The following is a 114,022-nucleotide window of genomic DNA, read 5'->3' as shown; positions in this document are numbered from 1 at the left end:
AGACAAGCCTTTTAAACAAAAAAAATTCTGCTATCTGTCTGAACCGTTCTCAAGCTTTGAACTTTTCCATCCTTTCTATTGATTATGGCCAAGTGACCCATATTTAAAAAGCATTTACAATAAAATTATAGCACTTTCTTTTGTGCTGCCGGCTTTCCCAGTGAAAAGCTAAAATGTTTTAAAATTGTCACTTTTTGACAGAGGTAATGGCTGTAATATATTTAGTCTCTTCCCCCTTGTTGTGCTTAAAATGGCTATGCTAATAAAGGGCACAGCTGTCGATACTTTATGGCCTGCTGGGGGGAAGAGGGGGAACGAAGGCAAAAAACAGATTGACTGTGTGTCAACAAATGCAGCTGGGAAAGAAAAAAAGAAGCCCCTTGAAGGCCCCTGCAACTTAAAGTCCAAGATAAATGATGTCCCTATGCTTAAAAAAAAAAAAAAAATGGAGGTTGGAATTCAATAAAGGGGAACTGAAAAGGAAACTGCTTAAAACTGAAAGCCTTTTCTCTGCCTCTAGACAGCTTACAAGAGAAATGAGCAAAACTGACCACAGAAAGAGGGTGAGCGGCCAAGAAAGAAAACAAAAGCCTATCCTGGAAAATATATTGCATCAACGAATTATCTGAAGTGCATTATCGCCGGCGGGCGGAGAGCATACAGTTTAATGGAGATGCGACAACTAACTTTTACATGCCGCTGCCTTTTGGGGAGCGGGCTGCTTTGTGCCCGGGGGAGGGGAAAGGGGAGCTGTAATTATTCATAACAAATAACTAAGGCCAGGACAAAATGGCCAGCGGGGTGCTGGTGAAAGCTGCTCCCTGGGGAGGAGGGGCATGCTGCTCCACAGCTCCTGCCCAGCACAGCAGCACCCGGCAGCCCCGCTCCCGGCGTGCCCCGCTTTTAGGATGTTTTTCCCCAGGGCAGCTCTGGTACCAGCCTCTCTGGTCTTTGGGAGGAAAGGAAAAATATTATGTTTCTTCCCCTCCTGCAGACAGAAGCCATAGAGGGAAACGCCATTTTGTGTCCTGGCAGCCCCATGAGGCCTCCCGCTGTTAACTGCAGCAAGCCGGGCCCCGGCGGCCGACACAACATGGCGGATGTGGGCCTCCATGCCCACCTGTACAAGCAAGAAATAAGGCTGGCAGAGACCAGCGGCTCTGCCCAAGGCCTGGGGTGGGGGTGGGGAAAGCCTGTGGGAGCTGGGCCCAGCAGGCAGGGGATGGCAGAGGGAAAAGGGCCGTTGCCATCAGGCAGCCCTGCGGGTAATGGCTGGCCTGCCCTTGCCACCCTGGCAGTGCAGCAGATGAGCTGACAGCAAGGCTCATCCTCTCCAGAGACAGTGTACCCCAAGGCTGTCAGCAGATGTTTTAACTGTGGTGGTTTTATTATTTGTTAACTAACGGCCCCTCTTTTTTTATTCATAGCAATGCCTGTTAGGACCTAGCCTTACGGTTCAGATAGAAATGACCCCTCAAGCGCGTGGCTGGGAGGTGGGAAACCCCCGGGCTGTCCCCACGAGGGGCTGCAGCAGGTCCTGCCCAGCTGGCCAGGGAGGACCCGGGCACACCATGGGAAGGCTTGGAGCCCTTCCTGAGGCACAGCGCGAGGAGCAACAGGGTTGTAAGAGGTGTAGGGATGGGCAGCTTGAACTACTGCAATGAGGAAAGGGCAATATTGGCTGCAAACCTGCAAGAATCAGGCAGGTTTCCTTCCCTAGGTCATGATGCAGCTTGTTTGCATGGAGGCAAATCCAGAATAAAATGGGTGACAGGGAGCTGTTTTTTCATTGTCATTTCTTGGACAATTATGGAAAATGGGGACAGTTTTTCCCAGCCTAAGGCAAAATGCCTTTGTAAGTATGCCTTGTGTTTTCCAGAGGCATGCCAAGAGTATGGGTAAGTCAGCACCACCATACTTCCTGTATCCACCTGGTGAGAATCAGGATTCAGACATTTCTGCTACCTGTTTTGGCTTTGGAAAGAAGTTTTCTTGGGAATTAAGGGCTTGGCAGCAACTGAGGCCAGGAGAGCCAGTCAGCCTGCAAATAACCTCTGCTTCTGCAGTTGGAGAGTGAGGAGATGCAGTCTGGCATGGGATGTCCCACTTTTAGGAACCGTCTGCTCTTCTGTCTCACGTCCCCACTTCTGTCATTCCCCACCTCCACCATTTTTTTTTTATTTTTCATTCAAGGCCTTTTTTGCCCGATTGGTTGCTCCCATTCAAAAATATCTGGGAAAGGTAGCCAGATGCAAAAAAAAGGGTTATCTACTTTTTCAGTTGCCCCATTTGTGTGTGTGTGTGTGTTCTTTTTAACCTCTGAAAATTCTCTAAGAATGCAAAGAAAAATAAGTAACCGAAGACAAGGTGAAATCAGGAAATCAGCAAGAATCCTGAAATGAAATAAAAGTCATTGTCAAATTTTTACTAAAACAGCGGGACATTAAAATGGCACAGAAAGTTCTCATTTCCTTCTGTAATTGTTTGGAAGAGTTTAAAAAGGCCATAATTTTTACTGTTCCTGCTAGACTTCACTTGGTAAAGCCCTTGCACCAGTAGAGGTCAATACCTCCCAGAATTTCTGTGTCTGTGGGATGAGCGGTCTGGCTTTGCTTTTCCTTAGAGAAGAGTGGAGTTTGGTGTGGCTGATATGCAAGAGGAAAAACTGAAAGGTAGCTGTGCCCAAGGACAGAAGATGTAAGAGATCCCCTGTCCACATGGGTTTCTCTGACGCTGCCCTGTTTTGACTTTGGGAAGCAAACTTCCTTGCCTGTGATTGTGACTCCCTGTGTGAGTCCCACTGCCTCTTGGTAGCTGATAGTTGGGGAAAAAATGGAGAAAAACAAGAGAAAAATATCTGAACTCCGAGTGTGTGATACAACCAAGATGTTCACTGATATGGGTTGATATGATTTTACAGACAAAGGTTCTCCTGAAGCTGGGTTAAAGGTGGAAATGCATGGGCCCTACTTAAATAAAAAGTAAAATTATGAGAAAAAGGACTGCTAAAGTTGGTGCAGTGCATATAGCATGACCGTAAGTAGCTCAGCAGTGTCTGAGCTGTAACTGCTGCTGGGGAACGTTGTCCAAAGAAAAAATGTCCAACAGGTTCCTGGAAGACCTGCGGCCCTGGGGGACTCAATGTCTGTATCTGTGATTTGGAAAACAACTGGAAAGTGCTGGAGGTAACACAGAAATGGTGTGTAATGGTCAAAGCCAGTGAGTTATGCAGGGGCTCCATAATCCCTGCACAGGGAATGTGTGGAAGTGCTGGTGAGACCATGACTGCGACCAGCCTCAGTGCCCATAACCCATGCATCTGCAGAGGCCTGAAATACCCAGTGAGATGATTTATGATCATGCTGCTCAGCACGCTCAGGGGAAGACTAAGAGGAGGCTGTGTGGGAGCCAGAGCAGATGTTTTTTTGTAATTTTTGCTTTGCAGACCACCACAATTTTCCAGGGGAGGTACAAACCCAGGATAGCGGCTGTTGAGCTCATAGACTTGCTTTGTTTAATTATCATTCACAAACTGTTTAATAGGGGCCTAGAGACCCTAGGAACCACCAAGAGCCAGAGGTTGATAACCACCAAATATCTCTGTAGGGAGAAGGTATGTAAACCTTTTATTTATTTAATGGAGCTGAAAAAAAAACCAAAAATAATATTTTATGTGTGTAATTAAGCATTGAAGTGGGATCTGGTGGGCTTACTGTCACTTGAAGCCCTTTGGTTGGCCAATTTGCCTTCAAATCTGGACAGCCAACCTTGCTGCTGCCATTGGTGTTTCATGTGCTACTGGGGGGATTGCAAGCCCTCAAAACATCTGTGCTTTTTAGCAGTTAACTTGTAATGCTGGTCTTCATGTCAAAGCCTTTTAGCTATAGTGTCTCTCATAGTCCTTTTAAACAAAAGATTACCAGCAAGTCACAAGTTAAATTTGAAAACCTCTTGTTTTTCATATTTTTAAAAAATTCTAGGCACCTTTGCATGTTGTCCACATTGCTTGTTCTATCAGTTTTAATGGTTAATGTCTTAAATATCTTGTGTCTCAGCCACAGACTGGTCTTTGGAACTGCTGTTAACTATCTTATTTTCAAGCCTCCTGGTGTGTGGGTCCCTCTGGCTCCCTCCTAGGTTCTTGTGGTCTTTGCTGGTCTCCTACCGAGTGTGGGTGATGGGTAGATTTCTCAGAGGTATCAAGTCACCCAGATTTTAACTATAGGAGGCATGGAGAGGGAAGGGAAGTGTTCAAGTGTGCAATTAGCCTTTATAAAACACCAGAGGATCCACATGAAAAATAAACTAATAAATACTTTACTGCAGGCAGGGGTTTGGGCCAAGCTGGCACCCAGTGCCATCAGCAACTGGCCATAGATCTGTAGCATATGGGGTTTGCAGGTTCTTGTGTGCATAAGCAGAGAGTCTTTCTGAACAATTTCTTTGATAATTGTTTCATCCTTCTAATAATCTGCTTTCTGATCGTATCGACACTGTGCATAGGTACACATGTGTTTCTCTCCTTTCCCTGTGTCTCCTCTGGTAGCTTTTAAACCTGCTGGCCAGTATCTGTCAGTAATAGTCAAAAGATACGACGCTCCCACATGCTTAATGAAAATCCATGCCCTAGAAGAAAAGAGAGGTACAAAACGGGGCCCCTCAATGGGCTGCAGTACAGGCTTGCAGTTTGCTAGAGTTTCCCATGTAAATACCCCAGCTCAGCCAGCCCCCAGGTCCCCATCACACACACATGTGCAGAAGGCCAGATGTTAACCCTTCCAACATGCCACAGCGGTTTTGCAGTACCTCCCTGCTCCTTTTCCTCTCCCTCCACCTTCTCCCTCACAAAGACAGGCCCTGGCTTTCCCTTGCCAGCTGAAGTTTAGAGGTGAGTTTAGGGATGCTAAGGGGGCATTTAGGAGATGTGCTGGAGCTCAGGGATGCAACTAAGGTAGGTGTCTCCTTGCTTCTCTGCTCCAGAGAGCAGCTCATCCCACCCATGAGATCCATCTTGTTGATCTCCAGGGATGTCCATCTCTCCACTGAGTACAGAGCAACCTGCAGTGGATCAGACACCTATTTTTCAGACAATTAAATCCTTGAGTTTAATTTTAATACTGCCTTTAATTCAGACGGTTAAATCCTGAGACCCACTCTCAGCCGATGTGCTTTTCCAGGGGAGCAAGGAGGGAGGGCTCTTTTGCCTCCCTGCCACCCCTGAGCTGTCTGGTGAGGTTCAAGATGTACCGTGACTGTGCCACCCTTGCCCACACCGTGACCATGGCCATCCCATGTTTCTGACTGGCAAGTGGGCTCCCATGCAGCATGGCAACTCGCTGGCTGGGTGACACACACACACACACCCCGCCATGTGGGTGCCCAGGTGTATTTTTAGCTCTGCTGCGAACACTCCAGAGTGAGTTATGAGTTGGCTGAGAGATGGATTTGATCGAGGCTTGTGTCTCTACCACAAAACCGGGCTGTGGTTCAGTACCGGGCAGGCTTTTCAGCCCTTGGCTTGCCCTTAGGTGGGGACACAGCAGCTGTTGGAGCAATTTGCAGTGCAAATAACCGCAGAGTGCATCTCCAAATTCTTTTCTGCTTGTGGACCCCTGTATTCCTCCAGATAAATCTGAGCAGATTTGCAGGGGAGGACGTTACAGTGCAGGATCCCAGCACTGTGAAAAGATTTAATCCAAACATTTGAGACAGTCAGAAAGCCAGTTGGATCCTGACAAGGAAGGACATTGGTGCAAAGCCCTTGCTGGGTATCTGATGCTCAGAAATCTTCCTAGCAATCCCCATGGGATGAGTGCTTTGGTGACGAACTACATAAAAATACTGAAAGTATAAGTTATGCAATAAGGTGTTTGGGATCACAATGGAGATCTTGCAAATCTAGCCGTAAGGCATTTGCACATAAATAAATAAATAAAATAAAATAGAAATGCAGCTTCTTTCAGTTGCAACCTAAACTTTGTGCTGAGTTAAATCTCCCCAGCCCTGGGCTGATCCCTGTAGCCCCTCCAGGGTTTTCAATGCATCCAACAATGAAAGTGAAATCCAATCCCATCCAATTAGAGGAAAATGAATGGCTCATCTACAATAAATGGGCTCTGAATAACAATAAGCCAACAAGAGAGCAATGAACTGGAGACAGAGTACAATCTTCCTGAATGTTAATCGGCAACTAACTCCACAAGCTTCTTAGAGGTGGAAAGAATTGGAGGAAAATAGATTAGGGAAGCTTTAGAGCACATTGCCTTTTAACTGCTTAGGCTTCACATTTTTACCTAAATACAAGAAAGTTTCTAATGCTGCCTTTTGCAGGGTGAAGGAGGGGTGTGCATGTGATGGGGGTGTTTGTTCTCAAAGTTAAATGTTTTCAGTTTATTTATAATTTTACATGTATGTCCACTAGTATTATTTCATGGGTTTATTTATTTTAACATCTCTTTTTACAAGTACAAAGTAAAAGGAAAGAAGCCTTGGAAAACGTTTTCTGTAGATCTGAGGATTTGGGGAATGAGGCTGAATGAATCCAGAAGTCAGCCTGAGACTGAAGAGAAGGCTGGAGAGGCAAAAGAGAAAGGATAAGGAAAACGGCCGTTCAGCAGCTGAAGTGCTGTCTGTACCCAGCAGGCTTCCCTGATGCTGCCCATTCTCTGGTCCCCTGTAGACACCTTTTCACACTCTCAAAGCTGACGATACCTGAAACACCTGCAGAGCAGCCCAGCTGCTGCTTTCCACTGCCTTTAGCCCCACAGGTAATTTTCGTAAAACCAGGGAAGATGCAGGACTCCTGACCCATCACTAAAAGAAGCCCCCGCAGCCATGCAAGCTCCATATTCAAGGCAACCAGGTCTTAACAAACTGAGCTGGGTTTCCCATCCTCTCTAGTCACTCTATTCCACTCCAGACAGGCAGAGAGGTTATTCAGCTGGACCAGCACTGCCATCCCCTCCTGCCTATCTTCATCCACAGGAGTCCAACTCAAAGGCCATGGAGTCCCACTGGCCAGCGTGGGCATCTGGCCAGGCCCTGTTAGGTGAGAGCAGGTTAACCTCACTGCAGCCTGCGCACTCACCTCAGCTGTGGTGGGGGGGGATGAAGAAGGGCACTGGTCCTCTGGGAACAGAAGTGCTCCTGCGCTGGTGCCATGGCAAAAGAGAGTGCACAGCAAGGTCTAGCAGCTCACTGCTCCTTGCTGTGGAGAGCCTGCTCCTTCCTGGTTTGAGGTGAAAATGTTAGTTTTGACAATCCTAATAGCTGTAACATATGTAATATACATATATATACACACACGCACACAAAAGCTATCCCTGCTCACTCCTGAAGAAATCTGTCAAGATACTTCTTGCAGAAATCATGGAAGTAAAAGGTCTTCAAAAAGTGTAGTGATGTGAGGTGAGGGGAAGGTGCCATTGCTGGCTTTGAAAAAGCCTTGGAAATGTGATGCACGGTAATGCATGCTGGCTCAGGGGATGTGTTCCCATCCGTGCCAGGGGTCTGAGGCTCATTAGGGTGCTCTCTTCTGCTCCTTCAGTGCCTGCCTATGCACACTCTTCACAATGGCACGCCAAGAAAAGGGCCCTAATAGCACCTGGCAGGGCTGCAGAGATGGCACAGTGGCTTTTCTTTTCTCTGTTGGAGCTGATCACTCAGCTTTCACACTCAGCTTGTGCTGCCAGGGCTGCTTTTTACCCACAGGACGGAGGGCAGGTCCCTGGGCAAACCTGAAGCCCTGGCGGAGGGCAGTGGGGTGCAGTGTGGTAGAAGGAGGTAATGGCAGCTCCCAGCTTGTAAAATAGGTGGTCCTGAGCGAACCATCTTCTACAGCTCTCCTACGCAGCCACTCAGGTGTGCAAAGGCTGCAGCGCAAAGTGGCCTTTAGAGAGTTAACCAACCCCCATCAACATGAATCCCAAACACATAGAATAAGCAAAAAAAGGAATGGGTGGCTTTTAAGTGCAACGGTACAACATATCTTTGTAATTTATTCTATCAGCAGGAGTCATTGAAGTAAAAGTTTCCTGTGTTGCATTCCTTATCCCAAATGTCCTCCCAGAAGCAGCTCCAGATCTGGTATCTCATGGCAAAAAAAGCTGGCAAACAAGTCCCTGGAAAACCAAAATACATTCTTTCTCCGTATGGGGTGAAGAGAGGAGCCATACCCCTCTTTCCCTCTCCTAATCTGCTGTACAAGCAAAGGGTTGCTCGTTGTATTCTTCTAGAGAAGCAAGAATTTGATAGGTGTATAGATAAGCTATTACGTAATATACATGCAGAGCTAAAGGGGATTTGGAAGGAAGAATTATTCATTTGTTAAATTAAATAACAATTTGGTCTCGGCAGCATTAAAATAAATTTCCAAAGGCCATTGTTTGTTTGAACAAAGAGGGGAAAGGAGCTGTTAGAAGCAGTTTACACAGTTCAAATATGAGGGGTTGTGTGTGTTAATAAGACCAGCGTTGGTGCTCAGCATGCAACACAGAAAACACATTTGCCATAGTGTGCTGGACATGCTCTGGCCAGCACTTGGAAACAGCATCATGCCCTGCCAAAACTTAGTGGTGAGAGCAAGAAATTCCAAGGGGAATTTCAAATTCCACAAATATATTTTTTCTAAAAACTGATTTAGACTATTGGACAAGGCAGTGGCCAGCAGAAACCCCTGGCTTTGATAATTTGGGGCCAAAATACTGTTTCTTTCCATTCCAGCAGCCTCGAAGTACCATCATCCTTTTCCTATCTTCCCCTCATCCCCTCAGCAGTGAACGTGGAGCATTTTCTGGAGCCTCCCACTTGTTTGGTGTCTTAGTTTTGGTTGTCACTAACTGCAACGGTGATTCTTTGGTTAGTTGGGGATTTTCTATGCAAGAGATTTGCTCTGCAATTCCTGGGAAGAGTTAGGAGTGCTTTGCTCCCCAGATAAAGTGCAGTGTCACATTTAGCCTGCACCAAAGCATCTCAAAAATATTAAAAATCATAGCAGTCTAGCCTTACTATGCAAGAACTGCATGGTTTATGCTCATTGTATGACAAAAAGGGCATGAAGCTAACCTGTTAAATTGTCGGTTTATAAAACAAGATCCTGGTAACACAATTTAGCCAAAACAGCACCATCTGTTCCTCAAGGTTATGCTTGTGCAGACAGTGGTACTGCTTATGTAGCAAGTTGCTACTCATCACAGGGGGTCACAGGAAAAGTACTTCGTAGGATAATGTGAACAACTTTGATGAAAAAACAATTTTCTGTGAGAGTTTCAGCATGGGCATTTTCATTAGACCAGCGATACCCTGTGAAAACAGATTCTCTTTTTATCGGTGTTCATCACGTCATTTTTTGCCAGAAGGGAGAACCATCTCCACATGCCCCTGTGACCATAGCACCTCTGAAGAACCGTGGTCCAAGGGCTGATGTCCCATTTTCTTTTGGTGCTGGACAATCTCTCCCATGAGGACTCACACCAGGTGCTCCTAGGTGGCTCCCGACCCTGCTTCACACAGTGGGCAACCAAGATGGCTGATGGATGGGTGACCTTCTCCCAGCCAGGAGAGCTTCCTCACTCGGGACCTCAACAACAGTGCTCACACATCAGCCCTGAGGTAAGGTGGCTGCGGTCTGGAGACTTAGGGCTGCCCTCATCCCAGCTCCTGATCCCTGTGCCCTCCAAGCAGCAGCCTGGCCTGCAGCAAGCTAGCTGCAACATTGGCAGAAAAACACTTCAAGAATTTGCTTGTGGCATAAAGCTAAGCCTTACCAGGCTACAGGGAGGGCTGGCTGCTGAAATCTTTGCTCATGGCAAAAATCTCAGTGCCCTGGACAAAGTCTGATGTCCCTGCTGCAGTGGCCATGATGGGCTCCCCTAGATCCAAAGCATTTTGGCTTGGGGATCTTGCAGCTCCCCTCAGGTCACTTACCAAGCTGAGGAGCCCTGTGTCCATGTGTGACGCAACCCTGGCTGCCCTCACCACATCTGCATAAAATGCTTGAGAAGTGTCTTTCAGATGCCTCCATCAGCTACATCTCTATTTGGAAACTAAGGGCCGAAACCCTGTGCCTTTAAATTTGTCTGGTCTTAGCCCCTTACTTTGATCTTCTTTACCAGGGATAGGTTTGCCTTGTCATATTTTGTATTCCCAGCCTGCTGAAGAGGCCGATCCCTGGAGCAGAGAGCAAGGCCAGCCCTGCCCTGGCACTCTTACAGGGCTGCTCCTGCTGGAGCTGCCTGAACAAAGCACTGTTTGAGACTGGCTTTGGCGGCCCATGGCTCCCTACAGGGATCTTTTCCATTTCTGAGAAAAATCTGGCAAATTTTTGCTTTTTCTGTCTTGACGTTTGTGACTGTTCCCACACGAGAAGGCGTGAGTTGGGGACTGAACGAGTTGGGTCCTGCAGGCTCTCAGCAGAGCGCTAAAGACTAGACACCTTTCCCTCAAGAAGTTTTATGGATGTTGCATAATTTGTGGGTTGATAGTTAATAACTAACTCCTGCTACGTTAATCTACTTTTGCCCTCCTCTCCATGCGTCTACTGTCTGGGAAATCAAGCTGGGGGAAAAAGCGTTATAAATAAGGTAAAAATTGTGCCTAGGTAGTTCTTGGAGGGGAAGGTTGCTCTTCTTCATTAGAGTCTGATGATGAGTAATTAAAGAAGAAGATGACTTCTCTAATTACTGATATAAGCATCTTTACTGACTCCAGGAGTCAGGAGTATCAGTTGTTTGAAAGGGAGTGCTTACTAAGAAGTGTTTTGTTTTTTAAATAATATTTTGAAAGAAAAGCACCTGGTTTAGGAGAATATCTGACTGGACGGAGACTTGTTCTGGCAGTGCTGAACTGCATCATGCGCGTGGGGACAAAAGTGACCTCAGGAGGATGGGTAATATTGCTCTGTCATGAGACGAGTTGTACTTGTCATGGCAACTATGCCGAGGAGAGGGCAGGATTTAACACAACTTTCTCGCTTCAGTTATCCCACTGAAAAATGTATGCAGATCCCCGTTTTTTGTGAGTCCCAGAGACTTTACAAAAGGAGTCAAGGCTCTGGCCAGAGCTGCAGGGGCACTTTGGGTTGAGGTGTCCAGCAGTCACTGAAGTATGCAACTCCTTTTCTGTCTTTGGGCACTCACCATCTCCCACACTGATCTGATAAACCCATGTTGTTTAGGTTCAGATTTACTCCTGATACTGCTTTTCAAAGCCTCTTGATAAACCTTTCTGCAGTCAGCTTGCTTTTGAGTGACTGACTCTATCGTCAGCTGCAGATACTTTCTTCCCTTGGATCTCAGATGGGAGCTCAGCTCTCTGGCCCAGCATCTACCTCCAGTGTGTCCATCCCCACCTCAAAATTCAGGAACTACCATAACGCTGTAGCACTCCTACAGCACCGCCAGCAGCAGGAAGCCCAAACTCAGACCCGCCTTTCCTAGCACACAGCCCTCTGCCACACCTTTATTAGCTGTAGTGCTGCAGAAAGGACCGTCTCAGGTCTTCATGCGTGCCTTCGCTCTGCTCAGCTTGCCTGAAAAAAGAGATTTTAGACCGTTTGCTCTGAGGCAGCCAGCTGCAGACTACAAGCACCTGCTTCACCCTCCACATTCTGAGGGCTTGCAGGCCTGCCACAGCCTTAGAGGCTGCCAGAGCGTAGCACAGTTCATTTAAATTTGAACAAAGTATTGAACTTTATTTTGAGCCCTAAAATTCAAATCAGAGTGCGAAGAACGCACACCTGGAGGATGTGAATTTAAAAAAGAGTAACTGAGCTCTTTTTTAGAGCTGCCCATGTTTCCCATCTCTCTGGTTTTATTATCTGGAGAGCAAACACTAAAAAAACAAATCCTTTGCATTGAAACATCTCCAAAACATGGACCTCACTGAAAGATTTTAACTGACATTTTTCTGAGAGGGAAAAAGTTACTCCTTAGGTGATACACCTTTGTTTCTTTTTCATCAGAATAAAATTTTGGTTAACACAGAGGGACTACCCTAACTGTGTTAAGTTAAAAAAAAAAAAAGGGGGGGGGTGGTGGGGAATTAACTAAACCACTAAGGCTTAATCCCAGCTTAGATTTTGGCAATTTGGGCAGAGTGATGCTTTGGAAACACGGTCAAAACTGAAAGTTACCTCAAAGTTTTCTATAGGAAAATGGCTGCCACTTTTAGTGGGTCTAGCAAAAAATCCTCAATAGTTTGTTAGAGAGAGAGAAAAACAGCTAGCCTGTCCCTGGAGTTATACAGGGCTGAAAATTGGCAAGACTCACCAGGTAATCCTTTTTCAGCAGAGACTTGCAAAGAAACTATCAAGCCAATCCAAGAATAATAAAATTATATTTGCCTAATTATAGGCTTTCTCTCCCTACAGAACACATGGATTTTAATGCCTGTTTCAGGTACTTATCATACATGAGAATGTAGTATATTTTTTACTGCTCCTTCCTTCTCTTTTACTCGTGAAATACCGGAGTTTTCTAAACACGATGCTGAACTCTCAGACTAAATCCTTAGCTGGTAGAAAATGGGATAATGCAGCTATACTGATTTGCACCAGCCCTGTTATATCACCTAGATGCAGAGTGGAGCTGCTTTAATTCTTTATTCTCATTTGATTTAATTTTCAAAAACAATACTGTCTTACAAAGTACATGTTTACAAATGAGTCAAAACTCATTACACAAACAATTTAATTGTAAGCAGGTTAGATCAGCTTTCTTGTGATAAGAGCTTCTGATATTGGTGTCTCTTTCTTGTGCAGGCTTAAAACTTTACTTGCAAAATCTCCTTGTATTCCTTTGAACTCTCTTGGGAGATTAAAAAAAAAAAATAAATACTCCAGTTAACACTCCCTCATTTCATTTTTAAAGGTCATGCTTAGAGCTGGCAGTTGTTATAGGAGCTGTCCTCTGTAAAGAAAAGTCTTAACTAGCCAGGCACAGACTTAACCTCACCATCGAAAAACTAACATTGTCACTAGGATATGGAGAAACCATGGTGAAGAACTAGCAACAGCGAGACCACGGCAGAATGAGCAGTCGGCATCTGCTCGGTGGGCCTTTATCATGCAGTGTTGTATGTACGATTCAAAATGCACAGGACGATTGTTGAAATGATGTAGACAAATTGACTCAAATTAGTTTAGCATGGGCCATGCAAAGTTTAAGCTTGTTTAGCCCAGACACATAGCAACAGCCGCCGTGCTTTGGAAGACCATGTGTTCAAAGTGCTAGCGAAAAAGTGGTATTCCAGTCCACGTTTGCAGGGTTTGCTTTTGTGCCTGCTTGCCTCTTTTCTTAATTTTGCCTGGCTCTAGAAAGTCCTGGCAGAAGCAATCCCTGCTGAATACTACACTAGCACTGATAATTTTATAGAAGTACTTGTGAGCTTTAATGTCATTTTATACTTCCTTAATCTTTTGACTGTTACTTAATGACAAACAAATCCCCAAAGAACTGGGAAGGGGGGGAAGATTAAAAGGATTTTGAGATTGTGTTCTCTGCTTTCAGTCAAACTGTCCCAAATCCTGCCAACACAATTCTCCAGTGCCCTATGACACCCCTTCCCAGACCACCAGGAGTGAGTTTCTTATTGTATTTACAGTAATCTAATTACAACAGTTCTTCAATTCACAGCCAGCTTTGGTATACAGGCTTTAGCAAGAACCCTCCTCTCAGTGCAGATTGTGAACTTTAATCTTTTAAACTAACACACTCACAGAACCCCCCAAAAAATTTTTGGAATGCTTGTGTAAGCTACTAAGATGTGTTCCCCCCCACGCCCACCAATGCTTCTGTCATCTTTTTGTTTTCTTATGTGCCAATTTACTGCCTAAGAGTTACTAGAGATAATATTCTGTAAAGTTATAAAATGATGGTAAAACCAGGTTGCCTGCCAGAAAATTTCTTTTAAAAAAGATATTTTTCTAAATATGTGTAGTTCCCTTAATTTTTTTTAACGTCTCTGCATTTCTGTAGTTGAAGAAGCAGCTACGTAGAAGAAATAGAATAAACACTTTACTTAAACATGAAATACAGTCTCAGCTTAAAATTGTCATTGCCCAAAATCGTTTGATGCAAATCTTAAAGCTGATTATTTAGAAGAATCAGATGACAAAAGTAGACAAAGTTTGTACATAATAAAAATATCAAGAAAATGAAGACAGAAAAGATTGTTTTGTATGAAGCAAAATATAAAACAAAAGTAGAATCTCCAATGAATTAGCAAATCTGGACATTCTTAGTGTGTCATTGCAGCCATCTAGCTATATGCACAAGTATTGCACTATTTTCATTTCCATCACAGGTTTTGCACTTCAAGCTTTTACAGTAATACTGGGTTTACCAATACACATCTTCTGGAAGTCTAAGGGAGCTTTTCTCTTCTGCCAGTTTGGCATTTGATTCTGAGAGCAACGCTCACATAAAGTCTAATTCACTGAAGTTAATAAAATCTTCACTCCCAAACACATCAGGAATAATTAATTTCCAATATTATTATAAAACTTAGTCTCCCCCATTACCATGTCCTTTAGCAGATGCACAGAAGGCAGAAATACATGTATGCTCGTATTTAATTTACTAGTGTTTCAAATCCTCAGTTTGGCCTTTGGTATCTCTTTGGTTGGTTTATGTGAGGCTTATCAATCATTTTGCTTTCTAGTATGTATCAGCATTCCTTGTCACGTCAGAGTTGGTTTAATACTTAATTCCTCCTGTTGAGATTCATTGCTATGCAAGCTGAAATGAGCTGGACAGTCAAACCTCAGCTATTTCCTACCGTTTTCTGTGAACCTTGAAAAACTGGGAACGTAGCAGTGTCTTTTCTGGTCTCACATTCACTCTTGAAAAACTACTTCTAATGCACCTTTGTGCTATTTTCCTCTGAGCAAACTAGCCATGGAATTAGTCAGTAAGTGAAGCAATTATTTAATGTGTAAAATCTTTAGTTTTCTAGATAATGCATATGCTCTGCTCAATACAAAGAACTCAGAATAATGAAATGGCTTTGAAGGGGTCATATGAAAGAGTAAGAGACAGCAGCTGCTTGGAAACCTCCCAGCTTTCATCAAAATGTTTTGGAAATGACAGATTGTATGTTGTACTTTATTTCTGTGAGATCTAATTTAAATTTTAATCTCTGGGATAATATATCCAATCTTCACAGTCCAGTAATTTATCAGGTTGGACAATGTACAGGAAATACTCCTTCCCTTATAAAAACAAAGTTATTTACCAGTTCGGGAGACATTCTCATGTGAGGTTCTTGGGCTCCTCTAACAGAGGGAAAACATACTGCGTTGCTGCAAAAGGTGTGGAGCAGGGAAGCCCGAAGTGTACGAATGCCATCTGCTGGCTTGATTAAAAAATAGGACCCTCCTGCAACACTGCTGGTATCTTTGAAGACGAATGTGGAGGACCAGATCTCATGAGCCAGTCACATTATTCCGTATCACTCATGTCAATAGAAGAAGAATCAAGCTGAGACTATATAAGCCAAATCTGACTTAATGTGTATGTCTGTGTTTGAGCATTAGGTTTGTTTAATGTTTTATGTCATCAGGGCTTAGTGAGATTAGGAATAAAAGGCATCTGTGCTTGCAGTTTTGCTGAATATCACGTTTAGATGTACTAATCCTCATGTAAGTTTATACCCATTGGACTATTGTTTTGTATGCAGCGCTGCACGGAAAGGGTTCTGCACAGCAAAGCCAGCTTTATCTTAGGTGTTTTCATCTCTCTGGGTTTGTAACCAGCTTTCCTTTTCAGGGCAACAATCTGGCTTGCTCCAGCAGGGAGTCTGGAGAGAATGCGCTGCCCAGGAGGGCCTGGGGGTGAAACACAGAGCAACCCAACTGGGCACAGAGGAACCCCCACCTGACAGGAACTTGTAGCCTCTGGGAATTTCTCCTTAGGGTTCAAAGTGTAAACAGCAGCAAAAGCCATGTATTTTTTAATTAAACCACAGACTAGAGTCCAATCATTTGCACGGGGCAAAATATTATGAATTTTAGAAGTATTTGATGAGTACTCGAGGATCTTTCTTCTTAGCACACTCCTACAGAAACTGGTAAGCCAGCCTGAAGTATGATGCTAAAAGACAGTCTCTTTCTGAATATGGTCAAGTTTGTGCCTTGCGTAAGTGCTGGCAGACAGTCATAACCCATCTGCCCTTATCATGATGGTCCAAAGAATCAGGAAGTAAAAATTAAGTATGAATCCTCACCATGGCTTGTCCTTCTCTTCTGGACTGAACTCAAAGTCCAGGTGTGGAGGAGGATGGTTCCTTGCTAGGCTCATCCCTAGTTTCAGCAGAGCCAGCTGGCTGTGGGTCATGCATTTCCTGAGCAGCTCACATCTGGCAGAAAGGCTGGCAAGTGACAGACCCAACCTGTCTACTAGTTTCTTTTTTTTGTGAGACTAAACCAGAGAAGCAGCTGCTGCTTAGGGACTTTCCAGCTCACTCACACACCAAATTCTTTGAGGAAACACCAGACCAGAGCTGGAGACAGTGCCCTTTATGGCAGCAGTGCAAGGCACAACTTTTCTAAATTTGACACAGACCTCCAAATTCACAAGACTTAAAACATATCAAATGCTGAGTGGGTTTAACTCGTCCTTACTTGCCTTCTGGCTCCTGAGCCATTCAGATTTACAGGCAACTAATTCGCTCTCCACAGCATTGCTCCAGGCACTGTAGGATGTCAGCATGGACGGTTTGGTGTGTGATTTTATCTGTATAGAGATGGGACGGGTTTGGGTGATTTTGCTTAGAAATATTAGGATATTTTTAGATACTATGTTTGCAGTTTGTAATCAAAACTATCATATTGTCATTTTATAATTAACGAGTAGTCAGAACATTCTCTTTCTAGATGTTTGGTTAATTCTCTTGGGTCTATGTATTAACAAATGTCACCATGCCCCTCATACTCCACATAATGCCCAGTGAATATGATGCACTATATTTTTCCAAGGACAATCCATTCTTGTGCAGTTTTACTTATTGCACGGATAGAAAAAAAAATCTTCTTTTTTTTATTGTTTATTCTATGTACTTCATGTTGTTCAGAAATGACCCACAGTCAAGCAAGCTGAGAAGGCTGTCATTATTTAGTGCCTGAACTCTAAAACAGAGTCAGAGCCAACAGTGTAGGTAATGATGGGAAGTGGTTAATGACAGGTCAATGATGGGATATGACTAATAAAGGGAAAAGCATTATGGAACTGCAAAGACACTGAGTGCACTGCATGGCAGATGAAAACTCCATAAATCCTTGTAACCCCAAGCCTACAGCCATCTATTTGCCTTCCCACCACCCCTCCTGGTAGCACAGCAAGAATTTCCAAATCACCTATGGCAGGCCCTTGCAAAGCTGCAGCTCCCACCATGGGAGCTCAGGCTGGCCACACATACCACCTCCAACGCCCAGCCTGGGTCTGCTTCACAGGATGTCAGAGAGTTGTACTGGGATGTTCCCTAAGGAGAGCAATCCCATCACTTAGCTCCAAAAAAGTTCTGTGCCTTCTACAGACTGTTCACTGCATTACAGGAGTAAGTCAGTGCTATAAAATGCAAGTAATGAATTATATCATCATCCTCATCATCACTGATAATATTTTTATCCTTTTCCTGAAAAGAAAAAGGAATTAAAGGATGTATAGGGTTTGATTAGAAAAATGGGGAGAAGGAAGGAAACTATAACCCTTACAGAGAAGAAGGGTACAAAACTAGAATTTAGATCTAGTTGTGTACGGAATTGTGTTTGACAGTGTTCAGAGAAGGTTGGGTCCAGGGTTTGTAAAACCACGTGGCTTAGTTTACTTTTGAATGTTTCTTTCATCCCTCAGTATATGCCAGTTTATAGGTATGGAGTGATCAGGCAGACATCAAGCAGCATTAGAAAGCCATAAGGTCATGAAATACTCACTTCTTAGCAGTGTCAATATTATTTTCTTATTTGAAGTTAGGTGATTTGTAGTTCAAAACTGAGATGAAGGTACTTTTCTGAGTAATTCACTACCTGTTTTACAACTCCTTGTTTCTTATTTGTCTTTTCGTTTGTAGGGATAAACTCAGTAACAGCAAAAAAGAGTCCCTGGCATGTCGCAACTGTGATACGCACACCTTCAGGACCAGTGGCAACCTGTTGGCTCTCCTGATTAACAGCTAGCAATGATCAGACCATCTATAGACCTTAAGACAGATCGTGGAATGTTTTATTGTTATGCTGCTACCTCTGGAAGGTACCAAGAGTACCTGAAAGCACTTGCTTATCTATAACCTCGCAATAAAATAGCTGTAACAAAGTATGGAGCTACCTGCCTGATTTTCCAAATGCTTGGATGTCTCATCAGTCCGCTGGGAAGAATAAGGAAGCAGAGCAGGGAGCTGAATGTCTAATTAACTTGATGCAAGGCACGTACTCAGCTCTGCAGACCCCATGGGAGACAAAAGCAAGGGAAGAGGTGCTCAGTGCCCTTACAGGCCTGGGTTTTAGCTTCGCTTTGTTTGTAACCTCAAAACCATAGAAGGACTTCTTGCTGTGTAGATCTATAAATCTGGTAATGTTTTAATTCATAACAAAAATGGAGGCATAGTAGAGATAGACTTGACAAGCGACTTCATGCTTAGCACAGCTTGTTATTTTAAATGTCAGTCTCCTGGGGGAGGTTCCCGTGCCAACAATTTTCTGCAGAGGTTAGACGCTATGGAAGTGGGTGAACAAACCCCCAACCTGTAAATCAGGCAACCTTCCACCTTAATAAAACAGAACAAAAAACTTACAGAAATGCACTAATATGTAGAGCACATAGCTGGGAAACAGCAAAAAGGACATTTTATTTAAAACAGGATAAAAATAACAAACTGTCACAAAAGAGTTGCTCCACTTCTATGCAGCATGCCACACCTAGGAGATAGCAGTATTATCATCTATACCTATTTATTCAAGGCAGGGTTCTGACCTTTCCAGGCTCATTTGTTTCAGCAAACTTTGCTCATGCGACTCATAACTGCTCACAATTGTAAGACCTACAAGACTGGAACATCAAATAATTGCTAATAATATAAAGAAAGGAGGAACAATACTGTTTCTTATCATGTGACTTTTTTTTTCTTTAAGAGTCTGAGAAATCACTTCAATTATTTTGATAATTTTCCTGTCAAAGGTACAATTGGTGAATGCACTTCCACAGATATGAAGCTTTTCTGTGATTTTTGCAACAAATCTTAATGAATACATTAAACCCGGTACTATAGTTCTACCAAATAATATTACTGTAATTATTTTGTTCCAGGTTTGTTAATGTCCACCCAATAATTCCCACAGCTGCATGAAGGAAATGCAAATCTGTTCCTGCAGGTTGAGCAACAGATCCAGACTGCTTCAGGGGTTTGGTGGCTTCAGTCTTGTCACTTGACCCCAAAATGACACTGTGTCCTGACCTATAAAATGAGAACAATAAAATCTATTCATCTTTGTAAACATTAGTGTAACATATGGTTGAATAGCAGTATGTAAATTTAAAATCTTAATTAAACTGAGGCAGAATGCCAAGTAATCACAAAGCACATGCTACTTAAGCTCATTAATAGTTCTGCTGCTGGAACCAGTTTTTTAATGCCTCAGTAATGAGCTGACTACAATCTGCAAAACCACAGGTTTTGATAATTTTTTAAAGTATATAATTACATTGTGATAATGGCTTGAAGTTGTGTGTACACACATAACAAAAAAGATACCTCCAAAGAGTTAACAGCCTAAGATTTTAAATCTGTTCTCACTTATTCCCAATCTGTATTGGTATAACCCTGCAGTCAGCTGTGTCCTAAAAAGGGATGAGGATACTCTGGCTTTTCTGTTGGTACCCAGCACTGCAGCGGTGCTTCAGTAGGATGTTTGATCTGTTACTTTCTGAGCCATCAACTGAAAATACTGTCCAACCAACCCACGTCTCTGACTTTCTTCCCTTGCGTACTACAGTCACCCAGTACTCCTAGCAAACAGACAGTTTCATTTTCTGCGAGACGAGATGCATCTGCAGGTAAGGCATCACACTTAATTAAGCATGTCTCTTCATGTGCAAAGAAGACATTATATATGTTTGAGTGGGGTATGTCACTCTTTCATTTCAACCTAGCTTTTTTAGTAAGCTGGCATTGGCCAGTGGCCTCACTACCAACAACTGCTGGATATTAATCTTCCTCCCTTCCCTTCTTCCTTCCAGCACACTATTAACCTAGGTTATCTACTCAGAGAACCCATTTTTAAGCCCCAAGGTAATTTATATTTCTAATTTGCAAAAGCGCAGTTCTTGCCTGCTCTCTCTTCACTACACCACAGGCACGGATCTGTGGTGGGGATGTATTCATATCCATGGCATACAAGTTAGGAGATGGCACCTGGTAAGGCCCATCCCTGGCCTTCATCCTTGGCTGCTCCACTTCATTATCTCTAGAAACCAACCAAATAAAACAGCACATGCAGTATCTTGCTTGCTTTCTTGTTGCACTCCTCATTCAGGTCTCCTGTTGAGCTAATGATTCAGTCAGAGTTTGCTGTCCAGTAACATGCCTGTAGACTTCCCCAGACTTAAGAGCCTGATGCTCTCCCCACAGCTTTGACTTTTCACAACAGCTACCTATGCAAGGAAAAGTGAAGCTGCAAGGCCTAGGAGTCCAGGAGACACATGTCACATTTTAAATTAAGCTCTGCACTGAAAAAGGACAACTCCTTTCAGGGCTGTTTCCTAGGTCTACATTGAATCCAATACAGGGAAACGCCAACCTTGGCTGCAGTAGAAGTAACCACAATCATCATAATGGAATACAAAATGTATATATTTTGATCTTACTTCAATTATTTTCTGCATCTGTAATCATGGTGCATTCACAGAAAAGATCTAAAAACCTATAATCTAAATGAAGGAACCACTCCCCCAGAGGGGAAGACGGAATGTTGTTTTTTTTCTATTTTAAAATTGTTAAGAAGGTGCTTATATGCTATTTCCAGTGAAAGAAGGTTATTTATTTCTCATAAGGATTGAATAATACTGAACAAGTCTTTATACCAACAGCAGACCATCTTTGATACTATTTATGAAGGAAACATTCAATGCATGAAAAATGAAATGAGACCAAAAATAATCACAATGACGACGTCTCTGCAACAAAAACCTTTTCCTCTGCTTCGTGAACTTAGCAACATGAACAACTTGGCTTAGCAAAGTAACAGGGGCACTGCTCATTTGTCTCTGTTGTTTGCAGAGATGTCAGCCTGAAGTTATTTCAGTTATTACGCCTGCCAGTGAGACTCCACCACCAATGGCTGTGGTTTTACGAGGAAGTTGGCTCTTTCCAGTTGCTCAGCGAAACACTTCACCAACCCAAGTCCTCCTGTGCCATCCTAAGTCTTTCAGCGTTTGAAAAAGAAGATTTGAACCTTGGCAATGCCTTTAATTTTCGATTACTAGGAGGCAAAATATTCTTTGATGCCTCGTGCTGTACAGTTTATGGGTGACTGATTAGCTCTATTACAGCGAAAATATTCAAGCAGCAACTTTTTCTGCTGCCACCAGAAGCGTGAAGCTACAGGCGGTGCATTTGAAGCAGAGCACTGCATGTGAAGAAAGCACTGTGTACACCTGGTCCTCAGGGCAAGGGATAAGGAGCAGCTATAGGAAAATCCCCTTATCTCAAAGACTGGAAAGATGGTAACAGTGGCAGGCACCCTCTGTTAGTACCAGGGAGGTAAACACTGTAGCAGTTCAGAGAGTCGTTGACCTGTCCTCCCAGGTGGAAATTAAGATCCCAGAGTAGGACTCCTGTGTGTCTGTGTAGTTTTTCCAAAGACCATGACTAATTCACGCACCCTGTGTGCCTCCCATGTCCTGAAAGATCCCAAGGCATGCTCCAGACCAGGCACTGCCCTCTGTTTTTCACTTGGATTCTCCTGCATCCATGCTTTCACCCGTTCAGTGCCAAACTAAAGAATATGGCTGGTATTTGTTCGGTGGGTCAGGAATGCCGAGCTCCTGTTATCAGCAAACCCCTCTGAGGCCCGTACAGCATCACATCAATGCTCCTGCAACTGTCTGTGATGTCTGACTGGATCTGCACGTTCTGAGGAGGACGTATCTCTTTCACCTTCATCTCACACCTGTGTTATGTCCCTCTGCACTAAACTGCTGTGGCTGGGGCTGATAAACAGCCTTCAAAAGGCCTCTTTAGACAGACCTCTGTGGAACCAGGGTGCTGCTTTGTATTTTCCATGTCGGAGGTAGGAGCTGCGTGCACACTTTAGACCATAACTAATGATTTTGGAGGAGCCTGGGTAAGACTGTCCCCATACATACCCCTTCGTAGACAGGAGGGTGCAGCAGAAGGGCGGCAGTCAAGCTTGAAGCTGGGTGGAGGAAGCGGAGGTGGTATTTTGCCTATGCAAGTTTTTTTAATCTTGTAAAGCGTTTCATGAGGTATTTAGTACTGTTCTGCTGCTGAGCGTTCTGTTTCTAAACTCACATTCAAAGCACCTGGGACTCCCCTCGCTCCCTTGGCCAACCAACACTTTGTCTAAGGATCTTGAAAGTCACCGTCCAACCCCAAAGACCCTTAGAGATGCACAGGGAGAGGCCCCAAAGAAGGGGACGAGTGCCAGAAAACCTGCCTTTCCCCAAGCATCCTCAGCAGTCTAGTTACCTAGAAAGTCGTGCCCTTTAACCACCACGACTACAACTGTATTCCCAACAGGTTGCATGTGAGTAGCTCCACTGACTCAGATAATAGCAGGGTAAACACCGTTTAACGTAAACCCAGATCCTTTGGGTGAGCGTAGCGGCTTCACATCGCGGTGCTCCCGGCAGGTCAGTGCAGCTCCTTGCTGCACGGAGCTTCTGCGGCCGCCCCTGCCCGAGCCAGCACGGCCAGGGCGCCCCAAGGGCCCACCTACCCACCCCCGCCCCCGTCCGAGGCGCTCCCAGCCCAGCCGCGCCACAGGCCAACTCCCGCACCCCGCCGCATCCCGGCCAGCAACGGCCACGCTGTCACCCCCCTCCTCTGCCCCGCTCAGCGCAGGGCCCGCCGGGCTCTCCGGGTGGCCGGGCTCTGCGTGCCCGGGCCTGCCCCCTTCCCCGGGGCAGCGGGGTGGCCGCGGGCCGGTGGGGGCCACGAGGGTCGGGCTGGGGCCTGCGCGGGCCCGGAGGGGCGGCCGGTCCCTCCGAGGGCGGCCCGCAGGGCCGCGTGTGGCCAGCGGGGGAGCCCGGGGCGGGGGGCGCGCCGCGGGGCGGGAAGGGGGCGGCAGCGGCGGCGCCTGCGCGCCCCCGGGCCGCCGAGGGGGCCGCGCCGCGCCGGGCGCTGGGGCGGGGTCTGCGGGCGCCGACGGGGCGGGCGGCGGCGGGCGCCACGTCGGCAGCGGGGAAAGGCGGAGGAGTAAAGTCTGCGGCGGAGCCGAGCCCGGCGTGTGCGCCGCGCGGTGAGTGAGGGCTGCGCGGCGGCCGCCGCCGCCCTGGCCCCGCTCCGCCGTTAGCCGGGAGCCCGGCGGGCGTGCGGCCGCCTGCGCGTCCTTCCCGCCTGCCCCTGCTCTCTCGCGGCAGCAGGGAAACTTCTGGGGGATGAGGCGGGAGGGGACCCGGCGCGCCCCGGCGGAGCCGCCGGTGGGAGAGGCGGGCCCGGGGAAGCGGGGCCGCCGCCACCTGCCCCCGGCGCTCCGGCCGCCCGCCCGCCCGCCCGCCTTTGTGCTTCCTGCCGCGGCACCGGGGGGCGGGAGGCAGGCGGGCAGCGGGGAGGACCGCGCCGGCTGTAGCGGCTTCGCCGCGGCCTGGGCTGCCACGTCAGTGCCGCCGCCCTGCGCTGAGGTGCCCGGCGGCGCCCGCGGCCGGGGGTCGCTGCCGGGAGGCGGGTAGCTGCCGGGGGCGGACGTGGCGGGGGCTGCGGGGACGTGGGCCGCCCTGCGAGCGGGGTGCGGGGCCTCGACAGGCCGGGACCGGCGCCTCCTCGGGACCGGGGCCGGAGCCGGGGTGGCCGCCGCGTCCTGCCCCGCTGCCCCCCCCCCGCCCCCCTCCGGCCGGGCGCCCCCTCGTACCTGGGCGGGCAGCGGGGCAGCCGCGCTCCTGCCTGCTCTGCTCTCCCCCGTGAACTTCTCTGTGCCGGGAGCAGCTTTGTTCCGGGTTTTTCTTTCCTTCTTTTTAAACTTCGCTGTGTACTGTTGTTTCCTGTAGCACCCTGCTCTTTATTTCATCCTCTTAAGTCCAGCTTGATGGAGTAGGATCTGAAGAGGCTTTTTTGTAATTTCTCGGGAGCAGCTTAGCTTTCTGCATTCTCCTAGCCTAGGCATTTACGTGGTGTGGCCTGAAAATAAATGCAAGTTAATTTAGCCATACAGCTTGTTCTGGTCATTGGGGAAGCTCATGGGCAGCCTTTGTGGATGCAATTAAATGCTTCCTTCTGCTCGTTTAACCAGGATGTCGCCCTGTAAGGAAGATAAATACCAAGCGCGCATAGCCTGCTTCAGTGTGTCCAGAGCGTTGCTTCAGGCAGCGTGTCTCTGTATAACTGGAAAGGTACATACGAGATAGCCTAATTTAGTGTACCAGTACCGTTTTGTATGCGCATCAATTTTAAGACTGCTCAGTAAATGCTCTCCAGGCTTTTTCTTGTTCAAAGCTTTGTGTTTTGCTGTGGTTAAACATTCAGTAAAGTTGGTGTTGCCTCCTCAGGATAGAAACGGACTGTGTCACAAAAGCGCAAACCGAAAGGTGGTCCTTGTCCAGCAGGTGAACGGGTCTAAATGTTGGGCAGGAGGCAGCAAACAGGTGGTGGATGCCACAGAGGAAGTTGTTTATTTCGTTAGCAGGGGTGGCAAGGGCATTCAGCAGCTGCTTTATCGTGCTGGCTGTTAGGCATTGCAAGTTTTGTCTTTGTAGGTCTCCTGGGAAAGGAGAGCTGAGGTGAGTGTAGAGCTTGGGCATTGGGAAGGCATTACAAGGAATGGGGACGTCTCTGCCTTAGAAAGCTGAGCTAGCAGGAGACAGAGGATGACCAGACTGGTAAAATGGAGCTTCCGTGGCCTTTCTGAAGCTGTGCCCTGTGCCCTGCTGGAATTTACCATTTAATTTCCAGAAACCGGTTTTGGAGGACTAGAAAAGGGGAATCTGGGTTCCTCTGTCTTTGATTTGGTATCTTGTGAATCCTTGCTTCGGAGAAGACTTGAGTGACAACATCAGGTGTTCCCTAGAGCCTCTTCTGGAGCCTGATCCATACTTTAGTTGAGGGTAATGGAGATACGGTGGATTCCCTTGTAGGCAGATAATGATGTTGTAATGTCCTGGACAGAGTTAAGGGTTTTCTTTTTGCAGGAAATATGCTTCCTTTTTTGTTTTAATACAGATATATCGTATTACCTTCCCAGCTGTGTGCTGAACCCTGCATGCTGTGAGATTGTTTATGTTTCTTAGGTCAGACTTGGCATCTTTTTTTTGGCAGGGGCTTGTAGCCCATCTTGCTATAGGTTTACAAGTGAGCTGTGGTTCACGCTTGGAAACTTCTGATCAACTTTTTGTAGTCTTCCTCTGAAACCTGTGTCTTTTTTTCCCTGTGAAAAAGGCATGTTTGCTTCCAAGGCAGTCTTGCTTTGTATATAAGTCTGAATTTTCAAACTTGGCTTTTAAACAGAAGGCTTGTTGAAATGTCAGCTATGCTTTTGGTTTTTAGCTACATGCTTTCTACGTGCCTGGATTTGTTTTTTTAACGCTGTTAGCATTGACTCTTTCTTCTTGCTGAAGCTCGGTTATGTCTAAGAGAACTAACAGCACTGAGCACTCTTGCCCGTAACATGTTACCAGCCCTAATCCAAGGCATAAAGCAGGGAGCTAATAGTCAGGAGTCGTTTGTGCAGCTTGAAGCACTACCCTGAAGAGCAGCCATGGGTGGGATTACCTTTTTGGCTCCATATTTTTTTCCTTATTTAATTTGGAGAGTAAAAGCACTGTTACTCTTCCCAAAACTTATTTCTTAAAGTATCATCCATAAAAATATTTTTTTGTGTACGTGAAAGATGTCAGGTTCACTTTGAAACCTGCTGCAGCCACTGAAAGAGGGGAAGGAGAGCTGTGCATGTGGCAAGAGCTGTTTTGTTTTCAGTCAGCTCTGTAGCCAAGCTTTCTAACAGCTTAGCTAGCGGGCAGAAGGAAGATAATTTTTTCATGGTGGACTAAGATGAGGTGACTGGTTTGTTTGCACTTCTGTCAGGTGAATAGTTCCAGCACTGTCTGCTGCTGCAGCAGTCTTCTGGAGCAGTGTTATGCTGCCAACTGAAATTGGCCCCATCCTTGGGTAGTTTCATTGCTGCCTGCAAATATCTGAGTAGTGGCATTGAAACTCGCCAGTTTTTACTGGCTGCTGCTTGGGCCAGGTTTGCTGTGCTGAAACAGTAGGGCTTTTTGTCTGTGAAGTCAGGAAGAAATCAAGAGCATCATCTGAAGCTTGGGAAGTTGCACATGCATCTGTAATGGTTAGAGCCCACTTCTCAATGGAAAGCTAGAATTTTACACAAATTGTTGTCTAAGAACTACAGACTTGTTAAGGAAAGGCCATGTCTAAATATGGATTACCACACTTTGTAGTAATCCTCGTGACAGTGTATGGAGCAATTAAAATTACTTCGTTGCCCAAGAATACAGAAGAAATCAGTGTTTTGGTGAGATAAATATCATAAAATGTCGATGTCTTAAGGCCATGCTGACTGTGCTTTTCCTCTGTTGTAGGGTTTTTTATTTATGATTCTCTCTATACACCCATGGCAGGTATGTGACGGCAGCGCTGTTCCATAAGATGTCACTAACCTACTTTTCTTGTAGGTGTATGCAGAATACTTTTGTGGAAACAACTAACTGAAGCCTTCACAAAGGAATATATTTGGTGAGAAAGTTTTCTTCTTATCAGTTCTGTTATGAATGTATGTGTGGCTGTACCGTTACCTCCAGAGCTTTCTAGCGCTTTCATTGAGGGTCCTATAACGGTGTTAGTGTTTCATAAATGGCTCTTGAATTAAAAATCCTCTTCTAAACCACTTCTTTCTTTATAATGATATGAAACTTTGAAGCTTCTTACATATTTCATATTCTGACAGTATGGAAGTGTGTTTTCTTCTTTAAAACCAATTGAAATTGACATTTTTTTAGTATGAAGGTTGATACGTATTTTAATGCATTCTTAAAAAAGATGAGAAGTTACCCCTTATTTCTTGAATGACTAGCACCCTTGTAAGCACATAAGGAAAAAAAAACCCAAAGTAGTTTACATGTGTCCCTGTTTGAAATATCCTTTAAGATCTGGGTTTGCTTCCACTCCTTAAACAAAACACAAAACTTGCATATTCATCTGCAGAGATGAAGAAGGAAACGGGAGAGTGCCACTGATGGGCTAGATGTCTGCTTTGTGAATATCTGTATGCGTTCTGCCCAGGACTCATAGAGATCCTACCTCATTTCATGTGATCTTTTACTGCAGGTGTTGAAGCTGGAAGCTTTTCCCCAGTGACACAAGACACTGTGAATTTGGCATCACAGGATGAAAATGCCAAAGGAAGACTATTTGTTTGCTTGCTTCTTCCCTTTTCTTTAGCCAGTCAAGCATACTTTGAAGAAAACTCTGAAAAACCTATCAGAAAAGTCCCAAAGTTCAGGCTTCTGATAAATCTTTGCCTTGTTGCATGTGCTTGCAGTACCAGCAATAATTGTGACTAATGGGTCAGTGCATAAGGGACTTTGAATCTGCTGATTCCAACTTAAGTTTCTAAAGTTCCTTAATCAGTACTATGCCTGAATGACCTAATTCTCTGCACAAAAGTCTCATCCTTGCACCTCCAGATTGGTGCCTTAGGTGTTAGCAGAGTTTTAATCTCTGTTGGGTCTCATGATTTTTGCTTTCTTCTTCTTTGTGGGGACACACCTTTAGCAAGGAGCGTGAAGACAAACCTTCCTTAGGATACGCTGCAGTCTGGTGTCCAGGAGGCCTTTTGCAAACTGGGACATACGAGCTTGGACCTTAATAGACAAAGGAGGCACTGAACTGTAGGTGAGTGCTTTCACCTTGATGGAATTGCATAATTTCTGCTTTTCTAACTACAGTTTTTGAAGAAAATTATATTCCTGCCCTCTTCGTCTGAAAACTGGATGAAGTCATCTGCCACCGAGTAGTTATTCCAGGCCTTTGACCTCCAGTCAATAGAGAGATACTCACCTCAAATCTCTGGAGGGGAGCCAGGTTTAAAACTTGCTCCTGTGCATAGTATTTTCTATTCACCAGATATGCTACACTTTGTGTAGCTCACAGGATTTTTGGATCACTTTTCAGAGGCTTTTAAGTCTCCTGATGTGTTAAGTTAAATACAAGGATGCGTGACGCAGGCTGTAACCTAGATAGCTGAAAATTTTCTGCTGAAGTCCTTTGTTGGATCTCAGTCTTGATTCTGTGATGCACTGGAGAGCTTGTACAGAGAAACAAAAGGACTTGAATTGCTCTTTGTGAGCTCTTGTGTGCCCAGTTCTGTTTCGGGTCAAGCTTTGAGCCTTTTCTGACTGTGATGTGATGCTGTTTACACTTGCACTGATGTAGTGGGAGGACAGTGAGTAAAATCTAGCATAAGCTGGTTAGGCACATCTCTTGCAGCATGCCCGGAGTGCTTCCAGGCACCTGTAGAGCCAGACCACATACAGTAGTTTTCAGCTTTCTGATCTGTGGACCCCTGAAGGCTCCCATCTGTGTAGAACAAATTCAGCCCTGCGACAGTAACTTATTTCCCTTAGCTGCTCCATTCAGGCCTGTGTAGTACTCCCTTGGCTTCTGGGGTCTGATAGCAGCAGGTTACCAGTGCCTGGGCTGTAGAAGATGGACTGCTGTGGTCCATGTAGTTATAGGAGAGTGAAGTATTTCTGTGGTTTAAAAGGAGTTGCGGTTGTGTTAAATCATTGCATGTGAGCGATGCGTTGTGTAACATTCCTATCTGCCTTTTAGAAAGTAGCTTGGGGTCAAGAATTAAGTAACCTTGAGGTTCTAGGGAACATAGCAATGGAGTGAATGCTTAGTATTATTACTTCTTCTAATGCAGTGCTGTGATTTTATATGCTTTTTTTAACACTTTATCAATAAACTAAAACTTTGCTGTGAAACTCCCCTGCCAATACATTGCTTTGCTCATTTAGTTTTGCAGGAACAGCAAGCAAATCTGACAGTGGCCTAAACTTGATTGTGGAGAGTTATGAAATCATCTTTTACCTGCGCCATTTGCTGGTCTGACTCTTTGGACAGGTCTTATCTTAATTAAATACTTGTATGATGACTAGCACAACAGATCCTTGGTACTTCAGGGCTGTATCTGCTGTCAGTGCTGCTGTGTCCAATACCTTCTTAACAGCAGAAAATACTAAAACTTGTGTGGAGCCTTGTGACACTTTCTAGCATTCTGCCATGTTCAAAACTGGTAACTTATTCCCAACTCTCCTCTAAAGTTGTTGATAATCCCTGAGAGTGTTTTTTTCCTTTCTTCATAAGATTAAATAGCTTCTCTGAGCCTCTTATGAGGAATTGTTGACAGAAACTTTTTGAAGCTCAAACAAGCAATTTCATCTGGGTTTCTTATGAGAGTTACATGTTGGCTAGATATAAATATATTAGCAGAGGTAGTTCTTTATAAAAAAAAAAAAAAATAAATTCTCTGGCTTAACTCATTTGTGTCTCCCTTGAGTCTGCTTTAAAACTGTTTTGGTCACTTTTTTTATTCCTTTGAAGTAAGGCTTGCTAGGTTGTGACTTATTTTACTTTATTTGCTGCATTAGGGAAGGTTCTAAAAAACCTCAAAACTTCCAAATTCCTGAAGAGTAATCATCTTAACAAACAAAATAGCCACATGTGAAGTAGAAACATAGTTGCTTCATCTTTGTACAGATGTTTTGATCAAATAATGTCAGGCCTGTCAGTTTCTTACGGCATCTGGCTTCTCAGGGTGCTTTATATGTTTGTTTCAAGTTGGAAAAAAGCAACAACCTACATGTAACAATACAGTGAGGATGAAATCCTTGTATTTCTTCCAGCTTGCTTTAGATGAATGCAAAGAAGTACTTGAATTGGGTCCTTTCTCAGAACCTGATAGCCCTTGGTTGCTCCCTGTGATCGGTCAGGCTTTTTTTTTTTTAATGACTTACTGATTTGTGAATTAATAAAAGAACAAGAAATTCTGTAATGAAACTTTTTCAATTTGTGCCTTAGCCCTTATGTATTTAGTCTTCCGTCCGGATGTGTTTGTTGCTACTCACTTTCCTATTTCTTAGCTTCCCCACTTGCGTTTCAGGCTTTTGAGAGGTACTTGTTCAGCATTGCCATCAAATCAGCCATCATGGTGGTAGGTTTTTTGCTTGCTTTCCAGTAAAGGTACCTTTCTTCTGTAAAGGTACACGTGTTTTCTGAGTCATGAACTGATACCTTTAGTGCTGATTGTGAGGACTCCTAAATGTTCAATTTAGGCTTGCTTCTCATCCAAAAATCTATCATTTAGCATGTGGGTGCTGTTTTTTACTGCAGTGTTTTGACTTTGTAATTACACTGTGAGGGTGTTAGCTGCTGTTTTCCAGGTGAGTCTTCCCACCCTCAAGTTCTGCTTCTGTCTCCTTATCCTTTCTTCAGATCCCAGCCTCTGCTTTCTCTCCCAGAGGATGTACAGAGAGATCTGGCCATGGCAAGAGAGGCTGGAATTACTTTTGTGGTGGTCGGCGACTCCTGGAAGAAATAACATTTTTTTTAAAGGCTCACACAGGGAAAAGGGAGCTAAGAGGTCACTGGCAGGAAGATAGAAGGATGCTGAGTGGCATAATGCAACTTGTTTTTCTTTCTCCTTTTCCTGACCTTGGTGCCAGCTGGGGAGGGAAAGCAGGATTGGCAGGAGGGCTCGGGGGAGGAGGCAGGACTTAACAGCAAGGCACACTTTGATGGGGGAGGAAAGCGGGAGGGAAACCTGGACTAGATACTGCTTTCTTCCCCTCTGAAAGGAAGATGCAGTAAGCAGAGCTGCTGATTTGCACTTTCTTCTGTGCTTCTTCCCCTCACTGTCAGGGACTGCTGTTCTAGAACTGTTCTAAGAAACGACTTCTGGTGTAAAGAAATCTTCTTTCTGAACTGTTTTCATTGGAACATTTGTGTAGAGTTAAACCAGTCTAGTTCTGCTGCTGTCACCACCCTGTGTATGCAATACAGCTATAAGATAAATTGACTATTTTGGTTACAATTCTTTTATGTTGTTTTCATGGCATTTGTTTAAATTCTGCTGCGAGGACTTCCTTCTTTAAACTACTGCTTTCCAGGTACTAACATACCTTATAGGCATGCTGCTGTTGTTTTTCTAGTGCCCACCACCTCTATGACCACTAGGCCTTTCTTTTTTAGTACTTAAACACAAACTGTTGTATGGCAGTGGCTGTTTTGTTTTTCATACTGGTTTTCTTCCTGATAGCTTTTTAGATGCACTTGGTGTGGGGTGGCAGCTCTCACCAAGCCTGCTGGGCTGGTGGAGGGGTCCTTTTTCAAGTATTGAGTCTGGCTGAAGAATGCAAAAGCACAGTCAGATAATAAAAAGAGCAGCAGTTTGGCAGGAGCTGCTGGCTTATCTGGTAATGAAAAAGAAGCTCCTGTTATGTGGAACTTAAACTAAGTGAATTTTGGATTCATGAATTAATTTATGCTTTGCCAGAAAAGATGTATAGCATATGTGAATTTCTCTTTCAGGCAATAATGAATCAAACGGACAAAAATCAGCAGGAAGTCCCATCATACCTTCATGATGAACCACCAGAAGGTATGTATTGGTTTTTACAATACAAAGTAAAGTCGCAGAAATTAATCAGAAGTTCAGTTCTCTCTAAAAAAAAATGGATCTGCAAGCTGAACGCCTTAACTTTCATTTAAGTAACAGTAAGCAAGCCAACCCTGGGATGGAACGGGCCTTGATTATTTTCACATCTGCATTATCCTGATTACAATAAGGCCGTGGAACATAACTCAGTAAATAACTGATAAATTACAGAGAAGATGGGCAAATACTGAAGTACATACTTTGCAGATCAGTTTCCAGAGGTGTGAATTGGTCTAATGGGTAGTTACTTCTGCTGTTTGTTCTGTGAGATGGAAAGAGCCCAGCTTCGCTTCTGGACACCTTGCGGAGTTCATGGTCCCTGTAACTTTTGAACAAGATGTAAAAAAGTTCCAAATATTTTTTAAATACTACTTTTGGAGGCCCTTTTCCATCATACAATTATCTGTGGTTCAAACTGTTGACTTAATCACATGGTTTTGTGAAAACAAACACACACTTGACTTCATTAATACAGTGGCATCTTGCTCTCCTGAACAAAATGTATCCTAAATTGGTTATTAGCTCTGCAAACAAGATGCAGTTGCAAATGTGCAGAGTTCCCTTCCAGGCTGTGGAACGATGAGACTGTGAAGAGTCCTGTCTGCATAACAAGACTAGAAGCATACTAGATCAAAAGCCATTCCTGGCATATAGATTGTCTGTGTTCTGTCTTCTCTTGCTTTAAGACCAAATGTGTTGGATGTAGAGGTTGGTGAGTCCCAATTCCTCTTGGGTCATTGCTCTTCAATTTATAATGGCCCTTTAAGCTCAGTGTGTTTGTCAGTTTGGTTTTTTTCGTCAGCCTTTATGTGTTGTGTAACTGAACAATTCGCTTCATTTGAACAGCAGTGTTACCTGCTAACTGTAGCAGAAGGGATTGAAGTGGTAATAGCTCACTCTATTCTTAACAACTATTAGAAAGGAAACGCAATTACAGCAAGATGAGAGGAAAGGGAGAAATAGATTTTGGTGACACAGTGGTTCTTAAGCTGTCCTGTACTTGAGCTTGTTACAGTATCATGGTGTGAGGACAAAAACCTTTCTTTCTAAGCTCTCATGGGGTTGTCAAGATCCCAGAAGCATTTCTGAAAGCAGATGCCAGGTTGGAAACTATGCCCTAATGTGTGTTATCGTCAAGTCTAATTTTTAAGGGGCTTTTTTTTTTTTCTGCTCCTTAAATATTGACTTGTGTTTTATGTGTTAAACCTCACATATAGAAAATGAACAGTGGTCTGACATGTAAATTACAACTGATTCTTGAGGAAGGCAGTGAAAAAGTGGGCATTTTCTATCTTTCTGGAATATTCAGTAGGGTGTCTAGATACAGAACATAACAGCAGAGTCTGATAATCACTAGGTATTGCAAAGTTTTATTTAAAATTTGAGAGCAATTAAGGCTGATCTTCTTCTGCACAGTATCTTCTTTTAGTATGACAATAACCAGTTTGAATATGAAGTCTAAATAGATGGAGAAAGTTAGCGTAGTTGGAGTAGAATGAAACACAGCTTGTCTTAACGGACACTCTGTCCTTGAAGAGGCTTTTTCCTTTTGATGAGGTTTCAATGTGCACTCTTCAAGCCCTGTGAGTTCAGTTAAAATTTTGGAATACCCTTGAAGAACATGTCATGCAAGGCCTTCATATGCGATAGGCTTACACCATCATAGAAAGATGGCCAAATGCGGATGGAAGGCTACCAGTTCAATGTTGGCAAGAAGACTGGCTCTCTGAATGGGCTGCCAAAAAAAATCCTTAGAGGAAAGGCTCAATTCCAAAACAAATTTGCAGTTTTTCGTAAAGATATAGTTCCCGTTCATCCAAATCACACTTAACGAGCTTGGTGCCCAAAGGCTTTAAAGAAATACATATGTAGAAGCAGCTTTTGTGCTCACGCCTGCTATGAGTAGTGCTATTCTAATGTGTTGTTTTCTGTTTTGCTAGTGGCGCCAACCTTTGCAACCTGTGTTCATTCAAACTCTTGTTCACGGTTGGACTTTTTTCAGCAGGAAGCTGGCTGCAAGGTAGCATAGTAGAGCCAACCCCTAAATAGGGAACTTGTATCATTTTCTCCCTAGATCTAGGAATTATCTGTATTACCTTCCTCATGCTGGTTAGAAACAAAGGGACCAGGAATACGAATCCTAGAATAGAAATCAACTGGCAATAAAAACTTTGCAGCTGTGGGCATTTACTAGGTCTCATGAAACAATGCCAACAAGAATTAAATGAGAATTTGTCAGCCATCACCAGAAGTTATTAAGGCACCAAATCACAGTCAGTATTTACACTTCTGAAACAGAGTAGATAATGCCAAGGGATTGGCTACCTGAAGTAATGTGAGGAAAAGTGCGTCAAGGTAACTTTTGTTTGCTTCTCTCTTTTTAAGTTAGCTACGATGGGTCCTTTCTCGCTAACGTCAGGTCTGATTCACTGAAATCAGTTCTTAAAAATTCAGTGTGGTAAAGCTTCACTCACATTCACCCTGATGACAGTGATGCGGTTAGATGGAAACAAAGCACTTTCTGACCAATTTTTTTACAAGTCTGGTCACAGGAATCCTCTAATGAATAACACCTGGACTGTGGATTTTATACCAGGCTCTATATACTCCTCTCTAAGTGTGATTCTTTAAAGGCTTTCTGTATGTAAATAGAAATTCTGATCTCTGTGTGCTTGTGTTGGCAATGTATTTTTGCTAGAGGTGTCTAGGTTGAAAGCTGCTGGCCTAGAATGAAGCAGCAAGGGTGTTACTGGCTTGAAGCAGAAGGCTGTCATTTGCTTCTAGTTTCCATGGCCCTTTCTGTTACGTACATCAGTTTCTTAAATAAGAGATACTAGTGTAAGCTGGAAGCATTTTTACTGTTTTTTGCTGCCTTGAGCTGCACTGTTCCTCTGTACGTTTGGTTGGGTTTTTTTCCTTTTTGTCAAACTTGTAAGAATTTCTCTCATTTAGGTGGCATCTTTTGTTTTAATAATTCCAGGCACACACTATAGGAACACCAAACTTCATGCTGCTTTAATGAATTCTGAGTCCTGGGTCAGTCCTGGCATTACCACAGAATCCTTGGAGGTGCATGGGAAGTTGTTCCCCCTCGTTTTTGTCTTGTAGTCGATGAGTGCTGGGAGGTGACTCTTGGAAGCTGTCCTCCGAGTAGTTGTCGTGAGCAGTCAGGGCACTGGAGAGACTGCCGGAGACTGTTTTGCTGGTTTGTCTCTAAGGCACGTCACAGTGCAGAGTGAATGCACTGACAGGGGCTGGATAGAGGTTTCTGATGGATCTAGATCTGATTTTTTCTTTTCCCCTGCCTCTCTAGACTCATCCTCTTCCAAGCACTCACCTCTTTTTTTTTTTTTTTTTGTCATATTTGCTTCTTCCCTAGCTCTGGCCCCTGTCATTCCACTTGCTATTTTCTCAGTTCCCCCCCGTTGTTTTTCCCTAAGAAAGGGAAATATTTCTGTTAAATCCTACATAAAATCTACGTGTAGCTAGAAAATACAAAAGACTGTGGAACTCACACCCTACTTGTGTTAACTGGCTGTCTCTTGCCATGGTTCTCTCTGATTATTTTTTTTTTTAAATAGTGTTTGGGGTTGGTGAGGAATTGACAAGACAGAAGCTGAAAAATGCTTACCTGTACAGCATTGTTGTGAAGACCAGAGATTTCTAAAGGTTCACATTGAAAACACTTTGCAGACAAACATGTCAGGGCTACTGGTTTATAGGTACAGTAGGTGAGATTTTCTTTGTGTGCTTAAATATGACGTTAACATAATGTTTCATCTTTCTGTATCTTCTTTGAAGACTAGATGATGCTTATGCAGTAGTGGGGTGTGGAGTTGCAGTCTTAATTTCCATTAGAGGCAAGATGCATGTATCTCTAGGATTTTGAAGCCTACATTTAGAAATACGAAGTAATTACTAAACTATTGAAAGGCTAAGTGGCTAATTCTGGGAATCTTTTTATTGCTTTTAATATTTTCTGTTATTTTGAGGCTATGTAATTGTACCATAAATACGGAATAAGTATTGACTTATACATCATATAGCAAGAAACTGTGCAAAGTGCAGGTTAAACATAACATTAAAAAGAAAAAGATATTTATGTGGTCAATAACATGCAGAAATCCTGTGGTTTGAGATTTGGTTTTATACGTCATATTGGGACTTCTGTTGGGAGCCTGTAACTCTGGCTGTTATTAATGCCTTTGGGGACCGCTTTAGGCATTCGGTGAGCTTATTTGGCCATTGGACCTTCCTCCCCCCCACCCCCTTCCCTATCCAAATTACAGAAAAGGCCTTTTTGGCAGAAAATTAAACTTGTGTTCATGGTGAAGAAAGGAAGTGATACAGTGAAGAGATGACATCAGTTTTTGTCCTTCTGATGGTTGTTTGGACTCCTGTGATTGCTTGTTTGTAACCTTTCCCTTTTTCCTGACCCTTGCCACACACCACTTTAAACACATCTTTGAAACAGTAATTACTAAGGAAAAAAGCAACTTGTGCCAAGGGGAGCTCTTTTCAAAGAACAGTGGGTTTTTTTTTAAAAACCCCACACCTTTGGCTCTGCTTTTCCAGGAAGCTTTTTCCAGTCCTTCCTGAGAGATTTGAACAGTAAGGTAGTGCTGTTGCTTTTGGGGGCCTCCCCTCTGTGGGCTAACTTTTAATATAATGATGTAGGGGAACAGGAGGGTGTGTCATTCATCCTGTTCCTGCCCCCACCTCCCCTCCCACCTTAATAAAGTCCAGAAATGAGGTTGATTTGGCCATGAGACTTTACAGAGTCTGGGAAGGTAGTGATGCATACAGAGGACAGTAGTTTATCATGTAAGACCGTCTGGGAGCGGTGTGCCTAGTTTTTGTAGGCTTAGTATTGACTTGTGTTTTAGAAAACAGCATTGAGGTGTGTCTTGCTGCAGCAAAGTATCTTCTCTTATTTGCAACTATGGTGGTGTATGAGCATCCAGAAAAAGTAGCCTGCCAGGTAGGTATGTACTGTGCGCGACAGATGTTAGACTAGAAAATGAACAACTTGTCTTTTGAAAATGCTTTAATCGTAGCACTACAATTGATTTGCTTGTTGTTTCCTCCCTTAGGTTCATTAAAAGACCACCCGCAGCAGCAGCCTGGCATGCTTTCTCGTGTGACTGGTGGCCTCTTCAGTGTCACAAAGGGAGCTGTTGGTGCCACGATTGGGGGTGTTGCTTGGATTGGAGGGAAAAGCTTTGAAATTACCAAAACAGCGGTCACATCTGTGCCTTCAGTGGGAGTGGGGCTAGTCAAAGGAAGTGTTTCTGCTGTAGCTGGAGGTGTTACAGCTGTAGGATCTGCTGTTGCAAGTAAAGTGCCTTTAACAGGAAAGAAAAAGGATAAGTCTGACTAAAACCAAAACTGAGACATACTCGATTCTCCAGAATGTTACATCAGTGGCATTAAAATCTGCTAAGATTTGGACCATGAGAAGCCATGTGTCTTAGACACTCTATCTTCTAAAGAGTTGTGCAAGTAACTTGGATTTCATCTGAAAAGGACAGAAGAAGCTTGGCTAGCACAGCGTATGAAGATTTATTAGAGCCTAGATTGAAGCTTTGTATCTGGTGAAATGTTACACTTGATAACTATAGATGTGAGTAAGCGTATCTGAAGGGATAATACATATCTGAATATTCATTTACTGTAAGTCTTTTGCAGTTCTGGACTAAAATGTGAACACAGAAACTTGGTAGTGTCCGCCATACCATCAGTGTGACAAGATGCCGTTTACTGTTCTCAGTGGTTTCCACATCCTCCTGCTAAGGATCCTTCAGCTGTGTAACAGCATTGTTGGATGTACCCAAATAGTTTCGGTTACAAAACCGTGTATTCACAGGCAGCATGTAAACTATCGGTGACTTCATTCTGCCAAGTGCAGACTGGAGCAAATAGAACTAGAGGTGTGCAGAAATTGGAAATGAGAGTGGGAGACAGAAGTGAGAAAGCTGGACAACATGGTAGAAGGGATCCTAAAGAGTAAACTAACTTAATGCCTTATTAGAAAAAATATCTTTTTATTAGGGGAAGCTGGGTAAAGAATTGTCCTGTTATTTCAGTGCAGTTCACAGAATGAGCTTTAGACTCTCTTTACGAGTTCCACTGTCTGAAACCTTGTCAATTTTTACTGAAAACAAGATTGCTCCATCTCAGGTGTATTTAATGATATGCATCTCTCTCCTGCAAGTGAAAACTTGCTGCTAATAAACTTCCTGTAGACACTAGAAAAAATGATGGCTTAGTGGAAACTAGGCTGATGTTTGTGGTCATCTGGCACAACTGTCTTGACTTGAAAGAAATTCCTTTGTGTCATTGGAAACCACTGAAGAACTAGCAAAGCTGTTGTCTCAACTCCATGATGCGCCAGGTTAGCTTCTTGCTCTGTTTAAGCAAATGCAAGGAATTTTTCACTACATCTTTCTCTCATACTTTGCATTTTGATTTGAGTAAAATGCAATACTTTTATTTAAAACAAACCAAAAAAGGTAGGTGAGGCCTTAAAAAAAAAAAAAGAGAGAAAGAAACATCATCCAAGTAAATTGTATACTGACAGATTCCAAATGTTGACACACCTCAAATGGGAACATCTGTAGATCCTCTGCAGTGTGTTAGGCAAAAATGCACTTGTAAGGACATAGCTTGAGGTTGCCTTAGAATTGAAGCTGGTGGTGATCCTTTTTGTGTGTGTGTGTGTGTAATGACCTTACAAATAAGCAACCTCTTTGGAAGCCCATAGAAGGCGGCTGTGAATGTTGTGTATGCAGTATTTTCTAAAAACTTGTGTTCCTACAGAGAACTTATAAGCATGTAAGCTTACTTTTTCAGTGGCTATGGTTGTATGAGAAAGATACATAGGGAGGCTTTTTAGAAATTAAAAAAAAAAAAAAATCAACATGTCACTTGTCTAAAACTTAGTCTTATCTTCATGGGCGTTGAAAGTATATTATGTGTAAGTTATGGTACAGTAGTCACCTAGTCTCTCTGAGCCATTGGTACTTCAACTGCACTCTGGAACAACTATTTGGTATCACTAACTGTATGTTAGCAATACGGTATTTGTAAGCATGGGGACTTGGGGTGCTGGGGAGACCAAAAACCCAACAAACAGCATCATCTGCTCCTTTTGCTAGATAAACCAGCTGCTTAACTCCAGTCTACTGCAAGGGTATGATCAGGTAAGTTTATGTAACATATAGAAGACTTTAACTGGTTTTTATAGTCAAAAGCTAATCACACAGAATATAGTGTATTTTAACGATACCAGTTAGCTCTAGAAATGAGCTAGCTTGGATAGAGGAGGCAGTCTAGCTGTAGCAAATAACTTGGTGTTGTCCGCTCCCTTGCGGTTTCCAATGTAGACATACCCTCAGAGTGCTACCACTGAACTCCTAAGTCTCACCTGTTTGGAACACAGTGGTATTTCTGACACTCAACCAAACCCCTCCTAATTGTTTTCTGAAAACATAAATGCTGAACTGGTCATACCCCTTTTTTTATTACATTCTCTAATTTTTATACTATGAAACTTGCTGTAAAGTGTGGTCTGAGATAAGCCATGTTAGATCTGTAAAGAGCTGCCCACACTTCATTATGTTTTGTTCTTAACATATCCTGTAGTTATTACTTCTGAATCTTGTAACTGAAACGCTTTAACATGGCATATGGTTTTAGTTTTTGAAGAGCTTTGTCCTATACCCTGTGTATTTTCCATTCACTTAGGAAACTTGCTTCGTCTTAAAAACTTGTTCTGATTCTGTCCTGACATTTGTGAAACATTAAATTGTTGCTGTTTCAGACAATTGAGAGCTTCCTTAGTTAATTTGCAGAGAAAAGCATACACAGGTATAGATCTTGCGACAGTATCATGCCCTGGAGTGTCTTTTATCTGCATCTAAATAGCGCCAACCAGCTATTAACAAATACTGTAACTTCGCTGTGCAGGCTGTGCATAGGCAGAACACAAAGTTGCTTGTAGTAATTGTTTTTTCCTGGGAACTGAGGCTTGGGGATACCCACTGTTAAGATCATATAGAATATGGCTCTGAAATTGGCAGTGGGAGTGTGGTTGTTCTTGTGTCTTGCAGTTGGTTTTGCGGTGGTTTTATGTTACTCTCCCTTTCCCAGCCCCCATTTCAAAAGGGGAAATGTTTATGAAGACTACTTGTATGCCTGACTGCTCACTAAGTAACAAGAGGGTGGTCTGGGCTTTTACGTGCCAGACGTAAACAGTATAAACTGGCTCACATTCGCTGTGAATAAGCAAGAGACAAGGAAGCAGATTTCAGCAATACAATGTTTTGGTAATTGGGAGCTTCCCTGGGGTTTTATTATAAATGAATCCTGTGAAGAAGAGAAAAACAGGTCCCAGACGAAGACTTAACGAATGAAGGATTGAATGAATTTCAGTCTGCTGGTAGAGAAAAGGAGTCTTTCTGCTTATGCTTTTGTTGTTGAAAGGGGAGGAGAAGAAATTGAAACACTCAGAATGGAAAATGAGTTTGTGATAGCTCGGGCTGTGACCCAATTAAGGAAATGTCTCACTTTCCTGTTCTGACCATTGCTACTGGAAATACTGTAAGTGATGGGAATAAGCTGTTTCAGGAACTTTTAAAAACAGATACCTGTAGAAATGCTGAAACTAAATTTTCAGCAAAAACACTGTTCCATGTCTCGGTTTCCTTTTCATCCTCAACCACTGATCAGTTCTGTGGTTCAGCATTAGAGATTGTATTATGAATAGCTTCGGAGAGCTGAAATGCCCCCTTGCGTCTGAGGGGAAGGATGCTTTTGGATCAGCTCAGCACTGAGAAGAGCAGTCACAGTGACAAAGACAAGTTTCTGTTAATTTTTAATATGGCTATCTTCCCAGTTCCCTCTTAAAAAATAATAATGTGTTCTGAAGAGTCAGCAAAGACATGGCTTAGTAACACAGCCTGACTCTTGCCAGCCTGATGATACGTGTGCCTTCTTGAATTCTTGCTACAGTCACACGTGCTCCTACGAGAGCAGTGTTTGCCCCCACAAGCTGCTGTCACGTCCGCACTCGCCTGTGTGGCAGTGAGTTTAAGGCCTTCAGCTGCTGAAATCTTGGCACTGCTCTAACCAGATGTTTCCAGCCCTTTCCAAGCTTGCAGTGGATAATGTGGCAGGCTATATAAAATCATCATCTTGCAGCCCACCCTCTAAACAAGTAATTCAATACCAGCTTTCCTCAGCAGTTTAAAACTCCTCTTGAAGAAAAGGAACGCTGGACTTGCTGCCAAAATGTCTGTTAAAAATGACCTTGAAGAATGGCCTGGAGTGAGGAGGGTATGTAACTTTTTTTCCTGCTGTCAAGAGGGAGTATGTATGGAATAGTTGCTTAGGAAGGTCTTTCTGAGAATTAGAATCACTGACGATCCTAATTCTATTGAGATGATCATCAATGATGCTACTATTTTATATTATCATTCACAGCCCCTAAATGAAAATAAATAAAATCCCCTGAGAACTTAAACGCTGTCAGATAGTTACTATTTTGAAAGCCAGCACTTGTCAACAATTACTGTATGATGTTATCTGAGAAGCAGTGTCACCCATATATTTAGAAACTGTGGCAGCTGTTTACGTAGCTGGTTGTCATTTTTAATCACCAGTGGTTTACAGACTAGAGTTTTGTTACACCTAATCTAAAAGTGTGACTTTTTCCTTTCTCCTACAATCATTTGTGACTCACTTGAGTCTCTTCCTAACCTTTTCTCTCCCTGAGCCTTGCTAGAAATTAAGAACTAGACAGTAGCAATAAATGTATTTCCTCCTGCCCCAAACCTTTTACAAAAAGATTAAGTTTTACAGTCTCAGAAATGTAAAGGAGGTTGTCTTCTAGTTTCCTTGCATTATGGTTTGTACATAAACATACTAGGGCCACACTGTAGCAGTCACTAAAAAAATACTATGTCCTGCCCCTACTCTCAGACTGTGCTTTAGCTAAGCGTTCCTATCCAAGAGGCCAAGTGTGCTGCAGGTCAGGATCTGGGAGCTGGAGCTACTTCCTGCAGCGATAAGGAATGGAACTCCAGAAGACTCCCCAAAAGTCAGTGAACCAGTGAGTTGATGAACAAACCTTTTATTTTTTCTTTCTCAGATAAAGATTGTGCTAATCACTACCAGAGGCTGGACTGTGAAGTGACAGCTGAAAATCCAAAGCAGTTAATTCCCTGTTAGGTAACAAAATGTAACAGAACCAAAAAACCCCATGTGAGGTACTCCCTGGGGGGAAAAAAGCAACCTTTATCATAACCAGGTTCTACAATATTATTTGAAAGTATTACAAAGTTACAGTTGTATAATGAAGTTATGCCAAACACCCACTCCAAGGCAAAGTACAGTATAAGACTACAATCTGGTTAAGATTACTTTTGTTTCGGCTCTTCTCAAAGAACCACCATCTCTTTTCTCTTTGATAGTGTTTTGTTGTTTTGGGTTTTTTTTGCTTAAAGTACGGTATTCAAATTAATCTTCGGTGTGTATAGGAGCAACAGGATTGAAAATTGGTCTCTCCTTCTTTGATTGTATCTTACCATAATTGACCTCAAAATCTTTCTTAGTACCATTCAAGCTTTCTAGAGTTCCATTCTTTATATCATATCCTAATGCGGAGAGTTTTTTAATTCGGTACTGAACAATTTGTGTTGTCAACTCCAGCACCATTGGTGTGTCTCTGATCTGCGCAATAGAAATTCCTTCCTTCAGTAGCCCTTCAAGTCTTTCTTCCAGAACTGGAACAGAATAGTAGAGGAGGGCTGGGCACTTGAGCACTAGCTGTTTTAATTCTTGGTCACTGCAATTAAAGACCTTTTTGGAAAAGAGCATGCTCTTCTGCATAGCAGTAGAAGTAAGTTGAAAAATGAAACCTTTAAGTTTGGACAGCAGCTGTAGAACTTCATGGTCAGTGAAATCATTCTTCTGGAGAAATTCCAAGTTCTCCTGGATTGCGGTGGAGCTACTTAATAAAATAAACGGATTTTGGCTCAATAGCTTCAGTATCCAGATCTTCATGTTTGCATCAGAACCTCCTAAACTTAAGTAACTTCTTTGTAACGTCTCTATCATGTTTTTGTTTTTCTCAACAGGATTATAGAAAATATTGGGTGCACTTGTCAAGAACCTGGTGATTATATTATTCTTAAGGCCCAACTCTTGAAAAAAGAGTATATTTGCCTTCTGGTTGTCATGATATTCAGTAGTAAAGAAAGACTCTGGAAATTGCTCTATTAATTTAATCAACTGTTTTTCATTCTGGCATACTAATTGCCATAGAATTCTCTGAGAGTTTACCTCTGCAGGGGTATGGAGAATTGCCTCTGGGCAGCGTTCTAAAATGTTAGCTACGGCAGTTTCATCCGCTCCCATTTCTTGTAAGATACCAGCAATTTCTTTAACATAGGCCATATCCTGGAGAAGGACCCATTCCTTTAGTTTGCGTATTTTATTAATGTCAACTGACAATCTGTAGAGACTCTCAATGGTATTTTTGTTTTCTTCTCTTGATTTTCTATCAGTTGTGTAAGTGGAATGTATTAGGAAGCTTCTGTTTGCTACTTCAGTCCATACTGATAAAAAATTCAGTCCCGAGTTACAGTATTGAGATCTTGCCAACAGAACAGTAAATGTACCTTTTGCACCATGAGCGATTCCTCTCAACATTGTGGAGTTCAGCCTTATGGAGAGAGAACAGCTGTAAGAAAACACATTTAAGGCACAAATTAATGCTCAGACATGTTGATATTTAGATGAGCTAGCGTAAGAAATTACTCTCAAAAATAGTTTTTTTTACTAGCACAAAATTCAGCCTTTATGTGAAAACCAGGGGGGGAAAAGTACTTTTGAAAGGTCAGTGTTCTGACAGGTGCCTCACTGGAACAGTGACGTGCAGATGCAACAGAGCTGATGTGGGGGCAGTGCTCTGTCCATATAAATGCCTGCAGTCATACAAGAACCAAACTGTCAGCCATTTCCTACAACTAACATTGTTATTACATTACAGCTCACTCACACTATACTAGAAAAATGTTTCATGCAATTTAATAAGACCATAATTCTATTAAATGAATAATGAAATCTAAAAAGCAGCTTAAATACCTTCCTTAACCCTTCTGAATGTGTCTGTTTAACTTCTTGAGCATTGTTTGGAGCGTGACTTGTTCCTTCATGTGTCAGAGACTCCCCCAGCGCTCCTTCAGCAGCCATTTGTAGCCTAACTGCACTTTGAAATCATTCTTGCTATAATTCACTGGGGGAAAAAAATCATTGAAACCTTCATGTGTTTTTCAGTAGCTGAGTCTGTTAAGTGGGTTCTGAATAAGCACACTGGTACTTTGGGAGAGGAAGCAAGTACACTAACATCTTCAGGCCTTCACCTGTCTCTTCCTCTACTTTGCTACAGCTGCCCTTTGCACTAACACCTTATTTCTGTCTCTAGGTCTCTTCTGTCATTGCCAGCCACCCCGGTAGGCAGGGAGTCCTTGTGGAATAGGTGGATGGCTGTGCACACAGCAACCATAGGGTAGTTGTGGGTAACCCCACACCCCACCTTTGCTCAAACCAACTGCCAGGTATCGCCAATAGCACATGCACTGCCACCTGCTCTACAGTGGCTAAAGGAGCCACAGCAGTCAAAGATATCATCAAGTGTATCTCTAACTTCCTAGGTGATGTTTTCATAGCAACCTTTCAGAAGCATGGAGTGTAAAAGGGAGAACTGCTCGTCTATGAAATACTTGCACAAATTGTTGCTGCTGGTAACATGCTTAGAACTGCTCAAATTGAAAATGAGAAAAACAATACCATTTGTACATTTGACAGTTTCACTTATATAGTTGATTTCACCTCTCATAAAGTACATACATGAGCATTAAGTTATTTGGGGGGGCGAGATTTTTTTAGAAGAGAAAACACCATTATGATTATGCAGTCTAATCTACGTGACAAACCAAGAAGCCCATTGCAGGAACAGCTATGTCAGACTCCTACAATCTTCCGTAAAGCCCAACTTTTAAGAAAATATGTGGTTTCTTTAGAGAACTTGAGTGATAATGCCTCTATCTAGTTGCCAGGTAAAGTTAAATATTTTCCAGGGGCAAAATATTTTATCTCAGGAAAATGTACCTTTGACTTTAAGTTGATGTTTTTCAGCTTCTGAAACCTGGACTCTTACATTGCTACATCATAAACTAACAGAATAAGACAGAATAATAATTTCCTATATGCAAGCTTATGTTATTAACAGGAGCTGTTTATCAGCAACTTGTTTTTTAGTATATTCTCAAATCTCTCAGGCAAAATCTGATTGCCTAATGAAGCTGCTTGTGTCATAAACCCAAGGTTAATGATTTTATCTTCATAAACTTTGTGACTTGAGAAGCGCTGTCCAACAAGCTGTACCAGACACGCAATTTTTCCCAATAGCCCTGAAAGCACTGTAAGCATCCTTTTCATGTGCTAACCTTTCCATGCCCTGTGAAAGTGGCTGTTTCACGGGGACTGCAAACTAAAGCCTCTCCTCCACAGGGAGTGTGACACAACCGCCTGTGTTTGAGTACTCTTGAGTAGCTCTATTGAATTTAGTGGCTCCAGTCTGAGCAAGTAAACCTCTGAAGGATCAGGGCTTTCTTCATTAATGCTTCAGCTCAGCTGGAAACTGCCAGCAAAATCAAAGTATTGTTAAAATTGTTTGGGATGTCAGATGATACTTCCAAAGTACAAACTGGAAAAATAACTAACCATGACTCTTACTTCAATGTGTAATCCTGCTGTTAAAATTGCCTTATGAGTAATGCAGTCACTTTATCTATTATAGAGTTTTAAAAAAATTCTGATATAGTAAATTGTGCTCTTTCAAGAACTGACATGGAAATAATTATGTTCATTTTAAATAAGCTTTATGTTGTCTGAAAAATGTTTGACATCATAGCCAACTTTTTTCCCTATTGTTAGCGAGGATTATGAAGAAACAGAATACTATAAAAGGAAGGAAAGCTTTATTTGCTAAACTGCATTTGACTGGGGTACTCAGGAGCCCTTGTAAAGCACTAAGTAAAATGTAACATGCACAGTAAGATGAATGGATTTTAATGTCATGGTGTTCTACAGAAACTGAGAAGATGATTAATCAAAAGTTATGATTTGGTGTATTTCAGAGTACATAGATGACAGTATCACATTTCCAGGGTATGTAACCTATTCCAGGAGTTCAGTTCTCTTAAAGCTCATGCTGGACTACTGTTCTAATATGCAGACCCCCACTGTAACTTTTTACATACTTATATTGCTGTGGGGATTATAAATCAAGATATTAAGAAAAAAACCAGCCAGCTTAAGACATCTGCCCTCACTGCCAGCAGCACCTTATCACCAAGTGTCATAACAGCAATAAGGAACTGAACTACTGTCTACCTGGACGTTATCTGCGATGCTGCTTGCTAGCACACTTGCAGTGACCTACATGTAAGAACAACAAAGGGATGTTCTAAGTTTCATTATTTAATGAGACTCCTATGGATATCTTCTATAGGAAATGGATGCTAGGATCAGCTAGCTGATTCATCCCTCATTTCATTCAGAAATTCTGAATATGTATTTTGAGACTGATCTTGCCTTTTGAAAATTAGCACACCAACCTCTTGCTTGTATTTTTCACAGAATCTTTCACTAGAGCGCCACAGTATGATGATTACTGGATGCTGGTTACTACCATTCTCATTACAGCACACTGTAGCCAGGCCTTAGTAGTTTAATTCTCTACAGCCTACTAAATGCCTAAATTGAACTTTGAATTAACCAGGAAGAGTCGTTATTTACTTAGAAGAGAGCAGGTAGATAGGATTTGAATAGCCTGTGAAGAAATCTGGAGCAGTAATAGGTAGCAGTTTTGTAGATTAATGCCTAGTAGAGTAAGCATTCACACTTATGCACTTAGATACAAATAAATGAATCCTTGCATTGCATCAGCAGTGGAAATGACATAAAGGATTAAAAAAAAAATCCCTTTTTTTCTATTATGCTAGATGAACGTAAAGCTTTCTAGAAAAAAAACTACAGAGGATCCTGGGATAATCCAGGTTGGAAAGAACCTCAAGAGCTCAAGGTGGGGTCTGCTGTAAGACCACGCTGCTTCGTTCCTTCGGCTCTTGAAAATCCCCACGGATGGAGCCTGCCCAGCCCCTCCGGGGCTGCCTGTTCTCCGGCTCGACCGTTCCTCGTGGGGAAAAGGCTTCTTGGATCTGCGGGATCACACACTATTTAAACCAGAGGTCGGAAACGGAGCGCTCCCAATGGCGGCAGCCCAGCCCCCGGGACCACCCCTGCCCGCACGGTCCCCGCCCGCCCTTCGGGCTGCGCTGGAGCGCGGAGGGCCCGGGGAGGCGGCCCGCGAGGCCTGGCAGAGCCCCCCCCCGTCCGGCCCCGAGCCGGGCTGCCGCTGCCAGGGCTGCCGCTGCCAGGGCCGCCCGGCGGGGGCGCCGCCACGGCCTAGCACTGGGGCCCGCGGCCTAGCGCAGGGGCCCGCGGCCGCGCGTCCTCCATGGCCCCGCCGCGCCATTTACAGCACACGCAGCTTCTCCAGCGTCCCGCCCCGTCCGCCTGCAGCCGGCATCGCTGCCGCACGGCCGCACCTGTCTTCAAAGCCCGGGAGGCCAAACTAACGGCGGCGGCGGGCCGGGCCGGGCCGAGCCGAGCCCTCCCTCACCGGCCGGTGCCCGCCGCTCCACGCCCCCTGCCCCGCAGCTGCCGTGAGGCGCCGGCTGCCAGCGAGATGGGACGGGACCTGCCCGGCCGCCCCTGACCTGGCTCCACGTCGCGCCGGGCCGCACCACCGGTACGGGCCGCGGGGGAGGGGGGACGTACCATGTGCCGCCCGCGGGCGGGGCCGGAGGGCGCTGTGGCGGGGCTCCCGGCGCGCGCTGCGCTGTACCGGGGCGGTAACGGGGCTTGCACGGGCGCTTCGTGGTGCGACGTCACCTCAGGTTCTTCCTCTTGTCAAAATAGACGTTGTTGTGATTAGAAACAGTTAAAGGTGTTGGGTTCAAACGGCTTGCAAGAGAGAATTAGCTTAGTTAAAAAAAATAATTGAAAATCAATAATTGTGAAGTATTACAGTAGCAAAGAAACAAACGTTTTAAAATTAGGCTACTTGAGCGCCTGTGTTCTGAGAGAAAGCAAGTGATCCCATTGATTCGGTAACAGAAATGATCATTCCTTGTATTTACCCAGGACTGAAGTTGCAACGCTGGGGCTACTGAGGCCTTGTGCCCCGTGCAGCACGCTGGCCACTGCACTCAGCAGCCACTGCATGCGCCAGCCGCTGCACACGCCGGTCACTGCACTCAGCAGCCACTGCACGCGCCAGCCGCTGCACACGCCGGTCACTGCACTCACCAGCCACTGCACGCGCCAGCCGCTGCACACGCCGGTCACTGCATGCACCGGCCACTGCACACGCCGGTCGCTGTACTTGCTGGTCACTGTACTTACCGGTCACTGCACACGCCAGTCACTGTACATAACAGTCACTGTACTTGCTAGTCACTGTACTTGCTAGTCACTGTACTTCCCATCACTGCACACCCCGGTCGCTGTACTCGCCGGCCACTGTACACACTGCCTGGGAACCAAAGCCCTACCACTCCCAATACCAAGCATGTTAACCTCTGCAAAGATGCTTCTGCTCTTTTTGCAAGCGGTATCCTGAAAAATCTCTCCAGGATCAAATTTGGATGAGAGGCATGCTGATGTGATGACGGGAGGCTTGTCTTACATCTGTATGATTTCTTCCGTATCACTGCATTTACCACAAAATAAAAGAATAAAATTCACATATGTAGTCATTGGATTTATAGTCTTTTGCTGGTGGTGTTTCAGAAGTTAAATGAGCTGTGATGGTGAGAATCATCTTCCTCTATCGTAGTTTTTTCAGCTCTATCTACTTTATTTAAACTTAAGAGTAACAAATCAGCAGAGAAACATAAATGATACCCAGACTGGAATGATTTTTTCTAGGCATGTTAGGATTTTTTTTCAACTAACCCTTGGTCTGCAGAACCACATCCTTCAGACAGTAAAAATCAGTACTGTTCTCTCTGGGAACACTTCTTTTGTCAGCTACATCTTCAATAGTCTCTATTAGATCTATGAAAAAGATCTAATGCAGAAGAGAACTGCTATAGAAAGAAACCATGCTCTATGAACCCAGTTCAGCCTTGGTCTCCTACATAACTGCTGCTTCAAGAACAGTTAACAATTTTTGTTAATATAAATGACATACAACCACATTAGAAACATGTATCTAAAAATGCTTCTAATTTGTAATACACAATGTATCGTATACTTGCTGCTTTATGTTTTTGTCATTTCACACCTTCATGTTTCTTTTTTCCCTTCTGACTCCTCCCCACTCTCTTGATTTTTGCGATCACTGTCTGGGCTAAATTAGCTAAATTAGCAATAATGTTCTTTAAAAGAATTATCCACAAGAGAACACAGTAGTGAGGTTTACTTGTACGAGTTCCTTGATTAACTGTGATTCTATTTTCTTTTTCTACTAGCTTGGAGACACTCTTCCCTTGAGATACAGTATTTTAATTAATATATTCTTCACCTTCCTTCCACTTTTAAATCAAGAACAAACAGTCTAGCACAGAAGGTATGGCTAGGGCCACTGGTGTTTTGACATAATGATATGCTAATCATATACTACAGTTGTTATTTAGTCTGTAGCAACAAAGGGCTTATAGACTGATGGTTTCCATGGTTGCAATTTGGTTATGAAACCGTAAGGTCTAGCGAGGGAGGGCTGCCTCCACCTTAGTATTCCCAAGAAGGCAGATCAGTTGATGCTGGACTTTATTCAGGGCCATCTTCAGCATCACAGCCTTGTAAGGAACTAGCAGGGAACGTATGGAGTATGAAAAAGCGATTTCAAAATTTGAAATAAAACCTGTATTGTGAGATGACTTTTCTTATTTTGAAGGAATCTATCTTCTTCCATGAGCTCAAAAATTACAGGAATTTGATGGAAAGTGGTCATTAACTACTAGGATTTCTTTTTCTATTTTATTTCTTTGCAGATTATTCACCAAATATTTTACATTTCTTAAGAACAAAAAAAAAACATGCAAGGAAGAACATGTTTTGTATTGAGAGAACAATGCTCAATGTTACAACAATGCAGGTGCCCCAGGTTTGAGTTGCAGCAAGGGTAAAAGACAGGATGCTGTTATGTTCTTCTTCCACCAGAATGACGAGGTGTGGAATATGGTGTTCTACATATGACAAAGTAATAATTGAAAATCTCATAATAATTTATGCTATTGTTAAAATCAGTGCTTAGGAACAGTTTGGCCTCCACACTTTTTAGAAATAAATTTTGTATAAAACCAAATAGGAAGGGATTCCAATCATGGCTGGGGCCTTTGCTGCTAGCATGCCTTAATCATTAATGACATTAAGTCATTCCAAGTGAGTAAAGTATGAAGGGAGACACATGATGCATGTCTCTTTTTGTTGATTTTGCTTTTACTTTCTGTGTATCTCAGCAGAAAAAAAGACTTTAGTGGAAGGAGCAACTACAATTCTTAAAGTACCATCCTGCTTTGGAATACTGGAAGTCAGGAGAGGTCAGTATGGCTGATGCAAGTCCTCTGCCTTTTACTTAAAGAGCTGTTACTTCTAATGAGACCCCTCTTGCTGTGGCTACCCATTCTGTATGAACACCCTGGAATCTGGAGATTTGAGTCACAATCTACAGGTGGAGGTTGATTTTCAGATCTGCATCTACAGCTGCCCTGTTAGGACTCAAAATCGCTCTATCCAGTGCCGTTGGTGTGATGCCTTGTTCCGCAGTTAGCCATACCTGGCAGCTACCACGGGCAGATGCAGGGCAACCGGCTGCGTCGGCAGCATGCAGACCTCGATTTGAGCTCTGTAATTAAAAGAGAAGACGTTAGATACACACCATTTACTCATAATGGCTTTACTAACAGTGCCGGAGATCATTGCAGCTTACTCTGCTGCGCAGAACTGGCTGGAAAGCGCGTTTGCTCCCCGTGCCACGGCACGGCCCAGCTCAGCGGCCCTGGCCCAGCTCTTGTGGCAGCAGCTCGGGGCCGCAGCGGGCAGCGACAGGCGCACGGCCCGTTCCGTAAGCAACGGCACGGCAGCGCGCACCGCGGCCCGGCCCGGGCGGAGGCCGCGCGCACCGGCCGGGCTCCCCGCGCACACGCTTACATAAGCGCCCCGCCTCGGCCCCGCGGGGGGGGGTGCGGCGGGATCGGCCAGGCCCGGCCCGGCCCACAGGCGCCGCCGTCCCCGCCGCGGGTGGGTGAGGGGAGCCGGGTCGCCGCGCATGCGCAGCCCCCGCCGCGGGCGCGCGCAGGGCGCTCCGTAACCGCTCTCCCGCGGGCGCGCGCCTCCCAGCAGGGATCAGCACCTCCGCCGAGCCTCTTCGGAGCCCCGTGCTCATCCGGGTCCCGCCGCCCCGAGCTGGGGGCGGGGGTGGGCCCGGTCCCCGCCCCCGGCGCCCCTCCCCGCCGCGGCCCACCGCCTCGCACCGCCCCGGCGGGTGGGATTCCCGCCGGGATCGCGGCCCCCCTCGGCCGCCGGCCGCCCCGCCGCGGGAGCGGGATCGGCCGGGCCCACCGCCCGCTCTCCCCGCGCCGCCACCCTCTCCGCCGGTAGTAAACACACTTCAGAAACGTGAGGGCCGGCGGTCACGTGGGGGTGGGGCCGGCCAATCGGCGGCGGGGGGCGGGGCGGGGCGGCCGGCGGAGCACCGGCGCCCGGCGCAGTCACAGGGCGAGCGGCGAGGCGGCGGCTGCCGGCGGGCACGAGGCGCGCGCGGCCGGCACCGACGGCCGGTTCCCGCGGGCAGACAGCGGAGGGGGCCCGCCGCGCCGAAGCGGCCGCCGGATCCCGCTCATCCCCCGTCCGTCTCAGCTCTCCCCGGCGCGGGGGCTCCGCGGGGTGATGCGTCCCCGCCGGGCGGCCGCCCCCGCCGCCTCCACCGGGTCCTAGAGCCGCCCGAGGCGAGGCCCCCGCGGGCCGCTCGTCCCGTTGCTCGCCCGGGCGCCGAGCGGCGGCGCCGCGCCATGAGCGGCCCCGCGGGTGGCGGCGGTTCCCGCTGAGCGCCCGCGCCCCCGGCCCGGCGGCGGCATGGGGGTGAACGCCGTGCACTGGTTCCGCAAGGGGCTGCGGCTCCACGACAACCCGGCGCTGCGGGAGTGCATCCAGGGCGCCGACACTGTCCGCTGCGTCTACATCCTGGACCCCTGGTTCGCCGGCTCCTCCAACGTGGGCATCAACAGGTGGCGGTGAGTGCGGGGGCGGGGGCCCTAATCCCCGCGTTATGTATGCGGTCACGCTGCCCCCCGCCACCCCCCCGCCCGCGCCGGCTTCCCTCGCCCTCCCCGCGGCCCCGGCGGCTGTGCTGTGTGCCCGGCCCTGCGGCGGCGGGGGAGCGGGGGAGGGAGCGGGGAAGCCCCCGGCGGAGTGCGGGGCGGCAGGCCCTGGTTTCTCGGAGGCGGGAGGGCTCTTGTTTCCCCTCCCCGGGCCGGCGGTTCGGTGCTGGAACGCGGAGCGGGGCTGCTGCGGGCTGCCCGCTCCGGGAGCGGCGCCCGGGGGCTGGCTTGGGCACCTCTGGGCAGCCAGAAACCCCGCGTAGGGTGGCCCCGTTCTGAAAAACTGGGAAGCTGCTTGATTCATTCAAAAGTAATTTCCGAGAGTAGCTTTCCTGCAGGGAAGAGTAGTAGCCTCCCTTTCCCGAAGGTGCGGATCTATTCCTGCACCTTCAAGCCAGGTGTAGTCCTACCTAGTGCAAAAATGAACTTGACTGTGCAGTCGTGACTTGGTCATCCGTGCTGACTGTGTGCCAAAATAAGGCAGAGGTTCCCGTGCGGACTTGTTCTCTGAGATTAGTTAAAGCATCACTAGGGGTGTGGAAATTGTTACCCTTTTGGAAGGGCTGGTGGTGCAGTGGTGTTCTGGTGTCTGTCCATCCAGTGTCAGAGACTTGACATGCTGTGAGCTGAGCCTGCCCCGACTGCGGCGCAGGGAATTGCCTCATTACGGAACAAGCACAATGAAACTTGGCTCAGCACCATGTCACAGAAGAATTACAAAGTTCAGATACTTTGGGTTTCAGCTCGGTTTACTTCTCTTCAAGGGCTATTTCTTTCACATTTAATAACTTCTATCCCAGGTCATTAAATACTTTACCAGAAAGGTAACTTACCTTTGGAGGCTGGGTTTTTTTGGAACTATTCCTGGGGTTTGGAAGGCAGAAACGCAAAAAATGCTTTCTGTGAACTTGATGGTTATTCTTCCATTTTCACTGACAAATATAATGTTCATACTACTTAAGAATAATAGTTGTTAGATACTTCCCTTATCTCAGGGTCATTATGTAAATTTCTTTTATAGAAGCTTTTTAGTTTTTTTTTAGTTTGAAGGGGTTGAGGTTTTTTGGAATAACAAATCCTGACTTAAATAAAGGAAGCTCAGAGGTCTTAGTGTTACAGATGAAGCTGGAGCAACTGAAGTTTTAAAAGAATGTAGGCGACTGGTGCATGTCAAAGTGTTAAGGAAATCACATGTCTTAAGAGGACTTTTAGTTTCTAATGTGTTTTGCAATTGAAATGCCAAACTGTTCTTGGTTATATTCTTGGAGGTAGTGAATGACAGACTAATGTGAACTTTGATTTTAGTGAAAGGAAGTTCATGTCTTCAGTGCTGCTGCCCTGGTTCTTCAATGACTATCTAACACGTTTGATCTTGGTTACATTTGTGTGTGATAGACACGCACAGTGATTGCTAGTTGGTGTACTTTCAGTGTTCTAAAAGGACAAGTAGTCCCTGCCTGCATTTTGCGTTCAAAGAAAACAATCTTTTTTTAGTTGCTAGTTAGAGGGAGTGAGGTTTTGGTGATGTGGGTTTATTTTTCTTCTAGTCCTTTGGCTTTGTGTGCTTCTGCACCTCCCCACCCCCAATGAAGATCTCCCAAAAGAAGGGTAGATTACAACTCCCCTATCCAAAGCACTTTCAGACAATCTTCTGGGACTCAAATTAACTCAAGGCACATGCTGCATGTGGATTTGAGTAGGAAATCCCACTGCCTGCGTAGCCTGGTTTTGTGAGATCTTCCTTTTTTTTCAAGCTTAGAAGTACAGTAACTTTATAGAATAACTGTCTGCTAGACCTGTATGTTTATTGATCTCAATATTATTTTTTTAAAATGAACTGTTACTAGTTTGGAATGAATCCATTTTATGTTCCAGTGGTTTTAATGAGCCATTTTTTAACCAGTAGTAACACCCATATTCACAGTATGCATATACAAGACTTAAGATGCAGTGTTTTGGTTTGCCAGTCTCACTCGGCGCTTGTAATTAACAATCAAGAATTTTATCACTTTGAGCAAGATCCTTGCTTACATGCCTGTGGAGTAGGGTGTTGAATGAGTCAAAAATATTTTATTTGAGATTAGGAGCAGAAACCCTTCAGCATTTGGAATATGAGTCAAATTTAATCTTCTGGTGTGAATTTACAGTGGTCCTATCTTAGTTTCAGTTGATTGACAGCAGGAGTTGAGTATGTTCTGGTAAGTTTATGGTCCTGATGCCCTGGGCAAACCTCTTGCCTGTCAAGAGTTCACAGTGTGACTAAAGCAATGGATCTGAGAAAAAATGGTGCAAGAATATGACTAAAGCAATGGATCTGAGAAAAAATGGTGCAAGAATATGAGAAGTGAGGAGGTTTAGTTTCTTGTTGGAAGTAGTATTGTTCCTCTGTAGAGGAACCAGGACTCTGTAGAGTCAGTGGTTATGGTTCACTTTAAAAAAATGTGTGTTAAATGTGGCATATAGCAGACTGTAATGCATTGATGCTTTCTGTTTATTTTTTCTCTTTAAACAGTCATGTAACACTCATGAACTAATATTTTTGTGTAACTGCACTATTGAGCAAGTCTAATTACTAAGCAGTCACATGGTCTTACTGACCTCCTTTCTGCTGGCATTCAGCGTACCTGTTCTAAAATCATGACTGCTACGTAACAAATACCAGGGCCTTCCTCAACTTGCTTCATTTTTTCTGGTTCTGTTTCTTATTGTTCCTTCTTTCAAGCTGTCAAATAAATCAAGATGTGCTTCCATTGAGACATGCTTTTTCTATGGAATGAGTTTTCCAGTGTCATTCACAGATCAAGGCTTGGGAGAGAGGTTATTTGGTGCAGTAAAATTGTGGAGAGAGATGCTAAATGGTAAATCGCTCTAACGTTTTCTTAAAGTTTTGTCAATTGCCCTTGAAGTTTTGGCACCAGAATCACGGTGCATCCGATTGTGTCAGCGCAGCAGACGCAGACTGTAACTTACGTACTCCAATAAGTAACCATTACCTACTTATGAAAAAATGTGTTCATATGTGCTCACAGTCTTCTCCTTAATAAGGAGAATGGCATCCCCTGTTCAGCAGTACTGAAGCAATACTTGGTGTTTGTGTGTGTTCATTTAGCCCTGGTTTTAGTACAGAGCGGCAATTGATCACAATACCTAAAAAGAAATGTAAACATTCTGTTAGTTGCTGCATAAGAATTTACTTTGGGTAATAATTTACTTTCTTAGTTTGTCTTTTTGAGTGTGTATGTATGTTTTTGATGTGCTAATTAAAAGGCTGTCATGCAGCAATTGATTTTTTAAAAAATGGATAGACTAATCTTGCCAATCCTTGTTCTTTTCAGGAATGATTAAAAAATAAAACTTTCACTTTTAAAATAAGAGTAATAAAATTTGTTTTATATATCTAGTAGATTTTGCAAGAATATTGATGTGTTCAACATTCTGCAAAGTTAGCTGCTGTTGTTATGGCAGATAGTCCTGCTGATTTAGGAGAAAGAGAAGATGTGATGTGTGTGTGTGTGTCTCTCTCACATCTTAACATTCATACCTCGAAGCATATTAAAAATTAAAAACCTGAGCAAAAAATAAGTTTCATTTCCAGGACAATCACTGCAATTCTTGGAAATGCGAGTTTGTTTTAGAAAGTTAATACTTGGATGTTCTTCTGTAGCATCTGTTAAATTTTACTGTTCTGTCCAGCTGGTTTTGAAAATATGTTTGTATCTCCAGGTTACGTAGGCAATTTTGTCCTATAGAAACCTGTTTGTTGGATGTGGGATTGGTGAAGAAAGTTTGTCAATAGAATTATTCTATTAGTGATTTCAGTTTTAAATATATCTGTAATTCAGGCAGGTGGAATTTGTGTATCATACTTTGTTAGTTTTGGTGATGTGCTTGGTATGTAAAAGGAGTGCACCAAAATTATGACTTCTCTGCTAAAAACATTCCTTTAAGTTTGTTTTTGTGGGTAGCACTTAGGATGAAAATCTGTTTGATTTATGAAATATTTAGCATCAAGGCAGTCATCTAAAATATAGAGAAAACGCTCTTGGTTTTTCGTATGCAAAGCTAGATGTATGTCAGGTTTGGGAGTAACATTAGTTTTGTATGTATTCTGTAGATATTTTGTGTTTCTTTTACAGGGTGGGTAGCCTGTGCTGAGCTCTGCTGCTATAGTCAGGTTGTAACAGGTCCACAAGGGAACCTCAGTACTCCTGTGCTGTGTTCTAGACATACCTGTGGAGTGGGTTGACCCTGGCTGGATGTCAGGTGCCCACCAGAGCTGCTGTCGCTGCCCTCCTCAACTGGGCAGGGGAGAGAAAATGTGGGTTGTGGGTCAAGAGAAGGACAGGGAGATCACTCGGCAATTACTGCCACAAGCAAAACAGACTCAACTCGAGGGGGAGAAAAATTAATTTATTACCAATCAAATTAGAGTAGCATAATGAGAAATAAACCCAAAACTTAAAACAAAAAACAAAACACCACCATCCTCCCACCCCTCCCTTCTTCCCAGGCTTAACTTTACTCCTCATTTTCCCTAACTCCTTGTCCCTGAGTGGTGCAGGGGGATGGGGAATGGGGGTTGTGGCCAGTTCATCAGAGGTTGTCTCTGCTGCTCCTTCCCCCTAAGGGGGAGGACTCCTTAATACTCTTCCCCTGCTCCAATGTGGGATCTCTCCCACAGAAGACAGTTCTCCGTGAACTGCTCCAGCGTGGGTCCTTCCCATGGGCTGCAGTTCTCCGTGAACTGCTCCAGCGTGGGTCCCCCATGGGGTCACAAGTCCTGTCAGCAAACCTGCTCCAGCCTGGGCTCCTCTCTCTGTGGGCCCTGCCAGGAGCCTGCTCCAGTGTGGGCTTTGCATGGGGTCACAGCCTCCTTCAGGCATCCACCTGCTCCGGCATGGGGCCCTCCATGGGCTGCAGGTGGGTATCTGCTCCACCGTGGACCACCATGGGCTGCAGGGGCACAGCCTGCCTCACCGTGGGCTTCACCACAGGCTGCAGGGGAAGCTCCTGCCCTTCTGCACTGACCCTGGTGTCTGCAGAATTGTTGCTCTCACACTCTCACTCCTCTCTCTGGCTGCAGTTTCTGTGGCACAGTGCGTCCCCCCCTGCCCCCTTCTTAGACACACTATCCCAGAGGCGCTACCACCATTGCAGATTGGCTCGGCCTTGGCCAGTGGCAGGTCTGTCTTGGAGCCAGTTGGCACTGGCTCCATCAGACATGGGGGAAGCTTCTGGCAGCTTCTCACAGAAGCCACCCCTGTAGTGCCCCCTGCTACCAAAACCTTGCCACGCAAAAGCCAGCACAACTCATCATACCTTTTAATGAGTGGCTGCAACTCTAGTGCAGTGCGCAACCTGGAGCACTTCTGTCCAGCCAGCCCACTAAATGGAGAGTAATTAAATCTGTAAATTACAAGATCTGTTATCGAAGAGCGGTAACTTGTTTTCAGAAGCTGTGTGTTCAGATGGGAGTTCAGTGGTACCAGGGGTTAGAATGGAGAGACCTTTCAGTGCCACGTGTCGTGGCTGCCCCCCGTCCTCTTTCACAGAAAGCCCTGTCTCCCCCCAGAGTGCCGAGAGTTCAGCAATTCCTTCTGTAATTCATCTTGTTACGATCTAGTCTATGATTTACAAAGTACGTCACTGAACCACACTGACGTATGTCCTCACGGTTTTAATCCTGCAGTGTTAATGAAAAGGGTGGTTCCACCCTTTCGTGATAACACACAGCCCTGTGGTGAACCAGGTTAGCTCATCAACCCATCCAAAAGAGATTAGTTACCAGTTTTGGTGGAATTACCTCTGTGGTAGATTGTGCCAGCAAAAAGGTCACGGTAGTAGTAATGAAGAGGCGAGAGTGGGAAGGGTAGGTACCATTTCTTTCAGCGCATGTGAATCTGAACCAGATTAAAATGGCCATATAACTGTGACCTGCATTGCTCACATGTGTAGTAACCATCAGGTGTTTTTTGGAAGGTGATTATTAATTTCTTCTGTGGCTTGCCATTTGTTGACACCCTTTGAAGTTATATTGTCAAGAATAAGTATTGGGCTTTTTACTGTGATAGGGGAAAGGCTGGATTTATTTTTTGTCAGAATGTGAGAAATAACCCAGCCATCTGAGAAATTACACTGTGCTTGTTTGCTTATTTTGGTGAGTGATCTTGTATCGCTAGATTCTGTAATGTAACTTGTTAAATTGGATAGGAAGTCTGCAATGGCTGGTCTGGAAAGAGCAGGTGCTACTGAAAATCCAATTTTATATGATGTGTTCAATAACAACTGCTACTTAAAAAAACAAGTTATAGGCCAGAAAAATTATTGTGAGCGTTTATACAATTTGCTTTTTGACTGCAAGATTGATCTTGAAGGAATTTAATTCCTCAGGTTAAGAAGATTTCAGGTTTTGGAGATCTCGTTATGCATCACTGATCACTAAATTTGAGGATATCAAGAGAAGATCTGGGTAGAGTGTTTTTGATATGTTAGAGTAGCAGGTGGACCTTGAGTATCAAGGGATAAATGCTATCTTGAAGCAATTCTGTAGGATTATTTCAGTCTTCCTTCTCTTGGGACCAGAAATCTATTTTTATTTCATTTTATGTAAGCCTTAATAGATCACATTATTTGAGCAGGGGAAGGTAATCTGTCTGCAACTTGTGGTGTTACCTCCTCTGGTCATAAAAGGAGAGGGTGATAAGTCCCAACAAACACCATCTGTGAGGAACATGAAAGCAGCTTTTTTTTTTTTTTAGGCAGTCAAGAATACAGATTTATTTTATTTTTTTTTCCCCAACAGATCAGTGTGTGGCAGTGTCAAAGAATTCTGCATCAGTTCTTCAAAGCAAATGATTTTACATATTACTATCCCCTTTTGGCTATTTTTATGCAATAAAGTGTATTTTCCTCCAGATTATGAAAATGTCCGTGTTCCTACCAATGGAAGCTACTCTTTAAACATACTTCATAATGCAAATATTGCAGAAAAAGCTGTTTATCATTGTATCACCTGAACTTTTTGGTTTCTGACAGTTCATCTACAGCATTGAAACCTTTATGTTCAAGGAAGGTGATTTTTTTCCATACTCTCTTAATGCCTGGCAGGTTTTCAGGTTAGTTATATAACCCATGATAGGAGGAAGGTCAAGCTGCATTTTTTCCATGTGGAAGTCACATGTAAAGTTTGTGATGTATTAATTTGTATATTGAAATAAACTTTATTTTAGGGAATTTTGTCACCTTCCCATGATGACCTAAAAAGGCAAAAGTCAGCTTGAGCATGAATTGGTTGTGTAAGTAGTGTGGGAGTATGTGGCTTTGTGTTTATTACTTTAGTAATCTGCATATCACATTTTAGCAAGTTTAATAGCCGTGCCTTTGGTTACCTCTAGGAAAAGGCTTGATTTGAGTACCAGGGTAAGAACCTCATGGTGTTTTGGTGCAACACATTTTACTTACATTTTTCAGAGCTGTGATTGAAATGTGGAGCAAGGTTAGTTTGTGTGCTTTGGTATACTTCTGGCTTTCAAGTTCTTTGCAATCTAGGTCAACAGGTGAACTATAATTGCAATGTTCTTCTAACCCCGAAGCCTCCATGTATAATTTTCAGGTCACCATTAAGCATTTGCTTTCACTGCTTTGAGTTTTGTGTGTGTAAATGCTTCTTTATGCAGGAATAAAGCTTGAGTGGAAGTGAAGGATGGACCAGAAAGGACTGGGGAAACCAGGTCAATATTGCAATGTTCTGTTTCAAGTGTATGTGTAAATGGAGACAGCTGTGGCAAAAGCCTACATGTGTATGTATACTTTTGGAACAGTTAAGAATCTGAAAGCATACCAATTACTAATGGAGAGATAATAGAAATTAACACATGAGCTTTGTTAGCATTAATTTAGGCAGTAGCAGAACTGCAGTGAACAGTGTTTCTTAGAATAAGCATTTTCTTCCTTAAATTCTATACTTTGATTCTTTTTTTTTCTTTTCTTTAAATTCCATTAGTAATTGAGAGGTCTGAAGGTCTATATTGGTAAACCTGGGTAGGATATAAGAATGTCATTATACTCAGGGTTTCAAAAGTTAATTTAGGTGTCAAAATGTTGCTTGTAATCTCTTTGAAAAGTGCTAATGCAACAAGTTCCTCACAATAGCATGGGACCTGTTCAGATCACCAGAGACGGAACTGATTTCTTCCAGTTGGATGTTGGTCAGGATGTGTCCTGCAAGTCTGATTTCTGTGTTGACAGGCATGTGATATCATGTGCACCTGAGCTTTTGTTAGCAGTTTTCTTCTGCAACTCAACTGAAGAAATTTTCTGGGCCTGCTGTTGAAACTTAAAAATCAAGAAACACCAAGATAAAATAGGAAAGCATTTCCTTTATTGTTCAGTCACATGCATTCCTTTTTTTAACATCTGTTGGTATGTTTTTGACTCTTACACAGCCGTGAAGAGTAAAGGCTGCAAAATTCTTGCACTGTAAGTTTGATTCCTTTCAGAACACAGACTCCTATCCTTTCAAAAGGAAAACTGAAAATACTGGAAAAAATCTGTTTAAGTTCAAATGGGGAAGTTGTGAAGTATGAATACATGTTATTGATTCTTCAGTGATGGAGATGAAATATCTACACCACAGGCTACATAGGAACAACTCCTGTAAGGAAAACCTGGATTTTTCTGTCTGTTATCTATCCAAAGCATGGAATTCATGACCTAGGAAATGCTTTACTTTTTTTATAAAAAGGAACCTGTGGAGTTCAGTGCTTGCAGATATTTTTTCTTTCTTAATGCCAATGCCAATATTCTACTTACCTTCTAGGTGAAGGGTAAACTGTGCTGCAGTTGATAGGGGCAAAATAATGATTGAAAGAACAGAAATAGGGCAACTTTCATCAGAAAGATGAGTAAATAAACAGGTAACTCCATGTAGGTAGGTTGCTTTGTGCCTTGTATAGTTTGTAAAACATGATCATGGTCTGCACAATTTCTCTATACGCTAAAGACATAGAACACCATGGCAAGCTTTATCTCAGTTTCGCCATCTGTGCAGTTCTGAAGTACTGGAGAAGTGTATAGAGATTTGTGAGGCTCCCTTTTATAGAGCAGCTGGCATTAAAAATAGTGAATGATTTGATTTCCAATACATTGGATTGATTGAAGAATGGAGTGAAAGTTTTCTTTCCTTTGTTAACTTGTGAGATTACTTGGAGTTGAAATTTTCTGTCTGTAAATTCTGTGGCATCAAGTGATTATTTTTTTTTTTACATTTTTTTTCCTTCATATTTCACATTCTTGACACTAAAGAAACTAATTTTTTCTAGTAGTCTTAAAGTAGAAAAGAGAACAATACAGCTTTTAACAGAGATTGCCTACTTTTGTTACCCTTCTTCCCCTCTCATGAGAGCAGCATGATTCTACATCTGTAAAATTGAGATATGCATTTAAAATAAAATATTTTACGGAGTAATTTTTGCCATCCAGGTTTCAGAAGGGTCTTTGGGGAGGAGGTTGCATTTTGGTTTTGTTCTTTGTTTTTCTAAGTCTCTATTAGTGAACTCAAGGGGTTTGAAACTATCCAAGTCTTAATGAGGATGATCAAGCAAAGGATGTAACCTGAATTATTTGTTTTATTTGGGTTGCCTAGGCATAATTCCTGTGGCTTTCCGTCATTATTTTTCAGTAGATGACAGGCTTAGTAAGATATAGTTAACTGTGGTTTATCTGTGTTTCCTTTTAGACAGTGTAGCTGTTTTCTGCTGTTACCCAGTATATCCCAAATCCTGTGAATGCTTCCTTAAATCACAGAATGGTCAGGGTTGCAAGGGACCTCTGGATGACCACCTAGTTGAACCCCCTGTAAAGCAGGGTCACCTGGGTCAGGTTGCACAGAGTCACATCCAGGCAAGGAAGAGACTCCACAACCCCTCTGGGCAGCCTGTCCTACTGCTCTGTTGCCCTCAAAGAAGTTCTTCCTCATATTCAGTTGGACCATCTTGTGCTGCAGTTTGTGCCCATTGCCCCTTGTCCTGTCACTGGGCGCTGCTGAAAAGAGCCTGGCCCCATCCTCCTGACATTTGCCCTTAAGGTATTTGTAGATCTTGGTAAGATCTCCTCTCGGTGTTCTCTTCCCCAGGCTAAATGTGCCCAGCTCTCTCAGCCTTTCCTCAAAAGGGAGATGCTCCAGTCCCCTCACCATCTTTGCGGCCTCTGCTGGACCCTCTCCCGTAGTTCCCTATTAAACTGAAGAAAAACAAATCTTATTTGCTTTAGTCCCCATATGTCTTAACAGTTTGTCCTGGTATTCAGCTGCTCTTATTTTAACCACATTGTCTCCAACAAAGTTTATACACTTCAAGGAAGGTGGGCTTGGTGCCCCCTTTCCCCTTTTCCTTTTTTTTTTTTTTTTTTTTTTTATTTCCATTCAATTGGCAGTGTTGCCGTCTGCATCTTCTGTGTTGCTGTTAATTCTGATCCCGGCACAAGTAAACTAGAAAAAATAAAGTGATCCTGTGTAGGATGATGTTTTCCAGTTGTCTACCTTTGTTCTTTCAACAGTCAAAGTAATAAAAATATCCGTGACTGATATCCCTGAGGTGAATTTCTGTAATTCATGTCCATCTTCTGAAAGGAATGGATAGACGGGGAAAATGAGGAAAATATAAGAATATAGTTGTTCTCATGAAGAATTATTTTATGAAGAATAAAACCTTTATCTAATGACTCATTGTGAGTGACTTAACTAATTTTCTTTTCTCCAGCATACTCTTTCACTGGAAACATCTACTAATGTGTAGTAAACCTTCAGTTTATTACAAAGGAAAAAGTTGTAAATCACTGTGCTATTGCTAGTCTAGCTTTAATTGTAGTATATTCCCCCCCCCCCCCCCCTTTTTTTTTAAGGCTTTCCTAATTTGAGGAGACCTGTATAAAATTAGTTTTGATCATACAGTCATGGTGGTTTTCAGTGAACAGGGTTATTTAATTTGAATGAAATTTCCTTTCTGTTAGCTGGTTGGCAATAAATTTACTGGTGAGAAGTACTTTATTTCATCATTACTGTGTTTTTCTTCTAAATTGTGAAGAAAATCATGAGTTTGTGGGGACAGTGTGGATGTTCCTATTTTTATACTTCAGATTTTGGCTTTCTGCACTCTTTGAAATACAACTCCACCAGCGTCTCTTTTTCAGTGTCAACTCTGAAACACTGTGTTGGTTTGCCAAAGAAAAGTTCCTCAAAGCTGCATTTACTGAAAGTTTGACTCCAGTTCTTTACTACTACCATATGAGACAGCACAGCGGAGCTTGCTTTTTTGGCATTGGAGGTCATGCTTTCAAACTGAAGTGTGATGCTAGTGATCAGATCTTGCTCTTGCAGCAGCAGCCTTTCTGATTTTTTCCATAATTCTGTGGTTTTTTTTTTTTTATTTCTACTACTCCATCTTTCTTCCAGAATCCTACCTTTGCAGTTGCTGCTCTATGGCTTGTCAAGTGCAATGATAAAATAAAAATAATTTTTAGGGGTTTTTTTTGTTCTGTTTGAGGAGTATGAGAATTGCAGAAGGAATTACCTCATATATGACTTACAAGTGAAAGTGTGGGGGGAAGCTGCAAAAACTTTTATACTTGCAGTACCATGTTGCCATTGATGCTAGCATTTTTCCTGCTGAACTTAAAAGTTTTGAGAAGGCTTAAGGTAAAGTAAGTTTTGGAGAGCTTTGCTGCATGTGCTTTGTTTTTCTACTTTATTAGTATGAGCTATATCTGTCTGAATCTTTCTGTTAACTGAAGTTTTAATTAGGATGTACTGTATGGTTATGCATAGCTTGTCTTTTGTTGGAATGAGTTGTCTTAGGCTTGGAAGTAGTGTTAGTCTCTTGTGCCTGCCTCTTAAATTTTTACTTTGAATGAAAGCTTTTGAACTTGGGGGTTGCAGGAATTGATAAAAAAAATACCTATGTACAGGTCAGTGTGATCGATGTTTGAAGCTTGTAGGTTTATTTCTAGAGAGATAATCTTTATTTCCTTCATGAGGTTAAAATATAGTGCAATGGGAAGTTGCACTGGTGACCTTTTTTTCTTTGTCATAAGATTAGTGGTTATTAACAGCAACAATAAACAGGAAATTAAGTAATTGTAAACATTACTTCCTGGGTTTGTGTGGTACCTTTGCATGTCCCCACTCCACAGTCCACGCAGCGTTGAACAGGGTTTAAAAACGTGTTATCTTTACCGGTCATTCCCAAGGGTTTTTCTTTTATGCAGATTTATGTTATTTAGACCTGTAATAAAGGATTATGTCCGTTAGCTTGTGCTTGGATGGCAGTACTGAGGCAGCCTGTTTGGGCTGAAGCTTGCCACCAGCTGTTGGCTCTGAGGGACACATTGTTCATGAGCTGCTGTTTTGACACCTTCCCCTTCTGTTTTTTTAATCAGCTCCTCCGGTTTTGAACATTGGCTCGGTGCTTCATGAACTCTAAGCACACATTAGGTTTCACTTAACCTTTAGCAGCCAACAGATCTAAATATGACACAGAGGAACGGAACCCACCAGCTGTTTGTACCTGCTTGATGCCTTTCTCCCGGTTAGGATTAACGTTTGGCTGTGGTACGGAAATCCTCTTGGAGTGGCTCTGAAGGGAAGAAGAAATTCGGGTCCTACTACAGTGGTTACGTATAACTGCAAAAGTAGGTCATTGTGGCGGGGAGTAGTCCAAACAGCGCCTGGTTGCTGCAGCAACGACCTACTTTAGGAAACTATTTTTGTTGATTCATATTGAAATGTTCTTCTTATGAATTGTGTAAGGAAACGATCAGGTTATGAGACATAGCAATGAAAGCTGCAGACTGTAGACTCCCCCTGCATGTCCCACCCCCCACCCCCTTCTTTTCCCCCTCTTTGGTCTTGCCCTTTGTTGTTGCATGTATAGGGATTAAAGTAAATAAGTTTTTTTTTAATTCCGTTTGACCTCTAGTGGGGAATGTCTCTTCTTGCTTGAAGTTTCTGCATAGCCATAATGCTTATCAATGGTGATTATGTTTCCGGAGTACAGAGCCTACAAATGCTCCCCTACTTTTTTGTCTATAGGAATAACTTTGGAGTTTAAAAAAAGAAATTTTTCTTGTGGGAGTATCTCTTTTCTGGAATTCTAACAGTTTGTCTTGATATTCAACTGCTCTTATTTTCACTGCTTTGTCTCAAACAAAGTTTTTGTACGCTTTAAGGAAGGTGGGCTTGGTGCCCTCTGCACACCCCCCCCAAATTGGCAGTGTTCCTGGCTGCATCTTCTGTGTTGCTGTTAATTCTGACCCCAGCACAAGTAAGCTGGAAAAAATAAAGTGATCCTGTGTAGGATGATGTTTATGATGTTTTCTAGTTGTTTACCTTTGTTCATTCAGCAGTCAAAGTAATAAAAATATCCGTGGCTGGTGTTCCTGAGGTGAATTTTTGTCATTCACAGCCATCTTCTGAAAGGAATGGGTAGATGGGGAAAATGAGGAAAATATAAGAATATAGTTGTTCTCATAAACTTTTCATTCTTCATAAAATAATTCTTCATCTAAACTACTGTCACTTCTGCAGAGATGATCGAATTATCAATTTTTAGTTATCAGAATGTTCCACTTTACTATGTAAGTTGTATAGACTAATTTAGTTACTTCAAGTGAGGTACTTTCTGTTGGTCCTGACCTTCAGTATTGCAGTGAACTGCTGCAGTTGTGGCAAATGAAGGCAGCATGCTTATCTAAAGGTTATGTGGATTTTTTTCCTTTATTATGCCTCAAGCTATATTTCAGTTTTGTTTACCAGGGCTTATGTTCCTGAGCTCCGTGCACCTTTTCCATCAGCTCTAGACTTTGAGGTGGAAGGCCTGTGCGGCATGAAGTGAACCGTTACTTCTGTTAATCTATTCATGCTAAGAAACTTTGGGACAGTGGAGTTTTTCTGGATTTATGCAGCTTAATGAACAAAAGCTGTGTTTCAGTTATTTGTTTGTTTTGGTTTTTTTTTTTAAATGTTGGTTCTTTCTACATAATTATTACTCAAAAGCCTGAACACATTTTGTTCATGTTTACCCTGTATTCCAATGTAAATGACTAATTTCAGCTTTGAAAGACCAGTTCAGACATTTTTGGTGTTCTGATTCATAAGAGTAGCAATGATAAGTTAGGATAATGTTGAATGGCTGACCACCATAAGGTGGGCACCGCAGAGATGAAATCCAGCCATTTTTAATTCATATTTTCAGGAATAGCTTCAGGTAGTTTTTCTTGGTTTTGAAACTTTACACCAATTTCTGTGCTTGCTTTTAGATTTTAGCTCTGTCCTTAATTCTCTTCTATTAGTTTAATAGATTATTGTTTTTTTAGATAATGGGAAGCCAGAGATCATGGAATTATACCTTAAGGGCTTGCAATTTATACAGTGTAGTTGAGAAATACATTCATTTAACACAGTTTCATTTCTGGGAAACTTAAAACTGTGAAAATCTTACTAGCAGTAATTATAACCTTAAAGTAGTTTTAATGCAAGGGAAGTAAAAGACTTTTATTAAAGGAAATGAGGGGCAGTATAAAATTTGTCCTTCAGAATCAGGTTGCAAGTCTGTATCTTGTTATAGTGCTGTTATTGCGCTTGCTCTTTTGAAATGAGCCGTAACTATTACTTTCTCATGGACAGCTTAGATTGCCAAAAATAACGTGGCTGAACTATTTTATAAAGCAGGCCAGCTCTGGTTTAATTACATAGAGCCTTATGAGCTGCTCATTTAAATAAGAGAACTAGGGTACATGAGAATAAGGAATTTTAAATTTGTTTAAATATGAGCATTTCTGTACTGCCAAGTAGCTTAGTTTTGTAATTGGCTTCTAGGTCCTATTTTCACAGCTGTTTGTCGTTCCCCCCCCAGCAAATACATTTGTTTGCTCTTGGATTTTCCTTTATGGATCCACCTAGTTTCTCTCTGGAAAGAGTTAGGCATAAGGAATTAAAATCAAATAATAAGGACTTTGATTTATCAGATTTGGATTAGAGAAAGATAATCACAGAATATATACATTAAAGAATGGAAGACACTGGGAGTGAGATTGAGGAAGCTGTGAGCCTTAGTTGCCTATCACCCAGGAGGCTGACCTTTGTAACAAGCGAGTAATTTGAGATGTGTGGTTACTAGTTATATGGGAATAGTTCAGATGAATAATAGGTGCCCTTTGAATGTGAAGTTAAGATCCAGATCTTCATAGAAGCTAAATACACTATTTGTGCTGTGATGTATGGCTCACAAAATTGGAAGCAAATACAGATTGCTATTTGGGAGATTATGAATGTCTGTTGAATAGGACAAAAATTTTATTTCCTACCTTTGGGGAATGTTAACCTTGAAAAGGTCATTCAGTTGGGAAGAAATTTATGAGGAATGATATCTAAGGAATTACTAGCTTTGTGTCCATTGTAAGCTAGGTTAGATTCAAATTATTTTGTTGCTCTTAATAGAGCAGTATTGCTTGGTGTAGTTGGTTTTCTAGTTCAACTCCATATGTGAAATGGTCTTTACTATTTAGCTTCAAAGAAAATGCACCCAACATGACTCAGCTTGGAGACTTTTGAAAGAAAGCAACATTTAAATTCTATTATTGTTCAAAGTCCTTTCCTTAATCCTTTTGCAAAGAGCTGCATTTGTTTTTTTAAGAAGCTCTTTTACAGCAATTGTGACTATTTAAGCTGTACATGGGCTTGGGTATATCTTGCATTCTTCCTCCATCACAGCTCTGTTTTGTCTTGGAAGTTATAACAGTAGTAAATATTAGAGGAAAAAAGTGGAGTGACACACTTCATGGTCTGTTTGGTTTGGTTTTTGCGTGTGGATCAGCTCTTACTAAGTTATGAAAGATGCTGAAGTCCTGAATTGCACTCTAAAGGAGCTGGTTTTTCTCCACTGACTGTAGAGCAACCCTGCAGGAGATTAGTTAGCTCCCACAGCCACTTCACTTAAGTACCTAGAGTTGAATAACATGAACTTTTTCCTGCTTTTGTGTATAAGCTTTAAGGATAATACCTTTGTGAAATGTATTATTGTATACCTTTTTAGGATGTGGAAGTTGTATGTGGTATTCGCTGAAACAGTGTAATATAATAAGGCATGCCTCTGTGACCTTGATTTGGTAATAGGAAAATATTACTATGGCTTGTTGCCAGAGGATGCGGTGGAGTGTACATAACACTTAAATCCTGTCTGAGCTTAATCTTCTTACAGTTTCGTAAGAATATACTGCTCGTGCTAAGACACACTGGTTGGTGGCAATCAAGCAGGAAAGTATACTGATAAAATATTAAATATTTGTATATAGGTACATGAAATTTGAGATGCTTCTCAGAGGCTCATACTCTGTTGTGGCAGATGAAATCAGCCTTATGATTCCTGTAGAAGGTGGTATGAAGATGATGTTTATCTGAATGAAACAGACTTCCATAATGATCTAACAGAACATATGGCAAAATAGCAGATATATAAGAAAGAAAGGCTCCCTTACTCTCTTCCCATGAAGAGAAATAAATGTTGCGTAATTTATTAATAGTCATGGTCTAATCCTGTAAACGACTCAAAAAAAGTGGTTGATGTTATACCAGTATGTGATATTCTTTCTTTTTATTGAATCCAGCTCTACTAAACTTTGAAAGATGGAGGAGGATTATCTGATAGCAATGTTGGAAAAAAAGATTGAATGGGGAAAATAAAACTAGCAGACTTTAGGCTGCTTAAGATAATTCTGGTAAACAAAATCTGGGTGGCAGTCAGATACCTGTAATGACATGAGTCTCTTGTTTGACAGCACTTTTCTTTCACTGGAGAGATTGTAATCAATGGTTTGGGATGAGGACTAGTGGGTAGATAGAAGGTATTTAAAAAGACTAGTTAAATGGAAGTTTGGATGGGTTGCTGCAGGTTGGCCAGTCTTAGGTAAAAATACTAAACTTAGGAATGAAACAAGTTTTATCACTGGTGGTTGGGGTGTTTTTCACTCAGATTTCTAAACTTCTTCCTCAGAATGAGGAAACCCAACTAGATTCCTTTCTTTTGTGTGATACTGGCTGTGCAGCCTAACACTCCTGCCTTGCCTAATGGTTCAATTCAGAATTTGGATCAGTTCAGAAAAAAACCTGAAACTGAAGATGCTTAAGGGCTTAGCACCACCATTTTCAGATGTCAGTGGTGCCTGAAAGAGAAGTCACTGCATTTTAAGCCCCCTCAGTTCCCAGTAACTGTCCTCATTTCATACTGGCAAGGATTGTTCTGTGTGATTATGGTTTCTGGGTGTTCATTAATCCTAAAAATAATGCCAAACAAGACTTACTGGTAGCCTTAAACAGTATGTCTATAAGGTTCCTTCTTGTGTGTCTCCTAAATAAGAATGCTGCCTTTTTAACAGACTGCTCCTGACTTCTTCCCTGGAGAAGGTCTTTAATCATGTTAAGTGCAGAGTCAGGAGGGCTGCATGATGTAGTGCTTAGATTTGTTCATTTTGTTAATGATTAACTGTGTTAACCATTAGTTACTTAACTTTTTGAATTTCTGCCTTGATGGTACCGGTTTGTATCAGTTGCATAGTAGCTAAAATTATCATCAGTATTGTGCAAACTAGTTTCTGGCAGTCACTCTTAAGATGCAGGGGGGCAGAACATTTAGGTTAGATTTCAGACCCCAAGACTTTGCGTAATTGGCAGCAAGGAAGATCATGGAGTTTCTTGGAATAATCAGCTAAGATTTTATGTATATATCTTTTAAAAATGTGGTCTTCAGAAGCTTTCATGAAAATTCTGAATATCGTAGTTAGATGACGCTAAGCAAAATGTGTGTAATGCCCTCTAAGAGTGTTGCTTGAAGACAGGTATGCTTTGCATCGGCATCTTTCCTGTGTTACAATAAGTCAGTCTCTTCTGCCTGCCTCCATCGTCTCCGTCATGCATGTACCTTGTGCAGTTTGCTACAGTGAAATTAATGGTGAACTTTCCCTTGTACAAAACTAGAGGAAAGTTGAATACCAGATGCAGAAACCTGGGCTGATGCTCTAATCTGATTTTAAAAATATCTGTGCATCATTTTTGTCTTGTTAATGACGTCATGTAGTTTTTATGGCCATTCAAAGCGAAAAAGAAAGTGCTTGCCCATTGACCTTTAGGTTGAGAGGAAAAAGTTGTTTTAGATTGCAGACCTGTAACTGTAGGGAGAGGTTTGCATAGCTCCTAAATGCCACACTGGTGTAAAGTATAGGCTTCAAGCCTAGTAGCTCTTACTTTGTAGCTGCTATGAAGAAACTTCGCCTCAAGAGCTCATATACTGAAAAGAAATTACTTTTTATTTCATATTTGGTTTCAGTTCACAGACTAAGTTACCATTCTTTTTGATGTGTGTTATACTGTGAAAGGAACATGTTTGTGAGCATTTTGGTATATCTCTTCAGAGAGAAAGCTCAAATAATTTTGCCTTCTCTATGCTAGAATGCTGTTCTTAATTATGTTTAAATGCCTGCACTGAGCAAAACACCTGTGCTGCAGCAAGTGTCCTTGCATAGTATTAGAGTAATTCAAAACCATTTTCACTTGCAAACAAGTGTTAGCAGTCAAAATGATACCTTGGTAAACTAAAACCTCTTCTCTTCCAGATCCGGTAATAATTCACCCTGACAGTGTGTTGTTGAAAACTGAGAATTATTATTTAGTTATTTTTTCTTATGCCTTAATATGGGGGGGGGGGGGGTGTAGATGTTCTGAATATGTTATTACTCCTATCTGATATAAAGTTTGTTATATGTAAAACATTAATTTGCTAGGATAGGAGATAAATTTAATGCATTACAGTGCCATGCCAAAATTAGAGCAAGTGCAGGAATTAAAGTTGTCCCAGGGAGTTGGTATAATTAGAATATTTCCTTTTGCATAGGCCTATTCACACAGACATTTATTAACATGTTAGATGAATGGAGAAGTTCTGAAAGGTAGAATTTTCCTTCCTTAAATTCAGAGTAATTTGTGTATGGTGATACCTAAAACTAGATATTAATTAGCATGCATTTCACCACAGTAAAGATGCTGTGCTGTGTCTGGAAGTTTTAAAGGTACTCATGGGAAAAACTGGAGGTGAAAACTTTGATTATAACAAGCAGTTGATTCAACTATTAAGTTTCTTGGCAGGGGTTGTATCTAAAAGCAGTGATTTAAGGAGGTTTGGTTTTAAATGAGCAAGACTTGTTGCAGGTGGGTTGGACTGGATGAACTTTAAAGGTCCCTTCCAACTCAAACTATTGTATGGTTCTGTAAATCTTTGTAAATGCTTTTATGTTAGAAAAGTTTTATTAACACTTTAATGAGAAAATGCCTTTAGATGTGGTATAGCATAAATACAATTGGTGAATGCAAAATAGATGATTATTTGAAGCACACTTTATTAAAACACATTTGGTCTGAAAGATTCAAATATGCCTAATAAACTGCACGCTTATTCTGAGTACCCACTTGTAAACTGAAGCTGTGTTCTGAAAGTCAAAAGCGGTATCCTTTTGCATTGCTGTTATATAGATATCGTAGGGTTGCTAGGTTTAATGTGTTTTGGTTTTTTTTTAACAATGTGCTTTCAGTGAGTCTTGCAATGGAAGCTGTGGTTTTGCTTTTTTTTTTGTTGTTGTTCTGGTTTTGTTCAGGTTGGGGGAGTGTGTGTGTGTCCTCTGGCTGCTCTCCTGCTCCCTTCCTACATACATTTAACAGTTTGAGTCTACACCATTATGTCTGTTAAATACATGAAAGAGTTCTGTGGAGATCCAGTTCTGGAGTGTGGTAAGAGATAGTTGAGAGATAATAGAGGGGATTTGGGGAATCAACAGAATAGAGATTAAACAGTATTAAGGGCAAGTTTAGGGATCTTGGATGTGAATTGGAGACTGGGTCAGTGCATGTAATCTTCTTGAATAGGATTTTGTGCCAAGTACAGACTAGAAGTTGTATGCTGTGATCAGTCAGGTAGGAAGAAAGAGATTGAGAAAATAGTGCAAATTGAAATGCTGATAGGAAAAAACCTAATGGTTTCCTGAAAGACAGATTTTTAGTTTTAATAGTTAAGAGCATTTTATGTCACCAGTTTCTCTTTATACCTTTTTCCTTATATTCTGTGATATAAAGTTTAGAAAACAAAACAACCACCACAACTAACAAAATCCCATCAAACCAAACCAAGAAAAGAAATCCAACCAACCCTCTTTTGGACTGTTTGAAAGGCATCCAGGGCACTATTGCAGCTTGTCTTCGTAGCCATTTGTGAAGTATATGTGAATGCACGTGCTCCTGGAAGGCAAGGTTCACATGAGTAAGATTAATGATAAGGTCTGTCATTTCAGGCTTCAAAAAAATGATAAAATGAAGGTGTACTTTCCAGAGTCCAACTGGAAGTGACTTTGGCCTGGGAACGTGGGGCCCAGGTTCTGTCGGACAGAAGCATGTGTAATTCTCATCTGATTCTTAAAATGACTCCTGTGGGCCTTCTAACTAAATGTGTATACAGAAGTCCCTTTTACTTTTCTTACTTCGCGGTCTCACTACCAGAGTTGTTTGTGGTTTGGGGTTTTTTTTCAAATTTTTGGTTTGTTCCAGTCAAAAAACATATGAGCATAGTTGCCAGCCAAGAAGCTGTTACATGCTGGCTTCCCCTCGGACTTGCCTGCTGTTATCCTTTCAGGTTGAGTGAGCCGCACATTTTAGGTATTTAATAGCTGCTCTTGGGTTTTTCACCCAGCCTTCTATATATTATTTTTGATACTTTTCTTCCATATAAAGTTGGAAGCAATCTGTGTTAGGTAGTCATCACATATAACTGCTAAATCTCTAGAAAATGTAAAAAAGTGTTAGTAGATTTACAAGTCATGTATACCTGTATACCTCCTAGAAGGTGTAACATTGTCTTTGTAACCGGTTATTTCTTAAGATTCATTCTTTAAAGCGTAGGTGTTATGTGAACTCCTGATTTTAGTAAACCTGCTTGCTCGACACTTTGGTCTTTGTAGTGCTGTGGGCACTCGCAGTGGTGCAGCCTGCCCGTTGCTGGCAGCTCCGCACATTTTCATCCCGGCAGCGGGCACCATGCCTCCAGGGCTCCGTGGCACTGCTTTCCCTGCCTTGGTCTTGTGGTGTTACCCTCACGGCCTTGCACACACACATACAGCAGGTGCTCTCAGAAATAATGGCCTGCAGCGTGGCCGTCGCCTCTGCTCCCCACCCCCCCCTTGGGTGTAGCTCTTGGTTTACGGCAGGGCATCCAGTGGTGTGTGTGCACAGAGGCTGGTGACTGGCTGGCTCTGACTCAGCGCCTGCCCTGATCAGCACACACTTCGGTGAGTACCAACAGCACTGCGAGTAAGAACAGTTGGCAGAGTTTGAGCAGCTCTTGGTGAGAACTGCATTGTTACTGTGAGGAAACAGTGTTGTGGAGGAGCCACCTGTTACACTGGAGAGGAGTCCAGGGGAAGGGCATTCATCTGGAGACCCCCAGCATCTCTCTTTCAGCTAGCTGCAGGGTACAGCTTTCACTTTTCCTCTCCTTCCTTTTGTTTTTATTCTTCCCCCAAAATCTGTCACCATTGGAGTCTTTAGTTAACTGTACTCAGTATACTCAGTAAAAAATCTTTGCACATGTGGACCTGTCTCAACATCCTTTCTGCAATTACCTGTTTCTCTTAAAGACTTGCAGATTTGCAGTTGTGTGTCGCGTCGTAACCCCCCCCTTCTTTTTTTTTTCTTTTTCATTATTTACTGATTTGCTCATTAAATAATTTGGGTGAGGTTACAGCCAAGATGCATGAAACTGTTATATAGAGAGCTATTTTTATAAATGAAGGCCAAAGGTGTAGTTATAGAATGGTTTGGGCTGGAAGAGATGTTTAAGATCATCTGGTTATGACTATGTAGTCCTCTGGTATGCTACTTTTAGTAAGAGTTCAGGCTGCTGTGTTGTAAGAAGGACTTGGATTAAGTTTAGTAGCAGTATGCCAACAGCTGATTGCCTGGGTTTGTTGGGATTTTTTCAGTTGTGTGCTTTTTATTCAGAGTGACAAGATACTTCTAGTTTCATTTAAGATTTGAAGGTGTTTTAGTCCATTCAAGAGTTGAATAGTGTTGAGATGGAAACTTAAATGACAGTGCAGTTTGGTTTTCTGAGTTATTGTTGAATGTGTTATATGGTATTGAACTGCTGTAAGCTAAGTGTAATTAGACTGAACATGCATGCATCACCAAAATACGTATCAAATACTGAAGGTGTGATAATCTTTGTTGGATTGTTCCTCTTAGTTCCCTTTTTCTGTTGTAAAATTATCTGGTTTTCCTCAGAAAATAAGTGTTTCTTTACACTTCCTTGCAGATTCCTGCTTCAGTGTCTTGAGGATCTTGATGCCAATCTGCGGAAACTGAATTCACGTTTGTTTGTTATTCGTGGACAGCCAGCAGATGTTTTTCCCAGACTTTTTAAGGTAAATGCCACCTTGCAGTTGTTTCTGTCCATAAATATGACTGAGAAACTAATTTCAACTAGAAATTTCAACTAATTTCTTGCACTACATACTTGAGCACACATTGTTATCCATGCAAATATTTAACTGTTCTTGCAGTTTCTCTGTTAGATTCAGGTTTTTCCCCTCTAATGTGCATATCACCGACTGAACTGAGTTGCTTTTAGACTTTACAGGTTTTGGTTTCTTTCTTTCCAGAAGTGGAACTGATTTCAAATGGTTTGTTAAGTGTAGGTATTGCATATTATTAAATATTATTATTAAATATTCCTTTCCAGGTTCCCTTTGAAATACTGAAATATGATTCTGTGCATGAGTCCAAGTTCAAAGCCTGACCTGTAAAAGCAGTGTCTTACTTAGGCCAAATATCTGCTGTGGTTGCTTTTGGCCATTAAAAGTATTTAATAATTTAATAAGTAGTAGGCTTGGTAAAAGCATAGTGCAGGTAAAAAGAAATTTCTAGTTGAAGAAGTTTAAGGCTTTTGTGGGAAAGGGTCTGATTATTGAGCAAATTAAAACTGTGAGGGATTGTTACTGATAGTAATCTGTATTCCATGGATAACTGTGTATTTAAGGTAACAATACTATAATGCGATAGTAAAAATGAACACTTTGCGGAATAATGTTAAAAATGTTTATCAAGTGACTGGATCAAGGAGACTGAGACAAGCAAGACTGTGGAGAAACAAATAGAGTACCTGTTTTTCCAAAGAGATCATCAGTTCAAGGTTTTTGTTCCTAAGTCTTCAACACCAAACTGAAACTCAACCAGATCTCACATTTCAGTCTTCATTCTTGTGCTTTATTTGTGATATGCTAACTGGATGATACTCTGACTGGTCTTTTCTTGATTTCCCTTCAGTGAAGAATTTCCTGCAGGAGTGGCATTAGTTGGTGCTTGCAAACCCCCAGATATTCAAGCTTATTATATCTGCCTGCCAAATTTGGTTTGATTGCATTTAAATAGGAGCAAAGATCTTGCTGTTGTGTGTATTGCCTTCTGGATTTGAGTGACCTGTGACAAGATTTCTTAAATAATGGCTACTTTGACAACTCCTGTTTCAGATCTTTCTACTAGGCTGATCTTTCTGTGCCTAACAGCATTGGGGTGCCACATTTTCAGAATATTAGTGCTGAGAAAGTAATGAAAATAACTTGTCATATAGATAGTGTACGGCAGCTGAAAAAGAACATTCACATCTGTCTATGTCTTCTCGTTCCTCAAATTTCAAGGAAGTGTCTTTATTTTGTATTTGCTTGCTGAGGGGCTTTTCAGGGCATCCTCTATCCTGGAACAAATAAGAGGCATTGTTGAGGCTCTTGAGGACTTCTTCAATGTTTGGCTGAAGGCTGCCTGGAACATGCATCTGTCTCCTATCGCTAATCTCACAGCCTCTTTTGCCAGAGCAGTATCTGTGTATCGGGCACTTGCAGTGCAGCAAAGGGCATATAACACTGAACCAAGCTCTTCAGATCATCCTCATTAAATGTCTCAAAGGTGAGCGGTGATCCTGACCCTGAAGAACACACGTAGGTGTTTTTTGGCTGGGAGAAGGTAACTTTAAATAACGGTAGGAGATAGTGGAACTTTTGTAGCGCCTTTGTCGGGAGCCGTGTCACAGATGCCAGCCTCTGTGGATTTCCTGGGGATGAAAGCTTCATAGCTGTTTCTTAGTAGGGCGCTCTCTTTCCCAGGCTGAAGGACAATTCCTTGCAAGAAGGCCTCAAGGTCCTTTAGGCTCTTTCATTTGTGTGTGTGTATATATATATATAAACATACATATAAACTACTTTCCTCTTTTCAGTCCTTCAGAGCAGCTTTGATTCCCTTAAGATGCTGAATTCGGTTGGTATCACATGTTTTTAGCTGTACTAGCTAGGAGCACTGCTGCTAGCAGCAGTGGAGTGTCATCCTCTGGAGTAGTGCATAGAGACAGAATATTTTCTCCAGCAGACTTTGCAGGTCTCTGCAAAATTCTTTCAGGTTTTTTGTTTGTTTGAGGGTTTTGTTTGTTTTTTTGTTTGCTTGTGGCTTTTTTAAGTAACTTGAGGATGGTGTTTCCATCTGACTGCAGGGATCCAGCTTCTGCTAGTAGTAGGCACCCACCTGGCACCTGTTGGTAAACTTCAATTAGTCAGGTTTTGGTTGGTTCTTGCTTCATTCTCTTCAGTTTTTTCTGGTCTGCTCTGTATCTCCAGCTGTTTGGGACTGGCTTGGTAAAGCAAATAGAATTGGAACAATCTCTGTAATTCTTTAAATGCATCAATGTTGCTAAAAGTATCCAGCAGTATATGCAAAGCAATTTGTGTCCATGCTTCTTCTAAGTGTCTAGATCATGCTGATGTGATCTGGGTATATTCACATCACGTAGCACTTGTCTCAGAGTTCCTTGGCTCCCTTGGGGACATGGCTCTGGCTCTTGGACACGTTTTTTTATGGTTCTCTTTTCAATATGCCAGAGGAGGGAGAGATTTAGAAAAATACCTGCTACAGCTTGTCAGGCAGTGGTTTTACATTATGAAATGGGAAATAAATGTTATGAGGGTGTAGGAGGCTGCTTGAGGATTCAGGGCCTGCTGGGTCAGTCTTGGTAGACTTAATGATGGAAGGAACCAAGCCTTCTTTCAAAGAGCAGGCACTCCTTGACATCGCCTATCCTCAGGGTTGTACCTGGGCTTCACCTAGGAGAGAGCTGGAGTTCAGAAGTGAAATGGGCACCTTAGGTGAGCAGTGTAGAGCGCTGTGTGTCTCTTTGGTATAAATCCAGTTCTCCGAAATAGTCTGGCTGGTGTATTTAAATTAACTGATTAAGATTCTGAGGGATTAGAAAGGTATTTCCCAGAGTTTGATTGGCAGGATGGCTTTCTAGGATCATTGGGTGCATACATCACCTTTCCAATTTCCTACTGTTATGAAGCCTTAGCCATTAGTTGATCCCTTTCTTCACTTCTTTTCCCCCACCTGTTACTGTTGGCCTTGGTAACGGCATCTGTGACATGAAGGATATTAAACTTCAAGGTGTCCTCTGTTTAGGAGGGAGATTTTTTGTAATTGAGAATTTGAACATTGTCTCTTCTGGTGGGTGAGGGGTGAGGATTTGGAAAAGGGAATGAAAGTGGGTGGTGGGGAGGGTATTTTGTTCTGTTGTGCCCCCTGCCCCTCCCCGAAACTTCAGTTCTGCTCTTAAAGTTGACAGGCATGTATGAAAAGCTTTTCTACAGAGCAAAACTACTCCTGCTGATCAATGTCCAGAAGACAGCTTCTGTTGTCTTTCCCTTCCTTTGTGTCTCTTAAGGTATATGAATACTGAAGTTAGAGCTGAGTTTTCAGTTTGCACAGAAGCTGTCCTGTTATTGTATGCCCTCACACTAATGGGTCAGATAGAGGCTTTTTTTATGCTGGATTCCTAATTAGATGCCACAATGTTGGGCTTTATTTTTGTGAGTCTGGGTGCCTAGATGTATTTTGGGCCGTTGTGTATCTCTTGACAAGTTTCAGCAGGTCACAGCTGGTGTTCCATCTTGTCTGTATCCTTCCTGTTCTCTTTTCCCTCCCCCTCCATCAAGCAGCCAAGCTGAAGGACCACTTTGTTGTTGTTGTTGCAGGAATGGAATATTGCAAAACTTTCTATTGAATATGATTCTGAACCATTTGGGAAGGAAAGAGATGCAGCAATTAAGAAGCTGGCTAGTGAAGCTGGAGTGGAGGTCATTGTTCGAATTTCCCATACATTATATGACCTAGACAAGTAAGTTACCATTACCTCTAATTTTAAAAAGGAAAAAAAAAAGTATTAATTTTATGTAGTACTTGGTTAGATACTGTGTGCTACTTTCTTTGTAGAGCACTTCATGTTTAAGAAGACTATTTTATGTTTCCCTTTTATCCATCCTTGCAAATTTTATTGCATACTGAGTAGAACTTAACTCAAGAAAATGATACATAACTGTATCTGAAATACAATTTTGATTCAGTGTTCTTTTGAAAATCATAGTCATGTTAATTTTCTGTCTTACTATAATGAAGTTCACTCAAACGTGCCTGTAACTTCTCCCAAATAAGATCTATTGTTGCTTAGTTGCTTTGTTAGATTTTTTCATCCTTATTTTACTTGTGGTACACAAGGAAGCAGGAAGTCCATTATTTTTCAAGAACAGTTTCCTACCAGTTATGTATCCAGTAAGTAATTGTTTGCTATCCCTGTGTTGCCTTACTTAATGTCTTGTTTATATTTCCAAAGATCTATTTAAATGGATTAGTATTAGCTCCCTATTATGGAAACATAATTCACAAACTATTCAGAAGTATTACTTGGCTTCTCTTAAGTGACTTATTGTGGTAGATGCCAATTTTATTCTGTTACAAACCAATGCATGAGAGGCAGCTAGACATATGGGAGGAAAGGGAATTACTGTTTTGAAACCAATTTGAAACCTGATGCATTTTTTATCTTAAACTTAGAACTCTTTTTCTTCCCTCTCTGCCCAGGCACTCCCCCACTAAATGAATGGTTGGTTCCATCTACCACTTTGTAAATTATTTCTGTGAAGTTTTCCTTTCCAAGAATTTTATATATATTTAAGGTGACAGTGCAAAATATGGAAACTGTTTAACAACAGTCATTGTATATAAACTACACCTTGATTTTCCCCGTATTAAGATGGTTGTAATATTGACTACTGTTCTCAATACCAGAGCAGAAAAATAGATACTTTTTTATAATGCAAATACCATAGTCTTGTAGGTTACTTGCGTGTATCTCTATGTAGCTATGATCTCTCATCTGCTTTGCTGATCTGTATTTTTCTTTGCCTTGAGCTGTCCATGTTCATTACTTGTTCTTGAGTGACTTTCCTCACCCCAGGGATGAAGAATAGTTGACTTGGTTATAAACAGTTAATTTATATATCTCCCTAGTGGGGGAAAAAAAGGATGGTAAAATTGAAGTTCAAATGGTCTGGGTTGCCATGTATTTCTGTGATTTTTTTATAACATGCTAGTGGCAGGTAAGAAGATATTTCTCTATGTGTATATTTTATTTTAAAAAATAAATGTTAGGTATTATTGACTGACATACTACTTTTTTTCTTTTTTGTTTTGTTTTGTTCCAGAATAATAGAATTAAATGGAGGACAGCCTCCTCTTACTTACAAGCGGTTCCAGACCCTAATTAGTAGAATGGAACCACTGGAGATGCCAGTAGAGACTATAACCCCAGAGGTAATGGAAAAATGTACTACTCCGGTTTCTGATGACCATGATGAGAAATATGGTGTCCCATCACTTGAAGAGCTAGGTATGTTCTAAGATTGCTTTGACACTGTGAAACAAGTAAGATGTAATCTGCCACTAAAAGCGTAATACTTAAAATAACCATGAGAGAGGTTTTACTTACGGTTAATTGTTAAACTGATGCCAGTTATGACACACAAAAGGAACAAGAAAGGATAATGAATATATTTTAGTTGTTTTCTTTTAAATGGAAGCTCAGTTATATCAAACTACATACACTATGTACCGTTTGGCTTTTTGTAATACAGCATAGCCATTTTCCCATGGTACCAAATAATCAGTAAGCTACCAATAGTCTTTGATACTTCATTTTGTATTAAATACATTTGGTATCTTTGTGCTTCAGGTCATTAGTCTGTCATTTTACAAAGTAATTAAAAATTCCCTCTTGTCTTGCAATGCAAAAAAAGATACTAGTAAGGCTAATAATTCTTTGAGAAGCTTGGGGAGCTGTGCACCTTACGTTTCTGTAAATTTAATTTTAAGAAATGGTATCAAGCTGTTGTCCTGTGAATCTCCCCCCTCTTTCCTGTTCCCCCATGCCCCAAAATACAAGCACATGTGGTATGACCTCCAAATTGCGAGCACAAGGGTCTGGATGGATTTTTGGCTGAGCTGTGACTGCTCTGTGTACTCCATTTGAACTCTCATACGGCAGACCTTTCTTTTCAAGGGTTTGAGAAGAGAAGATCTCACTTAACATGTCTACCTATAGTTTAACCACTGCGTATCTCATGCACTTGGTGAACAATCAGGGGGACCCGGGGAAGAAATCTTGTTACTTTCTTTTCATCTTTCTTTTGCAGCTCAAGTACATGTTTATGATCGAATGGACAATAATCCCAGTCGTTTATTTAAGTCAAGGTCAATGAAACCTAGGAATGTTCTGAAGCTAGCTCTTGTGCTTTTATTTTGATGGAAGAAGTTTTTAGATATTCTGTAAATTACAATTGCAATTGTTGTTTCAACTTAAAAAAAAAGAAAAGTTTTGAGTTTGGGATAGCCCACATATTGCAGAGCTGAGAATTGAAAAATGATAGAAAGGTCACTTGGTGCAAAAAAACCCCAGAAATAGGGAAACTGAGTAAGACCATTCAGCATGTAAAACTTGTAATATAAATCAATGTAAATGTAAAAGTTGGATTTTACTGTAAACTAGAGGTATTGAATGTGCTTTGGTATGACTTGGTTGCATGCTGTTCTAAAACTTGTACTTTGCCATGTGTCCAGTTTACCACTGTTCTCAAGATACAATAAAATGTAGTCAAGTATCAATATACTACAATTTTGATGCACTACAGTATAAGCAAACAAGAAAATTCCCTGTTTCAATTTAAATGTTTTTCAGGTTTTGACACAGATGGTCTGCCTTCTGCAGTATGGCCAGGGGGGGAAACAGAAGCTCTCACACGATTGGAAAGACATTTAGAACGAAAGGTATGTTTCAAATCATTGCAAGTATGACACACATGGGAAACGTAGTTACTCTTTGCAATCGGATATAAAAGGAATTGGACAAGTTGCTTAAAAAAAGAAATATCAAAACCACAAACTTGAACTTAATGCCTTGGTATACTGATATAAATCAACTTGGGTTTTAGTTTTAAAAGTTTATAGCATTATGTCTTTAATTTAAATTTTAGAGAAAGTCTGTGATACTGTTTTCTACTAAAAAATGAATTATTTTTTCTTTGGAGGTACTTTTGCTTGAAACATAATTCTTATAACTTTGAAGGGGAATTCTAAAGCTAATGTAATGCTAGTTGTCTAGGTTTTCCTTTTTAGAAGAAAGATAGGTAGTTCTGGAAGACAGTTCATGCATTCTGCCTTGAGATGAATTACCTTCTAGAGATTCTGCTGATTCAAAAGGAGCACCTAGATATTGTACGTAATGTGACCATCTGTCCAGTGTCTGGGTTCTGTTATGGACATGATTTCTTGCTTTACATTTACAAGTTGCTACCTAGCCTGTAGTCTGGTATTGCTGTGGGTTTTTTAGGTTGTTGTGTTGTTGTTGTTTGGTTTTTTTTTTAAGGCTTGGGTAGCAAACTTTGAAAGACCACGAATGAATGCAAATTCCCTTCTGGCGAGCCCTACAGGGCTTAGTCCCTACCTCCGCTTTGGCTGTTTGTCCTGTCGTCTCTTTTATTTCAAGTTAACGGATCTGTACAAAAAGGTATGGTTTCTACATAGTCAGCTACATGTTCTTAGACGTCATGGCTTTTCCCTACTACTTCTCCTAATAAAATGTTTTCTTTTAATGACGATCTTCAGGTAAAAAAGAACAGCTCCCCTCCCCTCTCCCTCTATGGCCAGCTGTTATGGCGTGAATTTTTCTACACAGCGGCGACTAACAATCCACGGTTTGATAAAATGGAGGGGAATCCTATCTGTGTACAAATTCCCTGGGATAAGAATCCTGAGGCTTTGGCCAAATGGGCAGAAGGCAGGACAGGTTTTCCTTGGATTGATGCGATTATGACACAGCTTCGTCAAGAAGGTTGGATTCACCATTTAGCCCGGCATGCTGTAGCATGCTTTTTGACTCGAGGTGACCTCTGGATTAGCTGGGAAGAAGGAATGAAGGTATTGTTTCTTACTGTTGGATTGCTTGAAGTGCCTATTGGAGTTGCTAGTAGTCATTCTAGAACTTTTACTGTGTGGTGGAAGCTGAATTTTAAACCTTAAACTGTGACCAAAGTTAAATTGGTTCTGATAAACAGTGATGTTGGTTTTGCCTGTTGAATGTCCTCTTTTATTGGAATATTAGAGTGTTTCTTGCAGTCAGAATAGGTCTGCATTCTTTTAAATTTGGGATTTCTTCCGAAATTTTGGCAAATAGACATGGATTACTCTTGTAATTGAAATTTCTTGCCAGTCGTACTGTGTGAACAGCTTCTGTTCACATCTCATGTCTGCTTCCCTGTGAAGGGAAAGCACCACAGGAATTAAAGGGAGAAAACTAAAAACTGAGCATGTTCTTTCAGCAATTTCTGTCCCTTCACCCAATGTTAGAAGTGCAAGTATGGTTAAAATGATTTGGTTGAAGTTTCGGTGCAATTAATTTTTATGCAGTTCAAGTTCAAATTACAAATGCCAGTCTTCTGAAGAATGGAATAATTTAATCTCAGCCTTTTGAATCAGTTTTACGTTTTTAGAAGGATAGTACATCTTTTATTCATCAATGATAATAAATTAAAAAGTCTTTTATTTTTGAAATCTAAAAATGCATTTACTTGCCACCAGATCATGACTGCATATTTATATATGTATATGATCTTATGAAATTTCATATTTCTTAACAAATCAGTTGTAAGCAAACACTTTCAGTTAAAAAAAACCCAAACTGTCTTGGTTACACAACAACATAAGCTGCTTTAGGAATTTTCCTTTTGCTGTTCATAGATGAAGTCATCAAAGATGCACATAACTCAGCCAAAAGACAAAGCTGTTTATTACAGATAAATGCCAACTTTCTTACTTTTGAAATATGGAGAGCCTGGCCTTGTGCAGTGGAAGGATGTTTGATTCATGCATCTGCATGTAGCAAAAGTTATTCTGGCTTTCTGCAATGATGTTATTTCCAAAGTCTTATTACATGGCAGCATCTAGTGGAACAGTTGTGTGCTAACAGTTAATGGTCATCTGAAGATCTTGTTATGTTATTAATTACTTTCTGTTTAGAAAATTTTTTTAAAGTGTTTTAAGATAAATCTTATTTTTTCAAATCAGTCCAGCTCCAGCCATCCTTCAGGGATTTACTTTTTTTAAAGGATGTGCATATGTAAGAATCTGGAACTTTTTTTGGTTGTAGCTTTCAGAGATGTCTACAAGGTTTTTTACAGGATAAAAGCCAAACAGCTATCACACTCTTGTTCTTGAGTTTGGCGTTCAGGTAAGTATTTGCAGTTGCATACTGAGCATTCTGTGAATGTTGCCAGGTAAGAAGGAGTGTTGCTACATTAAAAAGCTGGGTTTCCTCTAATGAAACCAGAAACTCAGAACAATTCCTAAAAATGTCGGGGTGTCAAAGGTGTGCCATGTTCAGACTAATTTGTTGCTTTAATTTCTTTAAGGTCTTTGAAGAACTGTTACTTGACGCAGATTGGAGTGTGAACGCTGGAAGCTGGATGTGGCTGTCCTGTAGTTCGTTCTTTCAGCAGTTTTTTCACTGCTACTGTCCAGTGGGTTTTGGCAGGAGAACTGACCCAAATGGGGATTACATCAGGTAACTCACAAGCCAGAAACTGCAGCGATTCATGGATGTCACTTAAACTGTCAAGTGGCTTTATACTGAAAATGACCTTTTAATTTTTTTTTTCTTAAGACGTTATTTGCCAGTACTTAGAGGTTTCCCTGCAAAATATATCTATGATCCTTGGAATGCCCCAGAGAGCATCCAGAAGGCAGCAAAATGTATTATAGGAGTTAATTATCCCAAGCCAATGGTAAATCATGCAGAGGCAAGCCGTCTGAATATTGAGAGGATGAAACAAATCTACCAGCAGCTTTCACGATACAGAGGACTGGGTATGGTTATAGGCTATTGGCTTTATTTGTTTGAAAACTTTTCTCACCTTCTAGAAACTAATAATTCTGTCTTATAGCAATGGTAACCAGATGTGAGCTCAGTGTTGTGACTAGGGTTGTGCATGCAAATAAAAGGGAATATTAGATACACCCAAGAAAAGGAAGAAAGAATTTGAGTGGAGTGCCTCTTTCTAAATCTTACCTGGACTTTTCTTTTTTCTGTGCATTTTTGGAAGTTGTTCTATTAAACTGGGTCTTCTGATGCTTTTGTAAAGTTAAGTTTTAATACCAGTGATTAGAAAATTAATGTGGTTCAACCATACTGTATTTGCATTTGCAAATGCTGTTACTCAAAGAGCAATGCAGCTTCTGGTAGCTTTCTTCCTAGTTAGGAAAGACTACCCTTTGCTCCTAGAGGTAAACCACATGCACTTGTATTGCTTAGGTAGGTGTAAGCAGTCACCGTGTTCAGATATTGGATACTGAATCAGGATGCATTGTACCTTAATGCAGCGTAACGAATATGTGTAAATAATGAATATTGGAGAAGTTATGCAGTGTGTTGTGTAGAAAATGCCTGTTAAGTAACTGTGAACTAAAATTACTTGGCAAGATAGAGAGATGTTCTCCTGTTATAAAAGTAAATCACTCAAGGTGAGGGTGGAGAATTGGCTATCATGAGGAAAAAAGCATGATACACTTCATCTTTTATTTTTCCTGGTTTTCATTATGGCTATATATTTTATTTTGTTGCTTAGGTCTTCTTGCAACAGTGCCTTCTAATCCAAACGGAAATGGAAATGGTGGCCTAATGGGTTATTCACCAGGAGAAAGCATTTCTGGTTGTGGTGGTACAGGAGGTCAGTCAAAATCTTTCAGTACATGGAATTATTGGTACTGAACCGCACAAACTTCTTTTCTAGTGCCCTTGGTGTGTTATGTGCTAAAAAAGAACTGTTTTCACAAGACAGTTTTCAGTGCAAGTCACAAACATTTTCAGATTTATTCATGAAGGTTGGCAGAATTTGTATATAGACATCTTTCGAATATTTTTTAATCCCAAACATGTAAGATTTTTTTAACCTGTTTTTTTTCTCCCTGAAAATTACTTATTAACATGCATCAAATAGTTCATTTTTTAAAAAAAGCATTTGAATGATTTATTATTATTATTATTATTGGTAGAAGTCTACAGGCATCATGATATTTGTAGCAAGGAGTGATTTGTGAATTTTCAAGTCAGAATTGTTAATTTATGAAGTTTTCTAATGCTAGCATTAGATAGCTTACTGGAATGTAATTCTACCATAATGTCAATGACAACACGGTGGGCAGTGTCTGAAAGAACTTAATATAGAATTTGTCATATAGTTTTGATGAAAATTGCTTTAGGCTATTAAACTTCCTTATGGTAACATGCAAAGGCTAGCATTAACCAGTCACTAAGAAAAATAAATAAGAACACTATTAACATTGTCTAAACCCACGGTGCAGCAACGTCTTGAATACTCTGTGTACCTTGGACTCCTCATTGTAAAAAGATACAGCAGAACTGGATATCTACTGGGATTCTGGTCTCCTTAGGCTTTAGACAAGGTTGGAAGCAGTTTGTGGAGGAAAATGGACCTGATTGTTGTCAGCCACTATGGTTCCTCTCAAAGAATTGAAGTCTAGACTCCTTAAAGCTAGCTGGGTGCTTGAGCTTTTCTTCCTTTTAGGTTCAGAGATTTAGAAAGCAGGAATGGCTTAGTTTAAAAAACTAACATTATGTACACTCTTTTTAAAAGGTATACATGTATGCTTAAATGTACGCATGTACTTAGGCTTTTTATATCAGAAATGTATCCATTTTGTAGGAGGTTACTATGTATTCATCTGAGTTTGCAAGTGTGAATTTGGAAAGACAAAAATATTAGAGCTTTGGACCTGTTGTGAGGTGTTTTGGAAAAAAAAACACCCACCATAATCAAAGTCTGCCTCTCAAAGAGGGGGGAGGGGGGAGACCCAACATCTTAAACTGCAGAACTGGAATTGTGTCCTCTGTTATGTTTAAGTGTTTGTTGTCTTGGTTTTTTTTTTTTTTCCCCTGCCTCTCCAGCAGCTCAGCTGGGAACTGGTGATGGTCATACAGTTGTTCAGCCATGTGCCCTGGGAGACACTCATACAGGAGCAAGTGGAATTCAGCAGCAAGGTATTATGGCAGTGCCTGTCTGTAGAGGATCTCCAAATCCTTGCAACTGTGGAAAACCAGACAAAACATCAAAATAACATGGATAGATTTTTGGTGACAGCTGCTGTCTACAACTTGAACTGACCTTGTTTCTGTTCTTGAAACATAAAAGTTATTTCTTAGAGTGAACTTGCTTGTCTTGTCACTTTTATCTCTCAAATGCTCATTTAGAACAATATTTGTATGTTTTGAGTGGGAGGGATCGCAAGTGTGACTTAAAAATAAATAAACATTATCCTAGGTTACTTCAAATGAAAGATACTGAAAGAAAGTAGTTGACTTTGTATTAGAGAGCAAAATTTGCATGTTACTTTTCCCTGATTTCACTACCACTCTTCCCATACATAATAAATTTCCACAGTTTTTATGTGGATATTCTCATATTGTGGAGGCAAATTTTTGTTACCTTAACTATACAGAAACTTAAGCTGTGGTTTGTGATGGATGAAAGTTGCAATCAAATTTAGCACAACTGTTTCTCTGCAATCTTAACAGAGGTTGTGTGTTAACTGATCATGACTATCATGTCTGTTTTGTTTAAGCATCCAGAATATAACCAGAACACCACAACTGTTCAGAATAAAAAACCTTGCAACTGCTTTTGCTAATTTATGCTATTTATGCAGGGCACTCAGTTTGCATCTTTAAGTTATTTGCATATACTTTTTTTCACAGCTTAGCTATGCTATAACAAAATCATAAAAAAGATGAGACTTGGCAGAACAAATGTTAAAATTTACAACAACTTAGAATTAAAGTGTTTGGATATATAAACATTCTGCTTGTTGCAAATATAATGCATAAATATGTAGGCACTTAATATTGTATTGTGCATATATATTTAACTGCTGTAGACTGCCATGAGGTTTTTTGGGTTGTGAGTTTTTTTGTTGGTGGTTTTTGGTTTGGTTTTTTTTTTTGCATAACTCTTCTGCATTTAGGGTAGTTTCTGGCAGGATTTTTCTTGATGATGGAAAATAAATCAATTGGCTCCTTTTTGTCATTGTATGCTTGCTTGCAGTTCTAAATTTTATTTATTATAATAAATATCTACTGTATCTGAACAGGTTACTGTCAAGCAAGTAGTATCTTACACTATGCTCATGGAGACAATCAGCAATCACACTTATTGCAAGCAGGTAATTTAAAGAACAACAAAGAAACAAAAACACTTTTCCTGAATATATAAAGGTGCAATAGAGTCTTAATGTAAATACTGGTTTTAAATTTAAATTATCAGGAAGAACAGCCCTTGGTACTGGCATTAGTACAGGGAAACGCCCAAATCCAGAAGAAGAAACTCAGATTGTTGGACCAAAAGTCCAGCGACAGAGCACAAATTAAACTGGTAAGATCTGAGACACCTTAAAATTACCCTCATAATGAGTAAATTCCTGTACAGATTTTGTGTCTGCAAGTCTACAGTAACATTCATATCACTGCGATGCAAAGGATCCTAAATTAGTGCTGCAAATATTTCAGTTCCAGGTGCTATACAAACAGATAATACAAAATCCTGGATCTAAAGAGTTTGTGAAGTATGAGATAGGAAGCAGTTATAAAAAATAGAACCAGACCAAAGATTCAGACACAGATTGAGGTGTTAATGAAAGTGAGAGGGATAAACTGTGGTGTCATGTACGTTAGCAGAGCTGCTTATTTAGTTTCAGTTACTCTCTGCTCCTGCATCTCACCTGAAGTTGTGCCCAGTGCTGTTTGTGTGACTGTACGGTGGCCTGAATCAGAAGACTAACACCACTTGAAAGGGGCTGGGTTTGAGTTCTAGACATACAAGTGGACTAAGCGGAACATGTTTTAGAGAGAGACTGTAGAAGGCCTGCGGAATGCTGATGTAGTTATTGCATGTAGAGGTGTAGGGACAAGGAAGATTTGAAGCCTTGAGCATTTGTCATTGGTCTGTAACCTAAGTGGGATGCTCAGATAGCCAAGTTTCTCAAGGAAAGCTGTGGTGAAAAGTACTTGAGTTTGGAGGAGGAGGCATTGCTGCAAAGGTACATGTGAACAAGTGTGAAAATGTGTGGAGAGAAGCAGTAAATTGGGGAGTTTGATATGTGTGAAATCATCAACATAGAGAAGATAACTGGATTTTGTGTTTATCTTGGATAGAGTTACTTAGGAACAGGATAGAGAAAAAGAGAAGGCCAAAGATGTTATACCGCTTCCCTCAGTGAGCTCAATTTGAGAGGAATAAGGAAGATGACCTGAAAGACAAGTTAAAGAGTAATTACTTAAGTGGAAAGCCAAGGAATGGAGGGCTGTCTGAAGCAAGAGGGGACAAGACTTCAAAACTAGGAGTGTGACAGCATAGATTAAAGGTGATGTCATTCCATCTTTATCTTTTACAAAAAGAGTTGGCCAGTATAGATGAGATAATGGCACGTGGAGAGACTTCAGTGGAATTGGAAGATAGGGGTTCCCTACAGCAAGTATAGAAGATGCATTCAGCATCTCTAGAGATGAAATGGGAAATTCAGTCCACTTCATTTGGATTTGATAGCAAGATCTAATTTTGCTTGTTATGTGGTATTAGCAGTTTGACAAAGTTATTGTGGTGCATTATGAACAATCGTGTTGTACTGATTTGGTTCAGTGAAGAACTGCAGCATTGTTTCCATAATGTTACTTGAAGTGAGCTGAGACCTTAGTGATTGATCCACCTGCTATTTTCGCACACATTGGAAGCACTGTAAACTGTGCTTCTGTGTTCTCAAATTGATTTCTGGTACTCGGATGGGCCTGAGTGGAACGCAATTCCGAGAGAGTCCGTGTTTCAGTAGCTGTCTGATCCATAGCATGTGTAGATTCATTCAGCATCCGTGTTTTGTATTGCAGAATTCCTTAGGTGCTCGTGTCTGTGTAGAAGAAGTGCCTGCAGAGCGAACGTCTGGTTCCAGTCTAAGCTCTTTTTCAATTGAGAGACAGGTTGGAGGGGTTTCCAGTTTGGCAGAGAAGACTGATTTTGTTAGGAGTGTCCAAAGCATGCTGCAAAAGCATTATAGTCAAATATAAAAAGCAGCCAAGATCATACCCAAAACCACTGCTGGCTAAAGGATGTGCGCCTTCTGAATAGCACTAAAGTACAGAGGCTGTTGGGTTTCTCTCTCTTTTCCCCGCCCCCCCCCCCCCCCTTTTTTTTTTTTTCCTGGTTTGTTTTTTTTTTCCTTCCCCTTTTAGCCTCTAGGGAGTAAGAAATAAGAATGCTGAGTATTTGGGCCAGTACAAATGGGGACAGAGCTTCCTGCACAGAGAAGGGGAGAAAGAATATTGGTCCCTTGAATTATTTCTGCCTTCTTCGAAGACTCATGACAAACTGCCTAAGAATAATTTTTTTATTTTTTTCTTGCAGCATTATTAGAAGAGAAGATAACCACTCCAAGAACACACAGGACAAAATTTCTGCTATTCTGTATTGGAACTAAAGTGTTGTGAGAGTACACGTACTAAAATGACATACTTTTTCATAAATTATTTTCAATTGTTCTCAGTTGTAAACAAGTCCAATTTTTGGAATGCATTATTTCTAACTGGCATTTCTATGGTTTTTAACTTTTTAATGACTCTTTCACAAAGCGCAAATTGAGTTTTGTATATAAAGTATTTGGTGAAGAATTTGCTAACTTAATGTAAATATAAACATTCATGATTAGCGATAGACCCATCAATATATTTTTGATAATCTTTCATGTATATGGTAGTAGGCAAAGCTATAGTGTTCTGTAAAATGGATGGACATAGAAGGTTTTGAAGCTTTTAAATTGTTATTATTTTTAGATTCCAGAACTTGACCTCTGTATGATGAACTTCATATTTTCAGAATGTAAGTGCTTAGGACTGTGTTTAATCAAATACAGTAGAGTTGTAACCTTTGTTAATCACATCTGTATATAGGTCATGCCAATTTTTTGTCGAGTTGTAAAATTTTCATGTTTATGTCCAGTCCTGTATCTCCCAGTTGCCTTGTTCAGTAATGACATACCTTGTTAATAAAAGAAAATTGTATATAAAGATATGTATGTCTGTCCTCTTTGTACTCTTTTTTTTACTCTAGCACATATTTCCAAAACCATTTCAGGAAGAAAGAAGAAAAATGTAATTTTTAGACTTGATCTAGAAGTGCACAGTGAACCATACTACCTTTCACTAGAAGTTTCACGATACTGAAGCAAAACTCTGTCCACGTTACTCGGGTCTTTTTGTTGAAATTGCATGCAGGTATGTATTCTTGTCATTAAATGTTTTTCACCAATGTATTTATTAAGTATTTCTTCAAAATCTAGGGGTTGTTTGGGTTTGGGGTTTTTTTTGCTATAATTGCAATTTGCATCACACCTTGATAGTCTTTTCTGCACTGTAGCTAACTTGCTGCTCTTCGAGGACGTTGATTTCTAAAAACACATCAGATTTACTGTCTACTCTGTCAATACTGTCTCAAATGTTTAGAGAAGTTGTATTTAAATGTTTTCTCAGACCATTGATGTCTCTGAAGAAATGGTCTGAATTACTGTATTTTACATATAACTAGGTCAGTTACCTACTTGAGTGGGTGCACAAATTATGCTCATGTGGGAGTAGTTAATTAATCTTGTTCTTAGTATCACGTGGGTGACTTCCAGTCAAAGGGCACTTCTGAATTTTAAACACATGGACCAGATGTATGGGTTGACAACATACACCACAGGGCGCTTGCTGGAAGATAAACTGATGTGGTTCTGCCTGTTCCTAGATTTTAGATGATAATAGTTAAAGTAAATATCTCTGCATACTGACTCGGATAGAATAGCAAAATCAAAAGTATTACTAAGAAAATACAGGTGTGCTTACTGTCTTGAGGCAGAGAATTTTTAAGATTGACTGGTCTTGAAGAAAAAAGTCAACAGTGAGAATCGAGAAGCAGATGCTAAGTATTTTCCACAGATCAGTCCAAGTAGAACAGAGAGATTTCCGAAGAACATATACATAATCAGTAGAATAAACAATTCTTCTGTTCGTTGAAGTAGTCTGGAAAAAAAAAAAAAAAGGCAAAACAAACAAAAAAAGAATAGCCTACACTGTCCTGGGAAGTGTTTTATGCTGTCAAGACAAAATCATACTGGGTTTTTTTTCTGCTGACATATTAAGAAGAAATCATACCATCCAAATGAAACATTCCACCTAGCTTTTCTGAGTGATTAAGCTATGAAATTCCCATGAAGAAACTTCATCAAGGTAAGAAGATACAATTAAATCTCACCTTTCCCCCAGCCCATCTGGAAGGCTCAGTAAGTGAGGGAAGAAATTTCCCACAGAGTTGATTTCTCTGGTAAGTTAATTCCCGCCTCCTTAAACGCTGAAAGGAGGATTCCTCTTCTTGGTCTGGGCAAGTCCTTAGATCAGGAAAGGAAAATCTGTGGTGGAGATGCTGTTTCACTTGTGTCGTGGCTTGAATGAGTTCTGGTGTCAGGACTGCAGCGGAAGGAATGGTCTGTAAGCAGGTTAGTGTGGGAGAGGGGAGAAGGTTGCCTTCTGTGTAGCAGTAGCTTCATAAAAGCCCTTTGCTTCATATTCTTCCCTCCCACTAGTAGTTGCTGTGACCACAAAAATAAATAAAAGAAGGCTGAGGCTTTGGCTGCACAGAAAAATTGACCAAAACCATTGAGACATGTGTAGGTTTTCTCCTCTGGCCCCCACTACCCCCTTGTGATTTTCAGGGAGGAGCTGGACACGTGTTACAAACCCAGGATGGATAAGGGCCAGGATATTGTTTCTTATTAGACCTCTCCTCCAGAAATGTGGCTTAAAGTATTCCTCAAGAAAGCTCTGCTCCTGAGAGGTCTGGCTGGCTGGCCCTTCCCTGAGCTGGTAGGGAATGGGGAGAGGAGTGTTGGCAGATTGGTGGTTTTTTGGAAGCCAAACCCCAGGAAAATGCACTCTGGAAGCGTGCAGGGACAACTGCAGCTGATATTTGTGATGAAAAAAAAATTACTTTCAAGCATCTTCAAGCTTTCAGAACTGAGTGTTTTGAAGGAACTCACAGAGGTTTTTGGAAGGAGGGGAATGAAAGGAGTTAGATGGAGGGCAAACCTGCGAAGGCCCTGTGGAAAGGCTGCTGGGCTAATACGGAGTGAGAAGTACCTGTCAGCTAGAAATCAGAGATTAGCTTTATGCTGAGTTTAGCGACATAGTTGACTGGTTTCTGTTAAAGTGACATTTATGTGGACCTTCCTGCAACCTAGAAATCCTGCCCGTTGGCAGAGGCATGGAACAGCCATCTGCAAGGCAAGTGCTTGCTGTTTCCCCACCTGGCTGGGAAGGGAAGGGGGGCGCCGGGGCTGCTGCCCGGGGGTGTGAAGCCCGGCCTCCACCGCGGAGGGGCTGGCTGCAAACGCCCGCGGAACTGCATCCCTGCGCTTACAGGTAGCTGGGCTACTGCAAGTGATGCTCGGAGGTAAAGAAGCAGAACCCTGTCAGGTTCTTGATGTCTATTTTAAATAAAACTCTTGTGTCTACCTACAGAGCTTTATTGCTTTAAAATTATGCTTTCAAAACTGCAGTATATGCCACGCATATACTTGAAGCACTTTTTCCTATTTGCGGAAACTTTGAAGTCAGGGCAACTTGGTCATTTTTTTGAGGCAGAAGGGAAAAAAAATAAAATACATCGTTTACAGGTGCTGCCAACTGTGCGGGTGCCCGGAGGGGACGCTTGTGCCCCGAGCGCGGCGGTTTGCGCGCTGACACGACCCGCGTACGGCCTCGGCTGCTGCTTGCCGGGGGGATTTAATCCCCGGTTCCCTGCTCTCCCCGCCGCCGGCCTGTAGGTGGCGCTGCAGGCGGGCGCGCAGCCCCGGGCAGGGGCGGGGGGGGCTCAGCCCGCCCGCGCCACCCGCCGCCCCCGCTGGCCCCGGAGCCCCCGCAGGGACCGGGGCCTTGGGTTTGGAGAAGGAAACACCGGCTCCTAGTCATCCAAAATCCTGTGCTAGCAGCCGGGGAAGGGGAAGTAGGTAGGGATGATGGAGCTGCCGAACAGCCGCAGTAATTGCTGCCCCGTGTCTCTTAAGTCGCGAACCGAATCCCTTCTGTTCGTCTAAAAGCTGCTGTTCAGGAGCGCTGCCCTCGGTGCCTGCCTGCAGCGACGTGTGTTCTCTTTTTCAATACACTTTGCCTAGAGATTACATAAAAACCGCCTTATGAAAACTCAGTCAGGCTTTCACCGAGCTGAACCATCTCCTGGGCTGCCTCTGCCCCGGGGGCCCTTGCGCCCGGCGCGGAGCCGGGACCCCCGACGTCTGGGTGCTGGGCTCTGCTCCCTCTCGGACCCGCTGAGCAGCCTCAGCAAACCTCTGCCCATTGCTGAGGCCCTCCTGCACCAGCTCGTGCTCCAGCCGTACTGTGCTGCTTTGCTGTAGATTAGATGAGATGAAACAGGATAGAAAAAGAACCTCCGCCCTCTCGTTTGTGCTCCTTATTTCCACTAGAAAAGTATTGTTTGGGCAAAAATTCCCTCCCTTGAAGGACCAAGCAAACAAAATGCTCATACTTTAGCTATTACCTCAGCTTTCAACTTAATTGTTTATTGCAATTTTATTCCAGAAATTCAAAATTTCAAAGGCCGTGGAAATTTCTGGGTAGAGGAGAAGTTTATGTTGATTGAAAAAGCACAGGGAAATCTTAAGCAGATGTAGAGAGATAACTTTAATGTTGATTTCAAGGGATCTAAACTGGTTTTGAATTGTGTGCACTGCAAATGCAAAATTAATTCAATATTAAATTAAAAAATGCAAATGGAATTGATTTTGGGTTTTTTTTTACAAAATCTCCTGTAGAACAGAAAGATGGAAGATGCAGAAAAGAAAATGGAAAAGATACTCAAAAGGAACTTCTCTCTTCAGGATGCTGTTGCTTTCCTTGCAAGAGGCCTCAGCACAAATTTCACAGTCCAAAACTCTTTAAAAAGAGCTGCAAAATGCCAGATGCAAAAGAGCCAACGTGTGGGATCACATCTGAGGCCCTGTGGCTAGTAGAAGCTTCTGCACCTAATGCCAGGTAAATTATACTCTTCTCTAATTTTCTTATCTCTGCTAATTACACCTAGCACAAGAAGATAATCTTGTTAACTGTGATTATTCTGACTGGGAGCAGCCAGCAAGCACATAAATAATTAATCAAAGAGCAATTTATAGGCAGCAGTTATAGAGAGGGAGGATTTTCTTCAGGTCTGTTTGGCTTTCTAGAGCTTCAGAACATGTGGTCTTTGCAAAGGCTTTAATTACCTGGATTATATGTGTTTCTCAAGTCCTTTTACCCCATCCAGACTAGGAATATTTTTAAGCAGTCATCTTTACCTGGTGGTAGATAGAAACAGCACTGCTCTGAGGAACAGCGTGCACCAGCCAGCATCCGTGATGTGCCTTCAAACCTCAGGGCGACTGCTACACATGCAAGAGCAGGGAATTTCAAGGAAGCTTGGTGAATGGATGGAAGAAAGATGATAAAGTAAGGAAGGATTTTACAGAAACCTTAGAGTGGGAAGAAGGAAAATTAAAGGGATGGTGTAAGGAAAGTAGCCAGCGGAAGGAAAGAAGCAAAAATTCAGATAAGAAATGGAAGTGCACTGGCAGATGACGGTGCATGGATAGATTTAGCATCTGTTGTGTCTTGGTTAGCTGGATAATTAGTCCTGTTATAACATAAGCCTTTTTTGAGAGGGCAAAGAAGGGGGAGAAATGATCCTTTGCAGGTATTTTAGGTATTACAAGAACACTGTGATTTTCTGAAATACTTACAGTGCATATGGCTTTGGTTTCCAGCTGGTGGAAGATTTTGATAGTTTTGGTCCTAGTTGACTATTGGCCCCTCCAGGGAAGAACGCTGTGGGGTAGCACTCCTGATGTCTTTCCCTTCTGCAGGGCAGCCGAGCTGCTGCCCTGCCGGCTGCTTCAGTGTCCCCTTGTGTGCTCGGCTCACCTCCTGCAAAGTACTTGCATATGTGTACTTTTTTGTAATTAGCACATTAAGGCCTTGATTTTATTTGTGACATCAAATGCTACTAACTACAGTGCTTACTGATGAGGGGACCCCTCCTCTGCCATGTCTTCTGTTGCTAGACTTCTGCCGGAGAAGCTGGAGCTCACAAGAGGCTTTTCCTCTGTGCCACACGTGTTGAGGCTGAACAAGCTGGGATTTTACATGCTTACTGAGGCTGTGATGTTGGGTGCTTAACCGAGCGTTTTGGCAAAGTTTGGTAGCTACATCATCCAGCTCTGCTCATGGGTAGCAAGGGGAGCATTGGGCTGAGGGGCTGCACAACAGGAGCCATTTGCAGGGCAGCGCACACCTTGCAGTCAAACAGAGTAGCCTGGCCTGCCCTGCTGGGGTCCAAGTCGCCATAGAGAGAATTAAGGACCATTCCCTAATTCCTTGTAACTGCCTGGGCTTGAGCAAACAGCTGGCTTGCTGGGGGACAGCTGCCATTCACAGGGCTCTTTGTGGGCTCCAGACAAGACTTAGAGCCTGTAAGTGGTGACACTGGAAAGCACTGGTTTAATCCTATGGTTCAAGGACAAAAGTGTTGAGTAGACATGGGAAAAAAGTCAACATAGAATTGGTAAAGGAAAAATTGCTTTAGCGCATGTCTAAAGGTAGTATCTGCAAGACTTATTACAGTCTCGTGCTTCATACCATGAAATGGCACCCAAATGAAGGCTGTAGATAGAAGAAAAATTATTGAAATATTAACTTTATGACTGTGTACCATTTGCACTGCAAGGCTTTTTGTCATGTGTTTACAGGCCTAATCAAACATGTATTTGTGGATCCAGGTAAAGAGTAACGCAATTCTGAAACCACAACAGCACTGTTTGATGAACCCTCATTTAATTTGCAATTTACTACTGCCAACAGAAAATCCTGGGCTGATTCTCAGGCTGTGTGCGCATGTCCCTTGGAATTGATGGGCGGGTAGAGTGTACACTGGTGAGAGAGGTTGCTCTCCTCTTTCTGCTGTCATTAACATATGTGGAAAATCGTGACAAAAATGAAGCCGTGGGGAGATGTTTTGTATGCTAAGACTTTCAATTTTGCGTACCCAACCTCAGGATCTGAATCCAGATTTAGATGGTTTCTAAATAATTAACGACAGCAAAATGTAGTCAGACTCTCAGTTCTGAGCAAATTATTTCTCATCTGAAACTGATCGGTGCTTAACCTCTTTCATGCAGTACCATGGGTCTGTAGCTCATGTCCAAATTCAAACTACTGTTCTTTTACCTGGGCCTCGGTTGTTAGACACACGGAGCACCTGTAATCTCCCTGTAAGCAAGCTAGCAATAAAATACACAGGTGTGTGTGTTTATCTGTGTGGACAGTGTCCCAGGTTTAAGTGTTCTTCCCCGTGATCTGAGCAGAGCCTTGAGCCTCGCTTCTGGCCACCCTAGAAAATGCTCCAAGTTTAGACACAGTTCTCTGCATGCAGAGCCAAGCCTCAGTTTCTAGCCATTTTGCATTGTTCAGTGGGCCCTGTTACTAGTTAGCGTGATTTATGTTTTACTATCACTCCTGCGAGGGCTGGCATCATTGTACGGAGTGCATTTACAATGGGAAGAGATTCCTGCGGCTTCACCGAGGTGGCAGTGGATTCCATTCCCCATGTATCTTAGCTATTTTTATCAGACGATCTGGGGTGGGTTTCTGTCTCTACAGCTATCATGACATGATGCATTTTAATGTGGCAACGATTATGACCTGTAAGTTTCTTTTGGCCTCCAGTGCCCCAAAAAGGAAACCCAGATCCCACCCCCACCCAAAGAAATCTTTCTTGTATGCAAGGGCACTTATTTCCAAACCAGTCTCTTTTCCCAGGACAAGTATAGATGAATGGGGCCTTTTTTCTCCGATGACACTGCAGTCTGATGATTGTGGCGTCTCCACTGGATGCTGGAGGCAGGCAGGGGTGGGATCTCTTCCCGCTGGAATCCCTGCCACGCCGTGCCTTGTGAGGAGAACCCGCTGGCAGAGCTTCCCTCCAATCTCCCTCTCTAATTTCTATCTGTAGTTCTTGTGCCTGTCTGCACACAGTAGAGGAGGCTGTGCTGCTTCTAATTAAGAAGATAATTTAAAAATACCTCTTGAACCTTTGACCTTCAGGATTCCCTCAGAGGACGTCCCTCTGATCTAGGAAGAGCTCTCTCACGGTTGCCACTCGTCATGTGAAAATAGGTAGGGTGTAATTTGCAAATATTTATAAAGTTCTGTTCTGGGTAATTGAAACCACTGTTAATTGCTCATGATTTCAATCCAGACAGCTGGTTTGTTTTTCTGCCTCACTCCCACAGGAGAAGCTGCATTACTCCATGCCTCAAACCCCCAAAGGCCCGCTGGTTTGCATAGCATATTGTCTGTCTACCGTGTTTTCAGTAACACTTGACAGAGTCGTAAAGGCGACCATGGCTTGTTCCAGGAATTGAAACAGAGAATAGGCAATATGTAAGGCTTTTTGGCTTTGAAAATTTGGGAATGATTGCACTGGGAGCTGAATGAGCACGAAGAGGAGAGGAAGCAGAACTGTCTGCCGGGGCCCTGAGCAACAAGGCAGACCTCGTTAAGGGGGTAGATGTTATAAAGCCTCTTAAACAGTAACCTGAGGTTAGTAAGAATTCAACTTTGAGTCAAACTGACTCTCCAAAGGTCAGGATAAATATACTTCACTGCTGCAGAGCACGTTTCATCAGAAAATTATGCATGGGTGGGTAGATCCCACCGGACAGCTAACGAGCAGGAAAGGCATGAGAAAGGGAGTGACAGGAAAGTCGGTTGGTGATCTTCCTGAGAGACATCTGTGAGATGAGAGGGTGTTAGGAGCAACCAGGGCATTTCAAGCAGCTGCAACAGGAGAGATCATTCAGGGCCAAATAAATCAATAAGGTAATCAATGACCATAATAATAATAACTACAATAATGTTCCAAACAAGTGCAACTTAAGCAAAGAACAAAAAGATGGACGAAAGGAATCTGCTGTATACACACTTACATGAGTGTGTGTGTATAGCCTTGTATAAAATAAAAGGAATAGAGGATCAATAAAAGCAGCAGTGCTTTTGAAGGGAAAAGATGGATGAGCTGGTTATTGCTGTGGAACTGGATGTCTCATTAAAGACAGTGAATGAAAAATGGTCTCTGAAAATGGGAAAAAACGGAAAGAACTGAAGCGAAAACCAGGCAGCAGGAAATTCAAAGCAACTACGTATAGGTGAAGACACCATGCAGCTGCACCTGTGGGACCACCTCTCAGCCTCCAAGATATTTGTGCAGTTGCCTTCAGCCCACAGCACGGGGCAGTGGCCACCTCTGGCTCCGTGGCCCTCCCTGGGAGAGCAGCACAGCTAGGGCCCTGCCGGGAGGGATGTGCAGGCTGGGCTGCACCCCAGGCGAACACAAGCCGTGGCATTCAGCAGGCAGGGCCTGGAAACCAGAGCCTGGCTTCGTTGCTTTCCAGGGGTTTCACTCCTGGATCCTCATTGCTGTCTTGAGATCAGGCAGGATGAAGCTGGAGGCAGAGCCTGGAGTATTGCGGAGGGTAGTCAGTCATGCCTGGTTGACCTGATGAGTTGGTCACCTTCCCTGGGCTTTATGTTAGAGCATTGTTTTGCAGACAGGGAGAGCCAGGAGGGCTCAGTCTCCCCCCTTCACACCAGCGCTTTGCCAGCCCTGCCTGGCTGGCAAGCCTGACAGCTCCCAGCCCTCAGCCAGCTGCAAGGATGCTCGGCTGTGTCTGGGGAACCAGGGCATGAGGAACAATTAGTTCAGACCAAGCAAAACCTAAGTAGTCTACAGCAGGAGCTAGCCTCTCAGTCTGACCCCTCAGTCAGTTAGTGAGCGCAGGGGTTAGTATGGGTCAGATCCAAAGTCCCCCAACAGCAAGAGAAGATGCCCAGTGATCTAGACTTTTGGCTACGCGCTCCTCATGGCTGAAGAAACTTCAGTGCATTGGGGTGTCTTAAGCACATGCTAAATGTGACATACATGATTTAAGCTACTTTTTGTTTCCCCTGGGACATGGCTAGTTTTGAGCTGCTTTTAGAAGAAACTCAGAAAGTTAAACTGAAAAAAAACCCCAGCCTAACCCAGAAGAGGGGCTATGTCTGAAGTAAGCTGGAGAAAAACAGACAGACCAACAGAAACATTTCTAAGTTTTAATCATAACACAGAGAAAAACAATGGAATGGAAATGCTTTAGGTAGAAAAGGGGTTTATTTGGATCATTCTGATTAATATCCACCCTACGCCTGTTTATATTTCATAAATTACACAGGGTGAAATGTCCTCTTTTCATTTTTTAAAAAATGTCTTCATGCACATGAATTGTACTATCCATCCTTTTTTTATTAAAAAAAAAAAAAGGCTTTTGTAGCTAGTGGTAGTATTAATTTGGGAAAGATGGTGGGAGTGAGGGAAGAGGCAAATACGTACATCTGCTATGTATGAAAATCATTGTATTGTCCATTCTTTATTTGTTGCCATCTAACACTGTCTTTAATGGCAAATGCTAATGACTGCACAACTACAGAAAATACTGAGGAGACCGAATACGCCCAGTAAGACCCTCCAGCCAAACTGAAACTCCCCATAAGATCTTCATTAATTAAAATCTCTACAGATGGGTTTCCTTAATTGTAGGAAATGGAATACAATCCCTATAATTAACTCTTCACTTAAAGGCTTTTTCCTGCCCCCAGCATCTGGAAAGAACAGCAGTGATTGTTTGGCACCTCGTTGCTGGAGGCCACAGCTGCCTCTCCAAAGCTACCTGCTGCCCAGGGCCCCACACCAAAACCAGTCTCATCTCTCTGCTCAGACTCCTCCAGCAACCCTACCGTGCTGCACCGAGGGGTTTTTGTCTTCATGTGGATCCCAGTGCTGGTATTCGCTAGCCCAATGTCCCTTTCTCTTCACCGTGGAGGGAAATGTTGGTTCTTCTCTAAGGTCTCTGCCTGGGCTGGAGGGTGAGCACCCCTTCTCCACCGCAGCACAAGGAGGAGAGGTGCCAAGCTGTGGAGCAAGTGGTATTGAGGGGTAACCAAAGAAAACTGTCCTCCTTGGAGAAGCAGATGGTCTTTGGGGCAGACCTTGCCTTATGATGAGTTTGTGGAGCACCTAGCAGTGTGGCACCACCAGTCCATGAGGACTGCCAGCCAGTCCCACAGGAATTCCCACCTCTGCCTCCAGAACTTATGGTTTCATCCAGCACAGCTCTGACATGTCACCTTTTCTCTCTGCTCCTGTAACTAAAAGCCTTTTTTCAGTCCCACAGAATTCTATGTTCTGGTTACTACCTCTTTCTCCTCTTCCATCCCACTATCCCCTCTTGTTACCACCTTTCTTTGCACACTCCAAGTCCTGTAATTGTCTCAGCCTTTCTCCTTCAGAGGGTTGTCATCCCTCCATTAGCTGTGTCCACTACATGGCACTGAATTCCACCCATTGTCCTGCTTTTTCTGCTTCCATCTCATGGAGTCAGCATGTCAGAGTGGGGCACAGCAGAGAGGAGCTAAACGGCCTCCTCCTGGTGGTGGCTGTAAACCCATGGACCTTAGTTTTTCTTTTGTCCTTTTTGCTACAGTGTGAGCATTGTGGTGAAAGTTTATTAAACTGATTACTGCTTATGAAAATGTCTTTGTCTTTAATTAGGAATTGTTTAACTTGGACAGGGAGCTCAGGGAGCTCAAGGACAACTTTAATGAATAGGTGGTGTTTGTCCTGAGCCCCCTGAACGAGAAAGGTGTGGGCAGCACCATCCAGGCAATAAATATTGTGTGCAGCTGCGTCATGACGGTACCTCCACCACACTCAGGCATCTGGCCAGCATCCCTGGTGTGTGTGGACCTTGCATATCATGAGACAGTGCATGCTTGCACTTGGCACAAACTTAAAGTTTTCATACACTAGGTATGTAAGTTGGTTTTGGTTTTGCTGTATTGCAAAGGCAGGCAAGCTCTGGGACTGGGCCAGAAGCCTCACCTACAGGTGGATGCACCACATAGGAATTTCCCAGTTACTGAGAGACTCTTGGCACCAGCTAAATGGGGCTTACCAGCCAAAGTGTAGGCTTGAACGGTGTTATTAAGGTGGTAATTGGTGATGTATCCTTTTCTTAGACTCCATAATGCTTTGCAGTAATCATTTGATGCATCACTTCTATTGCTCTTTTTTTCATATTGTGGATAATAACTAGTACTGTTTCCTTTTGTCATATTGCATGCTATTTTCCTGTATTATATTGTATTATAATAAGCTGCATTTATTCTTATATTTGATTTGGAGTCCATTTTTGCTTGGTATCCACTCAGTCATCAGAACAAGGCTCTGTGGCACAGTGAAGAAAACTTCCCCAGAAATGTAAGGTGGTGCCAGGCAAACTGAAAATCATGTGCTCTAGCTGGCTCTAAGACAGAGCAGCTGGGGAAAGGTGCTTGCTCCAGGCTGTCCAGCATCCCTGGTCTTCTGAGACAGCTTGTGTGCGCTGCTGATCATAATGCAAACAACCAAGGCATCGAGTATGGATGAGCTCCGATCCCTAAGGGTATGGTAGTTATTACTGGGAGCAGCTGCTACAGAAAGCACTTACACACACTCCTTAGCTAAGGGTTAAGTAGTCACCCCTGGTGTTAAATGTCCTTGGGCTCAGCCACAGGTGAACCACATGGAAGAAGTGGTGGCACCTTGTGCATGATGAATTTCAGCACTGAAGCAGCGTGTTTCTGACCAGATACCAACTCGCCTAAGGAGCTTTGCCACATTTTGGGAGAGCCAGGGGACACCATCTGAAGAGAGGTTGTATGGTAGGAGGGTTTTGGAGGACCCACGGACCTGGAAGTAAAGCAGATACCTGGGGTCACCCTGCAGATTGCAGCCCTTCCTAATATTGGTGTGGACCTTGGAGGATCCACAGTTCTTCATGTCTCCTGAACACAGGGAAGCTCTTCAGAGGGTACGTTCCTCTTACAACTACTTTCTGCTTGCTACCAACATGGGTCCTGGTATCTTGTCTTGGAGGAGCTTCTGCAGATATCCTTGTTCTCAGGGCTCACAGGCACGTCAGAGCTGTTCTCCAGGGAGCCACGGGAACATGGGACCAGCTGTAAGGCTGATGTGCACGGCGGCTGTAAAGGCTCCCCCAGAGAGTTACAGTTCCTCCCTGAGCAGAGCGTGGGGTGCAGAGGGTTGCCTTCCTCCCCACCAACACTACAGAGATGAAGGTCTCTGCCGGCAGTTCAGGCACATCTGACTCACAACTGCATGCGTCGAAGACAAATAGACTCAAGAGAAGACATGCTCACACACAAACCTGAGGTAGGGGTTGCAAAGACATGTGGCATCTTGCCCATGGACTCCACTAAGGAAATGTACTTCATGGAACGTGGGGTCTCCGAGCCAGCCCTGACCTGGAACAGCACATTCATAAGGGAATAATATGTATGGGGCAGGGGGGTAATACAGAAAAAAAAAAATCAGTTTTCCCTTTCTGCCACTCAGAACTTCTTTCACTGTAGTACGCGGGTACCCGCTCAGTACAGATCACTGTGCGCCTCTGCCGAAGGCACTTCCACGTTGTGCAGCACAGCACTGTACAAGGCAGATGTTTTACTGCTGCTTCCCATGCTTATCAGGAAAGAAAGCCAGTAACTGAAATAACGACAGTTTAATTGCTCATACGGTCTGTCTTTGTTCTGTAACAGCATCATCAGAGTTTTCTATCTATGGAAGTTGTTCTTTTCCTGATCTTTAGGATGAGTCAGTTTTAGAAACACATGTCTGCTTTTAATCAGTGTTTTAAAAAGTAGATTTTTTTTCTTGGAAATAACTTCATCATTGGTATGACTGGAGTCTCTTGCTCCCTGAGACGAGCACTCGGCTGCTGTGAAGCACTAGGGTCTGCTGGCTACTCTGCACACAGTTTCAGGCGTTAAAGAATTGTACTTTTCTCTCATTGTAGCGAAGCCAGATACCCTTCAAACTGCAAAGATTCACCTTTGGGTTGGGCAGCACTTTTCTGAGTGTGGGGCAGAATCCCTGGGCTTGTGCCCATGTAAGGCACTAACCTGCATCTCGGGGGGGCTTGTGTCCAGCTTCCCACATTCACATACTCAAGAGCAATGCAGTCCACACAAAATTTTCAGAAATGATGAAGGAACCCTCAAACTACATCCTCAGAAATTGTATAGCTACTGTAGAAGTATTTCACTGCAAGTCAATTTTGAAAATGGGATACACCTTAGAAAACAAGGTAAACATATATGTACCTTGTAAGGCTATGGGACATCCTGCATGGGTGACACACAGGGCCCCAAGATGACCCTTTGTCACACTCCTTGAAGAAGGTCCACCATCCCTTTTGCTCTTGTGTACAGTATTTACTTTCTGCTGTGCTCTCAGCTTCTCTGACGTGACTGACTCCTCCTGGTCCTTCTCTGTGACATCCCACAGGAATAGCAGTCCAGTCCAAACCATTGCTTCTGAATCCAGCCCTCCTAATGAAAAGGAGTTCATTCACCTGGCAGAGGGATTTGTACAGAAATGCAAAACAGTGTGTAGGGTTCAGCAGAACACTCAGATGGACAATTTATTAGTTAGAAATCTAAGCATGCGTTTAAGTGCACTGCTGGGTCCCCGCTGTAACCCTGCAGTCAGCAACAGACAGGCAGCTAGAGAGGCAACAGAATTAGTTGCACGGAACACAGGATAAACAAGAAGAACCCCCCCTATTTTTGGCTCACCGGCGCTGGACTGGCTATAAGCTGAGCCCCACACTGCTTCCCACGGTCTGCAACAGTCCAAGTGTGCCATAGCCTCCTATCCTCCGCCCTGAGCCAGAAGTGGTGTGGAGACCCAGGTTACCTCCCTCCAGAGGGCAAACCCTGGTGTCACTGGAAACCTTGTTTTCTGAGGGGCCTGTACTGCTCAAAGGGCAGGACGTGGGTCAGACCTGCTTCTCACCAACCTGAACACAGCTTCTGCACATGCTTAAAGGTGAGGATGTGGCTAGGGAGCATTTTTCCTCATTCACTGCTTGCAAAAATACCGATTCAAACTTTTTAAATGCTTGTCCTTCTACCAAGGCTATTTAATCTGCAGGGATGCACCCAGCAAATGATTTTTCTTTATAAAGTTTTGCTAGATATTTCAAGAGACTCCTTTGTGCAAATTGCTACCTCAGTGAATGTACCTTGCAAACCTTTATGATGACCTAATTAATTTTGCTGAATAGTAGAAGCATTTCCTACCTACAGGCAAGGTACAAGACGAGGGGATTGAGTGCACCCTCAGTAACTTTGCAGACAACACCAAAGTAGGGGGGAGTGCTGATCTGCTGGAGGGCAGGAAGGCTCTGCAGAGGGATCTGGACAGGCTGGACCAATGGGCCAAGGCCAGTTGTGTGAGGTTCATCAAGGCTTAGTGCTGGGTCCTGCACTTGGGTCACAACCACCCCACACAGCGCTACAGGCTGGGGGCAGAGCGGCTGGAAAGCTGCCTGGTGGGAAAGGGCCTGGGGGTGCTGGCTGACAGCTGGCTGAGCATGAGCCAGCAGTGTGCCCAGGTGGCCAAGATGGCCAGCAGCGTCCTGGCTTGTATCAGAACTAGTGTGGCCAGCAGGACTAGTGATTGTTCCCCTGTACTGGGCACTGGTGAGGCCGCACCTTGAATGCTGTGTCCAGTTTTGGGCCCCTCACTACAAGAGGGATGTAGAAGTGCTGGAGGGTGTCCAAAGAAGGACAACAAGGCTGGTGAAGGGTCTAGAGCACAAGTCTTATGAGGAGCAGCTGAGGGAACTGGGGTTGTTTGGTCTGGAGGAGACTCAGGGGGTTGTCTTACAGCTCTCTACCTGAAAGGAGGTTGTAGGCAGGTGGTGGTAGGTCTCTTCTCCCAGATAACTTGTAACAAGACAAGAGAAAATAGCCTCAATTTACACCAGAAGAGGTTTGGATTGGATATAACGAAAACATTTTTCACTGAAAGGGTGGTGAAGCATTGGAACAGGCTGCTAAAGGAGATGATGGTATCACCATCCCTGGAGGTGTTTAAAAAACGTGTACATGTGGTGCTTAGCGGCATGGTTTAGTGATGTACTTGACGGTTCTAGGTTAACGGTTGGACTTGATCTCAAAGGTCTTTTCCAACCTACATGATCCTGTGATTCTGTGATACCCACTGTCACCCAATGGATTTTTAAGTGCCTTTTTTCCCCTTTTGTTTCAATGGTCTTTGTTGTTGAGCCATCAGATATTATGATCAGAATACCAACTTTTCTCCTCACTGCATGTATAAGAGTGTAAAATTGTAAATATTGATTCAATTGTATATTCAGCTTCTAAGACGCTATCTAGTAGCCACAGTGGAGTTCTGCTTTTCTACTGCTTACTGAGTCAAAAGCAATTCTGCTGAGCTTTTCCTAGGCGGAAAGCATCCTGCTGGATTTTCACACCACAGGCTTGTTCCTGTGCCTCCAGAGTTAATAGGAGTTTCATCATTGACTTGGTTTTTTTTTTTAAACTCTTTATCTTGTAAGGTAGATTATAGGCAGTAAGATAATATAGAGTCTGATCCTGTCTGTAATAAAGTCAATATTCAATGCTTGTGGGTTTTGGTGGCACTGGATTAATTCATTAGTTGTAACTGCATTTGCAGGGAGGCGAGAACCATGAAACACACCTAGATTTTACCTGCCCTGGCATAGGCATAGACACAGAATCTAGTTTGACATCCTCAGCCATAATCATGTTGGAAATCACTAGATACTGACTTACCAACTCCATGAAACCAAAGCACAGCCTGGCAGCTCTCATGATATTGGTCTTTTTAGGAGTGACCCATGCATGCCCAGACATCTACTCCCAGAATAACTTCGTAGGTGTAAAACTGCAGGCTAAAACCATCCAGTGTAAAAGACAACATTGTGTGTCAAAACATGACAATCTTTGGATGTCTAACTTATCAGTTACTGGGGTGGATAGCTGCCCTTTCCACTGATCTCTCAAGGGAAAGTATTGCTTTTTTTCCTACAGCTCTGGCCTGTGCAATGCTGAAGTCAAAGGTAAATGTAAGTTAGCTGAACATATTCACTTCTCATTTGAGCCATGCCAACTTTAAGTGCTTTTCATATACTAAACATTTTATATGTTTGAATCTGCTTTCTATTTTGCTTTCTGCCATTGATGTGTTTCAGTAGGTATGAGCATGGCATAGAAATACAAGAACCAAAAGCCTCAAAGGGGCTGGTGCTTCTGGCTGGTTTGATTTGTTGTTGTTGTTCATTGCCTTGGTGGTACTAAGTTGCCCTCCCCCTGGCAGTACCCAATGTCTCTCATGAGACTTACACCTTTTCTCATTCCTGTTAGGGAGAATTGTATGCAATGGTGGTTTTTTAGAAGGGCATGTTTATAAGTGTTCATGTACACTAAATCAGCTGTGCTCTAATACAGGGTGTTTGGTCTGAAAGGGCAGTTTGAGCTTGGAAAGGAGAAAACACGACCAGAAACATTGGACAACAGCAGTGGTTGCCACTAGCTAAATGAAGCTGGGAAGAGTAAATGATCTTATGGAAATCATTCCAATGTTCTTACCTTTTTTCAAAACTTCTGGGACCAAATCTGATCCAGCACTATTTTTAATTTTGTTAACTTCCAATAGAAATATTGATGCACTAGGAAGGCACAGACTGACAGTCAAAGACTCATCAGTCATTTTATGGTCTGCCTCTGCATTTCAGCTCTTCTAATTCATTGCTTGGAAATGGCCTCCCAGTGCATCCTTGCTGGTTAATCATAATCCCCTCACCTTGGCTCTGAAACCTCTCCTACAGATTGAATGCAGCAAAGTGTTGCTCCCTACCCAGGCAAATCTTCCACCAGCTCCCTGGGCTTGTGGAGGGTGACATTGTGCCCGTGAGGTGCTGGCCAGCAGGTCTTGTTCAGGTCCGCTGGGTCTGCTGTCAGCCACAGGGAAGCCATGGCAGCTTTTGCTTGGAGAAGACCCTCTGTCTTCATCAGTGTCTAGACTCTCGACCTGCATACTCCGTGAAGCTGCTGAAATTGGTGAGAATTTGTTGGTGAGAACTGGCATTTAATTAAAAAACCCAAATAAACCACAAACAAAAAACAACCAACACAGCTTCTCCAGCTCCACTGACAACTTCCCATGTTGGCCTAGGTCAAATGTAACCAAAGTCCACATAGATTAGATCCCCTACTTTTCCCTGATCAAGGCAAGCAGATACCCCAAGAAGTTTAGCCTGATGTGATCTGTTTTTCCTAAAATCACATTGCATTTTTGCCTATTTTCATTTCTGCATCCTGATTATTTCCTCCAATATCTGTTATACATGATAGAGGTCAGACTAATGAACTGTACTTTCTAAATATATATTTTTTCCCCAGCTAAAGGTCTACCCCCAAGTCTTTAAAACTCTTTCAGTCATTTAAGTGCCTGCACAATATCCACTACTTCTTGTTATGTTAATAACATTGCAATACTCAGGGAAGATATACATAACCTTGAACTTTCAGTATACACAGGTTCTCCAGCTGTTCAACATCATATTAAGTTTCCAAAGAAACTGAACATGATGCAGTTTAAAACTTTCTGTATTTCTAGCCTTAAATTTGTACGTATTGTGGAATAGCCTCTGTTCAGTGCTGCCATTGTATCAATAGTTAACAAATATAGGCAAAAGTGTTCATGTTTCACTTACTTGAGTCGCTCAGATCAACAGGAGTGTCTGTTCTTTTTTACTTTCCTATGCAAAAATGGATTATCAATTATTAATCAAAGCAGACTTGATTTCCTTGAAGATCTGGCTTCCTGTAGCAAGGTACTGTATCCTTAAATGTTAAAGGTGCATTCTTTCTTAAAAGGCCACATGCTAGAGGAGCTTTTAACTGCAATATGAAATGGATCCAATGGTAAAGCCTAAAAGAGTGTAAGCATGAAATGTGGGCTGCAATGCTTTCGCACACAAAGAGCTTTAACATGGATGCCACAAGTGTGCAGAACAGCATGCTACACAGCTGGTCCTGCAGGACTTCAACAGAAAGCCGTTCGTTCCCCCATCCCTGCGGATTGCTCTGCACCTCGGAGGGGCACACTGGGGACGCACAGCCCTGTGCAGGCCTGTGCAAAGGGCACATAGGCCCCAAACTCAGATGGCCTTTGGAATAAGAAGTGGGGGATGTCAAAAGCTGAATTTCAAGGCTGGGGTTTCTTTCCTGCAGTGGCCTCTGGTGAGCCTCAGCCTGGCTACCAAAGAGATCCTGGGAATCCTCAGCCTGCTGGGGCCATGCCAAGGCCATGCCAGGACTGGGGCTGCTGAGGGGAACAGGGATGTTTGCTGGGTTGGAACTCAGTCCTTGCATCAGCTCTCAGCAAGCAGCTTCCAGTATTTATTTTAAAGCTCTGTCAGCTCAGTTTAAGCTGTGCCTGTCGTGAGCATTATGTTCAAATGCAAGCTAAAATGACTTAAAGACACATTTAGAATGACCGTGAACCCTGTTGGAATTGATAACCAAGGCCTCTCTTTCTTTATTATTTTCACATGCTCAATTTATTATGTACAGATAATAAATTGAAAACAAAGTGCTGTATTTGTGTGACATATTTAAATTATGTATCAGTAGCCCAAGACACTGTGGTTAGCCATTAAATAAATCATTGTAAACAGACCAATTCAGAATGATCTATTTCCATATTTACATTTGTGGCCTAAGAGAGGAAATGGAAGCTTTTCATGGAGGAAAAAATATCCATCTATCATGGGGTCCTCCAACTAAGGTATCCAGTGCTAGTAAAAATGGTATTTTAAAACATAGTATTAAATGGGTTTCCAGCTTCTCCTAGGAGTGTAATGCAGTGAAGTTCCTTTGCGTTACAATTTTGGGTTTTATATGATGTATGTATCCATTCTGAGAGAAATGTAAGAACAGTTTGTTGATGGGACTTTTTCTTCTTTTCTAAGAAAATTGCTTTCCATTAATTAAATTGGAATTCATCCCTTTGAAACTTCACCTGCCACAGAGCTCAGCAGGCAGGAAAAGGCAGTCCTGCTGGCCCTGAAAACAGCAGCAATGCTCCAGTTAATTGCGGTTGGACCAAAAAACCCAAAATGGCGCTTCTCACAATGGCCACACGGATTCAATGTGTGTGCTCAAGTGTTTGTGCTTTTCTTTTTGTGATTGCAGCTTCTGGAGTCATGAGATTCCTGTCACATTTCTGTTGTCCTTTTGGGAAGAAAAGAGGAGAAAAGTTTCTACCTCTAATTGTGGACAAGATTGAAAAAGAGGACCCCCAGGACTCAGGCGTGAGGAGGTAAGTAAAAGTGTCTCAGGCTGGCGTATTAAACCCATCTCACGAGTGCTTTTTGGAGACCTTGCCTTACGATTTTGAGACCAGCAGTTGGTTGTGCTGCAGCAGGTCAGGCTTTGTTGTTCAGACCTGTAAGGTCAGTTACACCGGTGACTTCCACAGGTAATCAGGAGTTAAAGGCACACCTGAAATGTGTCATCCTCAAGTACCTGGCTGAGGTGGGATATAACTATTTTAGAGTATCCTACCCCAGGGTCTGTTTGGCCAAAAGGTCAAGTCTACCAGAATGCTTTCATGTAAGTGAAACCAAAGTTAGCAAAACTGAAGCAGTTTTGGGGATTTTGCTCTGCTTTTTGGTAATTGCATTATTTATCTAATTTACATCTCAGCTGGGTTGAGAAAAGTAAAACTGAAGTTTCACATTCTTCTACACAGTCTCTGGTTAAGTTAAGGTTCCCATCTGTACCCTTCAGCATAGTGCTGTAACAGCAGCAGTAACTGTTCTGAGGGAGTCCTTGGCTTTGGGGGTTACTGTTCTAGGGGACCATATACACAGAAGAAACATTTTTCTTGCTTGAAGAACCGTAATTTGCTGACCTCCCTCCAATTTCACCTGCTGACCTCACTGTGTCTGATTTACACTAGTATCTAATCTCAAGCAATGAACTTCCTAGACTTCAGGAGCTGAGCAATCTTTTTTGGCATTCCTGATAAACACCTTGATAACCACAGATACTCCATAAAACATGAGTACTCAATGAAGCTATATTTCTATGATTGTGCATTTTTAACTCAAGAACAGAAAAAGCTTCCTGTATTTACATTTTGCTATCACAAAAAATCCTAGCCACAAAGGCACAGAAAAATCAACACTGGAAAACCACCACAAGCTTTGTTTTCCTTTTGTATAAACATGCTGACTTATATCAGCTGAGATCTGAACCCATGTGGGAAACCTGAGAAGCTGTATCTAAGCATCAGGAATAGGTCCTCTTATATCAATACCTTGTAAAAAGAAGAACAAGCTGTTCTTTAGAAGGAAAAAAAAAAATTGCACAGCTTTGTATGTGAATGATGGATCTGTAACACTTGCACAATTTCACTAAAGATTCTCGTGGCAAGAAAAATGCTCTGGGAAAGCACCCCTAAAAAATCTGGCACTGCCAATAGTGTCAGCCATGCAAACACCACTTCTGTGTACGTCACTGTGTGTAAACTCAGTGAGCTAAATGTTTAACTGACTATTTCTGCTGTTCGCCTCTCACCCTGAGAGCTGTTTGCATTAACAAACAAAGTCTAATGTTTATGTACACAGTCACCCACACTGTCTCCCTCCACCATTTAGCTTTTATTCCAGAGAATTATTCTTTCTGTTGGTGCAAGGCTGCTGTAATAGCTCCACTGAGGGATCCTGCCCCTCAAAAGAGAGCTGTACCAGTGAGGCCAGGAGAGAAAAGCTGGGTCAGTTCACTCTAATTAATACCAACAATTCTTTTAATCAAAAGCAAAAGGCACTGCCACAGTTTCTTTGTGACTGGAGGAGACATGGATGAGGATGGAAAGCAGGTCTCTCACTCCCTCTGAAAATTAACCCAGGTAGAACAAGAATTGACTTTACAGGTGGGGAAAAATAATATAAGCAGTTGGCATCCATGCAGTGCTGGTTAGTGAAGTCCACAGTGGCTCTTACAGGTGGGTGCTGTGTTTGTTCCCAGGGCCAAAGCTATGGCACCGAAGTGAGAAGTTTCTTCAGTTCTGGAGAGATTTTGGAGTAGAAATGGGGAGAGAAAGGACATCTGGTGATGCCACACTTGCAGCTCTGTCTCCTGGAGCCCTGCACATGGTACCGAGGAAGCTGTGAGGCCCTAAAGCTCCAGCAAGCTTCTCCCCTCTCTGGCTGGTAAGTGAATACTGTTGTTAAAATAGACTCTTTCCAGCCATCCTCCTCATTGCTCCTACAAAGCAAAACAGTAAAAGTGGCAGGAATTGCCTTCTTCCACCTTTGAATTACTAGGAGACTTTATCTGTTCCATTGAATTACTATCTAGTCTTTTGTTGTCTATAAATTATTTTCCTCAACACCAAAGGGGGACACTTCAGCATGCACCACGTATAGTCTCATGCTCAAATGTTATAGTGATGGGCCGCATTTTAAGACCTGGCAGAGAGAAGGAGCAGGCTATGTATATGTATGTAAGAAAACCTGCAGAATATGTGTGCTGTTCCTAGCTGAGTTAGGGTTGTTTATGAGGGAGTGCTTCCTGCTGTGGGTTGATGCACTTTGTACTGAAGGACACAGGGCATGGGTGGAGGTCAATATTCACCAGATTTTGCTAGGAAAGGCTCACCTTGGTGTGGCTGTCCATGAAGGGATGATGAACCTGCCACAGAGACCTTCATGTAACCATCAGCAGGCAAGCCATGAAGAGGAAAAAGCAGTCATTTAAGGATGGTGCCCGACATGGGTCAGTGTCTGCACAGCCTTTGGCCCTGCCTTCCTCCAGTCTGATTGTGGGGATGCTGCAGGTGATAGGGACCAGCCCAACGGCAGCTCAGGCTGTGGCAAGAGTGGCCTCATCCCTAGGTGAGAAGCCCACCAAGGCAAAGTTCCTGTGGGCACAAGCACCACTGGTTTTACGTGACTGGAGCCCCACGAGGTGGCAGGGTGCTGGGGGAGGCAGCAAGGCAAACAGGCGTGTCTGGCAGTGGAAAGCTGGCTCTGTTGGACCTGGGCAGTTTTGCCACTGATTGCAGCAGACCTGGAATTTTGGCATTGGCAGTACTACGCAAAGGAGCACGCTCCCATTCTGCATAAACTCAGTTTCTCTTGGAGACGGGTGTGAGATGGGTGTCCTACCCTGGTCTGGAGTAAAAATCTGGGGACTGGAGACAGCAGACAAAGCACAGAGCTATGGTGAAACAGAGCTCTGTTCTTCCATCTTTACACAAACAAAAGGCCCATTGAAAGCAGCAAGACATTAAGTCCTCTGACTGAAATATATACATATAAATACATGTAAAAATTTGTTGTATTACAGTTTCAGCTCTATGCTTTCCCTTGATTTTAATTTTTATGTGGAGTTCAAATGCAGTGTTCCTTCACAGCTTATTTTCAAAGCCTTTTTTTTTTTTTTTTAACTTTCGTATTTAGACTTATTTAAGGCCCTTAGATTTTTATCCCAGCTGTGGAAGGCAAAGACAGAAAGAGACAGAAAAGTCAAAGACACTTTTACAATACTGGAACCTTTGAAAAGCATCCTTGAAATACAGAAAAAAATGCCACCATAAATAATGCTTCAGTTTTTTAAAGTTTTTTTGCGTGAAGCCTTTTCCAGTTTTAAGAGTATGAAATAATTAAAGTGTGCCAATGCATAACTATGCTTTGTCTCTACACCTGCAAGTATTGTGGGGGGTTTTTTTCTCACTTTTGCTCCTATTTTATCTCTCTTCTATTACCAATCAGGCCCTGCTTCCTGAGCAGGTACCCTTGGAAAGGAGAAATGCCTGAGCTTATGCCAGAATCACTGTCCTGGTTCTTCGGCAAAACCAGGTTTCCAACATGTGCCATGTGCAGCACATGCCCTGCCATGCCAGGTGACTGTCTCAGGGCTTCTGTCTACCAAGGGTGGGTGTTGCTCTCGGGGTTTGTTTCCATCCTTCACTGTAGCTGATGTGGCTGCTACGAATTTTCTTTACTTGTTGGGAGAAAACAACCAGGTTTGTGCAT

At 42.7% G+C, this 114,022-nt stretch overlaps 3 protein-coding genes and 1 long non-coding RNA gene across 14 annotated transcripts; 3 read left to right on the top strand and 1 right to left on the bottom strand.

Annotated features, from left to right (window-relative positions):
• The first annotated feature begins 23,332 nt into the window (after nt 1-23,332).
• TMEM263 (transmembrane protein 263) lies at nt 23,333-39,019 on the top strand. Of its 3 annotated transcripts, XM_056339178.1 has the most exons (5): nt 23,333-23,467; nt 26,850-26,910; nt 27,949-28,068; nt 31,768-31,837; nt 36,988-39,019. In XM_056339178.1, the coding sequence occupies exons 4-5, from the start codon at nt 31,774-31,776 to the stop codon at nt 37,272-37,274; spliced, it is 351 nt and encodes a 116-aa protein (XP_056195153.1). In that variant the 5' UTR covers nt 23,333-23,467; nt 26,850-26,910; nt 27,949-28,068; nt 31,768-31,773; the 3' UTR covers nt 37,275-39,019. The 3 variants fall into 3 exon arrangements, with proteins under 3 accessions (XP_056195153.1, XP_056195154.1, XP_056195155.1); XM_056339179.1 differs by lacking the exon at nt 27,949-28,068; XM_056339180.1 differs by lacking the exons at nt 23,333-23,467; nt 26,850-26,910; nt 27,949-28,068 and adding an exon at nt 29,205-29,301.
• A 2,991-nt stretch (nt 39,020-42,010) lies between these two features.
• On the bottom strand, nt 42,011-51,441 carry MTERF2 (mitochondrial transcription termination factor 2). Of its 8 annotated transcripts, none has more exons than XM_056339175.1 (4): nt 51,384-51,441; nt 50,808-50,876; nt 47,743-47,929; nt 42,011-43,637 (listed from the first exon to the last, which is right to left on the bottom strand). In XM_056339175.1, the coding sequence occupies exon 4, from the start codon at nt 43,604-43,606 to the stop codon at nt 42,413-42,415; it is 1,194 nt and encodes a 397-aa protein (XP_056195150.1). In that variant the 5' UTR covers nt 43,607-43,637; nt 47,743-47,929; nt 50,808-50,876; nt 51,384-51,441; the 3' UTR covers nt 42,011-42,412. The 8 variants fall into 8 exon arrangements, with proteins under 8 accessions (XP_056195150.1, XP_056195144.1, XP_056195146.1 ...); XM_056339169.1 differs by lacking the exon at nt 51,384-51,441 and adding an exon at nt 50,961-51,375 and having other exon boundaries at nt 47,743-47,989; XM_056339171.1 differs by lacking the exon at nt 51,384-51,441 and adding an exon at nt 50,961-51,375 and having other exon boundaries at nt 47,804-47,989.
• LOC130149489 (uncharacterized) lies at nt 47,661-48,771 on the top strand. Its single transcript, XR_008821931.1, has 2 exons — nt 47,661-47,774; nt 48,170-48,771. It is a non-coding gene; the product is annotated as an uncharacterized LOC130149489 (long non-coding RNA).
• A 657-nt stretch (nt 51,442-52,098) lies between the features above and the next one.
• On the top strand, nt 52,099-90,978 carry CRY1 (cryptochrome circadian regulator 1). Of its 2 annotated transcripts, none has more exons than XM_056339167.1 (14): nt 52,099-52,263; nt 74,748-74,856; nt 78,502-78,644; nt 80,008-80,192; nt 81,537-81,625; nt 82,224-82,364; nt 82,463-82,774; nt 84,265-84,416; nt 84,516-84,718; nt 85,477-85,578; nt 86,820-86,909; nt 88,016-88,087; nt 88,189-88,296; nt 90,316-90,978. In XM_056339167.1, exons 1-13 carry the CDS (start codon nt 52,106-52,108, stop codon nt 88,290-88,292), a joined length of 1,860 nt encoding a protein of 619 aa, XP_056195142.1. In that variant the 5' UTR covers nt 52,099-52,105; the 3' UTR covers nt 88,293-88,296; nt 90,316-90,978. The 2 variants fall into 2 exon arrangements, with proteins under 2 accessions (XP_056195142.1, XP_056195141.1); XM_056339166.1 differs by having other exon boundaries at nt 86,817-86,909.
• Nucleotides 90,979-114,022: the final 23,044 nt, after the last annotated feature.

The sequence above is a fragment of the Falco biarmicus genome, chromosome 5 (assembly GCF_023638135.1).
Source record: "Falco biarmicus isolate bFalBia1 chromosome 5, bFalBia1.pri, whole genome shotgun sequence".
Classification (NCBI taxonomy): Eukaryota; Metazoa; Chordata; class Aves; order Falconiformes; family Falconidae; genus Falco; species Falco biarmicus.
Note: the sequence above shows the minus strand (reverse complement) of the source record. Positions and strands in the feature narration are given on the sequence as shown.

What these genes read in the sequence shown, in the direction of transcription:
- TMEM263 (XM_056339179.1), top strand. Translation starts at nt 31,774, where the DNA reads ATGAATCAAACGGACAAAAATCAGCAGGAAGTCCCATCATACCTTCAT. An exon ending in TCATGATGAACCACCAGAAG is followed by an intron (nt 31,838 to 36,987) that starts GTATGTATTGGT and finishes TTCCTCCCTTAG; the next exon opens with GTTCATTAAAAGACCACCCG.
- CRY1 (XM_056339166.1), top strand. Translation starts at nt 52,106, where the DNA reads ATGGGGGTGAACGCCGTGCACTGGTTCCGCAAGGGGCTGCGGCTCCAC. An exon ending in CCAAATGGGGATTACATCAG is followed by an intron (nt 84,417 to 84,515) that starts GTAACTCACAAG and finishes TTTTTTCTTAAG; the next exon opens with ACGTTATTTGCCAGTACTTA. An exon ending in ATCACACTTATTGCAAGCAG is followed by an intron (nt 88,088 to 88,188) that starts GTAATTTAAAGA and finishes TTAAATTATCAG; the next exon opens with GAAGAACAGCCCTTGGTACT.